We start from the raw sequence: 121,896 nt of genomic DNA on the forward strand, positions 1-121,896 counted from the left end.
GCCTGCCGACCGGGCCTGCAAATTTCTGACTTGCTGGCATGGAACAAAGGCATGAGCCAATCCCTTAAAATCTCTCTCTGTCTCTCCTTCCATATGCCTGAGACGGTACCCCATTCCACCTCTGTTTAGACCCTCCCCATGGCCCGTCGAGGCCATCAGGAAAGCGGACATGCTTCGTTGGTTTACGGCGCCATTTCCTCCTCCCCCACGGTGGGTGGCCAAGGCCTCTGTGGACGACCCTGCAAGGCCCGGGTCCTGGTCCTCCACCCACCCCGCCCCCCGCCACGGCTCTTCCCGAGGGCTTGTGTGACTGAGGAGCAGCAACAGAAAACGCCCTGTCACCCTGTTTCCTATCTGCCCACAGCACTCAGTGTCCTTGGGAGGGTCGCCCTCTGGCCCGCTTAGGCCCCGGGCTCCGACACTCCCACCTGGAGGGGCCGTAGCCACCGCCTGGCTGAGAGGGGTCGGAGGATGGGGTCGGGAGGGACGGCGTCCGGATGTGGCCTCTCTCCCACCTCTTTGCCCCGCAGCTGGCTGCACGGGCCTTCGCAGAGCCTCAGGTCTGGTGCGGCCCGGTCTGGGGAGGCCGAAGGCGATGCCCAGGGACGGGGGTCGGAGCCGGCACACGTCCTCCTGCACTGAAGACAGCACGAAAAGGAGCATCGAGCTAACAAGTATTTTTTTCCTCACCCCTCGTTCTTGGCTGTTTTCCTGGTCTTGCCAAAATGAATGTTTATCATCTTTTGGGACATCAGAGAACAGACTTTGTTTTTCTGCAGCGTGTTTTCAATGAGGAAAGAGTTTCATTTTTCTGCAGCATATTTTCAGAGAGAGAGAGAGACTGAGGAACAGAGCCTGGCCGGGCCCATGCGCTTGCTCGAACAGCAGGCTTCCCGGTGGCTGCGTCTCTGTCTCTCCCGACGCCTGCCCACCGGTCAGCGCTTTCGTTTCGCTGTGTCCGCATACACTCGTCTGCAAATAAATGCACTTGAGTTATGTGCAGGTATTAATCGGCCTCAGTGGAAAGGTCGAAGAACACACTCGTGACCGGAAATCAGGACTCACGCATTCTAGAGCCAGAAGGACTCTCCGGGTCCTGAGGAGAGAGCTGTTGGGACGCGTCCAGGGCTCCCCGCGGCCCCGCAGAGGCCCCCATCCCTACCTGGGTGTCTCCCTCCCCTACTTTCAGTGCGAGCAAGGCTCCCACCCAACGAGGGTCTCCAGCAGGCTTGTCTAACAAGGAGGAGGAACCATTTGTAATTGGCGTAGGTCTGGGCGATCACACAGGACGGTTTTCAGAGTCTTCTTCTTACTCAGAGATTCCCCTGTAAGTCTTGTGAACACCTCCGGACTGTCCCCTGGCCGAGGGGCCAGCCCACAGACTTCCGCATGGTTCCATCCTGGGTGACCTGGCATTACCAGACCTTGCCACACGCTCGTTCCTGTTCTACATCTTAAAAAATTAGGGAGTCCTCGAGCTGCAGAACAATCCGGGGCGCATTCCCTCTCACCTTCAGCGAGATCTGCATCGCCCTTCTTCACGCTTATCACCTCTCGAGCTGTGAAGCCGCCCCCAGGCGTGGAGTGATGAGACTTGGGTCCCCGCCTCCCCGGCCGATGCCACGTCCGCGATCTCCGAGGCATTGGCGCCACGAGGAGGCGCGGTTCCTTCCCGCGTGTTTCACACCGGATCCATTACTGGTCTTTAGCCGAGCTTCTCGGTGCTGCCGCAGGAAGCTCAGGGGTCTGCAGCGACCCACCCGTGTCTTCTCACACGCTCGCCCCCCGGGCAGCGCCGCGCGTGCCGATCGCTTCGGGGCGCCCGGTTCGGCCCTCTTCGTTCCGCGCAGCCCCCGCTGCGCCCTCCACCGCGTAGACCCCGCGCCGTGATCCGCACAGCTTCCCCGAGGCGCGGGTCGCTGCCTGGGCTCCGGGAAGCGCCCATCACCGCGGGCCGGGGTCGGGGGGGGGGGGGGGGGGGCTGGGAGCGAACCCGCCTCTGCCGCAGCTCGTCGCTACTCCGTGTGCGCGTCCGCCTCTCGGGACCGGCGATTTGCAAATAAAAATGTATTATTTATCGCTTAGGAGGCTGAAACTGTGACGCATGCGGAACTCCGGAAATAAGTCGTTAGCCCCCGAGCCGCGCGGTTTTGATAGATTGCAGATTTACCTCCTACGGCGCCAGCCCGCCGGGTTCGTCATGCGCAGCCGAGCGCCTCCGGGTGTCGGGGTGTCGCTCGGCGCCCCGAGAGTTTCATCTCCCTCTTCCGCAGCCACACTTCTTCCCAGGGGTCCCGATCTATTTTCCGTCTCCTTGTCAACAACACGCAAAGGTGTGATGCAATAGTTCGAGGGCCACAGGATAATGACTTGGGCTGGTATTTATGTAGCATCCTCTCCAAGGAGCCGGAGGTGCTCTGAGGACAATGCTCCAGGTGACAGTGTTTCCGTGCAGTAAACGGGGGCAGATGCTATTATTTCCCAACTTTTTTATTTTGGAAATTTTTCGCATGCACAGAAGTAGCAAGAAGAGAATCATGAGCGTCTGTGCGCTTCAGCTGTAAAACTATTAACATTTTGCCAATTTTATTTCATCTGTTTCCCATCCTTTTTTCCCCCTGAAGTAGTTTAAACAAATCCCAGACATCATATTATTTCACTGCAGCAGGAGTAAGTGTTACTAATTCTATTTTGAGGGAAAACAGAGACGCCAGAAAGATAAGAACCTCGCCAGAAAGGGCACACCGTGGGGGAGGAAGGTACCGGAAACCGGTTCCCACGACCCCAGCACGCTGCCCCTGCCGCGAAGGCCAGCTGCCCCCGGCGCGATTTCTTTAGTCACACAGGCCATGTCAGCAACTCCAGCCTGTGGCAACGACATGCAAACAGATTGATCACATCTATCGATTTGTCTCAGCCCATAAGTATTTAAACAAATTAAAAGAATTTTCATCCTGAAATGAAAATATTAGAGCCCCTTTAAAGAATGACTAGGAAGCTAAATCCCCAAAGTGACCTTGACTCAGAAGAATGCTATTTCAAGCCCAAACACACCGAGTCAAACGGGTGCACATGCGCCCCGCGGGCAGCTGGGGCTCTGGAAACTTCTGCGCCTGCGTCGGCAGCAGGGACGTTCCGGCGAGGAGCTGCCGCCGGCGCCGCCGCCCGCCGAGGCGTCCTGCGTGTCCGAGGTGTTCTCCCGACCGCTTTTCGAGCTCTGGGCAACTGGGCCGCCAGGGGCCGTGCCCAGGCCCGTCACCGCCCTCCGTGTCCCCACAGAGGGGGCCAGCTCTCCGGTGTGGAGTTTCCTTTGGTCTCTGTGGTGCTGCTGAGAAGCTGTCATAGAAAAAGAACTTGGAGGGTCCCTGCTCCTTCTCCCCTCTCCCCGTTCCTGGGAGGGGCCCCAAGCCCCACCCCCCAGGCCACACCTGAGCCCGCGCTGATGACACAAGTCATGAAGGACCTCGGGTAGCTTCAGAACGGGGGGCCCATTATGCCGGAAAGCCCAGCCGGGGGTTCAGAGGCTGGGACGCGGAGCCAAGTGGTATCAGGCTGACCGCTTGACCTCCAGGGAGGGGAGGGGGGGCCAGAGATGCAGTTCCGCCACGTGACCTGTGATCAACCCCAATGAGAACTCCAGACACAGGAGACCCACAGGAGCTTCCCGGTTGGTGACACACGTGGATGTGCCGGGGGTGGCCCCTGAGGGCGCAGAGGCAGGTGCCTTCAAGGCCCTGCCGGCCCTCGCCCTGTGCGCCCCTCCCCGGGCTGGTCCTGCACGGTAGAACTACGATCATCAGGGTAGTGCTTTCTGGGGTTCTGTGGGAGATTCTAGCAAAAGATTGAACCAGAGGGGGTGGTGGGAACCCCCAAATTTGTAGACAGTTGGTCAGAAGCCCCGGTGGCCTGGAACCCCCCGAGTCTGGCTGGCGTCTGAGGTGAGTGAGGGCAGTCTTGTGGGGACAGGACACTGCGCCCTCAGCCCTGGGTCCCCACTGACTGTGGGAGCTGCACTGCTCGGCCTAGCGCACGCCCTGGCCCCCCAGGACCTGGCCTCGGCCGGTCCTGCACCACCCCCCGACCTCCGCACAGCGCCTGGCCCAGAGAGCCTCTCACCTTGGCCATGCAGACACTGCAGAGTCCCGGGCCACCCTCCAAGGGGAGGCCGGGGCTCCGGCCAGACCTGAGCCCAGGGGCGGGTCACAAACCGTGGGCGGCTCTGGCGTTTCTCCCTGAATCACCGCTTTGTTTTAAAACACCCATATAAGAGTTTATTATCAAATATCACACACATTGTTAAAAGCTCAAATACAGAGGCAAATAAATAAGAACATAGAAGCCAATAAATGAAAACACCCTCAGGGGCCCCAGAGGCACCCGCTGCTCCCTGCACGAGGTGGTCCCTTGCAGACTTTTCAAGGAGTTCCTACCATTTTAAGGAACAAGGTGGCCGCGGTTCCCACGGGGAAGGCATCCCTGCTGGCCCCTCCGGGTCCCCTCCCCCCCTCTTTCCCGCTCTGCTCCCCGCTCCCCCGAGGGCCTCCTCTGAAGCCTTCCAGCAGCCCCCTCCTTCTGCTGCCCGGGGCGGGGGGCTGGCCAATGGGGCAGCCTCAGAACTCAGGGTAGGAGGAAGAAGGGGAATGTTGTGCCTGGGTCACCATGGGGTCAGGTGGTGGGGTCCCTCCCCTCCCCCCACTACCCCCACAGCTCCCCGCAGTCACCTGCCTCCCAGGTTCTGGGGGCCTCTCCCCCTGCCCTCCCAGCTCCTGGTGACCCCGCGTTAGGATCCGGGGAGCATCCTCAGATGGTCCGGTCTGCGTGCCCTCTGTGCCGCACCCCCCGGCAGGGCACAGACGGGGAGCAGGCAGCAGGCGGGGGGGGGGCAGCCCCCACCTCCTCAGCTGCAAGCATTGTCTCGGGGCCCCCGAGCTGGCCAGGTGCCTCGCCTGGGCAGGTCAGCCGTCCACATCACGGGCTGGCTGTGCGACAGGGACGGTGAGGCCTTTCGCTCCTCGCGGGGGAGGCACAGGCCTGGGGGCTCCGAGGCTGGCGACCTGGAAAAGCAACGGAGTGAGCAGCAGAGGCAGCAGACATCGGAGAGGACTCGGGGGATCGCCACACCTCGGCTTCTCAGGTTATCACGGGGTGGGCGGCGACAGCCAAGGAGCGACAAGGGGTTATCGGGGTGGCAGGGGCAGCAGCGCCTGCAGCGCCTTGATGCCCCAAGGCAGAGTTTCCGGAAGTCTGGTCCAGTCCCAGCTGTCTCTGAGTCACCGAGCAGTTGTTGGTGCCGACAACATGACCTCACCTGAGCCCCCGGGAAACACGGCCCTGAGGCCCCCACTGCCCCGCGCGATTCGGGCGAGACCGGCTGGCTGCTCTCTCTCTCCCACGACTCCCGTGGGGCTCGCGCGGACCTCCAATTCCCGGTTCCTTGTCTTGTGGACGCTTAGCTGAGATGAGCATTGTCCCGTGAAACCAGCGAGACACAGGGATGAGCATTTCCGGTTCAGCTAAGTGCCCGAGACGTCCTCTGGTGGCAGACACTGATGCTGAAGCTTGCCTGCCTGTGACTAGTCTGGCCCTCCCTGTACAAGTCCAAGGCGAAACCTCCCTGGTGAGACTCTAGTTCAGATGGGCCTCCCCTAATTCCACCCAGGCCACCAAGTCGGGAATCAGCAAGTTTCACCAGCACCCTCCGGTGGTTCCTCCAGGGCCAAGTTTGAGCAGCTCTGCCCTGGAGGTCAGCGTGACTAGGGACATCATGAGGCCTGTACGGGGGAACTCAGGCAGGTACTTCCTACATGAGCAGGCGAGGGCTCGGCGGGCGCCCGGAGGGGGGACGTTCGCTCCCCAAATTGCAGTTCTGTCCCAGAGCTTGTGTTCGTGGCCACTCTGCTTCATCCTGGGGGGAGGGGGGCGGGGAGGGGGAGAAAAGCAGATTTTGTAAGCAGAAACAGATTTGTGTAAATCCACTGGAAGAATTTCAAGGTCAGTACATTTCTTTTTGAAACCAGCTCCAAAACAGCTTTCATAACGTGCGGGGTTCAGCCTCCTTCCTCGACAGCCCGTCCCCACTCAGCCTGTTATCGGTTTGTCATTGTCGCCCCTGCTGACAATGAATGATTTCCTCTGGGGAGGATCACGGGAACCGGGTCCTTGCCAGGACCCTTCGGCATGCTCCTCTCTGAGTCAGAGCCTCGGGCCATTAGCCAGGCAGGAACAGCTGCGAGGGGCACACATCTGCGAGTCATTTGAAAAGTTTACGATGAATAAAAACTATCCATTACACAGGCTTGTGCATTATATATCACCCGAATACCGCTGCGATCGCACCACTGCTGGGCTCCTTTAGTCGTGTGCAATCTTCCTAATGACACTAACTCCCACAATAAATTCAGATATCGAAAATGTTGACTAGCCAGTGACACGACATAAAATTCCCTGCTCTCTACGTGGTCAGACCCTTAATAATGACGGTAGTGAATACGGCCTGTGCTGAGAGCAGAAGAGACGGAGGCGCCCCCGCCCCCACACAGAAAAGCGTGGGAAGAGAATTACGGGTTTTAGATGAAGTAACCGAAAGATTGAAACGACGACAACGAAAGTGCAGAGCACATCAAAAGATGCTGAAACATGAACCTTAAACACGGTTCAAGCACCATAAGCCGTTGACGCCGCGGCTGCGTGTGGATCTTAGCTTGCAACTTTGCGTCTGGGGGTGCCATCGGGGTGCTTTACGGGCCCCGGGGGCGCAATGAAAGGGGAAGAAGGTGGAAACCGGAAGCGGCAGAAGGCAGGGGGGCTGCGTGAAGCCCGAGCCCGGAGCCCGGTGCCGGCCGAGGCCGGGCTCATCCCTGCGACCCACCTCGCCGTGGAGCTCACCTGCACCCTAGGCTGCACCTTAGAGTGTGGGCGCTGCCTCTGCTCCCCGACCCGTGCCTGTCCTCAGATAGGACGCTCAGGTCCCGGGGCCTGCGTCAGTTTGGGGAATGCCTCCCCCGCCTTTCCTTTCCCCCCTCTTTCCCATCGGCCCAGTCGCTTAGCGCTTCTCCCTCGGAAAGCGGCTCGTGGGAGCACGAAGCGTTGCCTATTTCCACGCAATAAACCCGCGATCTTGTTTCACACCGGAACATCCTGGCTTTTCTGATGTCTCCCCGACTCCGGCAGCCCCGCATTGCCAGATGTTCCGGAGAAGATAGGGCTTTACTTTTGGCTTCCCCTGGCGGGCTCGGAGCCCAGGACGATATATTTTAAGCCCCATATTTAAAAATAAAAACCTTGGCAAGGCTTCTGATGAGCTGAAAACATCTAGATACACTTGCAACCTGGGCTCTGATTCGCTCGGATTTTGTAAGGCTTCAAAGCCAGTGCTTAAAATAGGGGATGGAAAAGACGCTAGTGGTGCCAGGGTGGAGAGGTTGGACCCCAGCCCGGGGCGTGGGTCCCGCTCCTGGGCGGGGCTGCCTCCTAGGGCAGCATGCGCTAGCCGGGGACCTACTCTGTGGCCCTGGGCACCTCCCTGGCCCCAGGCAGCTCTCAGCGAAGGCGGCCCAGGGGTCAGGCAGACCAGGAAGGCGTCCCGAAGCTGTCCCCTTTCTCTCCAAGTCTGCCCCTTTTATGCGTTTGCAGGCTCACTGGTTGCGTTTTGGACACTAGAGTGGCACGGGGGTCCCTGGCTATATTCCGGCCGCTGATAGCAAGGCTGGGACTCAGCAGAGGGACCCTCGCAGCCTCACTTGCTAAGAAGGGTCGCTTCTTAACTGGAGCCTAAACAGCCCGTTGCACCTTCTTCATCCCCCGGCTGGCCAGCGGTCCGCCCCTCCACCCACAGTGATGGAGGACAACTCGGGGTGAGCGTTGGTTCCCAGCATCATGTGTGTCCAGCCCTGCATGCAGGAACGGCGTTTACCTAGGCCGTGGGGCAGCGGGCTGTGCGCGGGGCGCGGGGCCTTCCTGCACGGCTGGTGCTCCACCTGGCCCGCGCCTGTCCGCGGCGCCCTACCCGCCTCTACGGAACCTGGTTCGCCCCTCATGCACCCAAGAGTCCCCTGCACGCATGGTCTCGGGCCTGCACCCCGCAAAAGGGCCACGCCCACACACAAAGGCCACTCCCACGCTTTGGAGGAAGGCTGCTAATCCAGGCACCAGGACCCCAGGGCGCGGCGAAGGCTTGTGTCTCTACCTCTGTTTAGAACAAAGCATGGGGATGATTGGCCTGTGTTTGCGTGTCGCATATTTGGGGAAGGACTGAGAACCGTGGTCGCCTGCAGCTCCGCCTGTCCCACCTCCAAGGACGGAAGGCGGAGGGGTGTCCTCAGACGACGCAGCAGAGACGAGCCAAGGACCCTGAGGTGCGGCACCCTGTTCCATCCGGGAGACACTTCTGCCAAGTCGAAGGCCTCACCTCGCTGTCCGTCTGTCACCTAACTCGGATGCCGAAAATCTGCAGGCAGCACGCTAGGACGCCGGCCCAGGAGCGTCTTCTGCTCTGGTCGCCCCCGGAAGCGCGTGGCCAGTGCTGTCGCTAACGGGTCTCGGGGGCAGATTGCGGGCATTTCAAGGAGGTGGCAAGGTCCACACTTACTTCCACCAGACCAAGGCGCCGGCCGCGAGTAAGCGCTCATGGGCCATGTCTGAGCTCTGCCTGTGGGGAGACGGTCGTTACTCTATTTTCAGCATCTCTCCTGCTGTCACTTGTCAACTGTGTCACTCATCCCTCCTACATGTGCAGGCCAGGTTTAGATGAACTTAACGGGAAGAGGCGTGGCTTTCCGTGTAAAGATGCTCCTGGCCCTGGGCGAGGCCAGAGCGCATGCGCGCTCTTAGCACCACCCACAGGCGGTCCCCGTGGGGCGCCGGAGACAGGCCGCAGGCCCCGCCCCCGGCAGGGGGGCCACCTGCCGAGGCCTCGCATGGTCACGTGTTGCTAAGTTTGCAAAAGTCGGTTATTTCGATCGTAATCCCCGAGGACCGCAGCCTCGTCGCACTCCAGCGCGCTCGGCCGATCCCTCCTGCCTGGCGGGAGGCTCTGTGAACCTCGCGCTAGGGAATGGCCTCCGCCCGCTTCCGGCCGAGCCGACACCCGCGCCCTGCCCTGCCGGTGGCGGCCAGAGCTTACAAACGGGAACGTGTGACACGACCGCAAACTAGTGCAGTGGCCCTGTGACGTGGCCATGGACCTGTGACATGACCGGCACGTGATTACGAACATGAATGCACGTGGGACGAGGCCACGAACACGACGTGACTGTGAACGCGGGGTGCGACCACATCCCGAGACGCTCGGCCCCGGGAGCGGGCGGAGGGGGAGCGGTGATAGTTACGAAGCCAGAGCTGGTGGGTGGAAATTTTTTTCAATCATAACCGATCGTATGCAGAGGGTATGGTTCCCATTTGTACCTGGACAGAGGATTCCTTTCCTGGCAGGAATGTACTCCAAACTGCAGCATGTGAAATTAAAGGCTCTGCTTTTTATTTTTTTATGTGAATCATGTGAAATAAAATTTATCAGGATTCCCGGGTTTGAACCAGTAGTATAAACAGCAAGGATATCTGTGTGTGATTCACATATTTTCTGTGTCTAAACTATCGAAGAACGAATTTTGACCAACCGTGCAGGAGGAAAGACCGAATTATCTTTATAGTCTAGCAAACTAGTACTACAACTTTGTTAAGTGGAAAAGCGATAGAAAGTTTTGCAGCAACAAGTTATTTTTTTATTAACTGCCTGACACATGTCTCAGGCAGTCAATAAAAATATGGTATTTTTCTGGATTTTGTAAGCTTTACGGTATCTACCAGCTTTCAAGATTTATAAACTTTTTTCTCATTCTAAATAATATGCACTTTCATACCAAATTTTGAATTCATAATTCTGCATTATGTTCTATTAAAAGGATCTCTCATAATTCAATAAGCTGTAGGCCCCGCAAAACCCAAATTCATCCCCGACGGTGCTCTAGAGTTTCTTTTTTGTGGCTGTTAATTTAAATTTTCTAGCTTTAAGTGATAATCACTCATGGATGTAGGAACTAATTGAAAAGAATTGTTCTAATACATCTAAGAAGTACATGTTTGATAAAATTTTACTTTTTAAGTTTAGAAGTAAATGTTAAACTATGACTACTAAATAGACTAATAAGATTTGTAAACACAGGCTTTAAGGAAAATTAGGTTTTTAATACGATTGAATATTTAAAGTATTTTAAAGCTTTAACTTAAAAAATGTTTAAATTTTAAAATACATTTAAAAAAATTTTAAATATCAACTTAAAAAAGTCTTCTGTACAAGAATCTGTTAGACAAAAGAACTCATTCTGACACTTTAAAAATACAGAGCATTAAATTATACATTAAATTATTAAATTTAACAGATAAAAGGAAATTGAAGTAAAAATGAAGGAATTTCTAAACTTCAGATATTTTTTTTTTTCAAAAGATACAGGCTCCTAATAAACTTCACTAAAACTAAGACGCAGACTGGCCCCTGGGGGTCTCGGAGTCCCTGCCTTGAGTCCCGTCTGTTTCAGACAGCACCGCCCGCCTCTCTCTGAAAGGTGAGCTGAGTCTCTCCAAACTGCCCCCCAGCTCCGGGACCCTGGCCCCCCGGCTCCGGGACCCTGGCCCCCCCGCTCCCGGATCCGGCCCCCAGGGTTTCGGTTTGTATGATTCTCACTCTGGCAGGGTTTGTAAGTTTCGTCCTGTCTTGTAACCGCGACCCCCGTTGCTCCATCTCAGCTCTGCAAGCCGCATTCCGCAGCCAAGCCCCGTGTGACGGCTGTGTTGATGTTGAGCACCCCTTGGTCAGCAGGTTTTCACCGTCTCGGTTTTCTCCCACGAAGGGCTGGCTTGTACGTGATACATTTGCTAAGAAAAGCAGTTAGAAGAGTGATATCGTCGAAGGTTAGGTCCCCGAACAAATGGGAAAGAAATAGAAAATGTGTAGAGACGCACGCTGACCATCAAAGCGCCGTGCTTTGCTGTCTCTGAGCCTGAAGAACATGTGTGCTCACCCACACTCGGGATCGAAGTTATGGTCAGGTTCGCAAACACCAGAGACCGACATCTGGCAAGGTCGAAGGGACAGGCGCATTCATAAACTGCCAGAAGGACTATAAACTGGATTGAACTTTGGCAGTTTGGCTATGTCTGTCCAAATCTCCGAGAGTTACCTGCCACCTGGCCAGGAGCCATGCTTGAGAGCGACATGCCACCACCCTGCCCGGAGGACCTGTTTTCTCCCCGTCTCAAGTTTCTTCTTCCCCAAGTTTGTTCTCCATAGCGCTGGGAGGATGTTATCACGAAGGTCGCCAAGCACTGGGAAACGCAGAGCAGAACCACGAGCTTCCCGTGCCGTCCCCTGGCCTTGGCGCCGATCGGCATTTTACCTTTCTGTGTGTCCTCCCAAAGCCACGCATCGAAGCCATGACCCCCTAGGTGACGGTGTTAGAGGACAGCCGCCCGCATGCCGGGAAGAACCGAATCCCCCTCCGGCACCTTGACCCTGAACTTCCCGGCCTCCGGAACCGGGGGCGGGACACTTGCTTGAGCCGCCCAGTGAGGTGTGTCGATGTGGCATGACGGACACAGAGCCCTGCAGCAGGGCTCAGCGACACTCCTTCGGTCTGCGTGTCCCCTCCCTCACGGAGCCCCCAGCAATGCGAAAGGGCTCTCCTGGGGCCCAGCTGTTGTTCAGCTTCCAGGCCTTCGTTGTGTACCTCGGGCCCCGAAGACTCCCCAGGGGACCCGCCGCAGGGGACCTGCCACCGTCCCGTGGGCCCCTGCGGACTCCCTGGCCACCTTTCAGCACTCGCGTGAGACATCAAGTCCTGCATGGCCCCCGATAACAGCCATCTTTTTGCATCCTGGTGTTGCCTCGGATTCCTTCTAGAATGAGGGCACGAGGAAGGAACAGGGGAGGAGGGTCAGGGAGAGAAAACCGGGGGCCGTGCACCCACACCCAGCTCTCACTCGGTCTCTCTGGCCAGCCCTTTCTTAAACGTAGTGGGCTGTGGGGACCCCCTTAGTCCAGGGGCCGCTGTCCTGGGCCCCGAAACCCGGCCATCTGCTCCTTTTTGCTGGGCCGACACACGCAGGATGATTTCAACATTTTAAAGGATTAAAAAGACCGTGCAACACCGACCGCGTGCAGGGGGCAGAGCTGAAACGTGCGCCCTCGGGCCCTTCGCGGGAGGTTCGCCGCCCCGGGCTCCCGGACGTGGGGGCTCGCGGGGGCTCGCGGGGGTTTGCGGGGCTCGCGGGGACTCGTGGCACTGAGCTCGCTGCACCGACCCTGGACGGCCTCCTCGTGTGAGGTGTGGGGCGGGGGGTTAGCGCTGGGTGGCGAGCCGACAGCCACCGGGCACAGCCCGGGTTCTGAGCAGCAGCTGAGACAGGCAGCAGGGCAGAATCTCCGGAAACCCAAGGCGCGGGCTGGAGGCAGAACCAGCGAGCGCCCCCGCCCCCCTCTGCTGACTTTCGGGGACCAGCCCGCTGCCAGAGGGCAGAACCCACACGCAGCCGCGGCTGCACGTGCGATTTACACACCATTTCCTCCCGTCCACGGGGGTTTGACTGTGACAAGTGTGAGAGAACACACGTCCAGAAAGACGCCAGCGCCCAGGTGACAGGAGCATTGGCGAAGGAGATATGATCGTTGCGACTGTAACCCAGATCTCGCGGAAACGACAGCACGACACGTCACCGCGAAAAGCGCGGTTCGCCGACTGGTTTCTGGAGACGCCGCCGAACGCGAGCGAGCTGCGCCACGCAGCCGGCCCTGGCGGCGCTCCTCCAAAGGCCCGTGGACAGCGGCAGGCGACGGCGCTCTCGGGGCGACCCCCGGGCTGCCACCCCTCGGGGCGTCCAGGAGGCATTAGCGACCGTGGGTCTCACCCGCAGAAGGGCCTGGCGCGGCCTGCTGTTGCCACAAAGCCTGTCCGGGGGGCGGGGAGGGGACCCAAGTCGCAGGAGACTGAAGCCCACAGGACTGGTTCCCAGGGGCAGCTTCACGCAGATTAAAATCTGTTCACACCCCTTTTTGTGCAAAAAGAATTTCAGCTCTGGCATGAACGGCCCAGGAAGATGCACTCCGTGGCCTCACAGTCTGTCACCCGCCCCCGCCCCGGCGTCCCCGCACATCTCAGGGGTTCCACGGGCCCCAGCTTCACAAACGGCCTATTAAATGGAAAAACCGGAAGAAAACTGTACGTATGTGATGTGGTTGTGTGTAAAATCGCCGCCGCGGGGGGACACATAAAATCCGAGTGGCCGCATCGGCAAGGTGGATTCGGGTAACCTCGCTGTTTTCCATTTTCCCTTTGGTCATGTGGCCTTGACAGTTTTATAGTAAAACACGTGACTGGGAGAATCTTGCTGACTTGCTAAGCCTCTCGGGTGGAAAAATCTGAAGCAATCACAATTCGTTTTCAATTTTGGTATTCTTGGCCTAATTTTAAGAAATGTAGGATTACAGAAACGTGGGTCGTACGTTAGAAATCCACAGCAGTTTGCTGCTGACTGGGGGCCGAGAACCAGAATTCATGAGAGGAAACGGAGCCGGTGGTGTGGGCACATGAAGCAAGCATGAGAGCTAAGCCAGACGTGGAACTGCCCAGCACGAGCAGGTCTTTCTGCTTCGGGTGGGGACATGTCCCCCTGATGCAGCGGTCCCCAGCCTTTGTGGCGCCAGGGACCCGTGCTCCTGTGAGAATCTAGTGCCTGATGACCCGAGGCGGAGCTGAGGCGGTGATGCCGGCGCTGGAAGGGGCTGTGAACCCAGACGCTCTGCTCGCTCGCCCGCCACGGCCGGCACCGGACTGTGGCCCGGGGGGTGGCGACCCTGACGGGTAGACGCCATCCTCTCTCAGCTCCCGGAACAGCAGCGCCCCATCTACGTTGTTACTTTCTCAGAGCCACCTGCTCCCCTCGTCCCCGTGGGCACCTGGCGCGGACAGTGCTTTTGCCCCAGGTGTCCGGGACATTTTGAGTGACAGAAGGTTAGTGGGAACAAAGCTGCTGCCGGACCCTACGAAGCTCACCTCCCCCTAATCCCGCCACTGGAAACTCCCCTGAATTTACATCAAACACCTAACTCAAGCAAAAAAAAAAAAAAAAAAGATCCTGTACCTTCTCTGATAATACAATGGTATATTATTATAATTTCCTTGGAATGCAGAAGTTAAAACTAGCGAAACCGCTGCTCCTGACGTGTCAGGAAGCAGGGCTGTAGAATTAGCCGTCCCGCTCCACCCGCCAACACCGAGCTGGTGACGCAGCTTCGACACTGAAGTGACGAGGGCTGCACGGGGGCCGCGCCCACGTGCTGAAAAAAGCCGTGTGCGGAGACACGTCCAAACCCACGCGAGGGCCGAGCGGCGCTGCCACCACCCGCTGAGAGGGCGGGAAGGGGCCAATCACACACGCCAGGCCCCAGGCTGGAGACGGCTTTATTTCTGGAGGCCAGAACGCAGCAGACGTGACGTGAGGGCGGCCTCCAGGCCGAGCTCTCAGTGGCGCGGAGACTCCCGTCCGGACGAGGGCTGAGGAAGCCTGAACTTCGAGAGGTTCAGGTTCAGGTCTAAGAAGGTGTACGTGTTGTAGTCGTGATGCTGCAGGTTCTTGTAGGTGGTGTTGTCGAACGGCTCGGCGGGCACGGCGGCTTCGGCGGGGCCTGCGGGGGGAACACACGCGGTGAGCACGTGGGGCGGGGACCCGGCCGCGAGGGGTGACGCGCCCGCACCCCGCGCGCTCGCCACAAGCCCGCCTGCTACGAACCAAGTGTCTACTCGGAAAAGAGAAGCATGAAAGCAACGGTGTCTTCGAAGCGCAATGGAGGGACCAGGTGGAAGTTCACTCTAGAGCTACAGCGGGGAGAAGCGGGACCGCTCCCTGGGGCCCCCGAGGCCCTGGGACTCCCAGAGCTGAGGGTTCCCAGGACATCGCGGGGCTTTCGGGTCACAGAGAGGCAGGGAATGGGTCCATCAGAAATCTGTCTGTAACGGAGACAAGCAACGTTCAAAAGCAGAGACTAAATCTCTTCTAAGTCTCTGAATCCGAGAAAATTAGACTGTTCCAATAATGAGTTAAAGAGAACTGGAAATGAGACGTGAAGTTTTTAACTGAAAAAGTACTTTAGATTCATAGACTAAAAAAATACTAATTTAGCTGTGTTTCTTGAAGTAAAAAAAAGAAAAGCCATACACCTAGACATCTGGGAATCCCAAAACTACAAGCGTGTGGCTGAAGCCACGGGAATCTTGGCCCCGCAGTGCGGGGGGCGGCAAGAGGGGACAGGGTGGGGACGAAGCCCGTGGGCCGACGGTGAAGGCCAGGTTAGGCTCCCACTGGCCCTGAATGCCCAGCACTGGGTTTCTCTCGATGTCTACTCAGGATGCACAAAAAATAAATACATTTACCCACTACTTGAATTCAAACCAAGAGTTTTGTCTCATTTTTTTTGTTGTTGCATTTGACAAAAACGATTTCCGAATGAGCCGAGTGCTTTCCCGCTTCAGTGAGCGTGGTGTCGGGACAGCCTCGAAGTGGCACGAGGCAGGGGACCCGCGGGCACCGGCCCTGGCGCCCAGACACCACCCGCCCCTCAGAGCGTCCTGCGCTTCGGGCGGCACCTTTAGCCTCCACAGGGCAAAGAGAATAGAGAAACCACATGTTCGTGAAAAGAGGCAGCAGGTTTTCCCTAACCTTTCTAACTGTCCTGCCTGAGGGCCACGGTCGCCATCGCCCCCGACCCCAGAGACGGGCCCCCGCACTGCGGTGCCGCCGCGCGGGGTCACGTGCGGGCCCGGGCTTCGGCCTGAGGTCTGCAGTCTGAAGGCCCAGCCCGGGCTCCTCCCGGAGGCGCTGGTCTCCGCCTGCAGTCGCAGCGGAATGACGGGCGCAGGGGCGTCGGGCACGCAGCGCCTCCAGAGGAGTCGGGTAAGCGCTGGCGCGTCGCACGTTAACGACAGAAGGAAACACAGAGAGGGAAGAAAACACGTAAACCTGTCGACATGACGAATAACGACGATGCCCAGGGGACACACTGAGGCACGGGGAGGCTTGAGAGGCAGGAGGGGCGGAGAGGGCGAGCTGGGGTCAGCGGTGCGTTTCGAGGCGTCCGGACGGGCCACCGGCTTCGCGTGACCCTCCCGAAGCGCATCGGCGCACGAGAAAACGGTAGCGTCGCAGGCATAAAGTCCCCTTTAAAACGCGGCGGCAGCAGAATCGGCCCTCCGCAAACACCCGGCAGAGGAAGAGGCGGCGCCGCGGTGCCTCCGGGCGCAGGGAGGACACGGGTCTCGCCGTCCGTGCTGCCCGCGCGGCCTCCGGGTCACTCCCGCCTCTAACTGCCGGCGGGCGGGGACGGGCGGGCTTTCCCTCGGCACAGGACGCCTGCTGGCCCGCCTGAGGGCCAGGCTCGCCACCGCCCCCCCCCCGCCCCCCAGTGAACGGCCCCTCGCACCCTGCTCCGCGGGTCCCGAGCGGACACTGGCCACCGTCCCAAGGGGAGGGTGACGATGCTAAGCTGCCAGTCTGGAAGCCACACGGGTCGGCGGCAGTCAGGAGTGCCCGGGGCCTGCTCACTCCCGGTGGCTCAGGGGTTTCGGGTTCGAGCCTGGGGTGACACGCACCAGGGGCGCCCGGGGCTCCGGCCGGCTCCGCCGCGGCTGCCGCGTCCTCGGTGGCCTCGCTCTGCGCCGCGAGCCTCGGGGCTGCCACCTCTTCGCGGAAAACACCTTCGTCTTGAACAGGAGCTGGCTTCGCGCTTGCCACGGGCGGCCGACCTTCCGGAGTCTCCCCTGGAGCCTCCGCGCCCCCTCCTGGCACCTGCGGCCCCGCGTCGGCCGTTCGGAGCGGGGCAGAGGCTGCGTCCCCGGCGGGTCCCGGGCCCCGCTGCAGAGGTCGCGCTCTGGCCCCTGGAGCTGCTCGCGGCCACTCCCTGGTGGCGGTCTGGTCTGCCCGCAGCGTGGGCGCCGGGCCGCCACCCGCCTGCGCAGCGACCCCCGATCTCGTTTGGTCCGACGAGCCCGTTCTGACCTCCAACGGCCCCCGGCTGTCCCCACCCGCTCTGTTCGCTCTGACCATCTTCTGCTTCTCTCCCTTCGCACTTTGCTTCACAAACTCTTCCTCTCCCTGTGGAGCGGCCGCGGGGTCCGGTTTGGCGCTTTTCCGGCCCCGGGCCGGCTGGAGGGGGGTCCCCGGCTTCTCCGCCCCACGGGGCTGCTCTGCAGAGGTGAGGTCTGGACCTGGCCGTGGCGACCGGGCCTTCGCTTTTGCTGATACCGACATTTGGGGGGCTCTGTTTTCCAAGGGACGGGAGGCCTCTGGGGTGGGAGCCCTCCCTCCGCCTCTGCGGGTCCCTGGAGAGCCGACTTCCGAGCTGCCCCCCTCGTCGTCGGACTCGGACTCGGAGGAGGAGCTGGACGAGGACGAGGACGAGGACGGGGATGAGCCGCCCGCCGCTCCCCGGCCCTTCCGAAGAGCTTCAGCATCGGAGCCCCGTTCTCTGAGCGCGGATGGGACTTTCTGAGGGAACTCTACCAACGTCTTCCTCGACAGAACCTTTGGCACCCCTTCGTCCGCGGCCAGCGAGCTGTCGTCGGGGCCCGGGATAGCTACCGTCCCGCCTCGACTTGGGACTGGCGAGGGAGGCCCGCAGGAGGCCGCGTGTCTGGGCAAGCGAGCCGCTGCGGGGCTGCTCAGCGGCCGGCCCCGCTCCTTTGGTCCCACTACATCTAGGAAACGGCATAAAGAGGAACATAATTTTTAACATTCAGTAAAACCATCTAAATTCATCAAAGTCACAGACAGTTCATCACATATCAACTCGTCATTTACAATCTCTAAGAAACATGCTGTGGGAACCGGCTCTTAGTGACAGCCAAGCCACCTGAGGGGACAGTCAGACATGTAGATGCTTTTCTCTGTAACTGGTGATTTTAAAAATGGCGATTTTTAACGGCAGAAGTAACTAACTTATCTCCATTTTTCACAAGAGGGCTTCTTGTGAAACTACTATTTTCTCCAAATTTAAGATAAACTATAACAAAGACATTTTCAGATGACTATTAAAGTTTTACAAATGCATAATTTCCTAAAACTCTAAAAAACAGACATGTAGATGCTTTTCTCTGTAACTGGTGATTTTAAAAATGGCGATTTTTAACGACAGAAGTAATTAACTTATCTCCATTTTTCACAAGAGGGCTTCTTTTTAAACTACTATTTTCTCCAAATTTAAGATAAACTATAACAAAGACATTTTCAGATGACTATTAAAGTTTTACAAATGCATAATTTCCTAAAACTCTAAAAAACAGTGTTCCTCAAATATTAAAAAAGTTATCCGTATTGTATGAACTTGAACTTTCTGAATAAAACGGCAGGGCAGAAGTGGAGACGAGAGCCTGGCCAGGGTGGGATGGGCATCTGCGGGTTTAACTGGGGTTCGGGGTGGGGCGTGCAGCCCAGTGAAGCCGCTCTCACTGGAAGGGGGGCCCCCCACACCCTACACTGTGTGGTGATTTCTCCAGCCAAGGACTAAAAACGTCTGAGAAATATCACTAGGAACTACAGTTTTTAAATTGCAAAAAAAAAAGTAGAGCAAGTGCTAACCCAAAAGCCTTACATTTTATAAATTTCAAAAAAAAAATGAAATTACAAAGTACATTGATTAGACCTGATTTCAACATACTCAGGTGGTAAATCAACCATAAAGATTAGAAGACAAATATAGGATGTTTTTATAAATTAAAATTACTTTTCAAATCTAAAGGAAAATTTAAAAAATATATTACAAATGAGCAAACTCGAAATCCAGAGTCTTTATTTTCAATTCTAGGAGTCCATTTTATACTATAAAGATCTCAATTCTACTTTTCTAAAGTGAAAAAAACTGTATTCTTAGTGTTACTAACTTTCCAGCGTCCAAAAAGGTTTCTAATTGTTTTCTGAGCTGAGGGATCTATATATAACAGAATGATAGGAAATGGTCAAAGGCAACTGAGGAATGAGCCCACATCAGAGACGGGCCCGCGAGGTTCCTGGGCGGTGTGAAAGGAGGTGACTGACCAGCTGGGGTGCGGGGAAGCAGTTTGAAACCGTCGCCTCCTGCATGCCATCCCGATTCTGTGGCTGTGTGCTGGCCTGGACTCTGCATTCTGACTGCCCAGAGCAGGTGCTGGTGCAGGTAGCTCCCAGAAGGCGTATGGAGCTCCAGGATCACGTTAAACATGAAAATGAGGCAAAGCGCACGCACACTTGAACTCTCCCGTGCTGTCTCTCTCAGCCACATCCGATACAGCTCAGAAATTCCTGACGGCCACGTGTAAGGTATGTGAGCCTCCAAACCCCGGCAGCCTGCCCACCCATATCATGAATCCACTCTTATGTTGTGCTTAATTGAACAAACATAAAAAATTAACTTATGCAACCCAACATCTTACACCTTACAAAACCCCAAACAATCCAATTTAAAACTAGGCAGAGGATCTAATAAACAGACATTTCTCCAAAGACACACAGATGGCTAATAGGCATGTGAAAAGATGCTCAGCGTTACTAGTCATCAGGAAAATGCAAATCAAAACCACGGTGAGCTGCCAACTCACACCTGTGCGAAGGGCTGTTAACAAGAGGGGACAAGTGCCGGGGGCACGTGGAGAGGAGGGAGCCTCGCGCACTGCTGGCGGACTGGGCACCGGTGCAGCCGCGCGGAGAGCCGTGGAAGGGTCCTCAAAAAATCAAAAATAGAACTACCTATGACTCAGCAATTCTCCTCCGGGTATTTATCTGAAGAAAATGAAAATAACTAGAAAAGATATATGCACCCTCAAGTTCACTGCAGCGTTATTCACAACAGCCAAGGTAGGAGGCAACCTAGGCGTCCGTGGACAGATGACTGGATCGGGAAGGTGTGGCACATATACACAATGGAATATTGCTCAACTGTAAGAAAGAATGCAATCTTGCCATCTGCAACAACATGAACGAACCTAGAAGGTATTATGCTCAGTGAAATAAGATTGACAGAAAAAGATATATGCCATGACTTCACTTATATGTGGACGCTTAAAAAACAAAACAGACAAACAAACAAAAATAGAAACAGACGCACAGATACAGAGCGCAAACTGATGGCTGCGGAAGGGAGGGGGTGAGGGGTTGGGCGGGGATGGGGATTAAAAAGAGGTAACTTAGGATAAAGCTTATCTTAGATCAGCTGCTTTGAATAGAAAAAATTATGACTGAATCTTTCAAAATTTGTGTGGAGATTTTTAAAATTGTAAATAAGTTAATAAAACTACATTGCAGGTTGATTTATCATCTACTGAAAATGGAAAGAAAATTTCAAATGGGATTAACAATAATATGATTTAGAAAATTTTTCTGAAAAGGAAGCTTCTAGCATATGAAATAGGAATGCTTTCAGTTGTCCTTTGTCCACACCTGGCCATGGGGAGGGCCCCCTGGACAGGGCAGCGGGCTGTGGGGAGGGCCCCGCGGACAGGGTGACGGGCTTCTGGCCGGGGGGTCCATTCCCCACCCGCTGCAGCACGGGCTCAGCGCCCGCTGTGACTCAGCAGGAAGCTCGCCAGGGTGGTCTGCCACCACCAGTGACTGCTGGACCGAGGTGGCAGCACCCACACCGAGGGGGAACACAGGGGGGTGGAATGATGTCCCTGGAGGGCCGTGCCGTCACGCAGAGGGACAAGGGCCCTCCCCCGAATGTGTGACTTCACCCGTTTGTCTCAGGACGCCGACACTCGGACAGTGTTACCGTGTTTAGGGTTCATAGTGACTTTCCTTGAAGGACAAAACGCACTCATCATTGACAGGGCTTGAACCTGGCGCTGCGCCCCCACGGGTGGGGTCTGCACCGTGCGCTGACCCGCCACCGGCACCTCGGGAGGAACTGAGGCCGCACACGCCGATCTAGGAGCACTCTTCCTTTCCCATCACGCGGGGAGAGCTAGCTTTTAAATTCTGAGATACGCACGTAACGTGCAGTACAGACACTGTCGTTCTGAAAACTGCGCGCCTGCGGGCACTCGGGTTCGCACGGCAGGGCGCGCACCGTGCTTCAGCCCCTCACCGCACCCTAAACTGTCACAGGATGACGTGCCCCATATACAGAAGCACAGTTCTAAAAAGGGGCATCTATGGCTCTGCCACAAAATTCAAAAATCCGTTAATCCAATTTCCCGAACCTATGAAGATCATAGATATAAGACAAACATTCACCAAGGGCAAGGGTAATGCCAGTAATAAAGCTCAACTCCTCATTCATCAGTAAACACGGGAAAAATGTCTGAAACATGCCAAGTGCAATGCAGAACTTAACTGACATTCTTATAATCATGTTTCAGGTGTGATAATGGTATTATGGTCATGACCAAAAAAAAGGAAAGTCCTTAAGTCGAAGATAACTATTTAAAAACTTACAAATGAAAAAAAAGAACACGGGATTTAAAGATGAGGCAGGAACAGGACAGAATTAAATGTTTCTGTCGAAATCGGGCCTCCAGTAGACAGCGGCCAAGGACACGGCCGAGGACACCCCCCGGAAGGCGTGTCTCCGCAGCAGAGACCCACGGCGTGTGCAAGGCGGTCGGCGGGCTGGCACTCTCAGCAGAGCACCAGCATCTCACACCCTACACACCGAAGTTTCTGTGTGCGGACCAGAGAGGAAAAAGCAAAAGACTCTAAATACTTTCAAACTAAGGAGATGGTATTATGATGAAAATAGGACAAACTCAAATTACCGTTCTAAACCCCACATTACGATTAAAGATTTGTCAAGACTGTACATATTACATATTTTTAAAGAGTTAACTAAGGTCTTATCAGTTAAGACTAAATGCAATGGACCTGGATTATAATCAATTAATAATGAGCAGGGAGTAGAAAACAAAATTCCCAGAAGTATTTAAAACACACTGTCGTATTTCCTATTTTCCTTCGATGACGATATGCTAAATTGGTATTCAGGGAGAAAAATCAGGTAAAAACTGATAATAAACGTCAAAATGGAGAGTTGGAAATGGAGCAGGCATCACGCTTCGTCAAAGTGAGTCGTAACGGAAAACGGTGCCTGCTCTTAACTCCCTCTCCAGTTACAAAATGATGCCCGTGATTCTGGACTGTGGCCGAGCAAAGCCTGGGAAACCACAGATGAGTCTCAAAAACAGTGAAAAAAAAAACTCAGTTGGGGCAGAAAAATAAGGTGGGACTTCATGGCCACCTCACGGGAGGCCGGGGTCTGTATGTGGGTAGCTAAATGCCTCAGAGCCCTCATACTGTGATTGCACATCAGAGTTTGGGGTTAGAAAATACAGACGGAACCGGCTCAGGGCTAAATGCAGAGTCAAAGACGTTACATTACTGACGTGTTCATCGCTGCGGACCTATGTCTGATTATAATCTGGACAATGCTGGAAATTAAAAAATCACAAAGCATACAGCTAGTAAAACTCATTTTTATGTGTGGGAAGCTGATCGACTTATTTAATTTGAGTCTTTTCCCTTATGACTACCATTAAAATCTCACCTTTTGGTGGACTTTGCTTCTTGGGCTTTGGTGGCAGTCCCTGGTCACTCTTTCCTGATTTTGCGGAGAGAGAAACTGCAGGAGCAAGTCCTTGAAACATTGGTCCTTCTAGGAGCATAGTCTGACAAAAGAATTAACAGATATGTGTTCGAGAGTAATTCCACTTACAACAGCTATTGCTACATATGAATACTACACACGAATGCTTTGCATTCACATGGCGTATTTCTCATGGTTATTACACTTCATAATCTACATGTAGTATGGAAATTTTAAACAATACAAAAAAGCTACAAGAAGAAAATTACACCTGAGTAAAGGACACTCACTATTAAGATTTGGGTACTTCTCCAACTAGACTTTCTCCTGTGCATTTTTTTGTAGTCTTTAATTACCTATTAACCTACAAAAAAATACTATGCAAAGTGTTTTTCTATACTTAGGAAGTAAATCATAATACTATCTGGCCATTAAAAAAGATGTAGATAAATAATCGCTTTGAAATTGTTTACAGTATATCATAAGCGGCAAACATTTCATAAACCGTTAAGTCACTCGGCTTGTATTTACTAAGGCCTACTATGTGCCGGGCACTGTTCTAGACCCTCAACATAGAACAGAGGTGCCTAGCGTGCACATGTGAAGGTGAAAATAATAAATTTTTATGTTTATGACTTTAAGTACATGTGTATGTGACATGTGAAGCAGAAAAACTCGTCTGAAACTATATATCTCGAGGAGTAAATAGCAAACGGCTGACACGGAATTCCCACCTGTACTTTATTTTGCAGTGAACAGTTATGGCTTTTGTAATAAGAGCCTCTTATAACTTTAAACATAGTGAAGTAGCCTTAGCTTTTGCATGTGGAGAAAGTCCTCCTTTCTTCCTTTCTCTTCACAGACGAGGTAACGTTAAGCTGGCTTCTTAGTCGCTGCCAAATGAGTTACCGGGTCAACCGGGTACGGAGAAGTTCCCTCACTACCTCTCCTGATTCAGTAGGACGACGCTGTCCTGAACGATTTGACAGGGCGCGTCGGCGCATGACACCTGGGAGCCCTGCACCTGTCGGTGGCCCTGGCACCGCACTCCGGAGGCGACCAAGCGGATTCGGCTCCGGCAGGGGTCGAGGGTCCGCTCGCCGGCCCCCACCGCGCCCCGCACCGCCAGCCGTCCGTCCCGGCCCCACGCCCTCTGCTCGGCCCGGGAGCGGGCCCGGTGGCCCTCTCGGACGGCCGGAAGTGGCCGTCAGGGCCCCTCGCCGCGGCCCTACGCAGCTCCCCTTTACCTTCAGCGCTCGGGCTCGTCCTTGCCGCAGCAGGAGGGCCGCCATCGCGGTGACTCAGGGGCGGGCCGGGCGAGGGGCGGGCCTGGCGGAGGTCGCACCCGCACGGAGGTCGCACCCCGACCGACGCCACACCCGGACGGACGCAACCGCTGTGCCTGCACTGCCGCCTTAAGGCCCGCCTCCTGAGCCGAAGGAGCCAATCACAGGCAGCGACAGAGCAAGGCAGCCGCTGCGCGCGCACCACCGCCTAAGCACCCGCCCCTGGCCCGAGGGCGCCAATCACAGGCGGGCACAGGGGCGGGGCAGAGGCTGTATCCTGCGCGCGCACGTCGGCCTACGCCCGGCTCGCCGCGCAACACCTCGAGGCCACGCCCCTGGGGCAGCCGCCAATCACAGGCGGGCGGCCCTCACGGGCGCAGGGCGACTGCTGTTTTTATTGCGAAGGTCGCCTTCTGTCACTGTGTGCAGGGGTGGGTCCGACGTTGCCCGTATCCCTTAGCTAGATGCACAGACCTCAGATGGCTCCTAGGGCATTTCTGCCCCTGGCCGAGAGTCCTTTATGTTTGGTGGGCTTGAAGCCCTTCTGCACGCTATGTCAGTTCGCACCACACGCCCGGCCTCCCGCCGCGGCCACCCTGCGGCGTCAGGTCAGATCTCATCCTCCGATCTGCGTGGTCACCTGTGGTCACCCCTGTTTGCTGCCCTTCCTGCAGGGCGATCTCAGGCGGGCCTGTGGATGCGCTTTTGGCCTATGACGACACTGACACCAGAGCAAGGCAGATGAGACGTGCAAGCATTATTTAATCCGAGAGTTTACGGCTTGCAGTGCGAAGATTTCCCCCCAAAGATAGGGCATAAATGGGGAGTAGACGTAGTTGGTAGTTGGCTTCCTTCCCCCTACTGATCATATCACCGGGTCCCAACTCCCGCCATGCCCTGTACCCTTAGGTACCCCGTCAAGGACCACAGTGCCCACGCCTGCGAACGTTCCCGTGCCTCTAACTTCACCTGGCTAATGGCTGGAGATGCATTCAGGCGGCAGTTTAAACAGGCAGAAACAGGTCCCCTGACCCTATTCAAAGGGGATCAAACGAATGCAATGAGACCTGCCACCTGCCACCATCCGCCCTGGGAGGCAAAGACAACAACTTTGGGTCTTAGGGTAATATGAGAAAGGAGTCCTTTGTCTCTTCTGGGCGGCAAAAGAAAAAAAAAAAAAAAAACTAACATAATTATTCTTCGCTCAAACCAAATTAACTGTTACCCCAGGGGAAAGTTCACACTTGTCTTTGCCAAGCGGGCTTGCTCTACTGGTGATTAAGAAAATTGAAGGTGATAAACCACAGCTGCCTCTTGGGGAGGTCTGGAAACCCCAGTTCCCAGCCTTCCCACAATAGCAGGGCAGAGTCAGCTAAAGGCAGACCTCTGGCTGGAGTCTTAGGACTGGAGAAGAAACAAAATGAAATGACCCCCTCCAAAGGGCTGGGGTATGGTCGGTCGCCAGCTAGAATGGCTTGGGGATGGGGTACGTATGGTTGAGGGGAACCCGGGAGAGGAAGAGACCCAGTGAAGAGGGGGTAGACATCTTAACGGTTTTCAAAGAGCACCGTGATTATGTGTGTGAAGGTGATTGTGGCAACAACATTTAAGACCAATGCCGAAGCCTGGCAGATGCAGGACCTACTGGGAAGCCCCTGCAGTCAGGTGGGGACGTCAATGCCAGCCTGCATGCAATGCGTTTAGCCAAAGCGACTAGAAGCCACAGGGCCAAATGCAAGAGGCAAATATAAGGTGCTGCAGAAAAATCGAGGAAGCAGAGGGCAGGGGAAGGGCCGGTGATTTCCCGAGTATTTGTGGAGAAGGGATTATATAACGTTTTTCAATCAGCTGAAAAACTATACTAGATTTTGCTGACAGCAGGGGTTGGTCCTCTAATCAGTAATTCTCTGTCCAGAGTTTTTTTTTTGCAGGCTCCCAGCATCTCTGCCTGGGGCTCTAGCAAGTACCAACCCAGCATTTTTAGACAAAACCTTCTGAAAAGTTGGCATAGGTGGAGCCATTTTAAAATGGAGTCAGGGCAGCCATTTCAGAGGAATGCCTCGCACCTCTCACTCCTTGAACACTGGGATGTTTGAACTGGGAAAAATCACCCTCGGACTGTGTCCGAGCAGCACCGTCTCCCAAACAACTGAGTGTAAAAGCCAACAGGAAAGCAGACCTCCCGACACCAGGACTGGAGGACACTTTTCAGAATCAGTAAACAGCCCCGTGTAGCTAAAGAGTAATGAAGCTTATGCAAATTCCAATACAAATCCTTTCCTTCCATTTATGTAATGATTTCCCTTCCTTTTCTCATGAAAACCCTTTGCCTTCAACCCCATAATTGGGACACTTTGGGTGTCTGCCTAAGTCAGTGCGTCCAAAATAGCTATTCTTTGATCTCAAATAAATGCTTGTTGCCTCTCACTTTTGGCTTATTTTCAGGCTAACAACATCAAAATTTGTATTTGTCTATATTCTTTTATTAATCACCTAAAATTTTATATAAACTATTAGAAATCCTCCCTTATGTCTCCTAAAGGTGAATTAAACTTCTTTTCAAGATAATTAGATACCTGGAGCATCACTTGGACCCAAACTGTGAACTCAAAGGTGTTTGGGTCAAAGAATGAAATAAAAATACTCAGCTCAGACCATCTGCACGCACGCCCTAGCTCTGCACTGTCCAGTAAGCATATTCTTTTTAAGCCCCAGGGTAAATGTATTATGCCATTATCCTATGTAAATTAATACAATTTAATTATTCTAAATTAAGATTTTTACAAAGCTTTCATTAACACTAGTTTGAAATATTGTTGAGAATGACCATATATAGTATGCTTTACTAAGTTAGTAAGATAATTTTTTTAAATAAAACCAAATGTACCTTAGCATACAGGAAACGTAAATTTAAAAGGTTTTTTTTTTTTTTTGAGAAAAAATAAGGAAATCAGGCAAGTTAAAGTTAAATTTTTGGATGCACCTAAAACTTGTCACACACATGAAACGACTTCTCTTTCTGGCAGCACTTGGCCACTCGGTATTAGGAAACGCTGTGGGGCTACGGTTTAGCAATGCTGGGCAAAACATTACCAGCATGAGTTAAAACTGATCTGTTCACACGTCCCGTTTTGCTCTGTTGGCTCCGCCCACTCTCGTTCGTGTTTGCTGTGCGGGGACACACATGAAGTTCACGTGTCTGGGCTTGTCACCGTGGGAATTCCCGTGCCTGGGTTGGGTGTGCATTCCTTCCGAGTGGCTTTGCTTTTCGTGTCTTCCAGGCTTTTCTGAGTCCTCCCCATCTTGTTCTAGTGTGGTCATTTTTCTCATAGTTTGGAATGTCCTGGCCACAGGAAGTGTGTGTCCCTAGGGACTGAAAAACAGAAGAAACCACCAGAAGCTCACACGGCCTTGGGATCATTTGCTGCTGTCAGTAAGCCAAGGCCTTGGGTGGCTGATGTCAGGAAACAAAGACACAAGAGTCTGGACCCGGCCGCCCTGGGCAGTGGGCTGAAGGGCACCGGGGGAGCCTTTGCAGAACTGCCCCCAACAATAGTGAACCTGGGCAATGCCACCCGCTAGCAAAAATGGCCACCGGAAATGTGGCTATCTCAGCCTGGCTGCTGGGTGGGGCAGATGTTTCAAGGTCTACTTGCTCCTGGGTTTTGGAGTCACACACACACACACACACGCACACACGCACACGCACACGCACACACTCTTCCCATGGTCCAGGACGTTTCAAGCTATTTCACTACATTAAAATTAAATGTAGCAAAAGGCACTATAAAAGCTTTAAAAAGACAAACCACAAACTGGGAAAAAAATTAACTTGTAAAGAATCAGTGTCCAGAATATGTCATTTCCTACACATTAAACAAGAGGAATAAGCCACCCAAAAGAATAGGATGGCGGCTACGTCTGGAGGGGTTGGGGGCCTGGGTACGGTCCACGCAGAGCGGGCCCTTAGGGCTTTCGTTCTAGTCGTAACCTTTATTTCCTCAGGTGTGTTGTAGATGCGTGAGTGTTTTCTATCTTTCCTGTATTATTTCCTGAAATATTTCATAGCACTCTTTGATGAGTAGAAAACCCACAAATGTTTCATTCAGTGCTCCAAAGTTACAGGATAGTTTTAGGTGTCTACTTTTCAAAGGGAAAGATGTAGATCCCTATAATGGTAATGGAAATTCTGTCCTATACACTGAAATGATGACCAGGTTTGTCCCGCGAGGCCCTGTGGGCCTCGGCCTTGCACACGTAACCCGTTCTGGAAGGTCTGCCTGGTGGTGGGCTGAAACTCGCACCAGGCAGTGAAGATGGGCCTTTGGTGTCTCTCACCTCACCAAGCGCTGGAGACTCCAACTCCCTAACGGCCAAGTCACTACCAAGGAAGGGCAGGTGGCCGCGTGTCGCTGCTGAGGAAGAGCCTGGTGGTTGGAACCCCACTGTCCCCACCAAGAAGAAGTAAGAGGTACCAGTTTGCTGGGTCCATAAACAAAGTGCCACTAACTGAGTGGTGGCTTCACAGTTCTGGTGTCCTATACCAAGCCCCTCTGAGACTGGCGGAACCCTTCCTTGCCTCTTCCCAGCTTCTGGTGGTGGCCTCGGTCTGCAGCTGCATCGGTCCGAGTGCTGCCTCTGGCTCCGCGGGGCAGCTCCTCGCGTGTCTCCACGCGGCCTCCCTTCTCTGCAGTCTCCCCTGACTTGGGAGACCACAGAGATCACATACTTTTTTCCCCCTTGTTCTCGGACTGGAATATTTCAGACTTCCTTTCCTCTGACTCGCGATTCCGTCTTCTGCTGGACCTGTTCTGTTGTTAACACCCCCTACTGCTGCCCCCTCCCCTTCGCTCATTGTGTTCTTCAGTTCCAGAATGTTCCTTTGGTTCTTCTTTGCGATTCTCGTCTTTGTTAGACTTCTAATTTCGTTTGCGTATTGTTTTTCTGATCGAATTCTTTTCTTTGTTTTCTTTTATCTCATTGAGCTTCCTTAAAACAGTCTTTGGGAGAAGTTACTGGAAGATGGTTGTGGTCCTTTGGCGTCGTCACGGCTCCTGGTTCACATTCCAGAAGTCTGCATTGCCGTCTGCGCATCGGAAGGTGTGGTCGCCTCCTCCGGTCTTTGCTGGCTGCCTCTGGGAGACAAATGCACGCCTTCGGCCCTGCAGGGATTCTGAGTCTCAGACCTGCGGCGTGTCCACTCCATGTTCCCTGCCCCAACAGTGGCAGGATTCCCACGCTTGGATGCCCTCCCCTGCTCCTACAATGCACCAGGCGGGTGGTGACACCCCCTTTTGTCTCCCAAAGGTGGCGCTACAGCTGAGTTTGTTGCCTCTCCTTGCCCACAGTTGTGGGCCCATTCTCTGTGTGTGCTCATGTTCCTCTGCCCAAACTTGCCCTTGCCACCACCAGGCACACACCGGGAGCTGCTCACAGGGTGGGCGTGAGTGGGCGAGGTGCGTGGTGCCTGTGGGCCAGCTGGGGGACCCGCAGGCAGGACGTGCCTAACACCTCGTTGACAGAGTCTGCAATGCGGTTAGCGCATGCAGGTCCCCTTGAAGCCCCCCCCCCCCCTGAGAGTTCCATCTGCCCTGCCAGCCTCGCTCTTGAGTACTCTGGCAGGGACAGGAGAGGAGGAGACCTGTGTGTCCGCATCGCGCAGCTAGAGAAGCCAGCGTCACTTGCATGCTCTCGCTGTCCCCCGAGGGACGAGTCGTGGGCTGAGGTCTCTCCTGGCCATTGGTTGCGCTGCCCTAGGGCAGGGGTGGCGTGGGTAAAGTCGACTCTGGACCGTGAGCCTGACGCTGGGGTTGGATGAGCCTCTCAGGGACCTTGGGAGGTGTCGGGTGGAGAGATGTGACTTGCTGTGACCAGACGGTGGACTGCCGCAGTTCTGACTACAAAAATGGCCTTGATTCTCCACCCCTCGCTTTGTGCGGGCCCTCTGGAAGTGACTTCGCCGCACCTCTCACCAGAGGGACAGTTTCTTTCCCCATCCCTTGGACCTTACTGTCCTTGTGACTTTGTTTCCCCCCAACAGAATGCGTCAGAAGTTGCAGTGCGCTAGCTGTACACCTGGTCCCGACTGTGCTGGTCATGCAGGCCCCGCTACCCTTCCCGGCCACGAGAGGCCTGATGGCGCAGGGTGAGCCATCCCGGGCCAGCCAAACCAGTTAGCTCTCTTCCAACCAGGCAGCTGGCCAGACACACAGAGCAAAGGCTGGCCGACATGGGAGGACCACCCGGCTGAGAGCAGCCTCAATGGCCAGCCCACAGAATCACGGGCTGAGTAAATGCTCCTTGTTTTAGGCCACAAAATTTTGTTTGTTATGCATTATTATGGCAATGGATAACAGAGACAGTTACTAAGAACACAGCTAACTCCTTTGGGAAAATTACCAAGATGGCACGAAACCAAACGGCTGTCCATTTGGTTTAGACAATTAATATGCTGTCATTATTTTTTAAATTTCAGGGAAGTACAAATTCAGTTATAATTTAACTAGCCACATTAAGAAACTGAAAAACGTTATACGGCACTGAAATTTAAGCTGCGGGTGTTGGAAAATATGCTAAAAAATTAAATAGTAGAATATCAAGGCACCATGTTAATGATGAGATTTATAGTTTACTGTTATATAACAGTAATGATGGTAAAAGCCCCTGAAACAATACCTTTGTAGACCTATATTAACAGGTAATAGCACACAACAAAATAAAATCTAGGTAGCACCAGAAGAGACACAAAGGGGAAGATTATGGAAACAGGAATAATCTTAAAAACATTTTAATTGACTTGATTATAACTAAAAAGAAGAGGTACAAGTTATCACAGAATTTGGTGAGACCTTGAGGTAAGTCTTGTTGCCACAAGTGCTATAAGAATTCAAAGTGTGAGACAAGTGATTTAGCATCTCGAAATGACGAAGACGATTGTGTTTAATTCTGACAGTCGAGCACAGTTCTTTACGTTTTCATTCATACATGCTCCCTGTCTTGTGATATAATGCATGATTCCTCTTAAATTATTATTTGATCTCCCAAGTACACAGTTTAAAAAAAAAATTGTACTTAATTCTCAAGGTTGTAACCTACTACATGCAGGCAGTGCAGCATCAAGGTCGGTTTAAAGACACATATTACAGTTAATTGCATCTGTTAGAATGTGTGTTGTAGAACATTTCATATGCTGTAAACCACGACTGTAGAGGAAGTTTAATTTGCTCACGCATCTGGTGGTGACAGGCTCCTGAGGACCCCTGTGGTCTTGGTACTGTTATCCCATCAGGAAGAGAAACTGTAAATTCCCCTGATGCCTGAAAAGTACCCCAGACCGTGAGTATGGACTTTCCCTGTGCCAGCTCGGTTAGAATAGAAGTGATGTTTACAGCAGATTCATTTGTAGAAAACACCGACGTCTCCAGCTTCCGCTGTGGTCGCCGCCCAGTGTCACGCCCTCGGCTGGGACTCCCTTCTAATGCTCTCTGTGAGTCTCCTGCTTTGCTCCCTCTCCTGGTCCCCAACCCTGTTGTCCTTTGTTCTGTGATACACTCACTCTCTTCCATCTTCTGCCTCCACGCAAGCCTTCTACCTGAGCACCTGTAAGGAAGCCTAGCTCTCCCTCAAGCGTTCTGCTTTGCCAGCTGCCTCTAAGTCTGGGTGTAGAGTCATCCTTGATTTAAACAGGAAGTGGGGTTCAGGTCAACAGTCCTCTAGTTTCCTATGCTTCCTGCCTCTCATCATCCCTTCGCTCTTTAAGTAAAAATAGCTAGCTGCTCCTTCAAGACAGTCAGTTAGTTGTTCCTCTAATTTACTTAGCAAATATTGACTGAGCACTGACTTCATGCTAGGTACTGTAACCTGCAGCCTGAGGAATCGGTCCCTGTCCTCATGGCACCTGTAGTCTGGAGATGACGTTAAACGAATAATCATGGTGCCGAGGAGGCAAATAACAGAATGTTGGAGACGACTCCGCTGGGGTGCAACTGGGTAATTAGGGACAGTGAAGAGAAAGGGTTGTGGGGAGAACATTTCAGGTGGGAAGAACATGTGCTAAGATCCAGTGGTTAGTAAGAGCGCTGTGCCAATGAAGTGGAGGGGTTGTCAGTCACGGCTGGAGCAGGGAATGAGCTGGGCCTGGTAGGGAATGGGGCTGCAGGGTACGTGGAGCCAGACCACGTGCAGTTTTGTAGGGCATGATTAGGATTTGGTCTTTGTCTTGAGAGTTGCGAGAGGCCACCTGTTGGTTTAAGCAGGGGGATGAAGTGATCCTATTTGTGTTCTGAAAATCTCTCTCTGGCTTTAGTGTGGAAAGTGGAGCTGTGGGTAACGAGGCAGATGTGGAGACCAGCAAGCAGAGGGACTGCTGTGGTTGGATTATGGCGGAGGCCACGGAGGAGAGAAGGGGCGTCCAGGAGAGGGATTAAGTGAGTAGACGAACAGTGTGGAACGTGGGGGCCACGGGTCCCGAGAAATCATCTGTGCAACCGCCACTCCGCGAGCGAAACAACACTGGGAAAGAGCCGTATCTTGGGTTGAAAGCAGCATTTCAGGCGCCTCTGGCTTGTCTAACGCACAGGTCACGAGGGCTCACTTCCGGCCACCCTGGCTCTAAGCCCGCCTCAGACAGGCGCGGCGACGCCACGTCCGGGATCTGAACTCAAGCCCTCTCGTGTCTTGAAGGAATATTTACCGAGAAACTTAGGCACCAGTCAGACTGAATGGCCCACCTACAGCACGAGAAAGATCTAGAACCGCCCCTACCTCGTCTGGAGGAAAAGCCCAACATTAAGCGAGCACGCGTCATCTCCTGCGGTATGGATTCCACCCGGGCAAATTTGGTCAGCTACCCACCCCGAGCCGCGCAGACACCTGAGCCCGCTTGCAGGACGTGAGACCACGTTCTGCGCATGCCCAGGGCCGGCGCGGCCGCGAGGTGGGCCGGATGTACGTCACTGCGCCGCGACTGCCCGTGACGTCACTCCCCGGCGCCGCCAGGAATAGGCTCCAGGCTGCGCACGTGGGGGGCGGTGCGACGGCCGGGCTCATGGCGAGTTTCGCGGGGCTGGCCGTGTGCGGGCAGGCACTGGTGGTGCGGGGAGGCAGCCGCTTCCTGGCCACCTGCACCGCGAGCAGGTGAGGGGTCGGGGCTTGGAACAGGGCGCCCAGGCTTCGGGCGCGCGTCGGGGCCGGAAGACCTCGATTTCCCGTTCGCCGCCGGGGCTGCGTCCGTGCCGGGGTGACCCGTGGGGAGCCCTGCCGCTGCCTTCTGGCCCTCCGCCACCGCCTTGGCCCGGCCGTGTGGCCTCCGCGCCCTTAATCCAGGACCCGCCCCTGGCGCGCATCTCGCAGCCTGCCCAGGGCCCCGCCCCCTCGGTGGCAGGTCTGCGACGTTCGGTCAGCTCCTGCGGGGACCGAGAGCAGCCGGGTCACGTAGGGCGACGTGGTTCCGGCTCGGGCCGGTGCAGGGTCCCGGGTACACCGGCCAGATATGCCGTGGGACGTAGGGAGCAAGGCATCTATCCACTCCGCCCTACCTGCTCTTCAGGTGTCGGAGGTCTTAGGCGACAATTCCTTACTCGAAGGTGCAGAGTCCGCGGCGCGCACCTGCCTGGCGGACTTTTCTCTGATTTCACGCTCCTTCCTTAACGGTTCCGGGTGTGTACACAGCGCCCGGGATTTTTAAGTCAGGAAATGTGTGTTGCTCCAGTAACCCTGACCCAGGAGCCTCATGGTTATTAGTACTCGTCAGTTTCAGCCCCTTGTTTCTTTTCCCAGGGTTTTGATTCTCTCATAGTTTTGATTCTCTGCATAACAAGTGCAGTCTGCTTTTTGTTGGGTATTTAGTTTCAGAAATCTGGTTCGATGTAAAATTTAGATTTCACAAAAAAAATTATTCACAAACCTCTCATGTATCCCAGATTATTTTTTGATGCTCACAGCGTCTGACACATGCCACAGTGAGACATCGATCTGCTTGCTTCTGTCTGTGCCTTTGGAGGAAATTTAGTGGCCAGCAAGGTTTCTCACTTGGAGGGCTGCTCTTTCCACAGCATTTCATACAAAAAGTTTAAAGTACAGTCACTTTAAAGGCAATAAGTGTGTGCGATTGCCTTCCTCATGCCAGGCCCTGGAGGTGGGTGGGATGAACAAAAGTGAGCTCAGGCGAGGAGGCTGGTAAGTCCGGTGTTGCTGAGTGCTCTGTAGCCATGAGAGCTTTTTTGGGTAGATGAGACATTTTTCTAAACAGGAAATGGCAGTTTTAAATTTAGGTGTGAAAGACCCACTGAAAACAATATAACAATATCTTTTAACATAACCATCTTGCATTGATGTTCTAGTGCCTGAAGGAATAATATATTACTTCCTACTGAGTTTTTGTCCTCATTTATTTTACTTAACGGATTTTATTTATTTATTTTTTTTGTACAGAACCACACCCACTGTGTATGGCAAATCTAAACAGATTAAGGAAATAAAGCTCCCTAAGTGTTCCCTGAAATATTGTACCTGGCAATTTCTTGGGATGGCTTCAACCCTTAATTTAATGAATATGCAAATGTAAACATTTTAATTAACAAAATTCTCCTTTAAAAAAAATATGTTTTTTTTCTTTAGTGATGATGACAGCTTCTTCACGTATGATTGTAGTTCTGCAGAAAAGAAGTCACAAGAAAATAAAGGGTGAGATGATGGGGAAGCCTCTTCAGGGTTTGATTTGCGACCCGACTAATGGGACCAATAGCCGAAGATGTCAGTTGTTGTCTGCTCTCTGAGCTTTTCATTTCTCTCTACCTTGCTGTGTGGATAAACCAGGTACCACCTCAGGAAAGATGGGGAACTATCAAAGGAGGCATTAAGAATGTTAGGACTTTTCTAAATAATTGTGTCTACAGCCATGCCACCGTGAACAAGCCTGATCCCATGTGATCTCGGAAGCTAAGCAGGGTCGGGCCTGGTTAGTACTAGGATGGGAGACCACCTAGGAAGACCAGGTGCTGTAGGTGTAAAAATAAATAAAATAAAAAAATAATAAAAATAATCGTAATTAATTTCTGTCAGTGACGATTTCATTGGCACATTAAAGTAATGCATTCAATTTTAAACGCATTGGAGACAGTGGTATGAAATTAACTTTCGCTAATTGAAAGGTAAGAAAAGCAGAGTGTGGTGATTTTGCATGGTGGCTTCCTTTGGTAGAATCAGCCTTGTGGCTCGGTTCATTTTTCAAAAATACGATATAGTCTGTCTTTCTGGCCCTGGATTAGTTCTGTCCGTGGGGAGTGGGCCACGTGGGCTCTGAGGGCCCTACCAGCTCAGTGTGGCGGGTATGCTGAGAGCTTTTTCTCTTGAGTTTGAGATTTTATTGCTTCAAAAGTAGAACTGTGTTGAACCTCCCCGGATCCCCTTAATGTCTTATATTTTGGCTCCATGAACCTCATGGCGTTTTCTGTCTCTTCTCACAATCTAAACGAAAAATGCCGGCCTGTAGGAACAGCCCGATCACTCGGGGTGGGGGGGGAGCCTGACCGTCCTCCTTTCTTCCTCAGGGAGCACCGACAGCCGGTGGATGAGGGGAGCGACACGATTCTGGCGTCCACCTTCTCCACGTCGGGCAGATATTTTGCTTTAACCGATGACAGTAAGCGTCTGATTCTTTTCCGTACAAAACCGTGGCAATGTCTGAGTGTCAGGTATGAAATGCTAACGTCGAGTGAGTACAATGTCAAACGCTTAGCTTATACTTGCATGTCGATGACAGTAGTGACAGTGACTAACAGCAGCTAACGCGCAGTGCCAGTGCCAGTTGTGTGCCCGGCACTGTTTTTAGCGCTTTCCACGTGTTACCTGATTTAACCCTCATGATGGCCGTGTGGCGGGGCAGGGCCATTGTTCTCTGCCACGGCCACCGGCCAGGAGTCTGTCTGGAAGTGGATCCCCGCCAGTCAGCTTGGAGAGGCCAGACTGGTCCCTGAGCCTGGTCATTCTGGCTCCAGAGCCAGTGGCCTGGCCACTGCGCCACCCTGCTTTCCAGGTGGCGTCCCTCCAGGCAGAGACGGAGGTCAGCGCACACTCCGAGTATGTCAGGGCCCTCGTGAGCTGACGCACGTGCCACAGCTTTAGCCCAGCGGGACTGGGGTCAGCGCGCTTATCTCTAAGTATCCGCGGGTCGGCGGGAGCGGGAGGGCGGCAGCGCCTCGGCGAGAGCACAGGTCACGGGGCCTCGGCGGTCCCTGTTCCACCGAAGTCCTGGGGCCACTCCTCCGACTCCGTGTCACCTCCCGAAAGGGACAGGCGCTGCGGATTCTCGAAGCCTCGTCCCCGAGAGCTTCCTCGTCCTGTCACCGCCGTGTTTGGGGGAGGAGGTGGCAGGTGTCGACTTCCGTTGCCTCCGACAGTCTCCCGTGTGCGGGTTCCCTGTTTCCCTCAGAGGGGGAAGGCCGGAACTCTTCCCGTTGTGCTGCGACCCTGACGGAGACACCCACGGGAAGCAGAGCCAGCCCCGTCCCCTCGTTGTCACCTCCCCAGGCCGCGTGGTTTAACTGTCCTTGATAATCAGAGATAAAGACAAGCAGGTTATCGTGTTTGAATTTCTAAACAACAAGGGTCAAGGGGTTTTCCTTTGTAGCCAGCTCACACCTGTCCTGGGGACAGCTACGCTTTTTAGGAATTGATTTCATCTTACTTTCTGAGGGGAGTGAAAAGCCGGTTCCCGGCGGCATCGGAAGCGGGGAGCGCTCGCCGCGCCCTCCGTCCCGGGCAGTGGACGTCGAGCCCGGGAGCATCGCTTCGTTTCCGTCATGTGTGTTTTCACGTGTCAGATAGACCGTAGACGCCCGTGTTTTAGGGTGGGCAGCTGCGGGAGCAGGGGGGCCCCGGGTGCTGGGCGCCTCTGGCTTTGGCATTTTACACGGCCGGCCAGCGTCGTCCCAGACGCACAGTAGCAGTGCCGGCCCGAGAGGCAGCCCCACGCTTCGTTAGGACAGTCCCCACGCGCAGCCAAGTTGAGGGGGTTTCCCGTCGAGTGGCCGGCACGCCACCGCCGAGGCTGCTGCTCGGGGCACGTTTTTTAAAGGAAAAATATAACAGGAAAATTTGCCTAAGGCGCTCTGGCTTGGGTATGTTCGCGTTGCTCTGTTTTTCCGGACTGCCATTGGTGCTCGGAACGGTGCCGCGTGGCGGGGCTGACGCCGCCGCCAGACGCGTGGCTCGCGGGTCTGCGGGGGACGCTGTGCCGGCCCGTAAGCAGCGGCGGCGTCTCTGGCCCCCTAGGACCGTGGTGAGGCGGTGCACGGCCCTGACGTTCACGGCCTCCGAGGAGAAGGTTTTGGTGGCCGACAAGTCTGGGGACGTGCACTCCTTTCCGGTGCTGGAGCCACACGGATGCGGCCGGCTTGAGCTCGGGCACCTGTCCATGCTGCTGGATGTGGTAGGTGGGCGAGGCGCTCAGCCCTGGGCGCGCGTGGGTCCCGCAGCAGGGACGGCCCTCTGCGGAGCCGTGGCGTCGGGGTGGTGGTGCTGACAGCAGGGAGCGGGGGCTCTGGACCGGACCGGACCGTCAGCCCAGATCTCAGTGACGGTGGGGGGTGTGGGAAGAGCAGGTGCAGTCACGGGGCCTGAGCTTGACCCTGTGTTCACACGCGTCGCCTCGGGGTCCTCCCAGCCGGAGCACCAGGAGCCCGTGAGCACGGGCTCAGCCGCGGGTGGGGGGGACACACTCAGGAACGACAGGAAAGACACGTCACCAGGACTCGGTGACTGGCGGGGCACGAGGTGGCTGCGAAGCAGGAGGAGAGGGGGGTGACAGGTGCTGGAGGTGAGGGGCATCTGTGTGGGGGGCCCGGGGGCTGGGGGCGGAGGCCGGCGGGAAGGGGGCGCGGCTCCGGCCGTCCCGACGGGCCACCTGTTCTCTCGCCCTCCGCGCAGGCCGTGAGCCCCGATGACCGCTTCGTCCTCACCGCCGACCGGGACGAGAAGATCCGGGTGAGCTGGGCCGTGGCGCCACACAGCATCGCGTCCTTCTGCCTGGGGCACACCGAGTGAGTCGCCCGCCTGCCCCCCGGCCGCCCGGGGAGGGCGTCCGGTTAAAGCCCCCGGCGGTTCCCCTGCTGAGGAGGCAGAGGTGGCTCCGTGAGCCCTGGGCCTCGTGGGGGGGCCGTCAGCGTGCAGCTCCCCATTGCCGGGACAGGTCCCCTCACGGGCTCTGCAGCCTTGGGGTGGGGTCAGTGCGGACAGCGCTGGTCATCGGCCCGCAGCAGCCTGCGAGCACCAGCTGAGGCCTGTCGCCACCGCGATGGCCGGGGGCTCACGCTGGAACACCCCTGCGTTCTCAGTGCGGACACCCCGCAGTGGTCAGTGGTCACTAGGTGGTGCGTTGAGGATGAGGAACGTGCTTTAGTGATTTTACCTGCCTGAGAATACTTAGCCTCCCAGCCGGGCCCTTGTCACTTGCCTTGGGGACTCCGACTTTGCGTGAGCCCTTTTGGCACCTGGAGTTCCGTGTTCTGTCAGAGGCGTTTCGGGGCTCCTGCTGCACGGGGCAGAAGCCTGTTGAGCACAGAGGAAAAGCGCGTAGTTTGGCTGAAATGCTTTAAAATACCGTCTTTGAGGCAGTCGAAGACGGAAGGGTTTCTGAGACTGCGCCCGTCCCCTTGGTCTTGAACGGAGCCTGAAAACTGGCCTTGAAGAAGGTCGGCGGCCTTTAGTTTGTGCCTCGTGGCAGCTTAGTTTGGCTTTCCTGCCGTTCTCAAGTGACCCAGCGCCGGCGTCTACTGGCCTGTGCGCCCTCCGCCCTCGGCCCGTTGCACGGTCGCTGGGGTCTTGGCTGCTCGGGGGCCCCATGGCTGCTCGGGGTCCCCTGGCACACCCCTGCGTCAGGGCCTTGCACGTGCTGGGGTTGCTGCTGGCGGGCACACGTCGCAGCTCTGCTCGGCTTCCCGCCACCCGCATTCTCAGGAGGCTCCCCCCAGCCCGGCAGAGGACCCCCTCCCGGCCCATCCTCTCTGCTGTGTGTCTGTCCGGCCTGCCTCTGTCCTGTCTGTCCGGGAGCGGGGAGCCACGCTGTCAGTCTGAGGCGAGGCGGCTAGGGGCGTAAAACTCCCGCCCCAGAGGGGACGGAACAGCTCATCACCGCCACGCTTCTCTGCGGATCGACGCGGCGGCGCTTCGCACGCGTCGAGTCACCTAACCACGGGGTGTGGCGGTTCATTTCCCCGTCTGGTCTTTCGACATGGTCACTAGTAGCACGTTTAAGGGGACGCTGGCCAGAGTCGTGCCGGCCGCGCTGTGCCGAGCGCCGCGCTGACTCCGTCTGCTGCCCTCTGCGGTCCCCTGCCCGGCGCCCGTGTGGGTCGCGCGCTCTCCTCCTGTCTCCAGACCTCAGCACAGAGCCGGGCACGGGCCAGGGCTCAGTGAGTGAGTGACGAGTCACAGTGACTTGTGCAGCTCTCGTGTGAAGCCTTTGGAAACTCCAGTTTCTGCTGCTTTCCTGTCGAGAGTTTGGGGTGACTCGCCTCTTCTGTGGTGACGTGCCCCACCATCACGGTGGATGCAAACCACATTGAGCCTGCGACGCGGACTTGTCCCTTTCTGAGCTCCCGAGACCAGGGCCTCAGGCGCTTTCAGGAGGGTGGCCTGGGGGGGGCGGCTGCGGCCGGGCCCCGGCGTGCACGGCGCCTGCGCGGGGTCCTGGAGCCCGTGTGTCCACGATCCAGCTGTGTCCCCGTCACGTCGGAGGCTGAGTCGCGAGTCCCCAGCCTGAGCCGGTGTCTGGGGAGAGCGGTCTGCGGGACGGCGGGTCTGAACCTGGCTGCGGACAGCGTCACCTGCTCCGTCCCCAGTGCCTTCGTGTCGTTTCCCCCGTGGGCCCTGATGTCCTGGCCTTCACTGAGGGCCCCTGGGCAGCTCAGAGCAGCACGGACCCCCGTGGGCCCCCTGGTGGCCGTGGCTGGGCTGCGTCTGGACCTGGGGGCCGCCTGTGCTCGGGGCGCCTGTGTTGGGGCCCCAAGAGTGACAGGGCCGCGTGTTGCCCGGGCTTCCTCCTTGCCGCCCACGAGGCTGCCGCTGGTGACACGTGTTGCTCAGTTCAGTTCTTGTCGGAGGTCAGTTTGGGGAGGTGGCTCCTCTGAGGTGACGGGCGCCGTGGGGAGGTGACAGCAGCTCCGCACCCCGCTCACTGTGCCACTCTGTGCTGCAGGTTCGTGAGCCGCATCCTCGTGGTGCCCGACCACCCCCAGCTGCTTCTGTCCGCCTCTGGGGTGAGTGTGCCCTGGGTGTGCCCCCTGCCCCGGGGGAGTGTGCCCTGGGTCTGTACCCCCCCCCACACACACACACACCCCGGAAGTGTGCCTCGCCCCTCTGGGTTCCTCAGCACAACCCAGCAGAGCGGCAGCCAAGAGCTTTCTTTGCTCCGGGAGTTAGCGAGCCCCTGACCCGGTCGCCTGCCACTAGGTGGTGCTGGTGTGTTCTGAATTTCAGAGCTGGCGGGTTGCTCCCGGCGGCTGCTGCTGCTGCTGCTGGTGTGTGTGCGCGTGTGCACATGTGTGTATGCGAGCGCGCGTGCGTGTGTGTGTGCGTGTGCACGCGTGCACACTTGGCCTGGATACAGCAGACGTGTCATCTGGCACGTGGCATCAGACTGTCCTGTGCCCTTTACTCAGTTTGCAGTGTGGGGTCCCCCGCTTCCTTAATGATTTGCACGAGCTCTTTAGAACAAAGAGCCGTGTTTGGGAAGGGCACTCTGGCTGTGACTGAGTGGCTGTCCCCACAACCCGGGGAGCTTGGCTGCTTCGGGGGTGTCGTGTCCCCGAGGGGCAGGCTGACCCGTCTTCGCCTGCAGGATTGCACCCTGAGGCTCTGGGAGTACAGACATGGCCGAGAGCTGCACTGCTGTCACCTGACCAGCCTGCAGGAGCCGGCAGAGTCCTGGGGTGACAAGGTAACCCCGAGCGTGTCTGGTTTGTGGGCAGCTGGTGGGGCGCCTCTCTAGTCTGGGACCCCGTGAGAGATGGTGTCACGATGCAACGTTTCTTTGCTGTTAGCTCAGGGGGAGTCGTGTGTTCATCACGTCTGGGGGCATCTGGTCCCGGAAAGGGGAAGTGATCCACATGGCCCACGGCCGAGTCTGAGCAGCGCACTTAGAGGAGGCCGCTGACCGCCGGGGGTGGGCGGGCGGTGGAGCCGGAGCCGGGGCTGCGCGGGTTCACGAGCCGGGCAGCGGGCTCTGTTGTCTGGCGCGGATTGACCTCGTGACCCCCGGTCAGGTTGCCTGGCTCTTCGGTTGCCAAGAAGATTTCAGGGCAAAGGCGGGTGGCCTTTCCGGGTGCCCAGGGTTCTGTGCTCGTGGGCACCTGCTCCGATGCTGCCAAGCTTGCTGCCCTTCGAGCTGGGGTCCCGGTTGGTCACGCGTGGGGGCCCCGCCAGCTTCGTTGGGCCTGCTCCGGGGGAGGGGACTGCTGTCCCATCTACAGAGATGGCTCCAGGGTTGGCGAGGGCTAGGACGTCCCCTGCCTGTCCCCAGGGGCGCTGTGCACTTGGCCCTGCAGGCCCCACGTGGCACCCTGCCAGCCCCTGGGGACTCGGCTCTCCCGCGTCTGACACGACCTGGTGTGAAGCGAGGGGCCCGTCTGCCCGGTCCTCGGCGTGGCTCCTCGTCTCCCTGTCCAGCCCGAGACCCCAGTGCGGCAGCCGCCCTCATGGGCCTGACTCAGGCCAGGGCGCCAGGGACCCCCGGCCACGTGGCTGCAGGGGCGCCAGGTCAGCGGGCCCCGGTGTCCTGGCTGTCCCCGTGGTCACCTGCGGCTTGGGCTTCCGCAGTCTTGGCCCCCTTGGCAGCCATGGCCAAGGCCGCGTTTAGCTGGAAGCTTGTTTTTGTCCCTGGGCCCTCTCCCAGCCCGAGGTGGGGCGGCGAGCTGCATGGCAGCTCCCTCCAAGGGTGAGGAGCGGCCTGGCAGCGCAGGCAGCACGGGCCCCACCGCCCGCCGCCCACGCAGGCCGTCCTCCGCAGCCCCGACTGGCGGCCCGCCTTTCCTTTGCTGGGCCGTGGGTGCCCGCAGGCGCGTGTGTCTGTCCCGAACAGGCCCTCGCTCCTGTGTCATCTGTCCCTTCCTGTCCCTGCGTGTTGACCAGTTCCACTGGCTCTGGAGACATTCCACGGGCTGGACGGAGGGCCATCAGAGGCTTCGCCACCCACCCTGGCCCGGTGCAGTTACTGTGGAACGGGCCGTCAGCCCTCACCTTCCTTCGCCTCCCTGGTTTCCAGAAAGTTCTAGCACTGTCTCCTTCCCAGACACACGTGGGACTGCCAGTCTCGGGGCGTCCGCTCTGTGGGAGCAGAAGGGTCCGCGTGGCCCCGCCGTCCCCCTAAGCCGCTGCTCCCCTTGCAGAGGTTCGCCGTGTCCAGGATCGCCTACTGGGCCCGGGAGAGCTGCGTGGCGCTGCTGTGCGACAGGTGAGCTGGGCGCCCCCAGCCTGTGAGGCGCGCGCAGGCGGGCCCCCACCCCGCCCCGCCCCGCCCCGCCTGCTCTCCCCGCCCCAGGCCCCTCCCCGGCTGAGGCGCTCTCCGAGGTTGTGTGTGGGGGCGGGTCCATGGGGGGCGGCCCCGTGTGTGGGGGGGGCATGTCCGTGTTGGGGCCGGGTCCATGGGCGGGCGGGTCCGTGATGGCGCTGGCGTCCTGTCCAGCTCTGCTGCAGTCCACCTGTTTAAGGGACGGCGTGGGCTCCGGCCGGCGTGTGTGTGATCGGATCCCACCCAAGGGTCCGTTGTGGTCGAATCTGCCTCCGCCAGCCCCGCCCGAGGGCCGGAGGTTGGTGAGGTGGATTCCGGTGGCACGAGCCAGTCAGCTGTGCCTCGTGCGCGTCTTCTCGGTGCTCTGATCCTCGCGCGTCCTCGTGACACGTCTCGGGGCATCTTAGCCGGTCTTAGAAATAAGACGCGGGTTCAGGGGGGCGGCACGCCGGCCGGGAGCCCCGCGCTGCGGCCCTCGTGGGCGGGGCGTGTTCTCGCCGCTCCGCTCCGCCCTGAACTGGTGGTCTTTGCTGCATAACACGTGACGCGCCCCGGAGCGCAGTGGCTCACGTGCTCCTCGTGTCCACCTGTGGCTCGGGGACCGGGAGCGGCTCGGCTGGGTCTTCCAGCTCAGGGTCTCGCGGGGTAGCGGCCAAGGCGGGCGAGGGCCCCGGCTTGTGCTCGGGGCAGGCGCGGGGCTTGCCCTGACCGCCTTCTCCTTGCCCGTGGGAAGCATTCCTGTGGTCTACATCTTCCGGCTCGACGTGCCCCGGCAGCAGCTGGTCTACAGACAGCGGCTGTCCTTCCCGCAGCGCGTGTGGGACATCGCCTTTGAGGAGAGCCGGGGGCTGTGGGTGCTGCGGCAGTGCCGGGAGGCGCCCCTCGTGCTCTGCAGGCCCGTGGACGGCCGCTGGCAGGTGAGATGTGCGGGGCCCCTGCCGTCCCCGGGGCCTGAGGCGGGGCGACAGCTGTCACCCTTTCAGCTGGATCCCGGGCTGGCGCCAGAGGGTGTGTCCTAGAGGGTGGCCATAGGGTTTGTCACCTGCGGGGAGCGGACTGGGGTGCCTCGCCAGCTTGTGCAGTGTTAGGAAGGCCGCAGTGGACTTTGGGGGGAGTTCGCTGTCGTTGGCTATTTTCTCCTTGACCATCCTGGTCACATGGGTTTTTTAAGCAGAGAAACCGACACTCGGTGTCCGTCTTGCAGGCTTGGCACGGCCTTGCGCCTGGGGCGGTGGTCCCCCTGGTCAGGGGAGCCCAGGGCCAGAGGCGGGCGTGGGGGTGGTGGGCCCTCCTCGTGGGTGACGTGGGCGAACCCCACGCCTCCTGCGTCAGCTCCCCCACCTCCGTCCTGTCCTCGCCCGCCGGGGCCCTGCTGCCTCCCGCGCCCTCTGCAGACGCTCCCTTGCCGGAGTGCTCTGGACCTTTCAGGTAGTTCTGTCTGAAAAGTGGCGTGGATCAGGAAGCCACCTGCCGTCTGGTCGGCCAGTCTCCTCAGGTAAAGCCCCACGTGACGAGCCAGCACGTGAAGGCCAGCGGCCCTCGCGTCGTGGCGTTTTGCCCTGACGGGGTGCGGCTGCCGTGCTGGGTGAGCTGGAGCGACATGCGGCTTCGTCTGGGCTCCACGTGGAGGGTTTCAGGGTCTCCCGGGCCCTGCAGCGAGGACCCCGGCAGTCTGCCCGTGATTGTGCTGCAGCTGCTTCTGACACGGTCTTCCGTCTTTCCCAGCCTGTCCCCGAAGACGCCGTGGCGGAGAAGCTCTGTGCTCGCGTCCGCAGGGCTGGGGCCATGCTGGAAGGTGAGGGCGCGGGGTCAGCGTGCTGTGCAGCGGGGCAGTGGGGGTGTGGGCTCTGTGGCTCCGTGTCCCGGGTCGTGTCTCTCCCTTCGGGCCGAGGGCTAGGCAGCAACGCCGCCGGGGTCGCCTTCGCCGTGCCGGCATGGTGGGTCTGCGGCAGCACCGCTGGGGCCCAGGGTGGCAGCGGCGTCCCCGGGCCGCCCATGTGGACGTGCGCAAGCCTGGGCTCGCCTCACTCGGCCAGGCGCCGGCTGTGTGCGGTCCTCGGAGCTTCTGCAGGGGAAGCTGCGTGCGCGGTGGGGGGGGCGGGGGGCGAGGGAGGCGGCCACGGGGCCCTGGAGAGTCCCCACCGGGTGGCGTGCTCTCTTAGGAAGGGGCAACTTGTCTTCTGCCGGCAGTGAGTCAGAGCCCGGCCGGTGTGGCTGCCTGGAGGTGGCTGTTGCGGGGCCACCTCGGAGAAGGAGCTGCAAGCCCGCAGAGGACTCTGGGTGGGCCCTGGGTTAATTCCCTGTCGTAGGAGGGCCTGGTGGGCTCAGCAGGTCCTGCTGTTGGAGGCAGCAGCGTCCAGAGTCGCTGTCCCACGTGGTGTCTGCCCTCGCTCCTCCCGCACAGGCTCCGCTGCGGATAGTGACGGCTTCAGCGGTCTCTACAAGGCCACCTTTGACAATGTGGCCGCTTACCTGGAGAAGAAGGAGGAGCGGCTGCAGCAGCAGCTGCACAAGAAGCGACGCCACAACCCGGCCCCCGGGCCTGGCGGGGAGACCAGGCGGGTGACGTCCGGGGACGCGGCGGCCCAGAGCTGATCATCCTAGCCGTGGGAGCCGCCCTCCCAGCCTGGAAGGCCACCGCGGCTCCCTGCAGAAGGAGGGGGACGTCGCTGCCCACTGCCGCTCTGTGGCTGCGGGGTCTGTACTGGCCCAGCAGACCCCGGGGCTTCCCACGAACTGGACGGAATCCCGGGCTCTGGAACATTCTGTCACTGAGCCATGGCTCTCATGCAGCTGTCCCGGGGGGGTGTCACAGGCAAGCGCTTGGCACCAGGGGGGCACTCGCCCCTCGCGCTGGAGGAGACGCCGGCCCCCGTGCGTGCGGGCGCGCATGCTCCTGCTCTCCCGGGGTGCCGCCACCCGCCTGGCTGCATCCCTTCGGGGGCGTCGCGGGCAGATGCCTTTACGCCAGCACGACAGGTGTTTTCATGTGGTTCCCGTCATCCTGCGGCCACGGAGACCTGCGCAGAGTCAGGTGCTCAGGGCTGCTTCCTCCCTGAGCACTGCGCGCTCTGTCCCCACACGGTGACTGGCTCCGCTCGCGAGGCGCAGCTGCGGGTGGCGGCGCACAGGCTGGCGAGCAGGGCCCGGTCTCAGGCTGCGTGAGGGCCCAGCGGCCAGGCCGGAACTTGGTATGGGACACGGTTGGTGACGTTGGCCGCGTTTGTTATTTCTGCTGGAGCTCCGCACACGCCAGCAGGAGCACGGGTGTCAGCTGGAGTCCAGTCCCCAGTCGAGCAAGACGCGTTTCCGCGGCTTCTGGAAGCGTTTAGCGGCAGCGTGCGGAACCAGCTTCAGAACGCACCGAGCACGGCCGTTTTGATGAGAGCGCCGTCTGTCGCGTTCCGACTTGGAAAAGCTGGCGCGCTGTGCGGTCTCGTGGGGTGCTTGGAAACACATCGTTTTGTGCATTAGAAGCCAGAATGCTTGTTTTTTTCCCAGTGCCTTGTTCTAAATGTTTATCTGAAAACTGCCGCCCGCTCAGGGGACGGTCCAAGCTGCAGGTCGGCGGGGCACGACTGGTTCACAGGCCACGCGGGGGCCGGGGCGGGGGTCCTGCTGCAGGAGGGGCCTGACCGTGTTGGCACCGCCCTGGTGTCCTCGTCGGTAATCTGCTTTCAAATTCCTGGTTTTTGGACAAATTCAGGTTTGGCCTCGTCAGTGTCTTGGTTTAAGATGGGTCAGCAAACTGGCCTGTAGGCCAGATCCCGCCAGATCCCACCAGATCCGTGAGCCAAGAATGGTTTTTGCAGTATCCAGTGGTCGAAGAAAATGGAAAGCGAAGTAATGCTTCCCGATACGTGACCATCGCGTGCAGTTCACACTCGGGTGTCCACAGACGAAATGCGCGTTTCGGTCTGCGGGCCGCACGCCGTGCCGCAGCGTCCGAGACGGGCAGCTGGCTGGGACACGCGAGGCCTGTGGCGTCCGAGGTCAGTGTCCCCTGGTCCTTTACAGAAAAGGTCGTCAGCCCCTGTTGAAGATCCCTTTTTAATTCATGTAGTTTGTAAAATGAGCTGGTTCACTTATTTGGAAAGAAAATGAAACGAACTCTATTCTTCCTGTGTTCATGTGGACCTTCCCCCAAACACCCAGTCTCCCCTGTGGGGGCGGAACAGCTAGCAGCCCTGCTGGCCGGGCCCTGGCCCAGCTTGGGAGGGAGCCTGGGGCGGGGCGGGGATGTCCAGGCCCTCATGCACCTGATCAGGAGGCTCACACATACCTGACAGACAGGTGGAGCCCAGGTGGAGCCCAGGCCAGCGGGCGGGAGGCAGGAGCAGAGTGGAGTCGGCAGGGACCACGGTCACCTGTCATTCCAGTGGGTGCTTTTGAGTTACTTTCAGTCTTACCAAGGTCGGATCTGCACAGGACAGAGACCAGGTTCTACTGAACAGCTGGTTGTGACAGTGACCCACTCTGCCCTTGCTCCCACGCCCCATTCCATCTCCCCAGCGGGGCGCGTCTCCATCTGCCCACTCGGATGCTTTTGTTCCCCTTCTGGCCCAGGACACTGAAGGCGGGGGGTGGGGGCGAGTTGTCCCAGTGGGTGTGGCAGGAGAGCCTGGCAGGCGTGGAGGGCAGGGGAGAAGGGCACAGGGCCCCTCTGCCGGGCTGTCCTTCCTGCTGGGCTGTGTCTCACACGGCTGTCGCCTCCCGGGTCTCTGGCTCCCCAGCCCCACGAGCGTAATGGCTTCGTCCTTGGTTTTGAAACCCTGTTCACACCCCTGGGCTCAGTCCTTCATTACAGGCCTTGACAAGTCTGGCGTGATGTGAGGCGGATCATTGGGGGCACCATTACTGAAAACCTGGCCCCTCCACGTCCCCGGTCGTCCCAGAAGTTTGCGGTTATCCTGAACCCAGGCCCACGATGACTCAGTTATTTAAAGGGTTTTACATCTTTCGATGCTTCTCTCCGCGTCCTTCTGTGACCTGGGCTTGTCGAGAAGGCGGGGTCCACCGCACCGCCATCTGCAGACCCGCGAAGCGGTGTCCTGACTCACCCGCTAGTGGGGGAGCCAAGGACTCGGTGTTCTTACGCACACCCCTGATTTTTCTCCTATTCTCCATTCTTTTTCGGTTTCTGTATGTTTTGCTTTGGGGGAAACTCCTTGGGCTTTGTCCTAACTTGTTTATTGATTTTTAAACACCTGGTTGTATTTCATAATTCTGGGCATTGTAGTCCTTTTCCCACTTCGATTCAAGGACAGGGCGCGCTGGCGGGTGCGCTGGCGTGCGCACTCTGAGACTTCGCCCGGAGAGCGCAGGTGCGTGGCGGTCCCCGCCAGGACCGGGCGTCTGCACGTTCCGCCGGGTCATCCGCAGCCCCTCGCCCCGCCAGGACCGGGCGTCTGCACGTTCCGCCGGGTCATCCGCAGCCCCTCGCCGTGGAGGCCCGGCCGGCCAGACACGTCCGCCTGCCCCCGCGCCTCAGGCCTGTGGCTCGGCTTTCGGGGTGCACGTCGTCACGCGGTCCCGGTGGTGGTGGCGGCGGCCGTGATCTGTCGCTCGATCTCCTGGCTGCACAGTGCTCCCTCCCGCGGAAGCACCGCAGCGCACCGCCTGCCGTCCGCGGGGTCTACGGGTCCAGCCTGGCTGCGGGCGGTCCGTGCCCGGCCTTTGGGCACAGGCGGGCATTTCCACTGTGTGTCCTGGGCATTCGCCAGCGGAAGCGCTGGCTCCAGTCGTGTTTAACTTGGACGGCGCTCCCAGCCTTGGTAAATCTCGCCCCGCCACACGACGTGAAATCCTGTGCACTGGTGCTCGGCATTCGAGGTGGTGAGGATGCTTAATTCTGCAAAGGTGCGAACTTGGAGGAGGGGGCTGGCGTGCGTGAGCTGGTGAGACTGCTCATCTTGTTCTTGGCAAGGTCACCTTGAAAGCAGCGTGGGTCGCCCACCCTGGGGGATGCCAGCCACAAGGTCATGAGGCCACTCAAAGAACTGAGGCCTCCCGCCAAGAGCCAGAGACTGGCCGCGGGACCGAGTTGCCCGGAAGAGCCGATACAAGCGTCGGCTGTCCTGGATTCTTTCCCACGGCGCCCTTTGTCTGAACCCTGTCTGCCGATGTGTACTTTCCCTTGTGATTTCTTTGATCTCGGGGTTATTTGGAACTGTGCTCTAATTTCCTGACATTTGATTTTTTTCTGCATTTTTTTTTTGTTGTTATTTCTGGTTTTAATTCCATCATGGTCTCAGAATATACATTGATTTCATTTCTTTGAGATTTCTCGAGCGTCGTTTTATGCTCCGTATAGATGGGGGTGACGTCACGTGCCCTTGGAAAGACCGTGTTCTGAGTTGCTGGCTGGAGCTGTGTCTGCACGTGGGCGGGGGGTCAAGCGGGCGATGGCCTTGGCGACCGTCGGCCTGGCCTCTGCCTTCGTCCCGTTTTTGTGTGCTTCCCTCGGTTGCGGAAAACTGCGCCGAAATGTCTGACTGTAATTGTGGGTTTGTCTGATTTTTCATTGTCCCGGTGCTTTCGCTTCCTGGGCGTGAGAATTCCAGTATTAGGTGGCACACGCTGAGGAGCGTCCTCCCCTCGAGGGGCGACCCCTTCAGGGTCATGGAGCAGCCCTTCCTCCTGGTTCCTCTCTTGTCCTGAAGGGCCGGTCACCAGGTGTCAACGTAGCCACGCCAACCTCCTTTCAGTTAATGTTAGCATAGGATTTCTTTCTTCATCTTTTTTAACATGTTTCAATTTATATTTAAGTTGGGGTTTTTTTTGGTTGACAATACGCCTTTTTTTTTTAATCTCCCAAGTATTGGATTTCAGTGGAAATAGAACCTGAGCCACATACGTAATCGAAAGTGTTCTATAGTCATTTTGAAAAGCTTTTTAAAAGCAGATGGAATAAATTTTGAGAGTATATTTCATTTAACCCAATACAGCAAAAAAACAGTATTTCAACCTATAATTTACATATAGTTATTCATGAGCTATTTTACATTGTCTGTGCAGCTCCGTCCCCTCAGGCTGCGTGACAACCCTGAGCTGCCTTGGCCTGTGGGTCCCAGCGTCCGGCTCACCCTGGGGGTCCCAGGCCGTGTTTGGCCGTTTGCTTTCCGACCCTCAGCCTCTCCAGGCCCAGGTCCTCAAGGTGCCGTCTGCCTTGTTAGGGGCCACTGACCTGTGCTGCCAGCTCCCCAGCGGGTTTGGGTGGGCGGGGCTTCCGGGCCACTGTCCCGGTGGGTCCCTGTGGGTCCCTGCGGGTCCCTGCGGGTCCCTGTGGCCGGAAGCACAAGTCCTTGGGTCTGCGGCTAACTGGGAGGGGAGCGAGGGCGCCTCCCATGTGGACATCGAGTCTCCCCTGCCCAGTTGCTCCTCAGTGTTTTTTACTCTTTGGTAGGCAAAGGAGCTGGTTTGAAGTGATCTTTCTAGCCCTTTATCTGTTATGTGTATTGCACATTTTACCGTTTGACTCTTGGCATTTTAAATGTTTAATATAGACTTTACTTTGTCAAGTCTATCATTTTCTTGTTGACGATTTCTAGGTATCCTGTTGTATTCAGAAAGGTCTTTTCCTCACTCTCTCCACCTTTGAAACAGTCTGTTTACGGAGAGGAGACAGAGGTGTGGGACTGCGGGCAGAAGGAGGGCACCTGGCGGGGGTGGCCACAGAGGGCCGCAGGGGGCGACATGGGGCAAGGCTGGCCTCCACGTCAAAAGCCTGTAGGTTTTCCCCCCGCCTGGAAGCAGAGGGTCGCTCCAGGACTCACAGCGGGATTCGTTCATTTTTGAAGCAGCAAATGACAAGCCCTACATTTGGTATTATGTTCCACTGGTTCCAATTTCACGACAAAGAAATAGACATGAAAGAGGCAGAATAATAAAGCCGTTTTCATGGTTCCTTGGGGCTGTGTTTACTGTCTGCAGGACGGGCCTGGGAGGGGCCTGGCATGTGGGGGTGGCGGAGCGTGCCCCCCGTGGCCTCTCGAAGGGTCCGCGTGGGTCAGCCTGAGCAGGGGGACGGCAGAAGGGTTCCTGGACGCCCACAGTCCCAGGGCTGATCCCCTGGGTTGAGTGTCCCCGGAGGGGCCTCTTACACAGATGGTTAGCGGGAGAAATCGAAAGGAAATAGGACATCGGTCGTCTGTCATGAAGTATCCCGATGAGACCAAGGAGTGGTTTTCAGGCCATCGCTGCGTCAGACTTTCTGACACACGTGGCTTGTTCTGCAAAGCAAACCGGGGGGGTCACTGCCCTCGACATAAGATCGTGTGGCCGTTCGCCTCAGCTCCCCAGCTTTCCGAACCCGAGTCCCGGAGCGGAGATGGCAGTCCCCGCGTGCTGGCCCTGTGCCCGGTACAGCTTGCCAGATCCGGTCTGGCCTTACTACAGTCCTGTGTGGTCAAGGTCTCTCCGCAGCTGATCCCAGCATGAAACCCGCTTTGACCTTGAACACAGGTAAATGCTCCCACGGCCCCCGAACACCCCGTTGCAGAGGGAGGTGGGTGAGACTGTTCGCTATGAGGCGCTTGCCCGGAAGCCATTGGCTACCCGTGGCTTGACGGGAATGGCGACAGGTCAGAGGTCAGTGCTTGCCGGTGGGGTACACGTACTCCAGGAGGCCGTAGCCAGCTCGGGGACCAGGTAGTCCTGGCACGCCGGGTCCCAGAGCGTCGAAAAGGAAGGAAGGCCCCAGTCCCTGGCCTAAGACACGTACCCGCAGACACACCGGGTGGAGACGGGGCGAGGGGGAACCCCGGCCACCCACGCGCGTGCACGCGGGCGCAGCACGGCCCGGGCCAGCAGCCACGCTCGGAGGGGGTCCACCCGGCCGACGGGCTCGTCCTCGGAACGCGCGGCTCCCGCGTTGGAGGGCCCGCTGCTGCCGTCACTGATACGTCTGGGGAGAGTTCACACACACACCTCTGCCTTTCGCAGATCCAACATCTGTGATAAACATACTCAGGAAAATGGGAAATGAGAGTCACTCCCTCTTCAAGAGAAGTTGCGGTGAAATATCCATTACGTAAAATGGACCCTTTCGGCCATTTTTAAGTGTACGGTTCGGTGGCGTTTGCAGCCACCACAGGGTTACCTCCTCGACCCGTGGGAGCCCGCACATTGGTGACGGAGCCGGCGTCTTACCTGGCGGAGCGGCCACGGCGTCCCCGCCCGGGGCAGGAGCCAGGCCCCAGGGTCCAGGCCGGTGCGGCCGCCCGCGCGGGGCCAGCGAGCAACACAGCGGGCCGAGGGGCAGAGCCATCTCCTGCCGAGGCCGTGACGCCTGTGCGGAGAACCCGGCGAGGGGCCGCGCAGGCTCGCGAGGCGGGATCCGGGGCCGGGGCCGCGGCCTTCACGGAGGAGCAGCCCGCCCCGCGGCCACGGCACTGCTCGGGAGCATGTCACGAGAAGCGCGCGCGCCTCGGCAGAGAGGCGTCTACACAGACCCGAAAGGCACAGAGTGGCCCGTCCTCTGCTCTGGCCGCAGGACGAACCTCTGTGAGTACGTCAGTTTTTAGTCAACTTCAAATTCAAAGCAATTCCAGTGAAACTATTAGCCATTTTATGGAGTTCGGCAATTAGATACTGAAGTTCACATGGAAAAACAGACCTACCAAAGTGCGAGGAAAACGCAGAAAATCGAGGAGGGGGCCAGCAAACCCCAGGACGCTTCCACTTCAGACAGGTGCGGGCGCGAGAGCGGAATGGCGGGGTGCGGCGCGCCCCGAGTGCGTGCGGGAGCCGCGCCGAGCAGCAAGGCACGTCCCAGAGCACGGGGCCCAGGGGCCTAATGAAACTGCCGAGCGCCTGGGTGGCCGTTTGGTCAGGGTTCAGGTCAGGTCTGTGTCTCACTCCGTACGTTAAGGATGAAATCCAGTCACGTCGGGACGTGAAACATGAAACCACACCAGCACCGGGGGAAAATACGGCCGGAGTCCTCGCCCGCTGCCGGCGGGAAGCCCGCCGCGCATAGCCCAGGGCCAGGGAACAGGAGCCGCGAATTCGACTTCCGACCAGCAAAGGTATTTTGCACGATGAAAACCCCACAAAATAAAAACTGACCTGACAAACTGGGATAAATGGTTGCAACACATACCACAGGCAGAGAGCTGCCCCCGTAACATCCTGAGCACGTTGAGCCCTTTAGAAAACGAGACAGAGGGTCCGAACCCAGACGGAGGGAGGGGAAAGTCGTGAACAAACAAACTACAAAAAAAAGGTAATGAAATAATGCTCACAGTCCCTCCTAACTCGAGAAATGCAAATTAACGTGCAAATGAAAATGAAAATGAGAATGGGGGCACAGAAGTGGAGAAGCAGGGTTCAGGGGGCTACGTGGAGTCCTGCTTACAGCTGGGCACATTGCTGCCCAGCCAGCGGATGGCGTTTCCCCAACATCAGAGGAAACGCTGTGCCCTGTTCTCCTCCTGGGAGGCAGGCATGCCGGCTGGTGCTCCAGCAGTCCTGTCGGCCCACGAGGCCCCGCACCGGGGTGGGCAGAGCAGGACGACGCGTGTTTAAGGAGCGCGGGCCAACACTCGTTCCGTGGCAGGTCTCGCTCCAGGTATTTGTCAAATATTGACTCATGCCGCCCTCTGTTGCAGCCCCCGCTGTGCCGAGGTGTGCCCTCCGCCCAGGGGCAGCTCGCCAGCCCGCAGGCGAGAGGGGCGTGGCCGGCGGAAGCCACGCCCCGTGCCCCCGACCGCCCCGCCCCACGCGCGGCTCCCCGCCCCACCTCTGCCCTCGCCGAGGCTCCTGCCCGCCTTCCGCCGCGACGCCGTTCATCTTCCCCTTTAGACACAAGTTCGTCTTTCCTTTCTTTCTCTCGCCTGGTCTCTGCCTTCTTCCCCCATTTATGGCATTCCCACTTCCCTCATTTACCGTTGGAGGACAAACATAAAATCTTAAAAGCACGTAGAGATACACGCTCGGTGACCCACGTGGCACTCGCGGACTGACGGCTGACAGCTCAGTAGCGATGGCGACAGCTGTGAGGCGGAGGGAAAATCTCAGTGTGGGGGCGGGGGGGGGTGGGGAATAACCGCCAGCCTGGGACTGGGAAACCTGGCTCAACTGTCCCTCCGAAGCCAGGACGAAACGAAGACGTTTCCCAACAAGCAAAAACCAAGAGAGTTACCGGGAAAGGAACCTCGACCGCCGGGGGAAGGAGCTGAGACGCAGAAGGCACCGGAAAATGTGGGGGTGCGAACAGGTACCGACTGCGAAACAGCAACAACGATGATGATGGTGAAAGAGCCGGATCCGGGCCGCTGACCCACCCGACTGGCCCCGGACACGGGGCGACGGTAACGCGCGGAGGGAAGGGCCCCTCGGAGTCGCACGCCCGGAGGTGTCTGCGGCGAGGTCGAATTAGCAACCTCAGCCTTTGTTAATCTAGGTCTGCAGTGAGAACGTAAATGGCACCAGGAACCGGCGAAATGGAGTAACTCAAATAGTAGAGAGAATAAATGAGATTAACAACGTCTCAACCTAGAAAAAGAGGGAGAAGCGGGGCCCTGGGAGAGCCCGTGGGCGTCGCCCCTCTGCCCAGGGCCCTCCCCACGGGGCCTCTTCGCCCCTGGGGCCGGCGGTTTTCCAAGGCCCACACCCCCAGGGCAGCGAAGAGGTCCGTCCGGCCCTTCCTGGGCCAATGCGCCACGCTCGGGGGGGGGGCAGCCTTTCCCGCCGTGGCCTCAGACTCCATCCGGGGACTAATTCCCATCGAGTGGCCAGTGACGCACGAGCGCATCGACTTGCCCGTATTTTTTCTACTTTTGCTTCCGCCCTGGGTTGTTCAGCGTCCCACCTGCCGGAAGAGGCTCAGAAGGTGCTGTCGGTGTTTGTAGGTCGGGCGTCGCCACGGGCCGCGGCTTCCTGCCTCCCGACTGCATCTAATAACGGACACGTTCTCAACGGAGAGGGGTGGACCTCTGATGGCGTGTCTGTGGGCGACGTGGGGGCAGGAGGGCCCCGCGGGTCCCGGGGGAGCGGCACCTCGGTGGGGGGCGGCCGTGCAGAGCGCCTCACCCGGAGCGGAGACAGGGAGCCCCCCTCATGCCCTGGGGAAGACAGGCAGGTGGGACGTGCGTGCGCGCACACGTCTGTGCGCTCGTGTGCGTCCGTGCGCACCCGTGTGTGTGTGCGTGTGTGCGCGCGTGTGTGTGCACACTGCATCTGGACCCCTCGCCGGCAAGGGAACTGCTCACAGCGGTCACTCTCGGTCACCTGACCCAGAGAGCCCTCCCCCAAGGTGCCTGGGGGGCTCTGAGGCCCTGTCCTTGCTCCCCACTCCTCCCCCAGAGCCGGCTCTCCCCAGCAAGGCCCCTCCCGCCACCGGCTGCCCAGAGCCCTGTCTTGAAATCACGCTCTGTCTCACATGTGCAGAGGACCACGTCCCCGCGTTGCTTCAGAACGCAGTCTCTCTCCTGAACTCTGCTTTTTCAGCCCCCGTTCCATGCCCTCCTTTCCAGAGGACGGGACGAATCCACTTCAAAGGGAGCGATCGCCACACAGTGGAGTCGATGCTCCAGCCCTCGGGGTCTCCGTGAGCGTGGCCAAGGGCCGCAGACCCCCAGGAAGCCCCCACCCACCCTCCTGGTTCTCAGGCAATCACTGAGAGCCAGTTCTCTCTGAAGAGCTAATTTGCCGAGTGACTGACTCTCTTAATTGTTTCTTCGCACTAATTCGTTTTAGCCGAGCAGTTTTCAGAGTGCTCCTGTCAGGGTATGCTGAGTGCCCCTTCCTCTCTGCCTCTCCGCCCTGGAGCCCTGGAGGTGGAGGGACGTGGGGGGCGGGGTGGGGGGCGGAAGGCTCTGGGGAGGACACTTTATGCGCATAACCTTGATGGTAAAGAGTTCTGATCAACCAGTTCTTCATTAAAATAATGTCATAAAACAAATTTCATAGTGGAGGGTAAATTCAGGATGCGAGCCGGTGATGTATTTCCCATAAATGTGCTTTTTATCTTAGGGATTCGCGCTTCCGTGTTTTCAGTCTGCAGGTGTGACAGAGGGCTCGGCACCCGCCCGCCCTCTGCAGCAGGAGGCCTCCTCTTCTCCTGGGAGGAGGCATCGTTTGCCCGGGATCCCTGGATGCCGGAGAGAGGTGACTGAGTGTCTCTGGGTGGAGCCTCATTCACAGAGTCCTGTGCAGAGGCTCACCTGGGAGGCATGCCCTTTGCCTTTCTGCTGACCTTCTTTCCGCCTGGAATGTGGTCACAATGGCTGGACCTGCGGTGGCCATGTTGGGCCCATGAGGTGACCTTGATGAGGGGTCCTGAGAAACTGAATATACAGCCCGTGTGTGAGAACAGGACTCGCCTGTGGCCTGCCCAGGAAACCAACCCTTCGCCCCCAGTGGCCAGCCCGGGGAGCCGGCCCGCTGGAAGTCCCGCGGATCGGGATGCAGACTGCCATCTCTAGTCGCCAGGTCAGGAGGCCGAGGGAGAACCCCCAGCAACGCCAAAGGCGCCCAGAACTTGATTAATCCCCGACCGCTTCTCCACTGTCGTCTGTTCTCAATTTAGGACTGAGCGGAGAAAGCCACCGTGCACCCTGACCGAGCACGCAGGGCACCCCACTTCTGGTCAGCCCGCCATGGCTCCCCCGGGCCACAGCGCCCATCGGGGCTCCCCAAGAGCTGTCCTCTTCTTCTGCCTGTGGGCGTCCGCTGATCACAGGGACAGGGGCTTACTCCCTGGAGGGCCGGCCTCGAGTAAACGGCTTTGCCGGTCTCCCTGGGGTGGGGATGATTTATTACCGTGATGCTATGTGTTAAGGACGTAGACAGAAACAAAAGGGCCTTGAGCTCTGATCACATGGGCAGCCGCCGTGATCAGGACCGTGTGCGGGAAATAGAATTAAACACAGCCTTGCAGCCCAGGAGGCGTCCTCACGAAGGTGGGGGAGAGGGAGAAGGCCGGTTTGTACTGAACGAGCACTTAGCCAGAACGTGACGTGTGCCCGAGGACGCCTGCCAACGAGACCGCAGAGACAGAAAGGGACCTTCCTCCTGGGCGTGGACGAGTGGCTGCGACCCATTCACCTTCACGTTTCTGAGACGAAACCGCTCAAGTTCTCATTCCTCCCTGACTGGAGGAAGGTCCTGCGACCTGCCGTCAGGGGCCGGCTGAAGTCAGGCCGCCTCTTCCCCGCAAAGTGGGAGATGGGCCACTGTCTTCCCTGACGGTTCCGTGTCAGAGAAGCTGTGAGGTCCCGAGTGTCGGGAGCCGTTTTGAGGCAAGACTAACTGCCAGCAAAGCTGGGAGTTTCGCAGAGCTGGCAGTCTGTGTAGTCTGCCGGCTCGGGAGGGGGCGCACCTGGCTTTGGGGGAGAGAAACCGAATGTTCTTCGATCATGGGAAAGAGTATGATAAGATAGCCACAAAGTTTCCTGAGTAATTAGCAGCGATTGTTTGTGTACTTAGAGGTCTTTGCTTCTTACGCACTCTGTAGGGTATAAATATGCTGTGCTGAATAAACTCGGGGCTGCAGCGGTGACTGCGCGCCCTCCCGAAGCGCTTAGGCTTCACCCCCCTTTCAGGTGCTGTTCGACTCTAGCCGGCTGGCTCCGGCACCTGAGGAGTCACCCGTGAGGCTGGCGGGGGGCTTGTTAGCATCCCACCCTCAGCTGCCTGTCTCAGCACCGAGGAAGCCGCCGCTGTCATGTTCAAGCCACTCTCATTCTGATTTCTTACAACCAGCAGCCCAAACGATATCACACAGCGTTTTTGTCCTTTCTTTCCAAATTTGGAAATTCTCTTACCTTTGAGTATTGCATTTTCCCTATTTTTTAATCCTCTCCTCATAGAAAATGTGTTCAAACTACTTCTCATTCTAGCTTTGTTGTCTAAAGTTTTCTTCAATTTTTCCACTGTTATCTACCTGTGTTACAGAGGTAGCTTCTAGTTCGTTAATTCTCTCTTCAGCTGTGTCCTGTCAACTGTAGAATCCTTTGTCACATTTTTTTTATTTCAAGGAATCATAACAAACATATCTAAGAATTTTGTTTGCTTTTTAAACTCCTCTGCTTCTTTAGAGAATGGTAAATGACACTGTCTTGTGTGTTGTGAATGCCACTCCTTATCCATCAGCTGTTCCAGAGAAACCACTTTAATATAAAGGCAGGCAAAAGGATGAGGAGGGGGAGGCTGTGTCGGCACAGAGTTGTATGGAAGCCAGAGTGGCGATGTGAGGACGCGGGCGAGGCTTCAGTGTGAGCACCGCTGCCGGTTTGCAGGGGGACATCACAGAGGGGCATCACGGCAGGGCTTCAGGGCACACGGCGAGACCCCGGAGTGTGGACACACGCGCTCAGCGGCCGCTGGAGGCGCCACGCAGCCCTCGGGCGAGGCCGGGGCGAGCAGGCGGGGCTCCCCGGCCCGGCAGTCGGCGCCCCGTCTCCTGCAGGCCCCATGGGGCTGGGCCATCTGCGCGGGGGCCCGCTGGTTGCTGGTTGGCGTTTCTTGTTGCCATGGGGATCTCAGCGCCACACACTTCAAACTCCTGCAGCCGTGGCCGCAGCGGCACCATGGTTAGAGTTGGGGATCCGGGGCTGGAGGGCTCGTCCCAGGGGCCCTGTGCCCCCTCAGCTTTCGGGTGTCCCTGCCCGCCTGCCCCACAGGGGGGGTCCCTCCCCGAGTCTTAGCCCCCCCTGAGAAGCACCGGGTTTGCTCCGGCCGCCCCTCGGCGGTTCAGTCCTCGGCGCGTGGAGGGGTCTGGGCAGCACGCGGGGCTGGTCTCTGGCCCCCGTGTCACCCCAGGGCTCGCCCTGGTCTCCTGCCCGGTTCCCCGTCTCTCTCGCCAGCAGCCGGTGGGGGCCCTCGGCAGGGAGCGCGCAAGTGGGTGCAGACTCCCCTCATTCAGGGAACCCCCCCGCGTTTTGCAATTGTCACACCAACCGGCCTCTATGAATTTCTTAAACTTTAGCCGCGTCTTTCTCGTCCATGTGCCAGCGGCCCGTGGCCTCCGTCCCGTGCCCCGCGGAGGCGGAGCAGTCCTCCCTCCTCGCTCTGCCCCGAAGGTGGCCGTTCCCTGCCGGAGCGCGGCTCTCCCCGTTCCTTGGTGACTCATCCGTCCGATGGTCTGGAGGATTATCTGGCTTGTCGTGTCCTTGGTGTAGGAGTGTCGTTCCCACGGCCTCCTGCATCCCGTGTGGAAGTGGAAGTCTCCAGCATGCACGTGTTTTGAAGCCCAAGCTTAACCGGTTCGCCCCGCGAGCTCATATCGAGTGGGAATTCACACCGCAGGAGTCCCGGGTTATGGCCGTGGCCCTCTGGGCTACACGGCGCACGATGAGGCCACAGCGGGAAACAGAGGGCCCGGAAAACTGGCTCACTGAAGGAAGTTACAACGCGGGGGACAGGCTTAGAGAGCCCTATCCACGCGCTGGCCACACAGGCAGCGGTGGCGTCCCTTAGGTCAGGGAGGGGAGGGGAGGGAATTTCGTGGGGTCCAGAGGGGGTGGCTGCACGCAGGGAACTGGGGGTGCTGTGGCCCTCAGTGAGAGATCCCGGCCAATTCGTGGCTAGAAGTGAAACAAGCAAGGACACCGAGTAACCCCACCCCGCCCGGACCAGCGGGGGCTCGCCCAGGCCGACGGCGCACGCCGCCCAGCGGCAGTGCAGGACCCACGCTCTTCAAATGCCGCGGACCGCAAACCGTGCCTCAGCACGTGGGGCCGCTGAGGCCACGCGGAGTGGGCTCGGCCTGGGTGCCAAGGACAGGAAGGTCTCCCGACGGTGGGAACTCAACCACACACTTCCAAATAGCCCACGGCTCAGAGAGAGTCTCAAGAGACATAAGAAAGACGTTGCGCTGAATTGAAATGGAACCATACCGAATTCAGCCGTGGGAAGCAGCCACGCGGGGTCGCGTGGGGAGTTCGTGGCTCTACATGCTTATGTTAGAGGAGAGGGGGAAAACTCACATCAACGACCTAGGCGCCGCCCTCGACTAAAAGAACAAAATAAATCCAAACGAGCAGAAGGAACAAAAAAAAAAGCAGAAATCAATGGGATTGAATACAGAAAAAAATAATAGAGATCAATGAAACAAAGAATTGGTTCTTTGAAAAGATTAATAAACCTCTAGCAAGACTGGCGAAGATGCAGCGAGAGACACACGAATTACCAAAATCAAGAATAGAAGGGCACGCTCCCGATCCTGCAGACGTCCGAAGGATAGTAAGAAAATGCTTTGAATGACTCCACTCATACATTTTACAACTTAGACGAAATGGACCAGTTCTTCGAAAAGTAAAAACTAGCAAACTCACTTATGAGATGGGTAATTTGGATAGCTCTACAATTATTAAGGAAATTGAATCAGTAATTCGAATACTCCCCCCAAAAGAAAAATCCTAGACCCAGATGTTTTCACTGAAGAAATCCTCGTGGCTTTTAAAGAAAAATGAGCACTAATTCTGTACAACCAGAAAAATAGAAGAGCAGGGAGCATGTCCTCGCTTAACGGAGAGAGCATGTCCCCGACTCGAAACCAGGCGAAGGCAGCATGAAAAGGGAAAGTCACAGACCAATGTTCCTCACGAACGTGGATGCGAAAGCCTGGGCAACGTATCAGCAAATCAGGGGATCACTTCACAGACAGCGAGTGAATCAGGGTCACAGGATAACAGATCAATACACAAGCCAACTGCATTTCTATAGACCACGAACATGTGGGTGGTAAAAACACAGGGCCATTTATACAAATGTTTAGCCACTGCGCTGTACACCCGAAACCAATAAAACATAATACTGAATGTCAACTCCAATCGAAAAATAATTTAAAAAACATATGAGCAAATAGGATTCAGCAATCTATAAAAAGAATTAAGCACTATGGCCAAGGGGAGCTTATTTCAGGGATGTGAGGCTGGTTAAATATGCAAAAACTACTCAATGCAATCCGCCACTTTAACAGGATAAAGAAGAAAAAAACATACGATCATATCCATCAGTGCGGAAAAAGCATTTCTATAATAAAATGTAGCAAAGCAAAACATAACAACCATTTACTGTAAAATCTCTCACAAAGTCGGGAACAGAGGGAAACTCCTCAAGTTGATAAAGAGCATCTAAAAAATTATACTTAATGTCGACGGACCGACATTAAGCGAGGTAGGGCGGAGGCAGGGGGCCTGCTCCAACCTCCCTTGCTCAGCGCGGCCCTGGGTTCCGGGCCGCACGACCGGGCAGGAAAAGGAAGTGGAAGGCACACGGCATCTTCCCGAAGACCGAGGCACTGGCGAGCTCTGCAGCCGGAGCGGTGGACAGCGGCCCCCTCGCCGGGGCTCCTGGTACTGCGCGACCCGCCACCCTCGCCCCGGGGCTGCTGTGAAACCCTCTCGGAGGCGGTGGTCTGGGGGGGGGGGGTTGGCGCCGCCTGCCTTCTACTTCCTGTTTCCTCTTCCAAGCATCCTTCAAGGTGACTGCAACGCTGGAAACCCTTCCAGCTGCAGACAGGAGCCCTGCGCCCCACGGTTGTACCCGGTGAGCTGTACAAACGACAGCCTGGTCCCTGCCGTTCAGATCTTTCGTTCGCTGGCTCGGTCACCCGTTGGTGAGTCAGCAAGCGTCCTTGAGCGCCCGCTGCCCGCGCGGGCTGGGCACCGACGGGAAGCAGGGCCCTCCCCCTCCCTCGAGTCTGCTGGCGCCCCCACCCCCGCCCCTCCCAGCTCGCCCGGTCTTTCCTCGTGGCTCCCGCGGGGGCCGCTCGCCTGTCCCACATGGCCGGCCGTGTGACAGCGCCTGGGTTCCCTGACGCTCCCTGGGCCTCGCTGGGTTTTCCGTGGCTCTGACTCACGAGCAGCCCACCCTGGGGGCTGACCCTCCCCTCCCCGGGCTCCTGTCAGTGGGAGTCGGGGAGGGTCACGACGGGAAGGTCAGACCGTGAAGGTGCGGCAGAAGGAGGAGGTCGGGTGGCTATTTGTGGAGCCAGTGCACCCGCCAGGGAGGTTCCCGTGAGCTCGGCTCGCCTCGCTGGGTCGGGGTGCTGGTGGGTCCTGGGGAACCAAACACCCAGTTACGAACGTCGCCCACAGATCCGACTGAGCCCCGGACACCGGTCCCCTGACCGCGGTCTCAGTCCAGTGAGCCCCGGGGGACCTCGGAGGCCTGCAGTCGGGGGGACCGTTAGGACCGCGGGGCGTCTGGGGTCTCCAGGCGGGGCCGGGCCGCGCGCCCCCAGGCTGGGGCTGCAGGTGACACGAAGCAAGGCTGCTGTTCACGGGGTGACGTTTCCCTGACGGTAACAATGGAGGGAAACGGTACCGCCTGCCGCAGGTGAGAGACGAGCCCCGCCGGGCAGCGGCCGGGCGCGCAGCGAATTCACGGCGCCTCGGCCTCGTCTGACCGCCGCGCCTCGGGCTGCTCTGTGGCCAGGCCGCCCCGTCCAGACGCGGCGTCGTGCCTGGCCACCTCTGAGCAAACGGTGACACAGCTCGCGCTGGAGGACGCGGACGGCACCCCGGGAAAAGCCGGCTGTCGTTTCACCCAGAAACAACCGTTTTTCCCTCCGACAGAATTGGGATCGGACCCCACATTCCATTTTGCGTCCGCCTTGCCCAATCTAGCGTTATTTAATGAATATTTTTAAATACAATCTAATGCCCTGGAAACACGGCTTTCGCTTCGGCTGCGGGCGACAGACGGGCCGCGCTTGCGTGAAATTTCTCTCACTCGTGAGACGCCGTTACTGCCTTCTTTAGCGTTACCTGAAACTCAAACTCTCCTTTGAACTTCTTAGAAAATCGAGTGACCCCGCCCCCCCACCAGGGTAAAGGCCACACCCGACACTTTCCGCGAGCGCCCGGGGGCTCAGAGTGACCCCTGGCATCGTTTTTAACACTCCTGTCATGTGCGTTTTCTGCTAGGCCGTGAGGACGAGGACGGGGCCGACTTTCAGAATCAGGGCAGCGGAGACGCGCCGGGGACGCGGGGCCCCGGGCTGGGGTGGGGGTTTGAGGGTGCAGAAGGTCACTTGCCTACCCCCACCCAATCTCCCCCCAAGTTTTCCCCCCATAGTCACGCCGTTCTCAGGTCCCGTCTTTAAAATAAAACAACTTTTATTTATTTATTTGACTTATAAAAGTAAAATCAGTCACTGTGGAAAGTCTGGAAACCACGAGGAAACCTGTAACCACCCCCACCGCCCGCCCCACGTGTGGCGACCTCAGGGCCGGCCTCTGTCCTGCGGCCGCGGCCCCCACGGGCGGATGCCGCCTGTCCCCGCGCATCTCGCGTCCTGAGGGACGGAAGCTCCCCGAGGCCTCGCCTGGCCCGAGCAGAGGCGAAGCTTCCGGACGTTTCCTCAGACGGCGCCCGAGCCCGGGAGGCAGACGATGCTGGGGCCCACCCCGCACGCCGCCCGCTGCCCACCGGCCTCCGGCTTCGCTCCGTTGCGAGCGTCCACTGTGTGCGGCCCCTGCCAGCGCTCAGGCCCAGCGACAGGGCCTGAGCGAGTCCCCAGGGCGGCCGGGACGAAGCTCCACACACCGGGCAGCTTAACCCAGACATTTCCTCTTAATCCCGGAGGCTGGAGTCGGGGCTCAGGCGAGGGCCGGGCCGTCCCTCCCAAGGCCTCCGTCCTCGGGAGCAGATGCCGAAGGCATGGCCGGTCCCAGGACGGTGTGGCTGTCACCGCGTGCTGCACCTGGCAGCAGTCGGCCCCACCCCGGTCTGGAGACTGCGGGGCACAGCTGTGTCTCGGCCCGAACGCCTTACCCTTCACGCCGACTGCACACGGGCCGTGGGTCAGCGGCCGCGCCCACGCGGGCCCCCACTCAGCCAACCGTGTGGGTGCCTCCCGGTGGGCGTCCAGCCCTGGGCGAGCGGGCCGGCCAGCGGGACAGCGCCTCGGCCACGGGCTTGGGGGCCGGTCTGTGGCACAGGGGGCTGGCGGGCGGGCGGTGGAGGGGTTGTGCCCCGTGCAGGCGGGGGTGCGCGTGATGACATGTCTCTGTGTGTGTGTGTGCGCGTGCGTGCATTAGTGTGTGTGACTGGACTGTGATCGGGGCAGAGTTTGGGGAGGTGGGCGCCCGGCCTGATTTAGCACAGCGTACGTGGGAGGTGGTGTCGGGAGACCTCTCCGCCGCGGGGGGCGCGGGCGATAAACCTTTGCGTGCAGGCGGACTCGCGGGAACGCCACGTTTGGTTGTATCCTGGCCAAGGCTGCCGTATGTCTCAGCTTTAGCGGAATTAAAGGGAAAAACAAAAACAGGAAGAGATGTGGAGCTCGAGGCTCCCGTCCAGGCTGGGCCAGATGCAAGAGGAGACGGGGAGACCTTGTGGCGAGGAGAGGGGGCGATACTCTGGCATTCGCCAAGAGGAAGGACCACTCCGAGGCCAAGGAACCAGCTGAGGGGGTGTCTGCGAGCCTGGATCACACAGACGGCCTCGAAGCTCGGGTCACAGGTCGGAGGCTCTCGGGGAGGTCACCCGTCCCTGGGGAGGGGGGCGGAGATGGGCCCGCAGCCCCAGGAGGCTCTGGGCAGTCGAAAGCGGGTGGGTGGTCTCTCAAAGCCTGACCATCCACAAGCCGGGGTCAGGTCTCCCTCTGTAGGCTCAGCGCCACCCAGAAAGTCCCCAGTGCTTGTCCCTAAAACAAAGCAGGAGAAAAAGGACAGCTCTGTCCCCTGAGACGGACGCCCTCAGATGCGCTGAGTCCACCGGCTCCTTTTCTTATCTGAGAATTATGTTCAGCCCCCACCTCCCAGCAAACGGGCGCCAGCCCGCGGTGTGCCTGTCCTGCGTGGGCTGCACGTGTGACCTACAGTGTGACCGAGCCGCCTCAGGCCCCCACCTGCCCGCACACACGCCAGCGCCCCCTCGCAGCTCACAAACACGGGACACGCGCGTCCTCGGGCTCCGGGCAGTGGTCTGACATTTAATGCCGAGTTTACATGATGCGCGCATCACGTTACACTGGACCAACGCTCCGAGGTGCATCCGCAGGCAGGCGCAGCGCCCCAGACACACCCCGGGAGAGAGGTGGGCAGACGGCACGACTCCACCCAAGAAAAAGTGCAGTACCCATTTCTGTATAAGAATATATTATTTCAAAGGCAGTTTAAAAATAAAAATTCTGTACAGCATCAAGAATTCTTGTTTGTTTGGTTGTGTGTGTGTGTGTGTGTCGGTGAACACAACGGTGCGCGTGGTGCCCGGGGCTGGGGATCGGCTCTTCCCGGCGGACTCTCGCCGCCTCGCGGGCCAGCCAGGCGAGGACACTGGCGGGCGCACTGGCCTCCTTCAGGCGTGGTCTGCTCGGAACGAGAAACGACCCCCCGTTTGCTTTTGTCGGGGTTGGAACGTGTAGGCGAAACCCGCAGACTGCGTTTGAAAAACGGGGCCGATGACCTATCGCCGAACACGTGCCGGCAGAACGAATCCATCCTGATCCTTCTTCCGAGCCAAACGCGAGACCCGACGTCCAAACGAAGAGCCGGTGGGCCGAGTGCTTCCCGCACACCAGCCTCTGCTCACGCAGCTGCGGGAGCCGCCGAGGAGGCGATTCATCGTCACCTCCACCTCGGCGGTTGAGGTGCCGGGGCCCGGAGACCTGGGGGCGCCCCCCACGTCCCTGGGCTGGCAATCAGCGGGGCCCCGACTCCGAGCTCCGCTGGGTTTGTGGGACGCCGGGAGCCGCCCCCCACCACAAAACCAAACCCAGCTTCCCGTGCCCGGCGCCTTGCATGCTTTGCAAACCGTCCTTTACTGGTCGGTTTATGAAGGACCCTCACGTGACCCTTCAGACACGTGTGTGGGGGCCCCTCAGAGGCAGGGGGCCTCACGGGGCGCGGGCTGGATAAACGGCTCGTGCCGGCAAGTGCGTGGGGCTGCGCTCACGGCAGTCGGCCAGCGCCCGCTCCGGCAGCAGCGGTGGGAAGCCGTCTCCCGCGAGGGCGGCGCACGCTGCCCGCGGACCTTTCCCGTCCGCCCACGGGCGTCCCTGCCTTCAGAGCCTGATGCCGACTCCTCTGAGCGAGGGACAAACGTTTCGCGCATTCGAAGGTGTTCGCGTCCCCGCCCCCCTCGGAGCCCCCAGCCCCGGGACGTCACTGCGGCGGAGGGTCACCTTCGCTGTTTGTCCCATCTCTGCGTCTCTCCCCCGACTCGTCCGGGTCCCCACGCGCCAGGCCCTCCGCCGTCTTCTGCAGGGGGACAGAGCGGAACGAAGGCCAAAGTCAGGCTCCAGGGGACAGGGAGCGCCTGCCTGTCTGTCTGACGGAAGACGCTAAACGCGGCAGCGGACCGGCGCTCAGCGGGGTGGGGGTGCCTCAGTGGGGAGGCCCCGACCTGCCCTGCGAACAGCGTCGACCCCCAGAGCACCCTGCGGCCAGGCCCGGGCTGCCCTCCTGACCCCGCGGGTGGACGGGCCGAGCCGCCCTGAGTCTGTGGCCGGAGCCAGGTGCGGGGGGTGGTTTTCCCGGGGAGCATCTCCTCCCACCGCTCGCCCTGAACAAGGCCGGCCCTGGGGCGGGAGGAGGAGGGGGCGGCGTGGGGCCCGGGAGCTGCTGGGGGGGGGCTCGGGAGCTGCTCAGGGGGGGCCCCGGGAGCTGCAGGGGGGCTCGGGAGCTGCTCAGGGGGGGCCCCGGGAGCTGCTGGGGGTCCCGGGAGCTGCTGGGGGGCCCGGGAGCTGCTGGGGTCCCGGGCCCTGTGGGCGCCGACGCTCGGTCGCATCTCGGCGGGCACCACCGTGACCACGCCTGACCGCCCCGGATCCCGACGACCGAGCCGGCCTCTCTGGGCGGCCTTTCCTGCCGCCCGCTCGCCCCGCCGCCCGCTCGCCCGCTCGGCCGCGGCGTTACCTCCTTCCTGGCGTCCTCCATCCGCTTTAGCTCCTCGTAACGGTCCCTGGACGCCCAGAGGGGCTGCAGCATGATCTCCTTCACCACGGGGAAGAGCTGAGGGGGACCCGGGTTTGTGCCAGGCCACCGCGAAGGCACACACAGCGCGTGGGGAACGTGCCTCCGCCCAGGGCCCAGCCGCGGCAGAATTGAGGTGACAGAGGTTTCGGAGTCCTGGGGCCAAAGCGACCAGGGCCCCTTGTGCCCGCCACCCACTTCCAGGGGGCCGGCAGGTGGCCACGGGGCCGAGGGAGAGGCTCTGTGCAGGGCTGCTGGGCCCGGGCCCGGGGCCGGGGGAGCCTGATCCCGCATGCCGCGGGTGGCCTCCCGGCGGGTCGGAGGGCAGCGCAGCTCCGTGTGCGCGTGCGTGAGCGTGTGCGTGCGCGGGTGCGTGAGTGTGTGCGTTTGTGAGCGTGCGTGTGGACATGAGCATTTCTCACTGTCATGTCATCAGATGGGCTGACAGATACTCACCTTGGTCACTGTTTCAAACATTGGGATGAGGACAAACTTGATGAATCCAATTTGGGCGGTGGCTTTGGTCACTTTGTCCCTGTCCATGAACGGGGCCACGGGAAGGCCTTCCGACTTCTCGCGGTCGCTCTGCGGGGTGTGCAGCAGACGGCAGCTTAGACAGAGAAGTCCCCCGGGGCCCGGGGGACTTGAGGGTCACTGTCCTTCCAGGAAGAGAAAGAGGAGCTCACGGGCCACCACCGAGCAAACCACCCCGCACCGCGTAAGTTCACGGAAATTAGCCGTGGCGGGACGAGAGCCGCTCGGAGGCTCACCCGGGCGTCCGCTGGGCGTGCAGGGCCACGCCCAGGAGGGCGGAGTGGAGGGGACGGGAAGAGCCTGAGTCGCGGGGACGCCCCCCGGCAGCAGACGCTCGCGGACACCCCGCTCGCCGCGGCGCACCCTGCGGCGGCGGCCGGCGCTGGCCACCCTTTCCGGCATCGTCCGCGTCGGGCTGGCCCCGCTTCCGGTCTCAGCGCTTCCGCGGGCTGCAGCCCCAGGCGGACGGCGTGGCCCCCAGCCCCGGGCGCCCTCGGCCTCTGCGGCCGTTCCCTGACCTGCAGGCCGTTCGCCTTTCACGTCTCAAAGGAAAACCTATTCCGTGCTCGACGTGCGTCCGCCGTGAGGGCCGTCCGGCTGTCTGCCCTACACGCGCGCCCGCCTCGGCCGCCACGCACGGAACAGTCACGCCGAGCGCCCTCACCTGCATGAAGTACTCCTCCAGCAAGCAGTCCACCCAAGGCTCCGCGACTTCCATCGGACGCACCTCGTTGGAGATGTCGCAGCATTTTATCAAAATCATCTTCAGCTGGAGGAAGAGACTTGGAGTCGGGCGATGGGACACGGACCAGACCCCACGAGGAGGACGTGGCGGCGGCGGCGCGGGCGGGGGGCGCTGAGCTCCGCTGCCCCCTCCGGCCACCTGAACCTGACCGGTCCCAGGGCTGAGAACGCACGGCGGATTCTTCTCACGCGTGTACTTTAGCTCTAAGCACTCTTAGCATGTCTTCTCTGGGACGCTTCTGGGTTTTGCCTGCCCATGTTTTTGGTTTGCAAACCCTAAGACCCCTGCATACGTCTGCGTCGTTTATTTCTAGCCAAAGCCTCCAGACTCCTTCTGAGTTTGCTCGACATTAGGAAGCAGAGGTTAAAAGGGGAATAAAGGTGCGCAGTGCTGGGGTCTCCCCTCCCAGCGACACGTTAAACACGGGGTGAAGGGGACCCTCTCGTAAAAGCAGGGAAGGTGTGGCCCGGGTCCCCAAAGCGCAGGGGAGCAGGAACCGCGGTGCCGCCTGCTGGCCCCGCGGGCGGGCGGCCTCTGGATTCCTCCGCACCCTCCAACCCAGAGCTGGCGAAACTGCGCCCAGGCCAGAGGCGGCGCTGGCTTCCGTCCTCGGCGCTCACGCCCGGTGTCTTCCCCGGGTCGGCCGGGGCTCTGCCAGGACCCTGTGCCCTGTCCGCCTGTGTCCCCGGCCCACGCCGTCCTGCAGAGGCCTCCCCTCCCTCCAGCCTTCCCGGAGGCCCCCGCGGCGTGGCCCCTGAGTGGCCGCCTCCGGCTCGTGCTGTCCCCCAGGTGGTGCATGTCTCGTCCTCCGAGGAGACGACGCCCTCTGAGCCTGGCGAGGGCCAGGCACGCAGTGGGGCCTCCAGCGGAGTATCGTCAGGCCAGAGCGTCTGCACCTAACCTGGCCAGGTGAGTGCTTTCGGGCCTGGCCGTGGAGGGCTGACACCTGGTGGCCTTGCTGTCCTTCTAGCACAAATGACTGCCACCTGGAGTTGCCAGTGTGGAGGGTCAAAGCATTGGCTGCCACGTGGGGTCTGAGGCTGATTGGGCATGAAGGCCCATGGGCCTCGAATCCGCCTGGGCCGGGGAGCTCGGCGTGGCAGAGGGTGGCTGCGTCCGGCTCGGCGCCTGGCTTAGCCTCGCTGAGCCTCGAGGAGACGGCCACCCTTCGGCCCTTCCCGCGGTTCCCAGAGACTGACCCGGCCTCTCTCGCTCCAGGAGGCAGGCGGCTCGGGGCTCTGCCTGGCGGGCCTCTGGGGAGGCTGCTCCTAACACTGGGCGTGGGGCCGGCCAGGGCCACATCCCGGCCCCGGGCCTCAGCCGCGGGGTCCACGCTGCCCTCTTGGGGGCTGGCACGGGAGAAGCCACTTATCCTTGGGAGACCAGAGCAAGATGGAGTCTCCTCGCCCGCTCAGCGCCTTCAGGCCGGAATGTGATGGAGGCTGGGGCGGGGAGCCCTGCAGGCGGCTTTCCTGACGGGGGACCCCGGCTCTACAGACGCCTCACTCTGAGGCCGGGCTGAGCGCCTGGTTCTCGGTTTCCAGTCGGAGCTGGGGGGAGCGCCCATTCGCCAGCCACCCCCCAAAGGCGTGAATAAAGCGAGTCTACTTACGAGGGTCGTGTGCTCCTCACAGCTGTAGTCAAAATCCTCCATTTTTTCTTTGAAAGAATCCATGATTTCTGCATGCCTGGCCATGTCGGTGGCCAGGATCAACGTGATCATCCCCTGAGCGGGGAAAGAGGGACACGTCAGCAGCGGCCGGGCCCCCCCGCGGCAATGCGCCCCGCGCCCCTGCTCGCCTGGTCCCGACGCGTCCCTGCGCCAGCGCTGTGTGTGTGTCTGAGAATCGACCTCCTCGCTTTTAAGATACAGAAACCGAGACGTGAGAGGCTGGGGAGGCTGCCCGGCCGCAGAGGGGGGGCGGGGGGCTGGGGTGCAAGCCAGCTGGGCGCCCGACGCTTCGCGGGCTGTGTCCCTGAGAAGCGCGATGCGCCGGACAGCAGGCTTCGCCGAGGACCGATGGCCTCGCACAGGGCCGATGGCCTCGCCGAGGACCGATGGCCTCGCCCAGGGCGATGCAGCCCCTCGGCTGTGTAATCAGAGATGTGGTTTGCCTCTTCCAGATCTTGTCAGGGGTCAATGACCAGTTTTCCAAGGGCATTTTTTCCCTATTATCTAATCTGTATGCGAACATATGTGCTTACATTGCTTGGGAATGCTCAAACTATGGTTATGGATAATAGCATTTTTCTATTAACAGATCTGTAAATGAGGATGAGTTTTTTAACATAAATATTTTATCACCTTGTTCATCAAAGATTGGTTTAGAATACAATTCAAAACCCTGACCATCCACCCATCCATGCACTCACCCACCCACTAAGTTATCCACCTCCCCATCCGTCCACTTGTCCACTCATCCAACAACCTGTCTGTCCGTCTGTCCATCTACCCACAAACACGCATCCCACCAACATTTACAAACACACGTCCGAGCCGACGACGACGATCCACCCTTCCCAGGAAACAAAGCCGCAAGCACCAAACGCGGGGCCCAGACCGGTTGGCGCAGCAGCCCCGGCGCGTTTCGGGGAGGCGACCGTCACCTCCCTGCGTAATGAGAAGGGTCTGCGCCCGTGGGAAGTTTGCCCTCGATGACAAACTACTACTAAAAATTGGGACAGCTGATTTTACTCTCAGAAAAAGTCACGTTTTCACGTCAAAGTGTGTGAGACAGGACAGACGTGTGTCCCCATGGTGGGCGGCGTGAGGAGGGGCCCATCTGTGGGTGGCCACTCCCGCAGGCGCCTCCTTCCTGGGGAGCTGCTCCGAGGTGCCCCGGGAAGGGCATTGTCACCGGCATGGGGATGCCAGGTGCTCGGATTCTCCAGGGCCCTGTCCAGGCCTCCGGGCAGCCGCTTCAGGGAAAGGCTCCCTAGGGCTTATCAGGGCTCTGGGTGGCCCGTGCTTGCTGGGCAGGTCCCTAATCTTGGGGGAGAGGCCAGGACAGCCTGGGACCGGGGGGAGCATTGCCTTGGAGCCGGTGATTCGACTGGCAGCGACCAGGCCTGGCGCTTAGCCCTGAGCTTCCCGGGGGCGAGGACCGGCCGGGGGACGGTGTGTCCTCCGACGCGGTGACGTGCGTCAGTTCTCCAGCAGGGAGGTGACCGGGTGACAGACACGTCACCAGGCGCTTCCTGGGGCACGGACGTGGAGCTGTCCAGCGGGGGACGTCTTCGTCCGCGGAAGGCGGCGCCTGCGCCAGTGTCCCGAGGCCGCCGCACAGACTGACAGGTGACCCGGCCCAGGTCCGGAGGCCCGAGGCCGAAGCCAAGGCGCCCGCCGAGGCGTGGCGGCCTCGTCCTCCCCTCCCCCGCGGCCGGCGGCCCCCGCGGCCCTCGGCTTCGTCCCAGCCACAGCTGCCGCGTGGCCTTCTCACCCACGTGCCCATGTCTTTGCCTCTTTGGCCCCCTCTGGGGACACTCGTCATTGGATCTAGGGCCCGGCTGCAGAGCCTCCGCTCAATGACGACGGCAAAGCCCCTTTACCAAACGGGGCACAGCCGCGGATCTGGGGGCAAGAGGTGGGCAGCGGCGGCTGTCATTCGACCTGCAACGTTCTTCCTGGAGAGCACCCCGGTACCTTCCCTCCCCTGATGACGGAGGGTGGGGCAGAGCGGCAGTCAGCGGGGCCCCCCGTGCGGAAGTGGGGTGAGCGGTAAGTGCCCGGCTCAGGATGGCGGACGGTCTCGCCCCCCTCCCGGTGTGCCCGAGAAGCGGAAGGTCGCTTGTCTGAAGTGGGCAGGGGGGCCGACGGGTCATGGGGTGACGGGGCAGCAGCCAGGGGCTGGGGGTCAGCGGTCAGGGTGGTGAGGGTGGACGCAGCGGGCTTGCCTGTGCTCCCTGGGCCACCGGCCCTCCGTGAGCCTCACTCCGGGGCTGTGGGGCGGAGAAAAGACTGGCCTCAAAGGGTCAGGCCCGACAGTGCACACGAGGCGCTGGCCAGTGGGGCCCACACCTACATGCTGAGGGCGCGCAGCTCTTCCCGGGGTGCTACCTGGCCTTGCAGGAGGGGGGAAGGAGGCCGGTCCTCCAGCCTCCCTGGCAGGCGGCGACGTGACCGGGAGTCTCTGGGCGCCTCGGCCACTGGAGAGGAGGGTCTCGTGTGGCTGTGCACACCGCCGCCCCGACAGCCTCACTCCGCGTCCAGCACGCCCTCTCTCCACACACCTGTCTGACTGCCCCACACACCTGTCTGACTGCCCCACACACCTGTCTGACTGCCGCACACACCTGACTGCCGCACTCACCTGTCCGAGCTGCCCTCCCCACACCTGTGCCCCGCACACCTGTCTGACTGCCCCACACACCTGTCCGAGCTGCCCTCCCCACACCTGTGCCCCGCACACCTGTCTGACAGCCCCACACACCTGTCTGACTGCCGCACACACCTGACTGCCGCATTCACCTGTCTGACTGCCCCCCACCTGCCGACCGCCCCGCGCACCTGTCTGATCTGCTTGAACCCCTCGGGCTGCACATTGGCGAAGATGGCGCACTCAGGCCGGGCGAGGATCTGGAAGGCCACGGCGCAGTGGTGGTTCTCCAGCGGCGAGATGTCGTTGTAGCGCACGGCCAGCTCGGTGCGCGCGTTGATCTGGTACCTGGGAGGGGACAGGCAGCCTCAGATGCCCGCGCGGCCGGGGACACCGGCCAGGCAGGGCACGGCGAGGTGTGCAGGTGGTGCTGGGGCCCGCGAAGGGCCCTCGCTGCCCTGGCCGCCCGCCCCCCGGCGGCCCTGGACCGAGGCGAGCCAGGTCTCGCGGCCCCACCGGGTGGGCACCGCAGTAAATCTCGGCTCCCTGCCACGGAGCCCTGAAGGATCCGCCTGCAAAAGACCCAACATGCGCAAAGGCGGACATCCGGGAGAGGAATCAGGGTGCGCTTCCCGCCAGATGCCGTGGTCGAGGCCACCGTGCGGGAGGGGGCGTCCGGGGGCTCCCACGCCCCGAGTCCACTCTGGGCCTGACGGGCGGCAGCAAGGTGGTCGGGGACACTTTCAGTCATCACGCACGCAATGACACTTGGTGCACAAACGCACGAATTTGACGAAGTGACATCGCTATGGACGCAAACCAGGGCCACACGGCAGGGACCTCAGCAGTCAGGCGGGGGGGGCTCTGCGCCTCCCCCGGCCCCTGTGGGGCCCCCTCGACCTCGGGCCATCTCTGCCCCTGGCCCAGGCCCAGCCCCTGACTTGCTCCTGCTGGAAATAGGCTGGGAGGCTGCCGTGGGGGGGTGGGGGCGGGGGGTCCGGATCCAGAGGGCGGGGTGCGGTGTGCTGCCCGTGTACAGGCCTCACCTCCGCTTCGGGGAAGGGAGGCCGGGACCACCGGGCTCCGCCTGTGTGAAGCTGTGGCCCATAGCCTGGACCGTAGGGCGTGGCGGCCTCTCGGGGTTCGGTAACCTGGAAGGGTCCCATGCACCAAAGCCCAAGGCCCTGGACCAGGCCCAGCGGGCGCTGTGTCCTGCGAGGGTGGGGGACGGGGCTCGGAGGCCCCGGCCTGGGGCAGGCCCAGCGGGCGCTGTGTCCTGCGGGGGTGGGGGACGGGGCTCGGAGGCCCCGGCCTGGGGCAGGCCCAGTGGGCGCTGTGTCCTGCGGGGGTGGGGGACGGGGCTCGGAGGCTGCGTGTGGGCTGCAGCCGAGTCCCCGTCACAGGGAAAGGGGCACGTACGTGTTGTTGTATCCTGGGTGGTCCAGGTCGTGGCAGATGGCTGCGGTCATCAGGACCAGGATGTCCATCTGCGAGAACTTCTCCTGGGTGGGGGAGGGGTGGGGGTGGTCAATGGCCACACGGGCAGGACGAAGCCCCCGCAGCGCCCGCCCTCTGGGGGGCAAGGAGGGCGCCGAGGGGCGGTCCCCGGCGGGAGCTCCCCCGCCCCCCGCGGGGGCCCCCGCGGACCCACCTGGAGCCCGCAGAGCCAGATCATGCTGTACATCATCTGTGTGACGCAGAAGCAGTGCCGGAAGTTGTGGAAGGGGTTGTTCCTGTAGTTGTCGTGCACGCAGAGCTGCGGGGCCGAGGGCGGCACTGAGCTGCGCGGCCCCTGCCCCGGCCGCCGCCCCCGGCGCACCCTCCCCGCCCCGCCCCCCGCCGCCCTCTGAACTCTGTTTCCTGAGCAGGACGGGGCGCCCGACGGCGGGCGTGGGAACCGGCTGGGCTCCTCCCGGCTCTCACCCTGGGCTCCAGGACGGGGGTGTCCCCAGAGGGCGTCCGAGGAGCCACGCGGGACACGACGCCGCGGGGCGGGCGAGGGGCGCTCGTGTGACGGGTCCCCGGTCCCCGCCACCGCCAGGCCTTCGACAGGCTTTTCATATCTGGTTCTGAGCAACAATGTGTTTAACAAGCAACCTGCTAACCACACACACACACTCACAGACACACACTTCCCCCAGGCACACTCGCACACTCCGGCCGCCACGGACATCCACACACGCACGCTCACACACTAGCACGCACACATGCACACTCACACACTAGCACACACTCACACATGCACCCTTACACACTAGCGCACACACATGCTCACACACTAGCACACACACATGCACCCTTACACACTAGCGCACACACATGCTCACACACTAGCACACACACATGCACCCTTACACACTAGCGTCACACGCTCACACACTAGCACACACACATGCTCACACACTAGCGCGCACACACGCTGCTGTGCGGCGCACGCTGCTGCCCTGCTCCCCTCCTGGTCCTCCACGTGCCCGCTTGGCAGAGCAGGAGCCTAGGGGTGGGCTTTGTGCTGGGGATGCAGCCTGCACCTGGCCGCGTGTCCTGCAACACTCCCCTGGGCGCTGGGTGGCATCAGGGAGGTGCCCAGGTGGCCACTTCCGGGTGGCTCACGAAAGCGAGTTCAGAAGGGGACACTTACCAGCCACCTCTTGAGCGTGATGGGGTTGATGCTGAAGTCCCTGACCAGGCCGAGGTCGTGGTACATGTGCTCCAGGCAGCTCAGCATCTGTGGGGACGAGAGCAGAGCATGGCTCCCGCCCACAGGCCCGCGGCCACCGCCGTCCCGGGAGAAGTGCACGGGGCCAGCCAGGCAGCTGCTCCAGGCCCGTGCCCACGTGAGCTCCCCCCTCCCAGGGGCCCCCGGAAGCACAGCCTGGTGACTCCCAACAAGGAAGTGGGGCTTCGAAAGTGCAGTCGGGGTTCAGAAGCCGACGGGGCTCTGCGCCAGGGGGCGAGGGGGCTGCTCCAGGGGAGCTCTGTTTATTTCCGCACCCGAGACACAGCCGCCATGGGTCAGCGTCAGTGCGAGGCCCGGGGACACGGCTCCCCCTCACGCAGACCTGGGGGCGGCCTCAGAGCGGAAAGGCCCTTCCTTTCCCTGCCTGAGCCCGGGGACAGCGGGCTCTGACGGTCACGTCCCAAACACGCTGCCCCGTGCCCCTGGGGCCCGCTGGGACCGGAGATGCCGTTTGACGTGTTAGCTGTGGTGACCGGGAGGTGAGCGTGTTCTGGGGACGTGTCCCCTCCGAACCTGACCTCGCTGACCGCCTCTTACAGAATTCCCTGCTCAAGCTGAAACACAGTTCGTTTTCAGTGCCAAGGAGGATTTATTGCCACTGTTGTGATCTATTTAAACATCGCTCAGAGCTTTGGAGCTAATTAAGCTAAGGAGGAAAAATTAAATGGTTTTTAATAAACGAGAGCTTGACGAAGCAGACTTCGCTTTCTGGGGAAGCAGGTCTCGGATGCAGAGCCCGGGGAGATGGCTCTGCAAGGCAGGGACAATCCGGGTGCCGCCTGGGGGCGCACAGCGTGACAGCAGGGAGCGCTCCCCGACCCGGGGCCGCTGGCCTGCGCCCTGCCTCCCGCCTCCGTCTCATCTGCTAGCCCCCTGCCCCCGCCCCCCCGCCCCCCCACCTCAGGGCACAGTGGGCTCAGGACCAGGGGCCGCAGCCCCGCCCCGCCGGCCCGGGCCGCGCTCCAGGCCGCCCAGACGGCCTGCGTGAGATGTCGGCCGTGAAACCCGAGTCAAGAGTCGGACCACAAACAAGGCCATCAGGTGCCACTTCTAGGGCATCCATGCCGGCTTCGGAGCAGAAGTGACGCATCTGTCCCCCGAGGTAGCCCAGGCGCCTCGGCGGGTCCCAGGCAGGTGGCTGCGCCATGGGCGTCCAACGGGGTCCTGACTTTGGGCGTCTCTGGCCTGTCACCTCGGTTTCTTGGTGCTGCTGAGATGAGCCAGCAGAGGCCCCGGGCCGGCAGGTGGCCACGGGGGACAAGCCCGCCTGCAGTGGGCGGCCTCGCTGCCCCCGCCCGGGCCCCGGCGGCCACAGTCCACACGCCCCACGTGCAGGGAGGCGGCGGCCTCGTCGCGGGTGCGCGGACCTCAGCCTCGCAACGTCAGGGCACGTTGCCTCCCGGGCCACCCAGCCCTCCGGCCCCGCGCCCCCTCCTCTCCGCTCCCGCTCAGAGGACGCAGGAAGGGCAGCGAGTGCCCGCTCCCACGAGCTGCTCGGTCCTCGGGGGCTGACGTCAAAATGGCTGTGGGGAGCGTGACTTTTCTGGGAGCCTCCGGCACTGGTGCTCGTCCGCCTGTTGGAAGCAGGAGGCGGCTCGCTGGAAGCCACCCCGTTGTGTCCGTCCACTTGCTGGTGGACAGGCCGGCCTGGGTCCCCTGGGCAGCGGGAGCCGTTGAGGCCCGACGTCCTCACACGTCTGAGACCTGCCGCTCGGCCCCCAAGGCCACACTGTGTCCATCCCACAGCCCGGCCCCTTCCAGCCGTGCAGGGACCTGCAGGCGAGGCCGGCTCGCTCGAAGTGCCCCTGCTCGCCGACGTCCGTGATGCCCGGTGGCCGGACATCGTGTCATCAGCCCAGTGCTGGCTACAGGACAGCCCCGCGGACACAGCCCGGCTCTTCCCGGGGTGGCCGTGTGGGGCGGAGGCGGGATCCACGTGTTTCTGGTTAGTGTCCCCAAGGCACGGACCGTCCACTCAGGAGCTGCAGTCCGCGTGCCCGGCGTACACTGTCCCGCCGCCGGCCCCCGGGGGGGTGGCCCCTGCCGTCCTCGGCCAGGTGGGGAGCTCGCTGAAGGGGCCCGGCTGCGCGTCTGTTTCTGAAAAGCTTTGGCAGCGTGGGGTCCACGACGAGGGGCGTCTCGGTCACGCGGGGTTCGGAGAGAGAGGCGTGTGACCAGACCACACAGAAAAATCTCCATTTTTGTGTTTTCTCAGCAAAAGGGACATTTCAGAGATCAGCTTGCCGCGAGGAGGCCCGCGGGCCCGCGGCCGCGTGGAGCCTGTGCCCGCGGCCTTCTCGAAGTGCGGCTCCCCACCGAGGCCGGACCTCGGGGACGTTCCGCTGCACAGCGCGGGGCGCGGGGCGGCAGCCGCCCCGGGGACTCGCTACGGCTCTCAGCAGAGGGTGCTCGTGGGGTGACAGCTGCCCCGCAGGGCCCAGGGTCCGAGGCCCCTGCACTCACCGTCCGCCCTCTGCCCGACGCCCCCTTCCGCGTGCTGCCTCCAGGGCCCCCCCCGAGCCAGTTTAACTAAGACTGAGAAGAGGGGGCGAGGGGCAGGGGCCCGGGGACGCCCCTTGGGGCTCCGCTCACCTCGTTGGGCTCCCAGAGCCAGACGTCGAAGGCGGGCGTGCGCAGGGCCTCCATGGTCTCCGGGGAGAGCAGGTACTGCAAGGGACGGGGGCCTCAGCTGGGCACTGCACCCTCGGCACAGCGCTGGTCCCCTCGTGGGGACGGCGGAGATGTCCTCCCTGCCTGCTGTCTGCTCTCGGGGTCACCTGGGTACGGGCTCCAAGGCGCCGTGCTGTGAGAATTCTGGAAGGGGTGAACTCTAGGGACCGCGGCCAGCAGAGGCAGGGCGAAGCCCAGGGCATGACCCGCCCGGGGTGACGCAAGTGACCCATCTCTTGATTCCGGTGGACGTCACGTGACTATAGAAGTTTGTCGAAAGTCACCGCACTCTAAGACGGAAGCTGAGCTCATGGCACAGAAACCACAGCTCAAACCCGACTTGAAAAAATGACTCGGTACAAGCCCAAACGCTGGCCGAGCAGCTACTCTGACTTTCTCTCCGGGGCACCCGTCCCCGGCTTAGCTGTGGGCCAGACCAGCACAGCTCGCTGGGGGGGCTCAAAGCCTGAGGGGGGTTCCACGGGACGGCGGCCTCTGGCACGTCGGGGCAGGAGACAGAGGCTGCGGTTTTGCACGTGAGACAGTCACAGGGCTTCTGCTCACCCGTCAGCGGAAGGCACTGTCAGGTGACACCATCCTGAGACTCCTGGTTTGGAGCCGTTTGGAGCCCCCCGTCCCTCCCCCACCCCCGGGTGCTGCTGTTCAGCAGGGGTCTCTGGTGACTGAGCGATCTTTCGTGACAGAAAACTAAAACTTCTCCTAACTGTGTGCTGTTTGGGGATAGGCGAGCTGATGAAGCAGATTTAAAAAAATTTACTTAATAATTCAGCGAGAAGCCCGGGCAGAGTAAGCTACGTTCTGGGACCACTTTTGCTAAACAAATGTCAAAGAGAAAAATGTTTTGCCGAAGAAACAGGCCTGCTCCACAGCTCAGGGCTGAGGTGGGAGCTGCTTTTGCAAACGTGCAGACCGACAGCCGGGGCTGGGCCAGGTGGCCAGGGTGGCCGTGGGCAGGGGACCTGGCGGCCGCAGGCAGGGAGCCCGGCGTCTGGCGTCAGGGGACCCAGCGGCCACGGGCAGGGGACCCGGTGGCCAGGGGCAGGGGACCCGGTGGCCGTGGGCAGGGGATCCGGTGGCTGGGGGCTGTGGACAGGCAGCTGCTGTTTCTTCAGGGGCAGAATTTCATCTCACCTTGGGATAAGTGGGGACATCCCGGCGAGGCGTCAGCTTCTTGCTGTTATCCAAAAAACTATACTTACAGGGACAGCTCGTCCTGAAAGGGAAATGCAAAGATGAGTCCTGGCCCTGTCCCTTGAGACTCGTGCTCACGTGGGTGGTGGGCTGGGGGGGTGGCCTCCTCGGAGCGAAAACAAACACACGAGAAACCCCCAAGCAAATCAAAGCCAAGACCCTTCTGGCCTTTCTCATGGGAGAGTAAGCCACGCAGCCGGTGACGGCTCACTGCCGAACCCCGAGGGACCTGCCGGACCCCTGGAGAGAATGCTGGGCTCGTGGAAACATGCTATCGCCACAGGTAAGCTTCTAAAGGTCTATTTTTTTTTTTTTGTAACGACGCAAAGAAAACACTTTCATTCTAAAACTGCGCAAAACTAATAAAGTAAAAAAAAAAAATCTAAGTCCCCACTGTACCCACTTCCTTCCGCTAAATGTCACACCCTGGAAACACTTCCTGTTCGCCTCGGGCATGTTCCGGAATTCCCGGGCGTGGAGACGCGTGGACAGACCGCCCCGTGCTTTCGAACAGGGACGGAACCGTACGAACGTGCCCTGCCGGCCCGGTCTTCCGCCCAGCGCCCCACGAGCTCGCCGTGTCGCTTCACGGAGCGTGAGCGCATCGAAGCAAGCCCCTCCCGGGGGCTCCGGGGTGCGGCCGTGCCACCGCCGTCACTCTGGTCCCCGAGACGCCTCCGACCGCCCCCACTACGTGCGTGGTGACGGGCGCATGTGCCATCCGGCTCTGTTTTCTCCGCTGCTCGATGTCCGGGTGTCCCGCGTAACCACAGAGAAGGAGCCAGGTGTGCCCTGGAGGGACAGCCACCGTCGGACGCTGGGGACAGTGTGCTGGCCTGTGCCGTCGTAGCTGGGGCCGGACGTGGGGGGCGCCCGGGGAGACCCGGCCGCTCCGTGGCCCCCGCCCCACCCGGGACCTTAACTTTCTCGGACATGAACATGCTCTCCCGCCTCCCACTGATGGGGAGCACGACGCACGGGGGTCGGCACCCCCTTTCCGGAGATCCCCGGCTGGTGAGCAGGGGACCGGCACATCAAAGGGCAACAGCGGAAGCTCGTGCGGTGGGTAAATAAAGTTCCATTTTCCTGGCGAGCGGTTTAGCACAGCGTAGCAACAGCCGTAAGGAAAGGCACTTCCTTTCGGACCCCACGTCTGCTCCGGGGAATTCACCGTAGGAGAAGAATCGGAGAGAAGCAGGCGGCTCCGTCCATCGCCGTGTTATCTGTTCACGAAGACGCTGAACCAAGCGAGAAGCCACCTAAACGTCTCCGCGTGGGAACTAGATTAGACCATTACCGTATGTCAGCCAGAGGGACCGACGGGTGGTCTTTTAAGGACGTACTGAAGGAGGATGGTAAACTATCCACCGAGGTACTAGGGGAGAAAAGACACATGTGGGGGTGAGCCGCGCTGGCCTTCGGGGAAATCGGGCGTGCTGGGTGCGCGTTAAGATCTGATTCGTTTGTTGCTCACGACATCGTAAGCGAAAGACGATGACCACAACACGGTATTTCTTGGTCGCTTTTCAAAATTAGACATCTGCGCACAGAAGACATCCGGGAAGCCAGCTCAGCGTCCAGACTTGGATCAGGGGCGCTGCGGCTGCCGCCACCGCTGGCGACCCCCCTCATCGGCGCACCCCGATCGTTTCGCGGGGAGGCTGTGCTACCTGCAAACTCAGAACCATGACTCGATTTCCCTTTTGCGAAAAGAGCCGCCGGCATGATTTCCCTGGCTCCTGCTGGCCCCTCCCGCAACCCGACGCCCGCAAGACCACCTGCGCTGCCCGCGAGAGCCTCCTGCGTGGAGGCGGACAGACGGACGGCAGAGGAGCAAAGTGAGCCGACGGGGAGCCCCGTCTCCACGTTTCTGAGTTTGCCCTGCACGCTTACGGGGTGCATCGCCACGGGGTCCTCCGCTCCACCCTCTCCTGGAGGGGGCTCCCTGCGCGTCCCAGGGGGGCCGTGGCACCCTCCTCCAGGCAGGACGGGGGGCCGCCGGAGTCCGGCCGCCATGTCGGGGGCGCGTGCTGGGCGCCCGGTGACTCCTGCCAGGGCCTCCCTGCCTCGGCCAGGCAGCCTGTCTGCTCCCTCTGTGCCCCGTTGCCATGGGAACCAGCCTCCGCCAGCCGACAGAGCGGCTGGCGTGGTGCCTTTCCTTTTTATGCCATTTGGGGCTTATTTTTGCATTCATTTCCTGGGCTCCCGGCGTCCCCTCCCCCCAGGGCTCAGCCCAGCGGTCACGGCCCTTTGTGTGGGATGCAGCGGAGGTTATTACCTGCCATGGCCTCGCTCGCCCTCCGCAGCCCTGCGCCCCCCCCCCCCGCCAGAGTCGACAGCGAGCTCCACTCCGTGCCCTCATTTTGAGCAGCCAACTGGACCTCCTTCCTCATGAGGGGGAAAAACCCAGAGAAACCGAAAGCGTGTGTCTCAGGGGAGCAGAGCCTGCCCCGTGGGTGTCCGAGAGCCGTCCCACCCCCGACGGCCATCAGCTACTCCGGGGAGGGAACAGTCTGAGGCTCGCACACCCCCGGCCCCGAGGCCCCGCTGCGGGCACTGTGTGTGGGCCATGCGGGGGGCACTCGTGCGTCTTCGGTGGGGGTGCAGAGCGGGGCGCGCCCGGCCAGGTGCCTTTGTCCTCTCTGCCCTCCGGGGGACGCTGGGTTCCCACCGCCAGAGAGGGCTGCTCAGGGGTGCACTGCGTCCCCCAGCACTCCAGGGGACATCACGTTGAACAAGCCCGGCCCCAGGGACACTGAAGAGCTCACGGCGCCAACTCGCTGGGGAGGCGGGGGGCGGGCTGGGCTTCGGGCGCGGAGGCGCTGCCCGGCTCCCGGACCAGGGCCCAAGGCGGCCGACGGTGCTGAGGACGGCACCGGGGCCCAGGTCCTGGGCCTCCTTGTTCCGTCAGTGATGTTTGCAACTTTTCCCCGTTCTGCTTTTGGTTGAAGAGCCACACGCGCCCGTCTGTCACCTGCGTGGGAGCTGCGAGCACCGTCTGCCGCGTGCCGCCTCTGCAGGCGGTGCGTGCCGCTGGCCTCACCCCTGCATCACGGCGCCCTGAGCTCTGGCACGTGCTGCCCGGGGCGCGCGGGGGCGGCCGCCCCAGCTCAGCCCGGCTGCCCGGCGGGCAGTGCGCGCCCGGGCCGGCTGTGGTCTCCGCGCGGCGAGCCGAGGGTTGAGCTGTGCCCTCCACGGGTCACGTGCCGAAGCCCTGGCCCCCGGTGGCCGTGAATGCGACTGCCTTTGGAAGCGGGTGGTAAGAGAAGTGACCAGGCAGCACGGCGGCCTTCATCCGATGTCGCCGGTGTCCTTTCCAAGAGGGGACATTTGGACCCAGACGCACATGGCGAAGATGGAGGCAGAGAGCACGAGCGCCTCTTCCGTGCAGGGAGCCTAGGGGGTGGCAGCGGCCGCCAGGCCTGGGCCGCACCCTCCCCAGACCCTGGGGGGTGGGATAGCGTGCATCTGGGGCACAGAGGCAGCCAGGGGGCCGCGCTGAGCCCGTAGGTCCCGAGTCCGAAGGTAACGCCATGATGGGGGTCACGTCGGGTGTAGCTTCCTCCCAGCTCCTGAGCCGGGTCCCAGCCCCGGGGGCCTGGCTGCGGCCGCCCTGGGCGACTCCAGGACTCCTCCGCGGTCGTGAGGAAGACTGTCCCCTGTCCATCAAAGAGCCTCTCCTCTAGGCTGACGAAGATGAATTATTCACTCAGTTTTCTGTGGTCACAAACTCCTCCGCCCCAACTCCACCCAATTGAATGGATGAGACACTCCCAAATCCAAATTAGCCGCCAAGTGGGCGTGACATAAACGTGGCTCGCTCCCTGAGGGACCCACGGTAGTGGGCCCTGAGCCTGTCAGGCCCCTTCCTGAGCCACCCTGAGGCCGGCCGGCTTCACCGGACCGATGGGACCGAGCCGCGACCGTCGGCTTCTCTTCACCTCCTGCTCCTCGAAGACTCTCCAGCACAGCCCGCACGAAGCAGGTCGCACGATGCCTTAAAGCCAGGAGAGACCTCCACGCTGTCGGGCGACTCTTCACGACGAGAGGGTGCGTCTGCGGGGGGCGGGGGGGGGCGGTCACGGGCCCCCTGCTGCGGCCCTGCTGCCGCTCAGCAGAACCCGGCGGCGTGGCGTCCGGAACGACGGCCGCACTGTCACCCCGCGGTCACCCTGCGGTCTCACGGTGGCCCTGGGCGTGAGGGGGATCAGGGCGCGGGCGGGGGACGGGGGTCCTTGTCCTTGGAGCCCCCGCACGGCCCTGCACGGCGAGCGCTCAGCGCGTGGCCCCTCTGCGGTCACTGCGCCTCTCCGCCCCGAGCCCGAGCACGCGCCGTGACTGGCTTCGGCAGAGGCCCCGGCTCCGGGGCGTGAGGAAGCCGGGCACCTTTCACGCATTTCAGCTCCCCAGGGGCGTGTGCGGACGGACCCCTTGTTCTGAGGGACGGTGATGTCTGTGACCGGAATGGCCGCAGGCCTTTCTCCCCTGACCCTCGGCTCTGCCCTGCGGCCGCCCGCCGGGAGGGGGGCCTCTGGGGCACCAAGACGCTTGTCCCCAGTCAGCCACGCGCATTTTCCTTTTATCACTCCCTTTCTTTAAAAGTCGGTGCGAACGTCCTTCACACGGATGTCTCCCTCCGCAGGACGGCTGCCCCTCCCAGCCTCCATCTGCCGGACTCTCTGCTACGATGAGACAAGACAGCCAGACAGCCGGGTAACGGAGGGGCGAACCCAGGCACAGCGTGGCTGCCGCGACGGGCTCCCCAGCCGGAGCCGGGTCAGGCGGCTGCACACTTGCTTCCGGGCGCACGAAGCCCAGGCGCGCCGCCCAGGGTGTCTGGGAGGAGCCCCTGGCCCGTGCCCCGGCCTGTCCCCCTGTCCTGTCTGGTCCCATGGCCTGTCCCCTGGCCCATCCTCCATCCCGTCTTCCTGGCCCATCCCCTCGTCCCCCCATCCTGTCCCAACCCATACCCCGGCCCGCCCTCCCCGACCCTCCCCCTGGCCCCTTGCCCCCCACCTCCCGTCCCCCCCCGCCCCCCCGTCCCCCCTGCCCTGGCCACTCCGCCCCCGTCCCCCCATCCTCCTGGCCCCCCATCCCCCCCGACCCGCCCTCCCCGTCCCTCCCCACCGCCCCCTGGTCCCCCCCCCCGGCCTCACCTGCTGCTCCGGGCCGCCAGCTCCTCTCTCATCTTCTTAATGTCGCTCTTGCATTTCTCGATCTCCACCACTTTCAGCCCCTCCACTGGTGACAAAGAGACACAGGGGGTTGCCATGGATACCCCGGGGAGGAAAGCCAGCCCCGTGCCTTGTCCCCACTCCCGCCACGGCCGCTGGTGCCCGGTCTCGCCGCCGCCCCCGGCCACAGCCGCCTCTGGCGTCTCGGGCCAGTTCCGGGCCACGCGTGAGCTGTTCCCCGCATTGGTGGGTGTCTGCGGGACGGAGCCCCTCGCCCCGCTCCCTGAATCCAGCCTTTTCTCGCACCCACTTCTGGCTTTCCCTCCTCAGGGCCCTCAGCCCCGTGTGAGGGCACGGGGCAAAAAAGTCTCTCGTCCACGAGAAAAGAAACAAAAAGAAAAGGGGAAAATGACGTTAAAATGTGACGGAAGCCACGGTGGGCCACATCGCTGCCTTCCCCGCCAGGACCGCGGCTTCGTGGAGGCAGGAGCTCTGCGCGCGAGGGCTCTGCGGGCGCGGGCCGCCGGGCCGCGTGTGGACCTGGACGGACGGGGAGCGGGCAGGCTGCGTGGAGGCCGAGCAGAGCCCAGGCCGGTCCCGTCCCAGGGTCTCGTGGCCCAGCTGTGCCCGGGAAGCCAGGGCACGTCTCCCAACGACCTGGGCTCCAGGCCAGGGCTCGATCCTGGACACCGCCTCCGGCAGGCCGCACGGCCAGCCGGAGACACCGCCAGGAGGCAGGCGGCTGTTAGCTCAGTGGTTCGTAAGGAACAAAAACAGATTGGCTTTGTTACTCTGTAATCACGCCTCAATTTTTATGCGAAAAGATTCGGCCCACGACGCTACTGTAGCTCCCTTTCCATCACGCGGGGCTCTGGAGATGGCTAAAAATAAAACGTGGATGATTTCTAAGGAAAGTGAAGAAACTCGGTGACTTCAGCAGCTCCTCCCGCCCCAACGGAACTGCGGGGGCTCAGAGCGCATGTTGGGGACCCTCGCCCAGGGCAGCCGGGCTGGAACATGACCCCCCCATCCCCGCAGGTTTACTAAACATTCTCAGGGTCAGAGGCCAAGGGGGGAGGGGGCGGCGCGAGGCTATGCGAAAACATTGCTTCTTTTTGCCCAAAGAGGCCAGAATCTGGAGCATCCGCTACTCGGATCTGGTTCCGGCGACTTGCTTCTGTGCCATGCCTGGGACACTGTCCCTCCTCTACCGAGGCATGGGACCAAGCACGGGGCCTTAAATGCGAGCCCTCTGACCCAGCCGTCCTGGTGGCCCACGGCACATGCGTGCCATCGGGGACCCACAGGGGATGGTGCTGGGCACGTTTCCGTTCGCTCACGGAAAGCCCACGCCCGCCCTTGGGCGCGGGGCGCTCCGAGCTCTCCCTAGCGCCACGGATGCCGTCTGGCCCCCTCCCGAGGAAGGGGGATGCCAGCACTGACTGTTTGAGGGTGCCGCGGCCTCGATGCCCCTCCCGGGCCTCGGTCCACACGGCAGGAGGCTCAGCCCACGGAGCAGAGGACCACGGCGGGGCCGTGTCTGCCGGACACCAGGAGGCCACCAGCACCGGCAAGCAGCAGAGTCAGCGTCCGGGGCCGGGAGGAGCTCGGTCACTGCCACGCGAAGGGAGGAAAATCCCAGAAAGTGACTAGGGCTCGAGAAGAGACCTAGTGTGCCGTGTAGACTCTGATCTGACAAGTCAGCAGGTGTGGGGAAGAGACGAAGCCGGGGGCCTGTGCCCTGGCACCCGAGGTCTGGGGCTACGTTTACTGTACCCCAAACATCGTTTCATACAAAATGACACGACCATTGTAGAAAACAGAGGAAATTCGGGGCATCTCAAAGAAGAGTATTTAAACATTTATCTCTGAACCAACTGGGCCAGAACACAACCCATGTAACATTACATATATTGGCTGGAACCCTCCAGGCATTTCTCTCCCATCCCCCATGCAGTCTAAATGTCTGTCTGTCTGTCTATCTATCTATCATCTATCATCTACTGTCTGTCTGTCCTTATGTTTGAGAAGACAGAGTTAGAGTCATGCTATTTGCTGTGTTTTCTCCCTTGCTTTCCCCCCATTATCGTTGCTGAGGGCACCCCAAGTGCCCGCAGCCGCCTCCTAGCTCACGGCCTCCGGTGGGTGTGTGACATGTGACCGTCGACATTGGAGTGGACGTAGATCAGACTCCCTGGTCATTTATTAGGAGTGATGTTTAAATTAAGCCGTTCGAGCGACCCAGTATAATACTGCCAATTCGAATCCCAGAGATTTAGAATTCTTGGCAATTATGTTCATGAAGAGCCTGGTTGCCAAGGAAATGGAGATAAATCGCTCATTAATCCATGGAAGAGAAAAACAAGTCTTCACGGGATTAAAGAGCAGGACGTGGGGGACGGAGCTTCAGAGAGAGAGAGCGGGCTCCCGCCTCTCAGCGCCTCCCGGGGCTTGGGGCTGCTTTTGGAAAGCCAGCTGTCCCCTCCTGGACTTTAGAGGTGGTCCTGTGGGCCCCTGCAAGTCACAGGGAGAGCCCTTCAGAATGATTTTCTGAGAGGGACGCTGGCCTTGGGGACGGGCCTCGGTGGGCAGGGGCAGGACGGTTCCGGGGCAGGCCCTGCTCTCTGCTGGCCCCCACCGGCCTCGCCGGGCTCAGGCGAGGGGCGGCAGGGGCGGGGGCTCTCCCGGGGCTGCGGAGTGAATGCCAGGCTCTCGAGGACGCGGGAGCTGTGCGTCAACACTTCCTCCAAGGACTTTGGTAAAGAATTTGCATAAAGCACGTTTCCGAGTGGCTAAGAGGACAGCCAGGTTTGGTTTCAGTTTCGAGTCTCTGGCATTGCTCGCGTGACCCCGGGGCCGGTTCTCCCTGTGCTAGGGTTCTGGTCAACGCCCTGGGCATAGGACGGGGGTGGGGGTGGCGAGGGTGGGGCCCAGCGGCCAGTGTCCAACGAACGAGGAAGGAAGGGAGTGAAGCCTGTGATGCTCCATCTCCGACCAGGAAGCGAGGCGAGGACCTGGCTGTCCTGTGTTTGCAGAACGACCTCTGACCTGGGCGGGACTCCGGACGCCTTGCAGAAGGCGAGCATTTTACGTAAAAAGGAAGGAAAGCTTTTAAAGTGAACTAAAGAAATGGAGAAATTTGCATTTGATTCAGAAGAAGAATATGTTTGAGGTGAAAAACAAAAACCAGAAAATTCCATTCAAAACAAGTCAACGTGACGCGGCTTACGGTGGTCAGCCTAAGCCGAGCTGGATGCCGCGTGGACTCAAGAAGCAGGAAGAGCTCCTCACAGCTCACGGCTCACACGCACCCGTACAGTGTGCGTGTGCACATGAGCATGTGTGTTTACATGTGTGTGCGAGTGCAGTACCTGTGTCTACGTGCGTGTAGCACGTGCGTGTGCCTACGTCCAGCCTGGGCCGGCGGAGCGGGCCGGCAGTCGGGCTTCCCGCAGCTCCTGGTCGGGCGGCCCGGGCCAGGGGACTCTGGCAGCTGCACAGGGTCAGGACTGACCGTCTGAGCAGCTGGGATGACCCTTCCCCCGAGCAACCTGCATGACAGCTCCAGCTGCAGGGCCCCCCCCCCCCCACAAGGACTGCCCTGGCCCCTTCCCCGTCTCTGGGGCAGGGCCCTGCTGTCTCCACGCGGCCCCCTGCTGCCGAGAGGGGGCCCCCCCACCCCCGCCTTCCCACGCGCCTGGCCTCGGTGCTAGAGAGGAGCACAGGTGGTCACAACGCCAGTGGTTCTGACGCAGGCGCCGGGCCTGAGCTCGGAGCGGGGAGGGGTGACGCCTCCTCCAGGCAGCTGTGTGCTTTGCAGGATTTCTGTGATTTACCAGACAGCCCCGCAGAGAGGCGCCTTCCCTCCGGGGAGGAATCCGGGCTCGGACAGGCCAGGGGAGAGGGGCCTGCGGGCCGCGTCCTTTGACCATCCTCCATTCACACGCCGCTTGACGGCAAAATAACAATCTTCTTGGCCTGGTCACCGTCTTCCCGGCCAGACGCTGGCAGCCACCGAAGCCGAAGCCGACCCAGTTTTCTGCAGGAGTTTCCAGAATTCCGGAGCGGCCCCTGCAGCTTGCCTTCTGCACTGGTGGGGGGCGGTGGGCGGTGGGGCTGCTTCCGTGGGGAGGGTGGGGGCGGGGCAGAGGCACCCGCCGTCCCCGGGCACTGGCACGCCAGGTGGGGACTGCGACTTCCCCTCTGGAAATGCAGTCGGGGACTCGGCAGCCAATGTGTCTCATTTTCCGTGTTCCGTGGCTGAACCCCTCCCGCGTCTGGAGAATTCCCTGCTCTGTGGGACCTGGTGGAGAGCCGAGCCTGCCTTGAACTGTGTCCCCCCTCCTGCCCCAACAAAAGGTGGGGTCACATCCTTAGCCCCAGAACCCGTGAGTGGGACCTTATTCAGAAAAAGGTCTGGGCAGGTATCCTGAGATGAGGGCATCCGGGATTAGGGCGGGCCCTGAATCCGAAGACAGGTGTCCTTACGAGGGACAGGCAGGGCCACCGGGACACGGGGCGGTGTTTCGCGACGCCACAGCCCTCAGGTCTGGATTTTGTTTACTCGTCCTGGAAGTTAATAAATAGGGCGCCATAAACTGTCGACCTTCGGCTCGGCGCTGGCAGAGTCTCCCGCGAGGCACGTGATCCAGGCTCCGCTCCTTGCTTCTGGGCCCGAGGGATGCGTGACTCGGCGCCGTCTCCCTCCCAGACTTTGCTGTTCGCTCTCGGACTTGAGGCTGGGACGGCTCCGCCTTGCCGACTCCCCGCTTTTCTGCCTTCCTTTGTGGAGACTGGGACCCGGGGCTGGGGCGAGGGTGGAGTAGACATGGTCCAAAAAGCCCGTGAAACCACGGGGCGCGGGTCCGCGGGTCCTCGTCGACGCGCAGAGACACACGCTGGGTGTTTGGCGGCGGTTCCCTCCCAGAGAGGTCTAACCCGGGGGTCGGGGGGGGGGGGGCTTCCCGTTTTCGCCCTGTGCTTCTGCGCACGGGGACGACGCCTCAAACGCGCCCTCGCGGTCACGTGTGGCTGTCACCTGCGCTTGTGACGTCGCGGTTCAGATTCACGGCCGACTCGCTGTTCTGGGCTTCGCTGGCTTCAGGCGTTTCACGGGGGAACGGCGTGCTCTCCCCGCCACCCCCGCCCCGGCCCCCCCGGGCTCGCACGGCTGACCCGCGCGGGGGTCACAGGACGGCGACGCGAGGGACGCGACCACGGCACTCACGTTCCACGCGCTTCTCGAGCACGGCCAAGTGACTGGCGACTTCGGCTTTCAGCTCGTTGATTTTAAATGCCCTGGGAACGGAACAGGAGAAAAGAAGACACAACTCGTAAGGGCCTCGAGGGCACAGCGGGTTTGGCAGAGAGCTGCTGACCCGCGGCCCCGGGGGTGGGGGCCTCCAGGGACTCGCCATGCCTGGGGGGGCGGGGAGGAAAGAGACGCCCCCAGACTATCTAGGGGGTGAACTTTCCAAGCCGGGGACACACAGCGGGGCCGCGCCGGTGGGGACGCTGCCTCCCCGTGCCTGGGAGTGGGCAGCTGGGTCGCCTGCTCACAGCCGGGTCGACCGGCCCTGCCCCCGGCGCCTGGGCACTGACCGCCTTCAGGGGACCCGGTGTGCCCTCTCCGACCCGTTCACTGCACTGACCCCAGAATAGGCCCGATGGCCGAATCCGCCCCCTTCCCCGCCCCACGGGACCTCTGGGAGAAAGCGTTCCCCAAAACGGTGTCGGCTCCTGTAGGCTGGGCCCGGGCCCCAGAACCGCCGGCCCAGGGCATGCTGGGTGAGCGAGCGCATTCTAAACCTGCCCGCTTGACTCGGCCGTGCTTCGGGGTGAGTGCTTCCTGGAGCCCAGCCAGCTGGCCTAGTTCTGGGGCTCATGGGAGGCCTGCGCCGAGAGGCAGCCCCTGCGGGTGTCTGCAGCCCAGACGGCCCCCTCAAAAAGGGGCACCGCTGCCGTGAACGGACCAAGCACGGGTCCCGGGACCGCGGGCGGAGGAGATGCCGTACCTGGAGAACTGCTCTGCAACCTGGGTCAGCACGGTCTGGATCAGCTCTTCCTTCTCTGCGGACCAAAACAGAAAGTCAGAGGGGAAAAGGGAAGGACCCGCGGGTCACCACGGGCCTGAGGCCACGCGGCTCCATGGCCAGGAGCAGCCTGCCTCCCTGGACGCAAGCTCCACCCCCCTGCCTGCACCCCGGGGCCTCTCCTGTCCACCCCCAAATGCTCCTTCCCTCCCCGAGTGCTCCAGGCCACCAACCTGTCTCTTAATGGCCTCTCTGCAGAGTGGCCAGAGCTATGGCCCTCCCGAAGCTGGCATCAGCTATAAAAAACAGGCGGGACTGGTCTCTAAGCAAGGGAGTTTTCACTGAGCATTTTATGGGGGCAATTACATGACAAAGGGAGCTCAGGGCTTATTTCAAGTGCCAAGCACACACGGTGTTCTCCTGGTCTGGTCGCAAGAGGAAGCAGCAAAGTTTGTCCCTTTGTTGCCTGGCATGCAAAACCGGGCAGGGGGCGGGTCTTACAAGGCCCAGGTCCCGGGCTGAGTGGAACCTGCCTCGTCTCCTGTTTCCCAGCTGGCCCAGGGCCGGGCACCTCACAGGAAGGTGTGGGTGCCCGCAGGCCTGTCCCTCCAGGCAAGCCCGCGCTCTCGGGGAGGCGCTCCCCTCCTGGCTCTGAGGGGTTCACGCCCTCAAGCCCTGAGGCTTAGTCCTGACGTCATGAGATCCGTGCTGACTCCATGCCTCGCCCTCCACCAAGACCGGGAGAGACCTGGCCAGGCCAGGCCGACGAACTATCCCCCTCATGCAGCTCGGCAGCGGGGCTCGAAGGCCGGACAGGTTCGCCTGCTCCGACTTCCAGGGAGAGCGTCTCCATGTCTAGGACATCGTCGCGTATGTGCGCAGAGGTGGCCGTCACGGTACTGCTTCACGTGAGGACGTTAAATAAACAATGGGGAATCGCCTTCTGCTGTTAGAAGTCAGACCCTGGAAGACGTTCGCGTCTACACGTGGGCTGGAAACGGTGACCCGGCGCGGCCCTGTTTTTGAAAACTTTGGGAAGATATGCTCCAGGATAATAAGAGCCCTCGTTTTTTGGTCGTAAGATCATACGTAAATTTTATTTTCCGATATTTGCTTCTCTATATCTTACACATTTCTACAGTGAATATGCTAATTTCATTTAAAAAATTCATCAATCTAAATAAAGGAACTTCTTGAGACCTCATCCCTTCACCTGCCCGATGAAAGTGTGGGGCAGATGGCCCGAGGCGCCCCCTGGCTTTAGCATTCCCTGACTCAATGAGAAGAAGAGAAAAAAAAAATGACATCTTGTTATATCTCTTGAAAGTGTACAAGCAGAAAGTCAGCCAAGAACCCCTGACGAAGCCATGTGCTGATCTACGGGCCCGGGCAGGGAAGACAGGAAGAAAGATGGTGGCCCTGGTGACCAGGAGCGCCAGCGAGAAGGCTTTGCGGGCCTCCTGGGTGAATCAGCAGGATTTTAGGTCACTCGTCCTGAATCTTCCATGACATCATGCGTCACACAGCCTTTGAGAGCTAATGATCTCAAAGTCTTGAGATAAATAAGGCCTTCAAACAATCGACGTTTATGGACTTCGGCACCCAGCGCCGGGACACACAGTCTTCCCAGGGCCTATGAGGCTGTGCCCTTGCCCGTAAAGAAAACCTCGACTGGTTTAGAAGAATTTAAGCCGTACAGAGAACGTTTTCTGACCGTAAGAGAATCAAACCAGTCAGTAATCAGTAACAGGAATATAGCGGCCAAATCGCCAAACACTTGGAAATTACACAGCACGCTCGTGAGTAATCCACGCGTCAAAGAGGAAGTCTCAAGAGAAGTTTAGAAAGTTTAGAAAGTTTAGAAAGTTTAGAAAGTTTAGAAGTTTAGAAAGACATTAAACTGAATGAAAATGAAAAATACAGCACGTCGGAATTTAGCCATGGGAAATAAAGCGCTGCCGAGAGGGGTATTTATAGCACTGGATGCTTATGTTAGGAGAGAGGGACAATCTCGGCTCGACGACCTAAGAGCTCGGAAAAAGACGAGCAAAACGAACCCACGACCGAGGCGGAAGGACGGGAATGACGGAGCGCAGACACGGCGGCGCCGAGCACGGAGGGACGGCGCAGACCTGCGCGAGGGACGGCCGGTTGTTGAAATAAAAATGTGAATAAACCTGTACCGGGACCGGCACAGAACATGGAGAGGACACAGGTCGCCAGCGCCGGGGGCGAACGCGGGAACGTCGCCGCGGACCTCACGGCCGGCGAGAGGACGGTGCGGAACGGGACACGTGACGCCCGGCCTCATCACATGACCCCGACGTCCGAGGGGAAAGCGGGCCGGTTCCTAGGAGAGCATGAACCGCCGTTCGAGAGGAAACAGTCGCCTGAACAAATGTCGAGGCAATCGAATTTCTAATTTAGAAAAAGAAGCTTCCAGGTGCCGACGGTCTCCCTGGAGAATCCCACCAAACGTCTAAAGAGGAATTAACACGATTCTAAATAATTTCTTCCTGAAAACGGGAGAGGAGGGACACTTCCGGATTCATTTTACTCGATACCAAAGTATTAACTCGATACCAAATCTAGAAAAAGATAACAAAAAACTACAGACCAATAACCCTCGTGAACACAGATGCGAAGTCCTTAACAAAAGATCGGCAAATAGAATCCAGCATTACACATAAGAAAATTATACATCGAGGTCAAGGGGGGTTACTAGGCTCATTCGATATTCGAAGATCAATCAATGTGATCTACGATATTAACAGGCCACAGGAAAAAAATAATATGAATTATCGATTAATTCATAAAAGGCACTTGAAAAAATTCAATACCAGCTCGTGACCAAACTCTCAGCATAGGAACAGAGGGGAACGTCTTCGTGTTGATTAAGAACACCCGGAAGAAACCTACAGGTAACGTCGCACCTCATGGGGAAGGACCAAAGGCTTCCCGCGGAGCCCGTGACGGAGGGAGGGTCCGCGCTCGCCGCCCGCGTTCGGCATGGAGCCGGAAGCTCTGGCCGGTGCGGCAAGGCAGGGAAGGGACGTGAAAGGCACGCGGATCGACAAGAAGCGATGGATGGACAGGAAGCGATACGGCTGTGTCTGTCTGCCGACGACGGAATTGTCTGCACAGAGAATTCCAAGGGAGCTGCAAACACCCCTCTTAGACTAGTAAGTGAGCTCGTCAAGGTCACAGGTACAAGATAAACATACGCAATGGACTGTATTTACATACACTAGCAATAACCATGGAGACGCTGAAATTAAAATCACATACCGTTTACGAACACCTAGAAGAACTTAGTGGTAAATGTAAGAAAGCACGTGCACACGCCGTACGCGGAAAACCACAAAACACCGACGAAAGCGATCCAAGAAGGTTTAAGTCAACGGTGAGGCGAGGCCTACCAAGTTTACGGTTTGGAGAACTCACCACTGTAAAGGTATCACTTCTCCCCCAATCGATATACAGGTTTAGCACAATTCCTACTGAAACTCCAGACAAGATTTTCTAATATTTATATGAAAATGCAAAGAATCTAGGTGAAACAATTTTGAAAAAGAAGACAAGCCGGGAGGAATCGGCCACTCTGACCTCGGGACGAATGATGCTGCCAGACACGGCGATCCGCACCACAGAGCAGAGGCCCCCGAGGCGCCCCGCGCGAGCATGGCCGGGCGCGAGAGCACGCACGCGGGAGCGTCTTTCCACGAGCGGAGCTGCCGCAGGCGACCACTCGCCGGCAGAAAGGTGAGCGTCCACCTAACTAACCCCCACCGCTGACGTAAAAACCCATGCGAAATGCACCACGGATGAAAATGTGAAACTATGGCATTTTTAGAAAAACACAGGAGAAAATCTCCGGGGCCTCGGACGAGGCAGGGAATTCTCGGGTTCGTCACTGAGAAACACAACCCCTAAAAGGAAGATTGATAAACGTCACGAAAATCAAAACCTTTGCTCCGAGGAAGGTCACGTTAAAGGGTAAAAAGCCAACTCCCGTTTTGGAGGACTTGTTTGCAGACCACGCATCTGACAAAGACTCGATCCAGAACGTGACGATGGCCGCCAACGCTCGACCACACGGAACGACACGCCCCACTGCGGAAACAGCGAGCCACGCTGCAGGCGCTCTGCTGCGGGGGAGGGACGGACAGACGGGGAAGAGGGAGGGACGCACGGGGAAAGACGCCGAGCGCCGTGGGCCGGAACCCCAAGACGGCGACGCCCCGCGTGCCGGGGGAGAGGCAGAGTCTGGGCCACGCGGCGGGGCGGCCAGGCCGGGAGACGGTTGGCGGCCTCTTCACAGTTGTTATTACTGACCGGACCCCAGATCTGTTTGGATTTTGCACTAACGTCCTTCTGCTCCAGGCCGGGCCGGCGGCTTCGGTAACTCCTGTCACGACTGAACTCCGGGGCAGAGCGGAGAAGCCTGTCGTTCACGCAGCGCCCTGTGCGCGACGGTGACGGCGTCGGTGACGGTGACGGCGTCGGCGTCCGCAACAGCCCCAGACTGGCGGCGACCGCGCCGCGTCGGCATCCGGGCCGAGCCGTCTCACCGTCCTCTTCAAAGCCGTCACCACCGTGGGGAAACCGCTCAGGCCACGTGGGCTCGCTCCCCAGTTTCCCTGTAACTGAGCGCGAGTCTACAACTCCTTTAACACGGGAAGCTCCACAAAACGTTTTATGGACCGAGCGGAAGGCATGGCCGAGGCAGAGCCCCCCGCGGACTTCGGGGCGGGGCCCCCGAGCGCTGCGGCTTCCGGCCCAGGCGCGAGGAGCTTCTGCCGCCCCGCCTCCCGCCTCTGCCTCCTGCCACCTGTCTGCCCGGGCCGCGGGGCGGACCCTGCAACAGCCACACTGCAGCCCCGCGTCCTCAGGGAGGGCCCAGGCGCACGGCCCTGCTCCTGGCGAGGACGACCGGGGTGGGGCGCAGGACCCCAACGTCCTGCGACGGCCTCTCCAGGTCATGCCCAGTCCACGTTCTTCTGCAAGAGGAAGGCAGCAGACGGCAGGTGCACGGAGGCCAGCGCCCTCGCAGCTACACCTGGGCCACAGGAGGGGGCCCTGCCCCCTCGCCAGTAGCTCCCCGGGGTGGGGGGTGCCCCGCTTCCGCCCCGGGGTCCCCGGAGGTAGCACCCTGGGCTTCCACGTGCGTGCGGTGCTCGGGGCAGGGCGGCCGGTGACGCTTCCTGTCAGCTCTCGCTGTTGCGGTACTACGTCCCTCAGGGTCCCCGACGGCCCCCTCTGGCCTCCAGCACGCCCCCACCTGTGCGTTTCTGAGTGCTGGGGTGACAGGCTGAGTCTGGGGGCACCACCTCCAGCGGGAGGAGTGACAGCATCCTGCCTGCGCTGTCTCATGCCCTCAGCACCCCGGAACCCTCAGAGAGCCTCAAAGCCCCGGGTGTGGGGGCAGCGAGCAGTCTGCCATCGCGAATACTGGTCCTCCCCATCCTGTCGGCCAAACACGACCCACGGGAAAATGCGGCTGTGGGAGGCGGGACCGCCCCCGGCCCCGAGGCTGAGGGCTGCATTACGTGGTCCAGATGAAAGCACTTCCAAACAATTTTGTTTGGAGAATTTCTTGATCGCGTTAAGGGCAACCAGCAACGGCCAGGGGCGGTGAAGATTCGGGGTCAGGCATGACCAGGCCTAGGGGTCCCTCTGGGCCTGGACGTTTATTAGAAAACGGGGAGAAGGGAAGCAAGATTCTGAGGGACGGGCGTCAGCACGAGCCACCGCGGATCCACAGACGGAGGCCGAAGGATGGCCAGCCGGAGCCCACGCTCTCGAGGACGCTGCTTCACGGGCACGCTTTCCAGAAGCGTCCCCGAGCCCGGGCCTGCAGTGGGCTGCCAGGGCGCTGCTCCAAGCCCACCATGGGGGCTCAGCTAACGACAGCGGTTTCGGGGGCTCAGCATAGCCCCTTGGAGTCCGGGCTGCTGTCTCCCTGCTTCCACCTGGACTGGCCTCGGTGACCTGGTCCAGGTGCTGTCGGGCTGGCCTCTCGGGCGACAGGCTCCGACGGGTGAGTGGGACGAGTGGACGTCTCACGTCTGATTCAGCTGCAGGGCGACCGCAGAGGCTGCTGAGGCTGGGTCTGGTTTTAGGGTGCTGACAGCTGTCTGCACATAAGCGGCTTCCGGACCTGGCCCTGGAGCAGAACCACTGGCCGGGGCGGCCTCGCCTCCGGACATGACTGTGGACTTGCCCCTGGGCAGGCTGAGCTCATGGGGTCGTGGGGTGCAGGGCGTACCCCGCCCCCACTGTGTTCTCCCGCTGCTCTCTCTCCAACGAGCCCTGATGCCCAGAGAACGAGGCCCGACTCCGCCCCCGGCTCCTGGGGACAGTTCGAGGAACCGGCCTCGGCCGCGCCCACCCCTCCCAGGAATTGTTCGCTGGTTGTGGAGAACCCCATTTCTCCCCTGCACGGGGCGACACAAGCATCTGGTGTCACCGGCGCCCAGGACAGCGGGGCCGGTGTCCCCTGCTCTGAAACGGCCCGACGTGAGTGTGCGCTTGGCTCACCGCTGCGGCCTCTCTGCGCCTCGCGCCAGACAGAGCTGCAAGGACTCGGTCCTCTGGGCCCCGCGGCCCGGGCTGCCGGCCTGTCTCCCCCGAGGCCAGTGGCCGGAGACTGAGTCTAGTGATGTGCTGGCCCCCAGCCCGGGCACCGAGGGACGGCGGCGCAGGTGGCCGCGCCGGCGTCTGGACCCCCAGCTCTCGACTCCCCAGCGGTGCCGCAGGCAGGCGCGAGGCGCCTTGGGGCTCCCCAGCGGTCCCCATCTCTTGATGTGTGTGCGGCTGTGGCCCAAGACCATTGCTGTGTGTCCGCGCCGTTGACACGATGCGACAAGCCGTGTTTCCCGTCATCGGCCTCGCCGAGGTGACAGGGTTGGACGCCGAACATCCCACCAGAAACACGACCGACACACACCTTCCTAGAGCAGGAAAGCCCCTGCCACCCGGGGGGGGCCGAACTGTACATGGGGGAATCACCCGCAGTGCGTGGCCCCAAAGAGGCGCACGCCCCTGCAGACTGGGGGTGCGTTCTTGTCCGTTCTTGTCCGGGGCTCTGCCTGGGAAGGGCGGGAGGGGGACGCCCCGTCCGACTCCCCCTCCACACCTTGGGGCGTCGCCACCTCTAGTCCGGGGAAGGCAGAGGGGCGCACTCACCTGTCCCCCTGTTCCTTCCCGGGCCCCTCCGGCTGGTCGAGGCCATCCTAGCCCAGGGCAGTCATAGGCAGTTCGCTGTTTATGAACGTCATAAACCAGGTGTGCAGAATGAGGAGGTTCCTTATAACCCGGGGCACGATAAGGCTCCGCGCTGCACCGTGACCTCTTAAAGGCACAGCGTCCCTTCCCCTGTCGGCCCTACTGAGAAGTTGTTCATGTTCACCGGTGGCCGAAGGCACGAGGACGGATGCCGCTGACGACTCGCGGCGTGGCTTTGACGAGGTGCTGCTAGGCCCCTCAGAGGCAGCCGAGTGCCATTATGGTGGCGGATACTTGCCACAGTGTATCTACTCCTAGTGACATTACGGTGGTGGATACTTGCCACAGTGTATCTACTCCTAGTGACATTACGGTGGTGGATACTTGCCACAGTGTATCTACTCCTAGTGACATTACGGTGGGGGATACTTGCCACAGTGTATCTACTCCTAGTGACATTACGGTGGTGGATACTTGCCACAGTGTATCTACTCCTAGTGACATTACGGAGGTGGATACTTGCCACCGTGTATCTACCAAAACCCACAGAACATCCTACGGCCGTTTCAGTAGATGCAGAACAAACTTGTGACAAAACCCAACGCCTGTGTATGATGCACACTGTGAGGAAACTGGGAACAAACGCAAACTCCTGAAGCCATCTCCGTCTACGCAGAAAAATCACCCGATACCATTTAACAAAGAATTTTGTCCAAGGACATCAGACCAAAGACATTTTCCAAACTGGGAGGTCGTTCTCAACGTGACGGGGGCAGCTGCGGAGACGTGGTGGCCTGCGTGACAGACACTCCCTAGTGGCGGCGCCCCCCTGAATGACGCGAGGCCCCCGCCCCGTTCACACCATCGAGACAGGTAAAACAGTAAAAACCCCCAAGGACTGGGATGCGGGAAGTAAAACTGCCTTTCCCACCAGAAGACGTGACTGTCTCGATGGAAAATTCTAGCAATCTATAGAACGAGTACCGGAACTGAACATCTGAACATCAGAAGGGTCCATGTCACCATCCAAAAATCTGCTGTATTTTTTTATCAACTAGCAGCAAAGAAAGGGAAAGTTAAATGAAGACCCCGTTTACGGTAACACCAGAACACAGAAAATATAGCACAAGGCATGTAGGGCCTTCATCAGGAGGCCGTGGAGCTTGCCGAGGGGGTGTGTGCTCTGTTCGTGGTTGGGGAGACACCACACCGTGAAGATGTCGTGGTCCCCAAATTAAGTTAAGGTAACACATTGTGTGCCGTCCCGATCGATGTCGCTTTAGAACTGAGAATCGACGTGTCACTTTAAAGACATCGACGAACTGGCTCTTTGCTCTAAAATTTGCAGGGTAAAGGGCCCGGGGCGCAGACGTGGCCGGCTACGCGACTTCAAGCTGCAGCGACCGAGCCGTGTGGCCGCCTTGGTATCAGGGAGACCAGCAGATCGGCGAGACGGGACAGCGCGTCCACAAGGAGGCCTGCCCACAGAGAGACGAGTAATTCCCAACGGAGGTGCCGGCGTGACTCGGTGAGAGAGGCAGGCTGATTTTCCGAGAGGCGCTGTCACAGCTTGATCCGTGAGTGCGGAAAAAGAGGTCCTATCCCACCTCACGCCTCACGCAGAGGGAATTTGGAAAGGACCAGAGATGAAAATATGGCAGCTATGACCCTAAATCCCCTAAACCTTTATCTTCCTGACCTTAGAAAAAGGGCTCTTGGAGAAAACACAGAAAATACACAACATAAAAGAAAAACTTGTCAAGCTGGACCTCATCCAATCAAAAACTTCTGCTCATCGAATGTCCAAATCAAGAAAATGAAAAAAGGGAGTCACGCTCTGGGAAACACGATATTTGCCAAACGCCTCTGAACAATGAATTACATGCAGAACATATAGTTTCCTACAAACCAGTGATAAATAACGCAAGCCGGCTTAAACGAGGAGTGAAATGCTCGGAACAGAGTCCTTCCGAAGCGAGATATTCGAGCAGCCAAGAAGCACGTTAAAACACGCCCATCAATCACTGTAGCTCAGGAGAGGCTCAGTAAAGCCGGGCCGGGCCGGCTCCACGCCTGCCAGCTCGTCTCCCGTTTAACCCGCTCGTCTCCCGTGCAAAGCGCGGAGCCGCCTGCCGCCGGGCTGGCGGCGAGCTGGCCACTCGCACACGGCCAGAGGGAGCGTGGGACGGGACGGCCACCAGGGACGACGGTGTGGCAGACATCCGCTCGTCGTGGGAACCGGCGGCACCCCCCGGGGGAGCCGCCCGACGCCACCAAGGGGTGACGCTCGCAGCGGCTTCGCCCCGACTGGGCGTCGCCCCACATCCGCCGGCGAGCGAGCCAAGGACGCGTGGACGCCACAGTGGACAGACGCCACGCGCGGGTCTCACACGAGGCGCCCAGCCCAACGGATCGGCACGGCGCTTTCTCCAGGGGTGTGCGGCCCGGCCTGACGAGGGGCACAGGGGGCTCTTCTGGGGGCACGGAGGCGCCGCGCCTCAGCGGGGCTGGTGGCCACACGCACATGCCCATCACCAGAGCCCATGACCGGCACGCTTCACGCCTGTGCCCCCTGCTGCAGTTGGACGGGGCGTGTGCGGCCGCCCGGCCCCCCAAGCCCGGCCGTGTAGTCTGCTGCCTCGAGGTGCCTGTGGCCTTCGCTCCACCAGGCTCTGAAGCCGCGGCACGGATTCCCCTTTGCTGTCGGCCACGGCCGCCTCTGACGGTCGCGGGCTGAGGGCTGCGGTCCGTCTGCGGGCCGCCGCGCCCCGGTGGGAGCGTGGACATGCAAGCCCACGGAGCCGCAGAGGCTGGACAGAGCGAGGCCCTGGGCGTCGCGGGCGGGTGGCTCCTTTTCAGTCTATACACCGTGTCCTTTTTCTTTTAAAAATAATGCCAGTCACAGTGACTAAGGCTGTCATTAGAAAGCTGTTTGCAATAAGATTGCACTAAAATTAGAAAATGTTATTAAGAAGCACTAGCGTTTCTCATAAACGAGATGCTTGTCCGCAAACGCCAAGCGTCAGCTCGGCTCGCACGTGGACGCGGCCAGCACTGCCCTTGGTTTTAGCCCTGAGGCCGCATTCCTAGTCTAGTAAAATCCAGCAATTCCAGGGAGCCTAGGAGCCACTTGAAAATGCCTTCGAGGTCATTTTAAGTGATAGCCACCACTTCCTGACATTTATTGAGTGAGCGCTCACCAAGGGGCGGGCGCCGCGCTAAGCATGATCACGAATCACTTCATTTCCTCGGCATGTGTTCTGATTTCTGTTCTGTGGGACCCTTCCTGGGCCGTTTCGCCCACTGACTCGAGGGGAGCGGGTGGCCCTTGGTCCTTATCGTCCCATCCCCCCGTCCGCGGCTCTCAGGTCCAGTCCCGCAAAAGCGGACCCGGGGACAAGGAGCTGGGGGCTGGCAGGGCGTTCGGAGGGCGAGGGGCCGCTGTGGGGGCCGCTGCAGCTCGAGGCCCCAGGGTCCCTCGGAGCAGCTGTGTGAGTGACACCGGAGAAGTGTGCCATCGCGGGCACGGACGCCAGCCTTCCCCGTCAGCCCCCCTCTCGCCAGGAGGCCGGTCCCGGGGCGGGGGCCCTCCGCCCTCCGGTGTGCCCGCGCAGAGGAAGTCCGCGGCCGGGGTCGGGGCTCGGCGGTGTGGCATGCCGCCGCACTGCTGTGGCTCCCGGGATCCCAGGTGCGGGCGGCACTGCCCAGGTCCCTGGCTCCGCCAACTCCTGGGCGCCCCGCGAGGACGTGAACCCCCAGCCCTTCACCCCAAGTCCCGTGGGAGGCGGGGCTCAGTCCCCAACGTGGCCACTTCTACTCACTCACCCTGGCTCTAGCTTTTGTCACCTGCCTCCCCGTAAGGAGCCCAGCCCACCTCCCACTGGTCCCAGCTGGTCTCGGACACCCCTTTATCCTTCCTCCAGCGACAGGGCTGCAGGTACGAGCACGGACGCCCCCGCACCCCTTGCCCGGAGCTCACCCTGCTGCACCCGCCCCCCGGGCCAGCCCCTCCGCCCTGCCTGGTGTCAGGTCACCAATGACCACCCTCCTTCCTCCGGAATTCTGCCCCTGAGTGACAGGTCTTGGGGCTCAGGCCTCCCCGCCCCTGCCGACTCCCCACCTCACGTCCCCAGCTGAGAGGCAGCTCCAGGCTCCTCTCGACTTGGCTACTCGACACTCGAGTCTGCCGGCCAAACCACGCCCCGCATGACCAGAGCAGAGCCCCTCGGTCCAGGCCCGGAGCAGAGCCGCCGGAGGCTCGTGCCCTCGTGGGATGGGGTGGGGTGAGCTCCCTTAGCAGCTCAGGCTGGAGGCTTCTTTGACTCCTCCTTGGCTCTTCCTTTGGAATGTGCCGGAACCCGACCACGCCTCACCGCCTCCACCGCCCACCCCTGCCCCCAGGAGAACCACCGCGGCGGCCTCAACGTGGACCTGCAGGATTCCAGACGACCTGCGCCCAGCATGCCCCAACCTCCTCTCCTGACGTCTGAGCTCCAGATGCCCAGGGGGAGGATGCCTGGCGGTCAAGCTGGAGTCCGGCGGAGACTCCCGAGGGACGACGCCTGGGCAGAGGGACTTGACCGCCGTCCCGGCAAAGCTCAGAAGCAGGTCTCAGAGGCCCCGGGCTGCTTGGCACAGAACTTAACTGCCGGCCGGGACGGAGCCCACGCTCTTTAACGGGAGAAACCGGACCTAGGTGACCAACGACACGACTCCATGACGAGGGGAGGAAAACGTGTCGTCGGCGGCAGAAGGCGACGGCACCGCTCGCGGGGCGTTCCGCGCGCCGCGGAGCAGAGCGTGACGTGGAGCGCAACCGCGCCAGCCCACCACGCGGGTCGTAAAACCGAGAGTGACCGCGAAGAAGTAAAACCGAGCACGGCTCACGGATCGGCAGTGGAGGGAGAGAAAATGGAATTCAGAAAGTGCGCAGTAGCCAAACGACACAGGAAGAGCGAGCGAGACGTCGAGAAAGACCGGAGGAGAGAAACGGGACGCGAGCCTCCAGGCGGCGCACTGGAACGCGGCCGCCACGGCAGTTACGTTTAACGTCCACGGCTTAGAAGCGCCGATTAAAGGGATGAAGTCGCCACGACCGCGGCCTGCGAGGAATCCGCTCCAAACGCGAAGACGCAGCCACGCTGGCAGCAGGGGCCGGGAGGGGCTCCACGCGGCAGTGCCGGGCGGCCGGGCGGCGGGAAGGGGGTCACGGAGGAGGAGGCGCGGCCGCCGTGGTGTGGGGGCCCCCGCCCCACGACACACGAAGCCGGGGCCGAGAGGGCCAAGAAGAGCAGCGAATGCGGCCACGGCCCCGCCAGCCGTTTCGATGCCCGTCCGCCGGGGATCTGCAGGGCGAGCGCACAGAGTCTGGGAGAGGGTACGAGGGGCTCGAACGAACTCCGCTGCCGACCGGCCCGGCCTCACGGCTACAGCATGGTCCCCCCAGTGACGGCGGGGTACGCCGTGCACGCTCTCCACGAGCCACACCCCGGGCTGGCCCGGGGAAGGACGGCAGACAGGGGCAGGCCTGTCAGACAGGGCCAGGCCAGGGGACAGCCCAGAGGCCTCCAGCAGGTCACGGACACACCGGCCGGGGTCCGGCCGCAGCGCGGGGCACGACCCGCCCGCGGGAGGCACGGCCGTGTGACGCGCATCCAGCACGGCGGGGCGAAGCCGTTCCACAGAGCGGGAGCGACCGCGGACCGCGCGGGCCCCATCACCCGATGCTTGTGGAGAGTCGAGTCTCACCTGCGGTGTCCGAAACCAGGAGTCGAGCAAGGGGCTCAAGGGGAAGGGGCACCAGGCGCCATAAAGGTCGCCGTCCTGGCTCCGGGGACAGTGACAGGGGCACGTGGATCTTCCGGAGCTCGTCAAAGGACATCCCCCCGGCAGCATTTCACTAGCGTACGTCACACGTGAGGAAGAGGTAAAAGGGCCGGAGGAACCGGGGTTCCACCGAAACGGCACCGAGCCTGCCGCGTCCTCGGGGGTGACGAATGGCCTGCCTCCGCGGCTCACAGCCGCCGGGCCTGGGAGGAGTGGGCTGCCGGCCAGGGTCTGCTACGTCCTCCGGGAGAGGGAGGGGTCCCCGAGAGGCCAAATCCTGGGCCGTAAAGTAAGTAGCACGTGGCTTTAGATCCTGCAAGAGGCTAACGAGGCTGAACGAACTCACAGCCAATCCCCCGGGGAGCCTGGAGCTTTCTCTTCCTCTAATTTTTAAAGTGACAGCGAAGGCTTACCGGAGAGCCGCTTGGTGGCCACGGGTCTCACTTTGTAGGGGGTGCTGCGAGAGAGAGAAGACAGGGCCGCTGAGCCACTCGGACGAAGGCGGGGGGCGCACGCGGCCGACTCAGAAATCGGGGTGCGGCTTCCTCCGCGGCGCCGGTCTTCCTGGCTCGGGAGAACTCTAAATGCGTTAGCGAGGTCGTGTGAACGATGAGCTTCCGTTTCACGGTCACGTTTGGTCCACACAACAGGTTGCGTCGCCGGGGCCGCGGCTGCCCAGGCGTACGGTCCATGTGGGCCAGCGAGGACTGCGGGGCTGCCCCGGCCCGCCGCGGCGCCTGGCCGGAGTGGGCGGGCCCGCTCGCCGTCCCTTGGCTCGACCGCCGGCCGGCTGCACCTGCCAAGCGCGTGGTGCCAACGACTCGGGCGGGAACGCACCGGCATCTTGGTGATGCCGCCCGCAGGAACCGTGTGAGCCGGGGCAGACGCGGTGGGTCCCGGAGGCCGGCCCGCCTGGCGGGGCGCGGGGTGAGCGACACGTCCCCTGCGACAAGGCACCTTGTCTGCGGCGGCCGCGTCAGGCCAACTGGTCGCTCAGTGACTTGTCTTCGCAAGGGAGCGCCGCTGGAATCTCCAGGGAGCCGATCACACGGCTCCTGGCGGGGCTCGTGACCAGGGCCGGGGGTGGCGCTCGGCAGCTCCCGGGGGACGCACGGGGCGACAGTGGCTGCAGGTCCCCGGGGACCGCGCCTGCTCCGCCGGTACCGGACCAGCACCCCGCATCGAAGCCTCGCTGCCTCGGGCCTGGGGCCGGGGGGTTCCGCACCCTGTCTCCCCCACCCCCGTCTTTGGTTTAAACGCAGATGTTCCTACAGCAGGAAATTATGGAGACAACCACAGAGCCCCTCACGTGGGCGTGGGGGTGTCAGAGACGGCACCAGGCAGGCACGGCCCCCCGCTGCTTACCGTTCGGAGTTCGCGGGCATGGTGGGGTCGATGGAGACCATGGCATCATCCGTGGTCAGCAGGGAGATGGTGGTGTTCCTGCAAGACACGCGGGTCAGGGCCGCACCCCTGAACGGGCCTCGAGCGAGGGAGGGGCCAGGGCCGGGGCCAACCGGCCCAGGCCCCCCGGCGCCTCCTCCAGCCACGGGCTCCGTCCACCGATCGAGTGGAGAGGCCGTGTGGCCCCAAGTCGTTTAAAATGGGAATTGGAAAGTCTGATTTATTGAGCCGGGAGATGCAATGACACTGGGGTAAGAGAGAAGTGACTGTTCGCGGCGGGCAGGGACAGGTCCCCACTGCGCTTCCCTTGGCGCCCCCCAAGGCGGGCGGGCCGAGGCTCCCCCGGCTTCCGCCGGCCCCACGAGCTGGTCGCTGCGGCCACTTCACGTACGGTCTCGGGTCTTTCTGTGACGGTGACGTCACGGACACTCTCCTGTTCTTGGCGCGGTGCTGGATGAACGGTGCCCTCCCTGTGGGCTGTTTTGCTGCTACAAACTGCCATTTGCCGTAACGTCGAGCATGTACTGTCATCTCCTGAACCCCCTTTCCTCGCCTGTCTGTGGGAGCCCACTGTCCTGGCTGCTCACCGTCCTTGGAAGGCGGCTGCCACGGAGAAGCTACTCTGGGTCACTCTACGGTCAGAACGCGAGGCTATGACCAGCTGCTGATTTGGGAGAGCAGCTCCTAGGGCGGACGACCGGTCTTTTCAACTCATCTCTGAAGTCGGTCCCCAAACGTCCACCTGCAGCAACCCCCCGCCCCACCCTGAGCTAGAACAGACACCTGCTGGACGTTGGGAGGCGGGGACCAAGGCCGAACACGGCCGCCTTCTGCCCTTTCTCCAAAAGCAGATGCACAAATGAAAGGAAGAAAAAGACTCCCAAGACGGTCGTTTTGGTCAGTCTGCTCGGTGGCTTCCTCTCCTGTGGGCGGGCGGCAGGCAGCCTGACACGGACCGAAGGGCTCCCATGGCCAGGTGAGCCCACTGGCCTGCCCTCCGCTCCCCGTCCTCGGCGACCCTTCCCGTCGGGGGGACCCGACAGGCGGGCCCCGGGGCGGACGTGGGCCACTCGCCGCAGCGGCGGGCGCGGGACACTCACCGCGGCAGGCCGGTGGCGATGCAGAACAGGTCCATGATGTCGCTGGAGCTGCAGTACTTGCTGAAGACCACCTGCAAGACACGGGCGGCGGCCGTCAGGGCCAGCGGTGGGCACGGCTTCCGGGGCCGCCCGGCCTGGGGCTTCCTCTCGGCCCCGACCTGCAGGCTTATTTGAAGAACATGGCCGAGATGGGCCGCGACCGGCCCCGCCCTCCCGTTCGCGAGGGGCCTTGGGGAAAATCGGGCGCCTCCTGCACACACGCCCTGCAGGCGGCCTTGCTGCTGCACGTCTGTCCTCGGTGGCGTCTGACGAACCAATGGATGCCCTTGGCTTAATGCCGCCACACGTCAGCGAGGCCCCGATGACTTCACGGGGGCCGTCGTGCGAGGAAAAACGCTTTTAAAGGGAATTAGCTTTGAAAGAGTTGACTGTCAGGGTTTGGGGGCCGAGGCCGTGTGACCAATCCAGGGGAGGGTCACGGTCTCCACGGGGAAGGGAATCATGGGTGAGGTGCACGGCGCCTGGCGTCCGCCCGGCCAGCGGGGGGGTGGGGGGGGCACGTCGGGATCGGCGCCTGGTGCCCGGCGGTCCCACCCTCCCTGGACAGCGCGTGGGGCCCCACCCAAGGGCCCCGTTTGCGACTCAGATGCTTTTCCTTCGCACCACCTTCTGCCTCCTCTGCTCGCCGGCAGGAGCCGGGTAGGGCGGGGGGAGGGGGCCAGTGGGGAGGGGAGGCCGAGCAGGGACGGAGGGGGCCGGTGGGGAGGCCGCATGTCGGTGCCCACCCCCTGCACCCCGCCCCCCGTTTTCCGGCCACGGTGGGTTTGCGTCCCCCTGTGCTGGCTACAGGTGAACTCAGCACGCAGACGGTCCCCACAAACGTGTGTTCTGTGACTGATGCCCCTTCCCGCGAGCCGCCGGCCTGGCGGTGGAGACAAGGTCATCATCGGTGACGGGGCCATCGGCAGCTGCGTCCCCCGGCGCCCGCTGTCCGGGTCCGGCCGGGGCCCTTGCTGCAGCCTTAGTCCTGCCTCTGGCTCGCCCCGGGGCCCAGCTCTGTTTCTGGACCCCAGACTTGGTGTGCCACAGGAGGGGGCCGCCTCCCCGCCTGGGCACACAAACCAGCCAGCTGGGGGGCCCTGCATGGACTGCCCCGCACCGCCTCGTCCTGCGGTCCAGAGTCATCGCTCCGGGAGAGTATTTTTGACAACAGGCCGGAGGCCGGGAGGCCGTCTGGGGTGAGGACCCCACAGGGTGCACCTGCTGGCGAACCACGCAGCGACCCTAGCGAATGCCTTTCGGCATTCCGCGTGCCAGGGCATGCGTCTGCGACCTCTCCTCCGAATTGGAGGTGACATCCGACCGGGCCCCTCGGTCGCTGACGAGTTGGGTAACGTCTCTGGCGCATGGTCATTTCACATTCGTGCGAGAGTCGTGCTTTTTTGCCTTGCTTGTTCGGTTCGTGAGCCTTCGGCGGGGCCCAGGCGTGTGCCAGGCGGGGCGTGCGGCGGCGTCTTTGCCGGCCTCGGCACGCGCCGGGGCTGGAGCGGCTGTGGGAAACCAGCAGGCACGCTGGTTGGCCTGGGGAGACCGCCCCCCCACCCCGCCCCAGTCCTGCCCCAGGCAGCCTGGTCAGAGGGCACGAGGCGTTCGGTGCACCTGCTGACTCATTTTGCAAACCCTTCAGCCTTCATCGGGAAATATAGAGCACCCAAGGGCGGGAGGTAAGGACGTTGTGCTGGCCTCCAGCCGGAGGCCACGGATCACTCCAGGCTCTTTTGTCATTTGATTGACAGCCGCAATATTAAAACAAGACGAGAGAAACTGATGAAAATTCAGGGTCTTCCGTCCCCCGGATATTGCCTGCGGAGGGCGGAGGGCGGAGGGCACTTCGGCGTCGGGCGCCTCCCGCCACGGGACGGCCGACCCTCCCCGCGCGCGAGCCGGGTCGAGCCCCGAGCTGAGGGTCCTCGGCACACGGAGCCGTGTGAGGCTCCCACGGGCGCGGCCGGCGCTGCCCGCTGCGCAGCCCCGAGTGCCGGTCTCCGCGCATCCTCGGATGTCTGCGCTCCAACCGGCCGCCTCTGGCGAGGGCGCTGGCTCCCTTTCAACATCACAGAAAACGTCTGAGCCTCTTTTCAAAACCATTAAAAACTGTGTCGAGTCAGTCGCGCTTTTGGGGTCGGCCGCTGTGAGACACGCTGTCACCGCTCATGCCCACTGTGCGACGCCCTACTCAGCGCCTCGGTGACAGTTCTCCTCGCGCTCCTTCGAAGTTGGGGCGACGACTCTGGAGCAGCATTTTCCACCTTATGATTCTTCCGCAGTCTTTCCCCCCAGGTGATTCGTGGCCAGAGCTGCAGGTGACGGCCAGGCGCACAGAGGCCCTGAGGCGGGAGCAGGGACGACCCCTCCGCTTCCAGCAGGGGGCCCTCCCCAGGAGGGACGACTTCGATTCGTTGTCAACGTCGCGCGGACACAGAAGTCCCCAACCCAACCAGGTCGGCCTCCGGGAGACGGAAGGCGAATGATGGAATCGGCCCGGACGCGAGGGGCGGGCCCCAGACCCAGAAGCACCGGACGCCCTGGGACGGCACGTGGCGAACACGCGTCGTCCACGTACACCGCGGATCCCCGTCCTGCGCCGAGACGCGGGGAGCCTCTGGCCGGCACGCCGACCACCGCGGGCCACACGGGACATGAGCGGGGTGAGTGATGGCTGGTCCCAGAGGGCCACACGCGTCTGACCGCATTTATGTGACATTCCCGAAGTGACCAAATTACAGTGAGGGACAGCAGGTCGGCGTCAGCCGGAGTCAGGGACGGGGTGGGGGGTGCGGGCGGGGAAGGGGGTGGGGGTGGGGGGGAAGGAACAGCTCCGGTATCGTGAGCGGTGACCCGAGATGCTCCATGGGACGCAGCTGTGGGGGAGGGAACTCCTGCACTCGACGAGCGCCACAGAGCGGGAAGCCGGACGGGCGCAGGGGCCGGTGGCCGGCTCGCTGTCTCCATGACGCCAGCCCGGAAGGCCGCACTGTCGTCCTGCAGGGCGCCAGCATCGGGGGCCCCTGGGTGAAGGCGCCCAGATTGCCCTGCGGCATTTCTCATGGCCACTCGCGAGTGTGCGCCCACCCCAGGAGCTCGCCTGAAACAAGGCGCCGGCCCCACCCGGCGGGCGGGGGGAGGGAGGGGGGGATGTTCTTCCAGGCGTGGGCGGGTGTCTACGCAGCTCGGCGGCCGTGCCTTCCGACCCGGAACCCCGGTTCTGACGCCTGCTCCTCAGGACATGACGGCAAACAGGAAGAGTATCCACCAGGCATCGGGCCGCGCCCGGCCTTCCACGAGTCGGCGGGCGCTGGCCGTGCGCCCGGAGCCCTGCCCTGCGCTGCCACATGCGGAGACGTGCGGCGAGGGGCACCCCTCGGGTCACTTACAGCGTGCGTTCCGCTGAACGGCTTGTAAATGACGGCGTTTTGGTAGGTCTCCGGGGCGGAGCGTTACATGAGCGTTGAAATCGCGTTTGAAGACTATTTAGTGCTCCCCGGGCGGGAGGCTGATGCCAGCTGAGCGGAGAGACCGGGATGAAGTCGCGGAAGCAGAGACGCACACGCCCAGCGGCGCTCGCTCGGCGGGCGCTGGCAGGTGCCGGGGTGCCGCCGGGCCACCCGCCGGGATCACAAACTACTTCATTCTCTTTTCCGCACTGCTCTGCATTTTCCAAACTTTCTCCGGTGACCACGCAGGGCTCCTGTCACGCACAGGAAAGCCAGCCGGACCCGGCAGCGGAGTCCGGGTTGACGGCCGCTCGCTCGGAACCACCCCCAACCCCCCCACCGCCGCACCCCGCTCACAGGCAGTTGTCATGAGAGAGAAAAGGTCGTCACCATGTTTGTTTGGAGCGAACACTCTGGCACGGAGCCAAGTGGGGGAGAAAATTAAACGACGGTTAACCAACCAGACTGTAAATGGCACGTGGCTACGAGTGGGGGGGCCTGGTGTGGGAGAGGGAGGCGCCCGGACAGAATCGGGGGGCGGGGGGGCAGAGGCGGTGTGGGGACAGAGCCGAGACGGGGCCGGGAGCCCCCTGGGCCGCTGAACGAGGACCAAGGGGCTGGCGGGGCCCTGGGGACATCGTGACACCAAGTGTCACGGAAGCGGGGGGCGCTGCTGCACTGGCGGGTGAGGGCCCCCCGGGCCCTGGGGTGCGGCCCCGCCCGGCCTCGCTCCCCCTGGTTAAGCGGCGCCTGCTGCACTGGCGAGCGAGGGTCCCACCTCCCCGTGGAATGCCCGGAGGGTCCGGTGTGGCGCATGGGGGCCTGGCACACGGTAAGTGCCAAGTTAAGAGGCAGCTGTGACGGGGGGTGGGGGGGCCTTGAAACTCTCCCCCGGGGCGGGAGGCCCGTCCGCGGCCCTTCGAAGGCCATTTCATAAGCAAGACACGTGGAGGACACACGGCCTTATTCCCGCGGGCGGGCATTTCAGTCCGGTACGGGACAAAGGGTGTCCTCACTCGAGCGCCACCACGAAGCCCGGCCGCTCTGACGAGGTCCCTGCATCGATCGTCGACCACGCCCAGCCTCATCCGAAGCGCGGTGCAAACCCGGGTCGCAGTGGCACAGACGTGCGCTCGTTACGGGGACGGCCAGGCCGGCGCCGACAGAAACGCGTCGGGCGGAAGGGCCGACCCGGCCTCCCTGCGTTCAGGGTCACGCTCGCAGCCACTAAACGAGGGGGGAGGACTTCGGAAGACGAGGCCTGTCCCCCCGCCTCCCAACGCCGAGCCGGGGTCTGCCCACCAGGTCGGGACGCGCTGGCGGACGCCCAAGTGCCCTGCCGTGTGGACGGAGCGGAGGCGGAACTTTGCACCTGCTGGTTCTGTGTGATGTCACTCACGATGCCAAGGGCGCCCCCGTGACCGCCACCGTCACCGCCACTGTCACCACCACCGCCACCAACGCCACCGCCACCACCGCCACCGCCACTGAACAAGGCCGAGCCCACGCTCTGGCCAGAACCCGAGCCAAGCGCCGTACAAGCCCGGTCCTCGTGAAGACCTCACGAGCTTGGTGACGTCATCATCCCCACCGCAGACTGGGACCCTGAGCCGCAGGGAGAGGAGAGACGGGCCTGGCCTGGGCGGTGTGGCCCAGGACGCCAACTCAGACGCGCCTGGCTCTGAGCCCAGAGGTGCGCGCCGTGCGGAAGTCGGAGTTCCAGTGGGGTCTGCATGGGGAGCGGGGGTCGGGGGGGGGCGTCTCTTGGACATCGTGCCGCTGCCACGTGCCCTGAATGGAGTGTGCCTTCTCTGTTTGCCTTGTTCTCGGGTTACTGACACTCCGGTTGCCCACTCGGAATGACTATTGATTGGGGTCGCCCTCCCACGGGAAAGCAAACCAATTCAAATTCCTTTTCCTCTGTCTCTCAGACCACGGTTCACTTTTTATGGCTTTTATAGACGAGTGAGCTTTCACACAAGCTTCTACAAGGCTTTGTCCGCCCCAAAGCAAACCAGAGCATTTCAGCCTGGCTCCCGGGCCCCACGATCCTGCCCCAGGACGGAGCCCCCAGGCCAGCCCGCGGAACAGCCAAGCTCCAATCTGCTGAAAACCCGCAACTTTTCTGTCTTTGGGGGAGTTAAAAGGTGAATTTCTACTGCCTTTTCAGCACCCGAGAACTACCAGTGTTTAATAACAAAACAAACAAGCTAAAAGAGACCAGAAGCGGAATCCCACATTTTGTCGATTTTTGGTGCTCCAGGAATGAACGCTCCAATTCCTTTCTCAGGAAGACGAACACTGTCCGCCCATCCATCGGTGCGCCCCTGCGACCGACCTGCAGTTCACCCCTCGCTGCATGGCACACGCGAATGTGGCTAACGTGGGTCACCCCGCGTGGGTCCCTGACGGTGAGGCCGCGGTGAGCGTGGGCCACCGAGGCCTGCCAGGCGCCCAGCCGCGGCTCTTTAGTTTTTGCTAAAACAAAATCTGTATTAGGCCTTATGTCCCTTTTCGACGTAGGAGGCAGTTTCCTGGTCACTGCGGGTGAAAAGAATATAAAATAAAGACAGAAACTACTGCTTCCCGCCACGAGCCGGCCCACGACACGTGCTCTCTTTAGACGAAAGCTTCGGCATGATGGAAATGTTCAGGGACGCACGGAAGCTCACGACGTGGCCCCGCGAAGCCCACCCCCCGCTCCTGCCCCCACGCCGGCCACTCCAGGGCGCCCTGCTCCGCCCGCACCCCAGGGCAGCCCCGCCCCGCGCCATCCTAAAGCTCGGTCTAGACACCGCGTGGTTTCCTCTGTCTGTATCTCTGCGTGGATTTCTAAGCCAGAAGATCTCTTTCTTGTGGTTTTACGATGACCACACTGCGATTATCACATGAAAAGTTAACCTCCCTTTCCATTTCTCAGGTTTTATATGTATGTATATCCAACATATGTTCTATAAACATATGTTCCATAAATACACATGTTTATATATAAACACGTAGATCTTTAAGGCATGTTCCAAAGACCAGAAGCCGCACGTGCTCCTCAGCAGATAAGCGGCGGGCAGCGGAAGCATACGGCGGAGAGCGACTCGCGGAGACGCAGACACGACGTGCGAGCCGGGCCTGGGCCCCGGCCGGGGAAGTGTGCGTGGTGTGCGCGCCTGTGTGTGTGCACGCGTGTGCGTGGTGTGTGCAGTATATGTGTGTGCGTGGTGTGTGCACGTGTGTGGTTTGTGAGAGGCACGTGTGTCGAACCCGAGTCAGACGAATCAGGAAACACAGCGACACTCGGTGGGGAGCAGAGAGCACCCTAAGACCCCGCCTGCAACCCGCGCCGGGCGGGCGGGCAGGCGGCGATGCCGACCACCACACGGAGACGAGGCGGGCCTGAGCCGCTGGGCCGGAGGCTGCCCTGGGGGCCGGGGAGGCCACGGGAGCAGGGGGCGCCGGGCGGCGGGGGCCGGCAGCGGGGACCCCTCGCTGTGCCCGCCCGCCCTCCAGGCCAGCGGCCCCTGGTTCAGATGCAGGGGTCGCGTGAGCCTGGACCGCAGAGCCGGGGGCGGAGCAAGGAGACGTGGAGCGAGCTGGGGCCGGACGTCCACCTACGGCCGCGAGGCCACGCGCCCTGCCACCCAGGCGCACCCGGTCTCTGCGGGTGTGATCAGATCGCGCTCTCGCGGTGAGATCATCCCGGGCCCCCCAGCGGGGCCCCAAAGGAGATCGCAGAGTCGGGTGGGGGGAGCTGACGGCACACAGGGAGGAGGAAGCCGGGTCCTCGTGCAGGTGACGGGCGTCGTTCAAGCCGCGTGAGGCACGGAGTGCGCTTTGATCGGGACCAGACTTCGGGAGGGGCCGCTGGGGCTGGGGGGCAGGTCCTGGCTGGTGTGGGCTGGGTGGGGGCAGGGCGGGGGTGGGGGGCTCGCGAGGAGCTGCCGTCCCGGGCGAGGACGTCCGGCAGGACACAGCCGCCCACACTGCCCGGTCGCGGCCTGCGGCTCCGGCCCGGGCCGGGCAGGACTCTGCGCCGTTCCCGCGGCGGCCGCGGTGCGGCCTCTGCCCAGAGCCCGTTCATCAGGGCGGATCCGCCCCCCACTGCCGCCGTCCTTCGAGGTGGCTGCGTTTTGTTTCCTCCGCTGCTGGTGTCTGAGGCCGGTCTCCACTGTCATAAATCACGGGTCACGGGGACGAGGAGGCGAAGGCGAGGCGGTGGCTGTGAGGACGGTGCTGAGCCGAGCTCGCCCGGGGGCGTCAGGGCGGCTCCGGGGGCGTCTCTCGGGCTGACACCCCCGTTGCTCCCTGAGCTCAGACTCAGAGAACGGGCAGCCGTGGAGGCAGGACACGTGTGTCCCCACCCGGCCCGACCCAGCTCTGCCTCAGTAGAACCCCAGCATGGCCCACGCCGGCCGCCCCTGGCTCAGGGCCCCTCGGCACCCTGGGGTGGGGGAGCGTGCAGCAGGTGCCGGGGGCACCCACGGGGCCTCTCCCGACACGTGGCCTGGCTTGGTGCGGTGTCTGGCCAGGGCGAGAGACTCCAAGAATCCCCGTCGACGACCGGGAGGCGGGGTCGGGGGACCCTCCCCAGCTGAGACCCACAGAGCTCCGCACCCCGGTAAGCGAGCACCGCGGCGGTGGCTCTGCGGCCTGCACACGGGCACCCACCAATGGCGGCCGAGTGCGTCTGGGCCGGAGGCCGCGGGGAAGGCCGGTGGGTGTGGCCGGCCGCGTGGCCTGGGGGAGCCCGAGGAGCCCCGTCTGCAGTGGGGGGAGGGCCTTCCTTCCCTCCTCTGCTGCTCCCCGCTTTCCTTTCCTTTCTATTGCTTGAAATTTCATTAGAAAAATTGAGCACAGTTTTCTTGCCCGAAAAGAAACGTCTCAGGGTGTGGGCGACGGGGCCTCAGCTGGTCCGACGCGGCTCCGCACCTGTGGCCGCGGCGGCTGCAGTGGCCTTGCCACCGTCCTGCTTCTCCCCCAGGCCGGACACCACGCCCCGCGTGCCCCCTCCGTCGCTGCTCCGTGCACCCCAAAGATGGGGCTCTCTGCTCGATGGCACCATGGCAGGAGCCTGACCCGGGCGGCGTCTCCCGGGGACCAGCATGGCACCGTCGCCACGGCACCCGCATCGAGCGTGGCGACGCTGCCAGGCAGCCTTCTGCGTGGACAGACCGGCTCTCGGCCTCGCGGGGCTCACCACGGCTGGCTGAGGCCGCTGACCGCCTGGCTCTTTCTTCCAGAAGCCGCGCCCCGCACTCCGGAGGGACCTGTGGGAGCTGGGGTGCTCCGAGGGGCCGGCCTGGCTCCCGGGGGTGCTCTCGGGGCTGGCTGGTCTCCCCTCTGCAGGACGCACTGCGGGGTCACTGCAGGGGCTAAGACTGAATCAGAAACCCCAGGCCAGGGGGGACCCGGAGCCCTCCAGGAGGCCGGCACCCAGCGGGGGCCCCGCCTGCTCCAGCACCAAGCCGCAGAGGCCTGGGCTTCGGGGAGAGGCCTGGGAGGGGCGAGGCTGAGTGGAGGCCTAGTTGGAAAGTAGGGTGCGGGGCTTGGCACTCTATCATCTTCTGGGTGTTGTGTCGGGGTGCAGGAGTGGGGGTGGCCTGGACACTTCCGTGGCTCAGAGCGTCGGTCTGCGTCTGCGGGACCCTCAGCTCACGCCCGCCAGGCTCGTCCACGGGAACCCTGCAGAACTGGTGATGGCTACGAGGGGTCAACATGGGGGGAACTGGGGGACGCGGGCCTGACCCTCTGCCTGCCCCGCCCACCAGGTGCGCGTCTCTCACCTGCCGGGGGCTCTGCTGCTCCCGGTCACCCAAGCCTCACCTGCACTGGGGTGTCCTCTCCGCGGCCCGAGGCTGCGACCCAGCTCGACCCTTCCAGTACGGTGCCACCAGCACCGTTTCGAGAAATATTTGAGGAGGACACTCACTGTCCCATTACAACTTAGCCGCAGGAAGCTCCTCTGTGGGCCCCCGCCCGGGACCATGCCGGGCTGTGTTCAGATGCTGTCTGGGGCTCAGCCTTCAGGACGCGGACACGTCAGGACCCCGGCCGCACACGCTGGGGGCTCTGGGGGGCATTGTGCGTCCTAAGGATCTTCTGCTACCCGCCGTGGTGGTGGAACGTTCCAGGCGTGCGCCAGAGGCTTCGCCGAGACTTCAGAGCACGTGCGAGGGCCGACGCCGAACCCCACGCCATGGCTTTTCCCCGCGCAACGCTTCCATGGCACGACCAGAGTGAGAACGTGCTGGGGGGGGCCGCTCCCCAAAGCGCTTTGGAAATGGCGGGAGCCGCGGACCAGGCAGACGCGGCCGCCGGCCACTCCCGCCGCTGCTGCCCAGCCAGCCTTCGGCGACGCCGCTCGGGGTCCGCTGTTCTCGCCAACCCCGGTTCCGGGTGGAGAGACTGTTCAAGATCTCTGGCCAATTATGCCTCCTTTTCTGTTATGTGTAAGGCTATTAAAAAGTTACGAAAAATAAATCCCAAAGGCAGAAGCTGTGACGGTAAAAAGAGTCTGAGTCGCTGGGTTCCGTTAATCGCTCTGCGTACAAAGTGAGTCGGCGCCGTGTGCCGCTGGCCCCGAGGGCGACGGAACCCCTGCTGGACACACAGCGCCTGGTCGGCCTGAACCCGCCACCGGGCGCTGGTGACCGGCCACAGATGCTGCCATTTCACGCTGTGTGCATTTTACTACAGTTTTAAAAAACGAAAACAGTCTTAGCCAGGAACCCAACGCAAACTGAGCAGGCTGCTGGCCCCTCGTCGCTCGCGTCGGGACCAAGTTTTCGGGAACCTTCGACTTCCTATTTGGGTGGCCGAGCCAGTGGGGCGCGGGGCGGCGGGGCGGCAGGCGGGGCGGCAGGTGGACGGGCCGAGGCGTAACCCACACCCGCAACTGCAGAGACGTCTTTGCAGACGGAAGTCTGAGCCCTCTCCAGGCAGTGGAGCGCACCCGTGTGGCGACCCACCGTGTGTCAGCACCCCCGGGCCCAGGGAGGGGCGCACGCACCCACACTCCTGCCGGCGGGTCTTTGGGGGTGCACGGCTTGCGAATGCTTTTTCTCAGGAAGATTCAGAACTCTGGAAATGCAGATCGTCAGCCGTGAAGGCAGAGGGGCCGGCGAGCGGAGCGAGGGGCTGCGGGGCCACCTCGGCCCTTCCGAGCCGCGCCGCTGGGCTGCGGAGCGCACCGGCCACGAGCCGCCCTGCCGGCTGGGGCTGGGCTCTGTGCAGCAGGAGGCCACGGCGGGCGCCCAGTGGGCTTGTGCGGGACCGGCTCTCCTCGTCCTGCCCATCTGGCTGCGGGGAGAGCATGGGGAGCAAGGGGACCCCGGGCCGGGACCAGCTGCTGGGCCGCTGCTGTCTCAGCGGGGACACTCCAGGCCCTTCTGTGTCTCCTGGGCACCCTCTGAGCCCTCCTTTCCAAAGACCTCCTCCAGTCCCGGGAGTGCGGCCCGCTGGGTCGATGACATTTGTGGGGCTCAAGCCTCTAGCCACCCCCACTCCCAGGGTCTCCACGTGCCAGAATGTCTGGTTTAAGCAGCCTCAGGCCACGGCGAGTGGGAGCGGGCGGGGGACAGCACCCCCCGCTCTGCGGTGACAGCGCCTGCTGCGGCATCGCCGGCGGCCGGGCTGACGCTTCAGCGGCTGATCTGCTTCCTGAGAAAGACTGAGAGTCCAGACCTCTTACCAGTTTTCACAGGCTGGCCCTGCCGCCGCCGGAGACAGAGAGGTCATCGCGAGCCAGGGGCTGGGCCGGGGACCCGAGTGCGCTCCCTGCTCCCCCTCCCCGTCACTGCCGGCCCCCCAACTCCGTTTTCACACCGGGAACCCCAGAAGGGCATGGGATCACCCCTTTTCCACCTTCCCTCGGTTGGAATGTAGTTTATGTTATCATTTTAGTATCTGTTCAAAGATCTCAAGTCATAAATGTTTCAAGGAAGCTGAGTGGACTTTGCCGAAAGTGGTGACGGGGGCCCAGGGCAGTCGCTGTCCACCCGCAGGGAGGCGGGGGTGGGCGGGGCTGCGAGGCCCCCAGAGCACCAGATGGGGGTGCCTGGCCCCCAGGAGCGGGCGAGGGCCCTCTGGGTGCGGAGCCGAGCAGGTGTCACGGCGGAGGGACATTCTCGCTGGGCTTTGCCAGATGGCAGGACAGACGCGGTCCTGGGGGGAAAAGATGCCTGCGGCCAGGGCGCTGACCACACCGGACAAGGCTGGGGACAGGCACGGCCTTTGTCCAGCGGGAGACGGGGCTGCTCTGGGGCCGTACAGCCAGCCCACGATGCCCGTGGCGTCTGTGCCGAAGGCAGGGGGCCGCAGCCCCACTGGGGCGCAGGGCGGGAGCCGGGCAGGGGCCGGGAGGGACTCTCAGTGGGCAGCGGGCTTCCTTTCAGCTGGACCCGGGGACGGTCGCTGGGCTGCAAGGGTGGGGAGGAGGGCCTGAGCCACAGAGCGGAGTCCCTGGGGAGGGGCAGGACGGGGTGGAGAAGGCCCGCAGGCCGAGCGCGGCAGGTGCTGGGCTCCGGCTGGACGTGGCCGCGAGCGCAGCGGTGGTCAGTCCAGCCCGGGCTTCTCCCCAAACCCAAGCCCAGGGCCAGGCTGGGGGCACCTCACAAAGGCCTCACTCTGCCCCATTGGAAAAGTCAGCAAACCCACGCCTTGACCCACCAGCAGGCCAGGCCGGAGCCGCCTCCCCCCAACCTGGGCCCCCCAGTGCCCGCCGCTCCTTCCCGCCCAGCCGTGGGCACCCAGCTGAGCGCACCTTTCTCCGTCCCTGAGTGGGAGGAGGGAGCGGCGTGAGGCCAGGCCCTCTGGCCAGGGGTGGCTGAGCGGACAGGCGCAGACTCCCTGGGCAAAGGCACCTGCAGCAGCCTCCTCCGGCACGGGCGCCCCGACTCTCCGGGTTTGGGGACCCGGCTCCCGCCCCCTCCCCCTGCACCTGCTGCCCAAGGCGCCAGATCCCCCCTGTGCTCCCCAGGTGGCGGGGCGGGCGGCGGGCACAGGGCGGAGGAGCCGCTGGCTGTGAGACCCTGCACCCCTGCCAAGCGGCGGTGCTCCCCGGGCCCCCCCGAGGCTGCCGGCCGTGCCACGGGGCCCCCGCCCCATGCGGCAGCCCCTCCCCGCGCCGGGTCCTGCTGGTCCTCCTGTCCATCCATCACAGGGGCCTGCCCAGCCGCTTTCGGTCCCTGTGCCCCCACCCCCTGGGCCCGGGCCCCGCGCTGGGCTCAGGCAGGGCCTGGTGCTCAGCAGGAGTGACCGAGCATCCTGAGTGTCACGTTCAAGTGTCACGCAAGCAGGGCTCCTGGTACCCCATGTGACTGTCGAGAAAACGGGGCCAGAGAGATGAAACCATCCACCGAAGCCCCCGAGATGGAAGTGGAGGCGCTGAGAACGGCCTGTCATCAAAGAGCTGTGGGCCTGCCCCTCACGCTCTGCCGGAGCCCGCGACCCCGCAGGAACCGCCGGGGAACGGAGTCCTGTCCCTCCTCCCGTGTGCGTATGCTCTGGGGGGAGCGTGGACGGCCAGCGACGGGGCAGCCGGGGGGCGGGCAGGGAGCAGGAGCCGCAGGACCGAGGACAGGGCGGGACGCAGGAGGACGGGCGTGCCAGGGGTGGCTTGCGCCTCCTCCCCTCCCCCACGCCCTGCCCCCTCCTTGGGAGCAAGGCGGGTCTGTGTGGGCACAGAAAAGAAACGCAGATGCGGAGCAGACACAGACCCGGGAGGCGGGATGGGAACTTCCGAACTAATCCAGAGCCTGGGACTTTCAGGAGACAGCTCGGAGCCGAGCACAGGGCCGACAGGCGCTTGGCGGGGACACGTCTGCCGGCCTGGGGAGCAAGGTGCTGAGGGGTGACCAGCCTGGGACCCCAAATGCTTCGGCTCTGGGCCAGAGCTGCGAGTCCAGCTACGAGCCTCCAACAGCGTCAACAGCAAAGGGAGAGGGCGCCGAGCAAGGTCAAGGACGAGGAAGGGATGGTCAGGCGGGCGGCAGAGGCTTCGCGACCGCGGCCCACCTCCTCCGCTCCTGCCGGCAGGAAGGGACATGCGCGGGCCACGGGGAGCGGGTGCACAGTGCCGTCCTGCCCCGGCACTGTCCCGGCTGTCCACGGGGCCTCGGTCACGCCTCGTGGCCGTCCGTCACGCGGCAGACCTCGCTCCCCTCCTTACAGAGGGGTAGGCCAGCTCAGAGCGCCGGGGGCTCGCTCACGGTGGCAGAGAGCGGCGACATCGGACCTGGCCCCTCCCAAGGCCGCGGCTCCCTCCTGAATGCCCCAGGTCGCCCAGGGCCCGCTGCAGGGCTGCCTTCCTGGAGGCCACCCCAACCTTGGGTGTGTCACCCGGGGAAGATCACCCTGCCCACAATGACAGTGAAGCCTGCCGGGCTCCGCACTGGCCTCTGCTCCCCGCCCCCCAACCTCTCTTCCCCACTCCCCCCACGCCCCCGACTTCCAGTGCTTCTCTGGGAGACCTTTGTGAAGTCCTTGCAAAGGAGCTGTCACTTCCGACCTGGTGACAGTGCCTCATCTCGCCTCTTCCAAAAGATAAAAAGGCCGACCTCTGGCACTTCTCTGCTGGGGGAGGAGCGTGTGCTTGTGTACGTGTGTGACGTCTGCGCGTTTGCATGTGTGCGTGCGTGCACGCGCTTGTGCTCTGAGTGTGTGTTTGTGGGCGGCACATGCATGTTTGTGTGTCTGGGTTTGCACATGCAAATGTGTTTTCACGTGCACGTTGTGTGGGGATGTATATGCACGCTCGTGCACATGTGCACACATGCGTGCGTGCCAGAGCAGGGGTGTATTCCTTCCTCGGAGGGGGCTGTTAAATTTCTGAGCCATCACAGGTGCCTGGTCCTGGAGCTCGGGAGACCTGGCCTAGTCCTGCCGTCCCCCAACTGCCCGGCGCTGCTGACCCAAGGGGGCCGACAGATGCTTCCTGTTTCCTGTTATCTGACTCTATTAAAGTGGCCGTAGTAAGGGAAGGGGGCCTGGACTTCTCATTTCCCCGGGATCGCGCTGGGGACAGGGTGTGAGCCAGGCGGCGTGTTGACAAGTCTATCAGCGGGCGGAGGCATGGGACCCTGGGAGCCCAGAGCCGGGCACGACTCCGCCTGGCTGAGGAGGAGCAAGGTGAGACGCCGTCCAGCCCTGTTCGGGAGGATGACCTCCCCACTTCTTGTCCCTCGCCGCCAGGCAGAAAAGCAGGGATCAGGGCTCTGGCCCCAGGCCAGGGGCTCGGGGGTCAGAAGGGGAGGGGCCCCCAACACTGGGGTCTGCTCTGGATGCCTGTCTAATGAGACTCAAGTTGGTCAGGGACACTGGACACCCAGGGGCTTCGCATCTGCAGAGGAGGGCGGATGGACAGCAGAACGGCACCGCAGTCTCTCTGGGGGCCCAGGACGTGGAGCAACGCAGGCCACCCCCCTGCTGCCAGAACTGACCACCTGCGAGGGATGGGGACCAGGACGCAGCTGGGAGCAGCCCCTGCTGCGCCAGCCCCGCCCCCCACCTGCGCCCCGGCCAGGAAGCCTGGCGGGTCCCCGCGGGGGGCGGCGGGGGGCGCCGGCCAGGGCTCCTGCGTGCGCGGACCCTACCCCCAGGTCTGCCCGCGCGCTCCGGGCGTCCGCCCCGGGGGTCGCTCGATCAGCATGAAAGGACAACCACGACCGGCCTCCGAACGGACCAGCAGCCGGATGAGTCCGTTACAAAGGAAGCCGTCCCCGCGGAACGGGAAAACAGCCCGCGCGCGCGCTCGCCCCCTGCCCGGCGGCCGCGCCGTGGGGACACCTGCCCCGCTCAGGCCGAAGGAGTGGAGACCTCGGCCCCGGGCCGGCGACGCGCGCGCGCGCGGACGACGGCCCCCCGCCCGGCCCCCCGCCCCGGCCCGCGGCCCGCGCGCCCCCCGCCCCGGCCCCCGGCCCGCCGCGACCCCCGCGGTCGCCTGTCGCCGGGGAGGGGTCCCCGCGGCGGGCTCGCACGGCGGGGGTGCGCGCCGGCAGGGGCCCTGCGCCGCCAGCGACGCGGCGCGGAGGGCGCTACCTTCTGGATGCGCCCGTCGATGTCCAGGTAGATGGCCTTGGGCCGGTAGCTGGAGGAGCCGGACCCCATCTTGCGCCGAGCGGCTGCACTTGGACTTTTTACTGTACTTTCTCGACGCCAGCGCCGCGGGAGGGCGGGGAGGGGGAGGGGGAGGGGGCGGGCGGCGGAGGACGCGGGGACCAGCCAACCAGAGCCAGGCCGCCTCCGCCCGCGGCGCGTGCCCTCCCTCCGCTGCCTCCTCCCTCCGCTGCCTGCTCCCTCCTCCCGCCTCCCTCCTCCCTCCTCCCGCCTCCCTCCTCCCTCCCCCTCCCCCCTTCTCCCTCCTCCTCCCTCCCCCTCCCCCCTCCCACATTAAGGCACACTCATCTCTTTCCGCTGGACTCAACCAGTCTTGGGAATAGGGCCAAGTGGGCAGCCTGTCTCCAAGTGCCCTCTGGACCAGTGCCCACAGCTAGCGAACCCCTCTGGCTGCAAGGCTGGTCACCTCCGCGGTGCGGACAGTTGCCCATAGCGACCTCCGCTGGTGGACAAGCGATCCTCAGCAAGCACCTTGCTGGCATGCGGCCCGGAGCTATTTGTGGTCAGGACCCAAACCCCAGCGGCACTTAGCACGGGAAAATGCCCCGGCTCCTGCTCTCTGTGGGTCTGTCCCCTTTAATCTGAGTAGGAAAAGGGAAAAGTTCTTTTTCATTCATGCGCATCCTTCCCCTAAGCCTTCTGTGCATGCTGGGGAGTGACAGCCTCTCCCAGCTGCACCCAGAGCTGAAATGGCAATTTTATTTCCATCCTCAGTGGAGCCAGAGCGAGGATTACCCGGCCACCGGCTCTGCGCTGCCTGCCCCCGCCCCCACCCGTCCGTCAGCAGCCACAGGGAATGTGGGGACAGCGGGCGGGAGGGATTTCCGGCAGATGTGACCTGCAGATCACGGTGGGGGCTGCCTCTGCAGCGCCCCAGTTCCCGGGGCGCGGAGGGGGGGGTCTCCCAGTGGGAATGAGGCGGGGCGAATGGCCCCGGAGCCTGTTGTTTGGGGAAGTGGGTGCCCGGGTGCCCGCCAGCCAGCGGGCACTGGTTTTCTTCTGAGCGAACCCCGAGCCACCACCCTCCGTCTGCGGAGGGTCTGGGTTTTGCTGACGGAGAGAAGGCCT

At 61.2% G+C, this 121,896-nt stretch overlaps 4 protein-coding genes, 1 long non-coding RNA gene and 1 pseudogene across 14 annotated transcripts; 4 read left to right on the top strand and 2 right to left on the bottom strand.

Annotated features, from left to right (window-relative positions):
- Window positions 1-14,136: 14,136 nt before the first annotated feature.
- NDUFV3 (NADH:ubiquinone oxidoreductase subunit V3) lies at window positions 14,137-24,003 on the bottom strand. Of its 2 annotated transcripts, XM_036219434.1 has the most exons (4): window positions 23,839-24,003; window positions 22,553-22,673; window positions 16,635-17,738; window positions 14,137-14,674 (listed from the first exon to the last, which is right to left on the bottom strand). In XM_036219434.1, exons 1-4 carry the CDS (start codon window positions 23,881-23,883, stop codon window positions 14,511-14,513), a joined length of 1,434 nt encoding a protein of 477 aa, XP_036075327.1. In that variant the 5' UTR covers window positions 23,884-24,003; the 3' UTR covers window positions 14,137-14,510. The 2 variants fall into 2 exon arrangements, with proteins under 2 accessions (XP_036075327.1, XP_015998959.2); XM_016143473.2 differs by lacking the exon at window positions 16,635-17,738 and having other exon boundaries at window positions 23,839-23,996.
- Window positions 24,004-31,521: 7,518 nt separating this feature from the next.
- Window positions 31,522-50,288, top strand: WDR4 (WD repeat domain 4). Of its 3 annotated transcripts, XM_036219110.1 has the most exons (12): window positions 31,522-31,866; window positions 32,183-32,691; window positions 34,495-34,560; window positions 35,427-35,518; window positions 37,150-37,306; window positions 37,804-37,916; window positions 40,073-40,133; window positions 40,715-40,813; window positions 42,261-42,325; window positions 43,116-43,299; window positions 44,108-44,177; window positions 44,787-50,288. In XM_036219110.1, the coding sequence occupies exons 5-12, from the start codon at window positions 37,292-37,294 to the stop codon at window positions 44,975-44,977; spliced, it is 798 nt and encodes a 265-aa protein (XP_036075003.1). In that variant the 5' UTR covers window positions 31,522-31,866; window positions 32,183-32,691; window positions 34,495-34,560; window positions 35,427-35,518; window positions 37,150-37,291; the 3' UTR covers window positions 44,978-50,288. The 3 variants fall into 3 exon arrangements, with proteins under 3 accessions (XP_036075003.1, XP_015998956.2, XP_015998955.2); XM_016143470.2 differs by having other exon boundaries at window positions 31,522-32,691; XM_016143469.2 differs by lacking the exons at window positions 31,522-31,866; window positions 32,183-32,691 and adding an exon at window positions 32,863-33,012 and having other exon boundaries at window positions 35,427-35,570.
- On the top strand, window positions 34,765-34,883 carry LOC118602646 (annotated as a pseudogene).
- A 9,118-nt stretch (window positions 50,289-59,406) lies between the features above and the next one.
- On the top strand, window positions 59,407-62,467 carry LOC107510185. The gene is made up of 3 exons (XR_001596742.2): window positions 59,407-60,684; window positions 60,802-60,947; window positions 61,909-62,467. It is a non-coding gene; the product is annotated as an uncharacterized LOC107510185 (long non-coding RNA).
- Window positions 62,468-63,238: 771 nt separating this feature from the next.
- On the bottom strand, window positions 63,239-120,958 carry PDE9A (phosphodiesterase 9A). 7 transcript variants are annotated; one of them, XM_036219158.1, is made up of 19 exons: window positions 120,751-120,958; window positions 105,230-105,300; window positions 104,091-104,168; window positions 103,139-103,182; window positions 89,655-89,709; window positions 88,868-88,938; window positions 83,623-83,707; window positions 78,407-78,488; window positions 77,177-77,251; window positions 74,486-74,572; window positions 73,499-73,603; window positions 73,267-73,349; window positions 72,039-72,195; window positions 69,144-69,257; window positions 67,451-67,555; window positions 66,709-66,837; window positions 66,196-66,291; window positions 65,463-65,535; window positions 63,239-63,983 (listed from the first exon to the last, which is right to left on the bottom strand). In XM_036219158.1, exons 1-19 carry the CDS (start codon window positions 120,817-120,819, stop codon window positions 63,820-63,822), a joined length of 1,743 nt encoding a protein of 580 aa, XP_036075051.1. In that variant the 5' UTR covers window positions 120,820-120,958; the 3' UTR covers window positions 63,239-63,819. The 7 variants fall into 7 exon arrangements, with proteins under 7 accessions (XP_036075051.1, XP_015998952.2, XP_036075055.1 ...); XM_016143466.2 differs by having other exon boundaries at window positions 63,243-63,983; window positions 65,463-65,538; XM_036219162.1 differs by lacking the exon at window positions 63,239-63,983 and adding an exon at window positions 64,495-64,647.
- LOC107510184 lies at window positions 83,719-84,516 on the top strand. The gene is made up of 2 exons (XM_016143468.2): window positions 83,719-83,886; window positions 83,971-84,516. Exons 1-2 carry the CDS (start codon window positions 83,737-83,739, stop codon window positions 84,436-84,438), a joined length of 618 nt encoding a protein of 205 aa, XP_015998954.2. The 5' UTR covers window positions 83,719-83,736; the 3' UTR covers window positions 84,439-84,516.
- Window positions 120,959-121,896: the final 938 nt, after the last annotated feature.

The sequence above is a fragment of the Rousettus aegyptiacus genome, unplaced genomic scaffold (assembly GCF_014176215.1).
Source record: "Rousettus aegyptiacus isolate mRouAeg1 unplaced genomic scaffold, mRouAeg1.p scaffold_m13_p_4, whole genome shotgun sequence".
NCBI lineage: Eukaryota > Metazoa > Chordata > Mammalia > Chiroptera > Pteropodidae > Rousettus > Rousettus aegyptiacus.

What these genes read in the sequence shown, in the direction of transcription:
- NDUFV3 (XM_036219434.1), bottom strand. Translation starts at nt 23,883, where the DNA reads ATGGCGGCCCTCCTGCTGCGGCAAGGACGAGCCCGAGCGCTGAAG. An exon ending in GACGAGCCCGAGCGCTGAAG is followed by an intron (nt 22,674 to 23,838) that starts GTAAAGGGGAGC and finishes TTCTTTTGTCAG; the next exon opens with ACTATGCTCCTAGAAGGACC. An exon ending in CGGAGCCCCGGGCGCCCCTG is followed by an intron (nt 14,675 to 16,634) that starts GTGCGTGTCACC and finishes TTCCCCCCGCAG; the next exon opens with GCCCCGCCGAAGCCGCCGTG.
- WDR4 (XM_016143469.2), top strand. Translation starts at nt 32,924, where the DNA reads ATGGCGAGTTTCGCGGGGCTGGCCGTGTGCGGGCAGGCACTGGTGGTG. An exon ending in TGGCAATGTCTGAGTGTCAG is followed by an intron (nt 35,571 to 37,149) that starts GTATGAAATGCT and finishes CTGGCCCCCTAG; the next exon opens with GACCGTGGTGAGGCGGTGCA. An exon ending in CCGTGGACGGCCGCTGGCAG is followed by an intron (nt 43,300 to 44,107) that starts GTGAGATGTGCG and finishes CGTCTTTCCCAG; the next exon opens with CCTGTCCCCGAAGACGCCGT.
- LOC107510184 (XM_016143468.2), top strand. Translation starts at nt 83,737, where the DNA reads ATGGATACCCCGGGGAGGAAAGCCAGCCCCGTGCCTTGTCCCCACTCC. An exon ending in GTGAGCTGTTCCCCGCATTG is followed by an intron (nt 83,887 to 83,970) that starts GTGGGTGTCTGC and finishes TTCCCTCCTCAG; the next exon opens with GGCCCTCAGCCCCGTGTGAG.
- PDE9A (XM_016143466.2), bottom strand. Translation starts at nt 120,819, where the DNA reads ATGGGGTCCGGCTCCTCCAGCTACCGGCCCAAGGCCATCTACCTGGAC. An exon ending in GGCCACCAAGCGGCTCTCCG is followed by an intron (nt 89,710 to 103,138) that starts GTAAGCCTTCGC and finishes TTTGGTCCGCAG; the next exon opens with AGAAGGAAGAGCTGATCCAG. An exon ending in GTTGCAGAGCAGTTCTCCAG is followed by an intron (nt 88,939 to 89,654) that starts GTACGGCATCTC and finishes TTCCGTTCCCAG; the next exon opens with GGCATTTAAAATCAACGAGC.